At 38.2% G+C, this 144179-nt stretch overlaps 2 protein-coding genes across 5 annotated transcripts; one reads left to right on the forward strand and one right to left on the reverse strand.

The window, feature by feature from the left end:
* Positions 1–28976: 28976 nt before the first annotated feature.
* Positions 28977–112443, forward strand: CEP120 (centrosomal protein 120). Of its 4 annotated transcripts, none has more exons than XM_070793250.1 (21): positions 28977–29092; positions 29337–29415; positions 36647–36803; positions 38354–38468; positions 43349–43490; positions 64361–64509; positions 70718–70915; positions 72695–72922; positions 73906–74122; positions 75548–75725; positions 79019–79168; positions 79914–80096; positions 81799–81895; positions 82000–82152; positions 82912–83001; positions 87122–87214; positions 88322–88498; positions 92057–92179; positions 98601–98699; positions 107681–107826; positions 110688–112443. In XM_070793250.1, exons 2-21 carry the CDS (start codon positions 29367–29369, stop codon positions 110920–110922), a joined length of 2979 nt encoding a protein of 992 aa, XP_070649351.1. In that variant the 5' UTR covers positions 28977–29092; positions 29337–29366; the 3' UTR covers positions 110923–112443. The 4 variants fall into 4 exon arrangements, with proteins under 4 accessions (XP_070649351.1, XP_070649352.1, XP_070649353.1 ...); XM_070793251.1 differs by having other exon boundaries at positions 29028–29092; positions 29334–29415; XM_070793252.1 differs by lacking the exon at positions 28977–29092 and having other exon boundaries at positions 29156–29415; positions 88337–88498.
* Positions 95444–96112, reverse strand: LOC109561854 (ER membrane protein complex subunit 5). The gene has a single exon (XM_070793254.1). The coding sequence runs from the start codon at positions 96062–96064 to the stop codon at positions 95669–95671; it is 396 nt and encodes a 131-aa protein (XP_070649355.1). The 5' UTR covers positions 96065–96112; the 3' UTR covers positions 95444–95668.
* Positions 112444–144179: the final 31736 nt, after the last annotated feature.

Consider the following 144179-nt stretch of genomic DNA (forward strand, 5'->3'; position numbering starts at 1 on the left):
TTTCCAGTAGTCACGTATGGATGTGAGAGTTGGACTATAAAGAAAGCGCCAAAGAATTGATGCTTTTGAATTATGGTGTTGGAGAAGACTCTTGAGAGTTCCTTGGACTGCAAGGAGATCCAACCAGTCCATCCTAAAGGAAATCAGTCCTGAATATTCATTGGAAGGACTGATGCTGAAGCTGAAACTCCAATACTTTGGCCACCTGATGCAAAGAACTGACTCATTTGAAAAGACCCTGATGCTGGGAAAGAATGAAAGTGGGAGGAGAAGGAGAAGACAGAGGATGAGATGGTTGGACGGCATCACCAACTCAATGGACATGAGTTTGGGTAAACTCCAGGAGTTGGTGATGGACAGGGAGACCTGGTGTGCTGCAGTCCGTGGGGTCACAAAGAGTCGGACATGACTGAGTGACTGAACTGAACTGAATTGAGAGTTGATACAGCTCAGATGAGCCTGAGACATTGTCCATAATGGTGATTTATTCATTTTTATTTTAAAAAACCATTTGTAAGAATATCAGAAGTTTGCCAGGAAAAAAAAAAGGCAAATACATCTCTCTTTCATATAAAGTCAGCTGTAATAATCTAAGAGATGATTTTGTGTTCTCAGTCTGATTTGTGCATGGCTACTCTAGGTTGTTGAATATTCATATCAATTAGTCACATTTCTCTCTTCTGGATAATGCGAATTTTTTTTCTCTATCTTGAAGGATTTCTTTTTCCAGAATCTATACAAACCACTCCTTCTCTGTGAATAACTTTTTTCTTTCAACAGATTACAGTTCAGCCGATTGGGTTTCACCTCTGTGTCACAATAGCTTTGTAGTAATTTAATCTCATTGAAGATATGACTTTGCGCCTTGGCCAGACTTTATTGTTTCCACATCTTCTCTGTCACACATTTACAGATAATAAGAGGAGTAGTTTGTGAGTTGTATTTACATGGAAAAGATAAGATATTCTAGTGGCACTTACATGAGGAAACAGTGATGCTTACTAAGCAGCCTGGGTTATATCAAAACCTCTCTCTCTTGTTCTTCATACTAGTGGGGAGAGAGAGAGAGAAATGCATGAGTTCCAAAGGTACAGTATCTACTTGGGAACTATACGACCAACCATAATCAATGAAATTGGTATTCTTCAAAATTGAGAATTATACAGGATATGTGATTATCTTAATGAAAAGAGTTTTGTGGCTGTACTGTGTGGTCAGTCACTCAGTGGTGTCCAACTCTTTACGACCCTATGGGCTGCAGCCTGCCAGGCTCCTCTGTCCATGAGATTTCCCAGGCAAGAATACTGGAGTGGGTTGTCATTTCTACCTCCAGGGGACCTTCCTGATCAGGGATCAAGCCCACATCTCCTGCCTTGGCAGGAGGATTCTTTGCCACTGAACCACCAGGGAAGCCCCCATTTTGTGGCTGTGCTATGCTGTGCTTAGTCGCTCTGTTGTGTTCAGCTCTTTGTGACCCCATGGACTGTAGCCCACCAGGGTCCTCTGTCCATGGGGATTCTCCAGGCAATTTGAGTAGGTTTCCATGCCCTCCTCCAGGGGATCTTCCCAAACCAGGGATTGAATCCAGATCTCCTTTGTTGCAGGCAGATTCTTTACTGTCTGAGCCACCAGGGAAGCCCATAAATACTGGAGTGGGTAGCTTATCCCTTTTCCAGGGGATCTTCCCAATCCAGGAATCAAACCAGGATCTCCTGCATTGCAGGCAAATTCTTTACCAGCTGAGCTACCAGGGAAGCCCCTCAGTTCAGTTCAGTTCAGTTCAGTTGCTCAGTCGTGTCCGACTCTTTGCGACCCCATGAATCGCAGCACGCCAGGCCTCCCTGTCCATCACAAACTCCCGGAGTTCACTCAGACTCACATCCATCGAGTCAGTGATGCCATCCAGCCATCTCATTCTCTGTCATCCCCTTCTCCTTCTGTCCCCAATCCCTCCCAGCATCAGAGTCTTTTCCAATGAGTCAACTCTTCACATGAGGTGGCCAAAGTACTGGAGTTTCAGCTTTAGCATCATTCCTTCCAAAGAAATCCCAGGGCTGATTTCCTTCAGAATGGACTGGTTGGATCTCCTTGCAGTCCAAGGGACTCTCAAGAGTCTTCTCCAACACCACAGTTCAAAAGCATCAATTCTTTGGCGCTCAGCCTTCTTTACAGTCCAACTCTCACATCCATATATGACCACAGGAAAAACCATAGCCTTGACTAGACAGACCTTTGTTGACAAAGTAATGTCTCTGCTTTTGAATATGCTATGTAGGTTGGACATAACTTTCCTTCCAAGGAGTAAGCGTCTTTTAATTTCATGGCTGCAGTCACTATCTGCAGTGATTTTGGAGCCCAGAAAAATAAAGTATGACACTGTTTCCACTGTTTCCCCATCTATTTCCCATGAAGTGATGGGACTGGATGCCATGATCTTCGTTTTCTGAATGTTGAGCTTGAAGCCAACTTTTTCACTCTCCTCTTTCACGTTCATCAAGAGGGTCTTTAGTTCCTCTTCACTTTCTGCCATAAGGATGGTGTCATCTGCATATCTGAGGAAAGTTTAAATCAGAAAATTAGATGTGTGAGCTTTATAGAGTTTCATTGACATGATTATATTTCTAAGGATAAAAATGACCATGTGTTAGGGACTGGTCTTTGTATTAGTTCAGGTCTTCTCTGAAGCAGATGCCAAGGTAGGATCAGACAAGCAAGAAATTTACAGGGGAGATGCTTGTGAGGGATAAAGGGGTGGACGTAGGAGTTTCAGGGAGAGCCATCAGACCACAGTGTAGGTCTGACACCTGTGAAAGGTGAGGGGAAGGTGAAGAGGTTTGGAAAGAAGTCTCAGACTGTAGGGACCTAAGCAAGTTTTGCATTCCCAGGGTGAGTCCTTGGAGATGAGTCCACCTTCTGGCAGAGTAGGATTGCACTAGCAAGTTCTCTGCACTCTGTGCTTAGCCACTGGGGACACTGAGGTGAATTCAGATGGCTGTCCATCAACAATGCCCCCTGTAGCAGGAGACCTGGGTGGTGCATTTTTGTGACTGCTGGGGTTTTCATCCAAGCAATTTCAAAACCACAAAAGTAATAATGAAAATACTATATGCTCTATCTGTTCAAGGACTTTCCAGATGGCTCAGTGGTAAAGAATTCACCTGCCAATGCAGGAGTTGCAGGAGATGCGGGTTCGATCCCAGGTTCCCCCCTGGAGGAGGAAATGGCAACCCACTCCAGAATTCTTGTCTGGGAAATCCCATGGACAGAGGAGCCTGGCCAGCTACAGTCCATGGGGTTGCAAAGAGTCAGACATCACTGAGCACGCGTGCACACACGCCTGCCTGTTCTAACTGCATAGTTGTCAAGACAGAGTGGTGTCATGCTTCACATCTTGCAAATCACGTTTCTCATACTTGAAAATCTCTGACATGAATACGACAAATGGCCACTAAGATATTTTGAAAGGAATTTAGTGTCAAAAATTTTTAAATGTGGCTTCAAACTATTCATAGAACATTCTAATGTATCATGTGATAAAAATTAATACAGCAGCTTGTATGTATGCATTCCGTGTAATTCTTTAATGTCTCTACCATTCATGTGGTGTACTGCACACTGCAGGACACAAAGCTGCAGTCCAGGTCTGGCAGCGCCTGCAAAAGCAAAGCCACTGATAACTTTCAGAACTCTGTGATGGATCCAAGTGTTCTCATAGCAGTCATTAATGACCCGTTTGTTTTGAATTAATAGATTTTATGTTTTACAGCAGTTTAGCTTTGCAGAAAAATTCAATGGAAAGTACAAAGAATTCACAAATACTCTTCCCCCTGTACATACCCCCCATAATTTCCCTTAGTGTTAATATCTGAATTTAGTATAGTGTATTTGTTGTTGTTGTTCAGTCGCTAAGTCACGTCTGACTTTTTGTTGATTCCAGGAACTGCCACACACCAGGATCCCCTGTCCTTCACTTTCTCCTGGAGTTTGCTCAAATTCAATCTGTTGTGCATTTAATGAATCGATATTGATATATTATTAAATGTCCATAGTTTACATTGGAGAAGGCAATGGCACCCCACTCCAGTACTCTTGCCTGGAAAATCCCATAGACGGAGGAGCCTGGTAGACTGCAGTCCTTGGGGTCGCTAGGAGTCAGACACGACTGAGCGACTTCACTTTCACTTTTCCCTTTCATGCATTGGAGAAGGAACTGGCAACCCACTCCAGTGTTCTTGCCTGAAGAATCCCAGGGACAGTGGAGCCCGGTGGGCTGCCATCTCTGGGGTCGCACAGAGTCGGACACGACTGAAGCAACTTAGCAGCAGCAGCAGCATAGTTTACATTTGGGTGTACCTCCTTGTCTTGCTCATTCTGTGAGCCTTGTATAATGAGACATATCTATAATACCATTATTGTATCAGACAGAATAGTTTCACTGTCATAAAATACCCTGTGCTCTGCCTATTCATCTCTGGCTCCCTTCCTCCCCAGCAAACCCCTGGCAACCACTGAACTTTTTATTGTCTCCATAGTTTTGCTTTTTTCCAAAATGTCACATAGTTGAAATCATACACTAGGTAGCTTTTTCAGATTGGCTTCTTTCACTAAGCAAAAAGTGTTCAAGGTCCCTTCATATCTTTTCAGTTATGCATTTAATGTGTCTGGTTCTCCGTATCTTAAGATTCATGTCTTTTCATCACTGCATGGATGTACCACAGTTAGTTTATAAATTCATCTACTGGAGAACATCTGGTTGCTTCCAAGTTTGGGTGGTTCTGAAAAAAGCTACTATAAACATTCATATTGCAGTTTTTAACTCATTTGGGAAAAATACCATTCAGTTTAAGTTTTTAACTTATTGGATAAGTACCAAGGACTGTGGCTGCCGGGCCACACAGTAAGAGTATGTTTGTATGGAAATACCAAACTGTCTTCCAAAGTGACTGTACCACATTAATGGGTTTTTAAATAGGGAGTCTAGTGTGGCCTCTTTAAACAACAGAAATAATACCTTTGTGAAATCTTATCAGCTTCTCTCTTAGGGACACAAATGTGATTCTGTCTTCAGGTAGCAGAAGGAAATAATAAAGCAGGAAAGAAAGGTAGGAATGTTCTCTGCTTGAGAGACCCCAAAGCCTTTGTTGGACAACACAGAGCTTTAATCATAGTTGGGAATTTCTGAAAAGAACTTAGTGTTATGGTTGTTTTCATCTTCATCTCAGCTATTAATTAACATCCTTTTGGCAAGTAAACTTTGAGATTCTAGCCTTAAAGCTTGTATTTCCAAAACCTCGTGAACAGTATTGCTGGTAGTTTTTAAATATACATTCACTGAAAATAACAGAAGGTAATGCTGCATTGTAGGAAAGGTATTAATTTTCTTCTCCTAGGATTGCAGTCAGTGAGGATGGATTTTAAATCCTTTTCCATCCTCTTAAAAAAAAAAATCTCTGTAAAGAGAAACAGATGGTCTGCCCTGCCTAGCACACCTGTTTTACTGGTTACTCTTAGTCAGCCAAAGCTTCAAACACAGAAGACTCACACCGATTTACTAGAAATACTGCATAATTATAATATGCATGTTCCTCGACAGAGTATAAAGAAACTGAGGTGTTTTCTAGTTTTATTTTAAAGTATCATTGTCATCAATGAAAGGACATTTTACCTTAAAACTGAGGAAATATCAATTGGTTTTGCTTCAAACTATAAAAGTACAGTGTGTTCGGTATAATAATTTTAACAATGTGGAAAAATAATAAGAATGTGATAAAAACCACTGCAGATTTCAATACCTGGAAATAATCACTATTAATATTTTGGGTAACATACTTTCAGGTATCTTTCAACATATAGGCTTATAAAGTAAGGATATATGGCAAAACCAATACAATATTGTAAAGTTAAAAAATAAAATAAAATTTTAAAAAATAAAGTAAGGATAACATTATATATTATGCTTAATAATCTATTTTTTAAAATCTGTATTATGTACTATACTTCTTTCCAGGTAGATACAAATATAATTAATCATTGTTGTTTTTGAGGGCTGCTTAGTATTCCATTACATGGTTATATTGTTTATTTTATAGCTCTCTTATTGACTAACAATTAGCTTATTCTAATCTCTTGTTTTTATGTGCAAATATTATATACCTATAAAATATTTTTGAGGATTTATTATCTTCTTCCAATAAATTATTAGTACTGAAATTATCAGGTTAAACTTGTTTGTATGTTTTTTAATTAAGAAATTAATTTTGGCTGTGCTAGGTGTTCATTCCTGAGCACAGACCTTCTCTAGTTGCAGTGAGCAGAGGCTGCTGTCTAGCTTGTGCCGGCTGCTCATTGTGATGGTTCTCTTGTTGAGGAGCACAGACTCGGGGCATGGGTTTCAGTACCGCTTGTGTCTGGGCTTACTTGCTCCACAGCACATGCAGTCTTCCTGGACCAGGTATTGAATGCATGTCCTCTGCACTGGCTGGTGGATTCTTAACCACAGAACCACCAGGGAAATCCTCTAAACTTGTATAGTACTTTGAAGTTACTACATTTTGCCAAACTTCCCTCCAAAAGATTTGTACCCACCTAACTCTTACCCTACTCCAGTACTTTTGCCTGGAGAATCCCATGGATGGAAGAGCCTGGTGGGCTGCAGTCCATGGGGTCACTAGAATCAGACACGACTGAGCGACTTCACTTTAACTTTTCACTTTCATGCATTGGAGAAGGAAATGGCAACCCACTCCAGTGTTCTTGCCTGGAGAATCCCAGGGACGGGGGAGCCTGGTGGGCTGCCGTCTCTGGGGTCGCACAGAGTCGGACACGACTAAAGTGACGCAGCAGCAGCAGCAGCAACTCTTACCAACATGAAAGAGTTGGCATTTTCTCACCAACCTAACAACCATGGGTATTTGATAAGTTAAAAAAGTACTTATAGGTAAAAAATTATATTTCAATGATATGCCTACTTATATTTGAAGCTGAACATATTTTCATTTGCCTGTTGATTATTTGTTTTAATTTTGTCCTTTGCCCATATTTCTTCTATTAGATAATATTTTTCTGGTTGGCTGAAGATCTCAGCCTATATTAAACTAAGCAAAATGAGTTTACTGAATTTTTAGAGGAGCTGCTTTTCTTACGTTTTGGATTGGAAGCCTTAAATTTTAGATTTTACCCGTAATTGTACAGGGAAATTACTTAAATTCTTCAAAGAAAAAAAATGCATATTGCTAGGATAAAATGATTTAAATGACTTTCATTTCTACTGCCTAAAGAGAGTCCAAATGACAGTTGTAAAAATATAATTTCTAATAGTCACTTTCTGATGGTTGTTCACTAGCAATAAAAATCAAGGCAAACCAAAGAACACAGAACTAATCTGTGTATGCGTGTGCACCACTTGTAGTGGATGGCCCTGTGAATTCTTTTTTGCCCTCTGAAATGATAGTATGTAAGGTCTACTCATTGTATCGCTTGCAGAAAAAAACCTGAACTCAGAAAGTAAATTAGCATAAAAGCATGCCCCCATTGTGAAAATCACAGAACCACGTGTATCCCCGATTGTTTTTAATTAGGCACTCCGTGTCACCCCAGAGAGCAAGCTAACCTAAGTTAATGTTTCTACACTGTTTCCTGAGGAACATGGTAAATTCAGACATTTACTCAACTAAGTCTCCAGGTTCTGCCTTATTCCAGGGTCCCTTAAGAATGGGATTTACTGGCAGATAAAAGCTTTTCTTTTTATCTCTGAGCCTGGAAAATAAATGGGTGTCTTCCTCTGAGGTCTCTAGAGAAGGGTCAGAAACAGACAGCAGAAGTATAACATGTGGGTTTGTTTTTTTGGGGGAGTTAGTTTTTCACCTCATCAAGGATATACTAAAATATATGTGGGTTTCCTGTGTAGAAATGTTGAGTAGAGACTTAGGCTTATAATCTAGGTCATCAAGAAACAGATCTACAACAAAATTTCTTAGTCTTTCTTAATTGTAAAAGAACACTTCTCAAAGAGACAGCATCATATTTAATCGAGTTCTCTCTTTCATCCCTTTCTGTGGAAAGCATGAGCTCTTTACTCTGTGTGCAAGTCTATGACACAATATTCTGCTCTTGAAAAGCATAGGATGATTCATCTTGTTCAAGCCATAAGTAATACGAGATGAGAAAGAAAAGTGTGAGTTTCTTCTTCCTCTAGTTGTCTTTTAGAGAAAAGATATGTGGGAGAAGTGTCCAGTGTTTGTATAAAATCAGAAAAAGTGATTTTTGTGTTCATGTAAAAGCCTGTCTTATTCATATGTTCTCTATTGGTTTTATGAGAATATCTTAGTTCCTAATTAGATTGAAGACTAGTAATTTTCTTGTGTTCTCTCACAGTGTATGCAGTGAGTATTTACTTATATAATAGATTGCTTTGCATGACTTTGGGAAAATGAGCTAAACATATCTACAATTATGTGACACAATTTATTTATAATAAAATAGTGCCTTGAAAATGATATGAATAACTCAAAGAATTCTGCAAAACAGGGTGTATCTCAAAATAATTTAAGAAGACATATTTAGTAGTTTTCATGGACTATAGTGAATCTCTTCTGAAAACAGGCCATTACTATATACTCTTTGTGTATGTGTGTGTGTGTGTGTTTGTCTGCAAGCATTCTCTACCATGGTGTAAAGTCAATTTTAATCCAAGATATGATAAATAATTTAGGATAGAAGCACACAGCATTTTATAAGTTTGATTCCTAGGTAAAAAAAATACATTATTAAAAGCTGTTATTTTATGCAAAAATAGCAATCAAATAGAAAACTGACCACTGGCTATTTGTTCTTGCATAAAAGACTGTCTAAAGCTAAACTGGACATATTTCTAAAGCTAAACTGAAACTTCAGTTTTCATTAGCCTCTCTCTTTAACTACACCATCTATATTCAGAGGAGCAAAGAGCATTTATGTTCCTAAAATACACACCCACACTTGCTTCTAGATAACAGGTGATTAGATGATGTCTTACTACATGCATTTTTTAAAATAGAAGAGTTTCATTTAGATGCTTCTATAAATCAGTCAAAGGAAAGCAGAGACATTACTTAGCCAACAAAGGTCTGTCTAGTCAAAGCTATGGTTTTTCCAGTTGTCATGTATGGATGTGAGAGTTGGACTATAAAAAAGCTGAGCACCAAAGAATTGATGCTTTTGAACTGTGATGTTGGAAAAGACTCTTGAGAGTCCCTTGGACTGCAAGGAGATCCAACCAGTCCATCCTAAAGGAAATTAGTCCTGAATATTCATTGGAAGGACTGATGCTGAAGTTGAAACTCCAATACTTTGGCCACCAGATGCAAAGAACTGACTTATTGGAAAAGACCCTGATGCTGGGAAAGAATGAAGGCGGGAGGAGAAGGGGAAGACAGAGGATGAGATGGTTGGACGGCATCACCAACTCAATGGACATGGGCTTGAATATACTCTGGGAGTTGGTGATGGACAGGGAAGCCTGACATGCTGCAGTCCACGGGGGCTCAAAGAGTTGGACATGACTGAGCAACTGAACTGAAATGATAAGTCAGTCATAATCTGGAGCTTTCATAATGATTTGCATTAATGTCAGTATCCTATATAGACAATTAATAATGGACAAAGATGTGGAATGCTCTGTTAAAAACATAATTTAAAAATATTTTAATACATTTTATGGTATAATCGACTATTTTTAGTAAATGTCTTCATTACCCTACATAATAAATTAATAGTTAATTTTGCATAAAATAGGTTAAGTAGATTTGAACACCAACATTCTAGAATAAAAATAATAGACTCTAACTCTTATAACTACTACAGTATAGTATCATGAGTGTTTCCAAAGATATGTTTTGGTAGTTAGGGTTTTTTAAATTGAAGTTTACAAGGCACACAGGAAAAAAATGTAGCAATGAGATCAATGATTTCCATGATCTACTTTTGCCGAAACAACCCATTCTTTGTCAATTACACAGATTCCATTTTTCTGTTATAATAATTATAATGATATTAATATTTACTTGGCACTTATGTGCCAGGTACTATGCTAGCTCTGCGTAAGCTTAGTTGCTTAGTCACGTCCAACTCTTTGTGATCCTATGAATTATAGCCTTCCTCCTCTGTCCATGGGATTTTCCAGGCAAGAATACTGGAGTGGGTTGCCATTTCTCCTCCAGGGGATCTTCCTGACCCAGGGATCAAACCTGAATCTCCCGCATCTCCTGCAATGGCAGGCAGATTCTTTACCACTGAGCAACCTTGGAAGCCCTTATGCTAGCTCACTGAATACTTAACACTATGAAGTAGGTATTACTATAACCACAGGTGAAGAAATTAAGGCTTAGGAAAGTTAAATAACTTTCCCAAGGTCACAAGGGGACACCTAAGTATGAAGCCTATGCCCTTAGCTCTCATTTATTACTTCAAAAAATGCTTCTTGGGCATATACTATATGTCAGGCACCCTACTGTATAATGAGGATAAGGTAATCAACCAGGAAATTCCTGATCTCAATGAAGCTAAGCAGGAGAGACAAAGAAAAAAATCTAAAAGACAAATGACTAAAATAACTACAGTTGTGAGAAGCAGTATAGCACAAACATATATCTCCTGGGAACGGGGCATTGCTGAGTTAGGCCGTTCTCCCTGGCGGAACTGGGTCATCTGGTTCATGCAGTAACATCTGTTCGATATTCTGTGGTCCTGCACTGTTTTCATTCTCAAGGAAGCTGAAATAGAAAACAGAAAAGTCTTAGATGTGTGTTACAGACAAATCTGGGCTTCTCTGGTGGCTCAGTGGTAAATAATCTGCCTGCCAATGCAGGTGATGCAGGAGATGTGGGTTTGATCCCTGGGTCAGGAAGATTCTCCGGAGGAGGGCATGGCAACCCACTCCAGTATTCTTGCCTGGAAAATCCCAAGGACAGAGGAGCCTGGCGCACTACAGTTCAGGAGGTCGTAGAGAGTTGAACATGACTGAACTGACTTAGAACACACGCACGCAGGCACAGTGAAAAATCTATCAGTGGGACTATTCCTCTAACCATAAAGGAAACTAGAGAGCTATATGCCTGGATGGATGATCCCATTCCATATCAGAAGCTTGCTGCCAGAGTCTATAGAGTCATGACACTCCTCAAAGTGGCCAGACTGGGTCTCAGATCTACCTGGTGGACAGAGTCAGACTTTTAAAATGTGTATACCAGAACAGATGGCTACTACCCAATGGAAACAACCCAATTACCATCCCATTTATGGCTTATTTTATGATTTTATGGGCTTCCCACATGGCACTAGTGGTAAAGCCAATGCAGGAGACATAAGAGATGCAGGTTGGGAAGATCACTTGGAGTAAGGAAATGGCAACACACTCCAAGACTCTTGTCTAGAAAATCCCATTGACAGAGAGGCTCGGCAGGCTACAGTCCATGGGGTCACAGAGAGTCGGACACGACCGTGTGCACACACATGATTTTATGGAGCCTTATATTTCAATAAATTCCAGTTGCATCTTGAGGCAAGGGTTGCACCTCAAAAAATACTGTCAATCAGACTCATGGCTCCATTTTTACCTAAGACTGTTTCGTCATTTGAGGTACACATCTGATGACCTAACAGTATACAGGCTTGCTTTTAATCTCGTGACTTGAACAGGTCCCTTATATATATTAGTGGAAGTCTCCTTATACTTACATTTCATCAATAACCTTAAAAATACCCATTACCACCCAAGGAAGCAAATCCAAACAGCTTCCACGGGAGGTCTGGACCTTACTACCTTTCTGATAGTCCAGGAAACAGGTCAAAGCAGTTGTACACCTGCTTGTGAATTTTGTACTGCTAGGAGAAGGCAATGGCACCCCACTCCAGTACTTTTGCCTGGAAAATCCCATGGATGGAGGAGCCTGGTAGGCTGCAGTCCACGGGGTCGCTAAGAGTCAGGCACGACTGAGCGACTTCGCTTTCACTTTTCAGTTTCATGCATTGGAGAAGGAAATGGCAACCCACTCCAGTGTTCTTGCCTGGAGAATCCCAGGGACGGGGGAGCCTGGCGGCTGCCGTCTATGGGGTCACACAGAGTCGGACACGACTGAAGTGACTTAGCATAGCATAGGAAGGTGTATTAATTTTCTAGGGCTGCCATAGCAAAGTACCATAGACCGGGTATGACGGAAATTTGTTTCCTCATAGTTCTGAGGCTAGAAATCTGAGATGAAGGAGTCGGCACAGTCGGTTCCTTCTGAGGCCTGTTTCCTGCTTTGTTGCTGGCTGTAATGCTTCCATGTCTTCCCATGGTTTTCCATGTATGCATGTATGGGTGTGTGTGTTGTTCAGTCACTGTCTTGTCTGCCTCTTTGAGACCCCACGGACTGCAGCACACCAGGCTCCTCTGTCCACTCTATCCCAGAGTTTGCTCAAACTCATGTCCGTTGAGTCAGCGATGTTATGTTTGTGTGTGTCCTAATCTCCTCTTCTTATAAAAACACCAGTTATACTGGATTAGGGGCCACCCTAATGACCTCATGGTAATTTAACTGCCTCTTTAAAGGCCCTGTTTCCAAATATAGGCACATTCTGAGGTACTGGGAGTTAGGATTTCAACATGTGAACTTGAGGGTGGAGAGGTGCACAATAGAGCTTGTAACAGGAGAGTTTATAAGAAATGAGAGGTACCCAGCCAAGGCTTTTCTTCACTTGCAGAATATAGGGGTTTATGGTAACTCCTCAATTCCTGATAGCTCCTAAATATGGCCTAAGGGTGACACGGGGGTCTCCCCCCAACCCCTTTACAGACGGCGGCTTCCCCTGGCACAGTGCTTGCTACAGAGGTGTGTGCACCACTGGGCAGGAAGCTGGTGTGTATAGTGTTAGTTGTTCAGTCATGTCTGACTCTTTGCTACCCCATGAACTGTAGCCCTCGGGGCTCCTCCGTCCATGGATTCTCTAGGCAGGAATACTGGAGTGGGTTGCCACGCTCTCCTCCAGGTGATCTTCTCAACCCAGGGACTGAACCCAGGTCTCCCACATTGCAGGCAGATTCTTTACCGTCTGAGCCACCAGGAGGCTGAATCATTTCATGAAAGTGATGCCATTCCCTTGCAGTTCTTCTGAAGAAATCCACGGGCTGTCTGGGTATGCTGGCCATTTTTTTTTTTTTTTTGAATACTTGTTAATTCCTCCATACCCACTCCCTACCTTTTTTCCCCTAAACAAACAGAAATCAGGGCTTAGGCTCAAGAGCCTTTGTCAAGCACCAGCATCCAGCCCTAGGCATCTTGCCTATTTGTTTTCCTTGAATTCATGAGGTCACCCACATTTGCATTGGTGGCAAATGATTCTGTTTTCCATTTCAAATTGTTGACATGTGTTTTATTTAACATGAAGTATTTAAGTTAAAAAAGTGGATCAATTCAAAGAAAAATATTCATGATGGCACAGGTAGGAGGCAGATGTGAAAACATCGGGAAGGTGATCTGCAAGAGATCTGAAGTCTTAGAAATGCAGCTCTAACATGTAAATTGGACCATAAAGTTGAATCATAAAGAAGGCTAAGCACCAAAATATTGATGCTTTGGAATTGTGGTGCTGGAGAAGACTCTTGAGAGTCCCTTGGATAGCAAGGAGATCAAACCAGTCAATCCTAAAGGAAGTCAACCCTGAATATTCATTGGAAGGACTGATGCTGAAGCTCTAATACTTTGACCACCTGATGCGAAGAGCTGAATCATTGGAAAAGACTCTGATGCTGGGAAAGATTGAGGGCAGGAGGAGAAGGGGGTGACAGAGGATGAGATGGTTGGACAGCATCACTGACTCAATGGACGTGAGTTTGAGCAAACTCTGGGAGATAGTGAAAGACAGGGAAGTCTGGCAGCTACAGTCCATGGGGTCACAAAGAGACAGAACTTAGTAACTGAACAACAACAAGTAAGATAAGCAGAGACACTGGTCTTACTGACCCTTAAGTTGTTCACTAAGGGACACTCCTTAGAAAAATGGCACTTCTGTTTCCACCCTGAGCCTCCACTGCCAGAATTGTCATCAACCTTGGGGCCAAGGGCCTGGTTCACTTCCCAGAGTGATGTCTCTTCTCCACCAGCACCCAAGAGGAGATAGAGCGGGGCAGAGATGCCAGTCCCTTTTTTTTTTTTTTTTTTCTGTTGACAACTGCCGTATCTAGTATCTAAACAGTCTCTATACCCAGGACAGAGGTTTACTCTCTAGATCCTCCCTCTTTTACTTTAGCTCCAACCTTGACATTTGTAAGGCCCTCATCTCAGTTAAGGAGCAGCTACTAAGAGAAGTTTAGTGCAGACACACGTAGACCAAGTATTTTTGACTTGAATCTGAGAACTTCCAGGAAATTCCAGTATGAATCTGATTCATAATTCTTTCCTATGCTTGTTTCCTCTGTCACGCTTTTGTTTTACAATTTGGAGTTTCATTCCTAGCTTCCGTTCTCAATTTCTGGTTTAATACTAACTTTGAGAGTCAGGTAGTTCAAATAGGAGGCCAGGCTTATGTTTGTGTTGGACATTTGAGCTTTGTAAACACTTGTAAAATGTTTTATTTGCAAGAATAAGCTATCTGCTCACTAGAGATTGGCTTAATAAGGGTTTCAAAAGAGTTATTAATACATGGAGGAAGTGCTTATGGTATAATAAAGAAAACAGATTACAAAACAGCATTTCTGGTAAAGCACTACTTTGAAAAGCATTACACACACACATGCACACACACACACATTACAGTTTATTCATATGTAATTGAAAGACTGCTGTAATGTTATCAAGGGTTCTTTAACTAGAGGGATTATGAGGATTTTAAATTTATTCTTTTTACTTTTCCATATGTTCTTGTTTTTTGTTTTTGTTTTTTTTTTTGGACTATATCTTTTATTTGCAGTTTTAAAAATTGAGGAAGAGTTGATAGAATTATGCAAGTTTTAGGTGTGTAACAGTGATCCACAGTTTTTAAAGGTTATACTCCATTTACAGTTTTAATAAAATACCAGCTGTGCTCCCCATGTTATACAAGCTATCCTTGTAGCTTATTTATTTTGCACATAGTAGTTTGAACTCTTAATCCCCTACCCTATCTTGCCCATCCCTTCTGCCCTCTCCCTACTGGTAACCACTGGTTTGTTCTCTGAATCTATGAGTCTGATTCTTTTTTGTTATAATCACTGTTTTTATTTTTTGGATTCCACATGTAAGTGATCCTATACAGGATTTGTCTTTCTCTGTCTGACTTATTTCACTTAACTTAATACACTCCAAGTTCATCCTTGTAGCAAATAGTAAAATTTTATTCTTTTTTATGACTGAGTAGTAATCCATTTTGTGTGTGTGTATATCAGTATGTATTGATGGACACTTGGCAATTGTAAATAATGCTGCTATAAACATTGGGATACCTGTATCTTTTCAAATTAGTGTTTTCGTTTTTTTTCAGATATATACCCAGAGTAGGATTGTTGGATTATATGATGGTTCTGTTTTTAGTTTTTTGAGAAACCTCCATAATGTTTTACACAGTCGCTATACCAATTTCCATTCCCACAAGTGTATGAAGGTATCTTAATTTTCTGCACTGAATTTTTATTTTGTTTAAAATTTGAAGAAGAAACCATTAAATTAGCTTATGTAAAAAAAATTCTTTTATTCAATTGTTTCAAAGGTGAGTCTATACCGTGTAAAAATGTGACTACTGCTGGCCAGGATTTTTTAAGAAATCATGTCTGCATTTTTTTTTTTTTTTTGAGAAAATGATAAAAGGATGGCAATGCTTAGTTTTGAACCTCTACCAAAGAGACATAGTCTTAGATGAGATACAGGGTCAATGAAACAATACAAGTTAGGCTGCTTTCCTTATAATCACTGCTGCTGCTGCTAAGTCACTTCAGTCGTGTCCAACTCTGTGCAACCCCATAGACGGCAGCCCACCAGGCTCCTGCGTCCCTGGGATTCTCCAGGCAAGAACACTAGAGTGGGTTGCCATTTCCTTCTCCAATGCATGAAAGTGAAAAGTGAAAGTTAAGTCTCTCAGTTGTGTCCGACTTATAGCGACCCCATGCACTGCAGCCTACCAGGCTCCTCTGCCCATGGGATTTTCCAGGCAAGAGTATTGGAGTGGGTTGCCATTGCCTTCTCCATATTATCACTTGGCTAGGTGAAATCTGTTTTTTTTTTTTTTTTAAAACAAAAACAAAAACAGTCTTTATCACAGGACTTGTGGACTTGTGAAACCAAAACAGCAAGTGAAAAGAGGCTGACATCAGGATGAAATATGAATAACCAACTACATTATTTTATTCCTTTTCAAACATTTATTTTTGGCCCCTCACATTAAAAAGCTTTTTCTACAGCCATGTTTCTCAGTAATTTTGATGTGTTCATCCTTCAGATCCAACAAGGCTCCCAACAGTAACTAATTTTCAGTGTGACAAGTAAAAGCGCCTCATACAGGTACAGATCAGAATAGGGAGGGGAATGTAACTTTGATAAAATATTTTTAGATGCTTCTGATATCCCCTACTTGGGTAATGACTGCTTTATGTTATTTTGTTATCTTTTATTGAATATTTAGTTCAACATCACAGGCAACTACCTGTTAAAAAAAAAAAAAAGCTTTATTCTGCTAAACATTGTTGGTTTTATTGTTGTTTAGTTACTAAGTCATGTTCAATTCTTTTACGACCCCATGGACTGTAGCCCGCCAGGCTCCTCTGCCCATGGGATTTCCCAGGCAAGAATACTGGAATGGGCTGCCATTTCCTTCTCCAGGAGATCTTCCCTACTGAAGGATTGAACCATTTCTGCTGCATTGGCAGGCAGATTCTTTACCACAAAGCTACCAGGGAAGTCCACGAACTTTGTTAATGCTAGTCTGTTCTCCCTTCTCCTTTCCTAACTGTATCCTATCTTGCTGTCCTTTCTCCACAGTTCGTGTGCTTCAGGGAAATGTGACTTCATCTCCAGCCTCAGGGTTAAGCCTGGCTGGTGTAAAGTGAATCTGAAACTCTTGCAACAGTGTCTAGTTTAGGCAAGTCAGCTGTGACATTCCCCTGGCCATAAGATTGTTCAGAAATGAGCCTGAGGGACAGTGTGAGACAATGGGACTCCAGCTGCTTAAAAAGGAATGTCCTCAGTGTTAGGAGAAAGCCCCTCTGATAGGTGCTGTTTCTCTGGAAATCATTCTGGGTTATTACAGTCTCTTCCCACTGAGTGATGCTGATTGAGGATGAAATAACTCAAAACAGAGGGCGCAAATGGCAGACCAGAAGGGACTGCATGAACCCTGAAGCTCTCCCTGCTTCCAAAGTACCAGGTACAAACATTATCTTATGCTATAAGCCAGTTGGGGTCAAGTTTTCCACCTCTTGAAGCTGAAAGCATACTGATACAATATATGTAATATAGAAGAATTCCTCAAAATATACTTTTATAATTTTAGTGTGAAGTGAGTTTCACTTCCCAGGCTGGAATAATAGGGAAAGAGAAGCTGCTTGACTCTCTGTAATTATTAATTTAAGTTAATCACTTTAAACAGCATCTTAAATATTCATTCTAAAAGTTTCCATTAAATACAGCATAAAATATGGTTGATTATAAGAGGTTTTTAGCAATCACAAAATGCCAAAGATCTTAAAGCAAATCTCAATAATAGGATTTGTGCTTAAACTATGTTTTACCTGTAACGTCCTTGAGATCTAATCTTAAAATATGAGTGCTGATAAGTGATGAAGATAAATTTTTTCTGAATAATTTATGTATCCCGTCATCAAGTTGAAGAATTACACTGAAGAGCATTCAATAACTATTTATAAAAATAATCCTTACATTTTTTTAGTGGTCCTTTTTCAAATAATTCATTCCTTTAAATTTATTGAAATGTTTAAAAATAACTAAGAACAAAAAAATAGAGGCAGGTAATTTTTTAAAAAATGAACTCAACTTTTTCTTTCCTTGGTGAAATTTCATATTTTGTTCCATAGCTTGTATGTCTAAGAAATCAGTACCTTTTAGGGGCATGAGAAGAGGAGGAGGTGATAAAAAACAAACTCAAGGTGACTCAGATGATTGTTTTCTAGCAGAAAGGTAACTGCACTAAAAGCATATGTTTTGAAAATTACTTAGATGCCAAAATAATTGTGGAAAACTTGTGTTATATTTTGATAGAAAATCTTCTGTCCTTCAAAGATGCTTATTTTGGGCATTTCCATTTTCCATTAAACTCAGCAGTAATTATTCTGCAGACTACAGATCCATAAGTACTTTGGCATCCATCCTGCATTATTACTTGCATTTAATCTGCTAGATTCATAATTCCTACATATTATAAAAGCATGTAGCCACAGAAGAAATAAAGTATACAAGCTGGCTGAATATTGATCATCTAGATTTAAACTGACTTCTCTTTTGCTGACATAAGAAAGTAGGAAAAAGAGCTTCACTGAAAGAGAAAGTTCTTTAATTCAGGGAAATGTATTAAATTAACTCTATTTTTTTGTGTTTTTGATTCACATATGAGATTTTTACAGAGAAAACTGTAGCTGATAAAGTCCAAATAACTAATATAAGCTGATTTATACGTTCTGTTTCCAAAATTTTAATCCAATGAAACTTTGTTTTAGGGGGAAGATTTATAAACAAAATACTCCAATGAGTGAAGTTTTGACTAACATAAATAATGTATCTGGATATGTTACTATCTTTTAATATAACCATGGTTGATTTAGGGAGAAGGAGAGAGAAAAAAAAATGCACGGAATAGTTGCCTCATTATTGGATACCAGATTAAATTGTTTGATTTAAATGGATGTAAAGTTAATGAATACAGGGAACTGCTATGAGGTTCCACCTTTTCTTATCAAAATGATAACAGTAGGCACCCATACTCATGAGAACCAGGCTAGGTGGGGAAAAAGTTAATTGATCTAGGCAGAAACCCTTCAGGGGAAAGGACAAGAAGAAAAGAAACCTGGCCCCGTGTGTAAAATGAGCGCTCCCTCAGCTCTAGTCTGAGAAGTGGTAAATTAACCATTTGGATGGACTGATAGTTGGGTTCCATTGCAATGCATTCGTTATACCATTTAATACTTTTTAAATGGAAACCAATTCAAGCTCTGGAATGTCTGCTCAGTTTTCCTAAAACTTAGAAGCTTACATTAATTAAAAAAATAACAAAAAACAGTTAACTTGATGGAACAGAGATATATGATAAATTTATATAATTGCCCTGATTAATTTCAGAGGTAAATTTTCCAGGATAGATAGCAGTGTGAAGTTGGGTATTTGAAATCTGAAGAAACTCTTGGGAATCTTATGGTTCTAATTTGGTCCACTTAAGAAATAAGAGAAAGTCCTTGAAAACTTAATTTCTACATTAAAAAAAAAAATGAAGTGTAAAAGTTTGACAAAAGTAAGCTGCTAGCCAAATATAACAAAATAGTATTATAGCATTTTATTTTGAAGAAGTAAATATTCCAAGAAAATGTTTAATATTTTGATGAATTTACTTTATAATGGAGGATATTAGTCAAATGTGTCATATCATGTTAGGTTTAGAGTCCATCTGCTGGCTAAAATCCATTCTAGTTTTGTCAGTTCATTCAACAGATATTTATTAAATGCCTATTATGTGCCAAACACTATTCTAGACCCTGGAGATAGAAAGTAAAACAAATAAGATCCTGTCCCATGGAACTTAATTTATAGATTGTCTTTTATTGGCACTTGTTCAGCTAATATAATGACTTGTTAACTTGAAGATTTGGAATGAACTGTACCAAAGCTGTTACCATTTCCAATAAGAAAACAGTAACAAGTTATAAAATGTCCTTTTAACTTCACTCTGCTGATGTCTATTACATCATTTTGGTGTGTTCATATTGGTTAATAGACTTGATGGAAACCAGTTTGTTAATAAATACTGCTGGATGGTGGACAAAACTATAAAGAAGAAATATGCAGAAGTCTATTAAAATATTTCTTTTTCCTTATTTTAACTGTCCTTCTAACTCCCTGATGGAGTATTCCTTTTTCCTTCTCAGACCTCTTATGGCACTGTCAGTGAGGACACTAATGAAACACATTAGTTTAATATCTCCTTTTCCTTTTCTTCAATTTTTCTTTTTTTCTCTTTCTAACACATGTAGAATAATTATCCTTTTCAAGGGTAATTCACTCACTCTCATCTCTGACATCCTCGCAAAATCATTTCGTTATTGTCATCTTAACCATTGAGACTTTCCCAAAGTACTACAGTAAATGCTTCCCAGGTGGCCCTGTGGTAAAGGATTCGCCCACCAATGCAGGGGACAGAAGACATGTGGTTTCGATCCTTGGGTTGGGAAGATCCCCTGGAAGGAGGAAATGGCAACCCACTCCAGTGTTCTTGCCTGGAGAATCCCCACGGACAGAGGAGCCTGGTGGGCTATAGTCCATGGGGTTGAAGAGTCTGATATGACTGAGTGGGCGTGTGTGCACGCATGTGCTTGTGCACACACACACACACACACAGTTCAGTTCAATAAATTATTTCTTTTCATATTGTTAAAAGTTCCTGAGACCAAGTGGATTACAAAGTGTTTTTAATGTATTGGAGAATGGCTGTTGCAATCTGATCAGGAAAATTTCAAGACTACATTTCTTGAGCTGTACCAAATTATGTATTCACTTTAGTGCTCTACACTTGGATGAAGTACATCTCCATTACTCTCTATCACTGGTGTAGATATAATTCTATGATTGCTGTAAATTTGGCTTTATTTATTTAACAAGAATCTATTGAGCCTCTATTACAAATTGACTTGACACTCTTCCAAGCACTAGCAATAGGATAATGAACAAAATAGACATGCTTTCTAACCTACTGGGATTTACATTCACTGATATTTGGAAGATTATATATTTCTGGTTAATGTTAGGATAAGTCAATCAATGTTGACATTGCAGGTTTTAGCCACAAACTAAAAAAAAAAAAAAAAAAAAACCCACTGATTTTTACCTTGTATTCAACTTTTATCTGGAACATTAGTCATTTGTACGATAAAAAACCAATTCACAATTATAAAAATTTGCAATGTACACTAACATTCTGTTATTACATTCAACAGTCCTAAGAGTACCTCTCAGCTAAATGTCCAACCATTTAAATCTAGCATGACTAGAATATCAAAGTCAACCATCCTCAGAACTTATTTACTACATTGAAATAATAATGATTTCAATATATAATTAGTCTTTAATCTTCTCTAACTTCCACTGGAGAAGGGATAGGCTATCCACTCCAGTATTCTTTCCTGGAGAATTCCATGGACAGAGGAGCTGGGTGGGTTATAGTCCATGGGCTCACAAAGAGTTGGACACGACTGAGTGACTATCACTTTCACTTTTCAGGGCATTTGAATATCACTGGCTTAACAGAAGCACTAAGACACCCTGACATCTGATTGTTATCAAATTGTTCAAGTAATCCAACCTCAGATTTTCTCAGCTGTTCAAAAGTAGTAAAAACCCCTGGTTTACTCTCCAACCCCTGCTTTACTCTGTTGCTGGAAAGATCAGAAGAGTCAGTAGAATATTATTATTATTAAATAACTGATTTCTTCAACAATCAGTGCTTAGGTCAGTGTAGAAATATGAAATGGTTCCATTTTTCTCCAATTATTGCTTTGAACTATGCAACATTGAGTTTCCTTCTCCCATCCCTTCAAGACAGCTTAGTCAGACCCCACAGCTTTCTGATCATTCAGCTATTAAAATATCAGTTTAGTTCAACTTATTCCAGTTTAAAATTTCACCTTACACATATGTTTGAAATCTCATTGGCTTCCAACCTCCCCATTCCAGTGAAGCTTGCATTTAAGTAATTTAGACTGGGAAAGGAATGGGATCAGCTGTCTTACACCCTCACCTCTCTTTCTTTTGGGACCCCTTCTCCTCCAAAGAATTGGGATCAAAGATGGAGAAAGACTGCAAGTGTCAGATGTCAGTTTTCCCTTGCCTGTCGTTCTTTTTCAGTTCAAGATTCATCTATCTCTGAGGCCTTCTGAGCAGCTCCCAGCTAAATGCTGAGTCTCTCCTGGGATATGTATGTGAGTTTTCCAGGGGCGATGTTGGTGGGAGTGATGTGGGGGGCTTTCCAGTGCACTATATTCTCTTCTGGGAGATCAGCCTGACTTGGTCACTTTTGACTCCTGCTCAAACGCTTCTGAGATTCTAGACCCCACAGCCTCTGGCGGTTGCAGTCTCTTCACCTTATGGCCTCTCTTCGTGGACCCCAGATAGCCCCATCAAAGTGACCTACCACCACATTCAACTCAACCATGGGAATCTCCCTCTACATTGTTGCCGCAACAAAATCTGAATCTGTCTTCCCTTTTTCTCTCTCTCTCTCTCATAAACACACACAGTCTCTCTTTCTCCTTCCAACTCAAGTATCCACAATGAGCTTTGACCAGCAAGTCTGTCCAGGTCTCTGAGAAGTTCCTGTGGATTCACCACCTTTTACTTGTCTTGGGATGAGGCGGGCAGGGCTGTGTGTGTGTGGGTATTTCCACTCTCTACAATGGGAAGGATGTCAGGCTTATCACTCATTCCTCCTCAGCCCACCATCTTGAATATAGTGTCAGCTGGGAGCTGGACTGATGGTAGTGGGTAGCAAAGCTATTGTAGTCTCTTACAAAACCTGGGAGAGGGGTGTGGACCTGAGTTGTCCAAGGTGCTCTTCAGAAAGACGGACACATGACACCTCTTTGCCATCCTTTGGTTCATGGGTGTCAACTCCATGGCAACAAGTGAAATCCCCACGCGACATCCTGTTACCTTGTTATGCTCATTACTGCTTGAGAAAAATACTCATTTATGCACATACAAAGTATTACATCGGCAGCAGGAACACACACAAAAATTCAGGAGGGACAGTACTGTGATTTATGCGGAATCACATGGGATAACAGTCTTGTTGTACCATTTGTGGTATGACAAAGTTTGCTAGGTGCTGGCTGGGGAAGCTGCTTGTGTTATGGGTTAGGGATGCATGTGAGAAGGAGGCTTCTGTTTTCTCTGAATCCAGGCCATGTGTTTAGAAACTTTCTCTTAATTCAAGGATGGGGGGCTGTAATTGGTATGTAATTTGTTGTTGGCTCACTATAACACAGTGAGGTCGAGAACAGTTTTATCCCCTTTAGGTATACTTGTAATAGCACCAAAAAATAGAACTCTTGTGCTGGGAATTTCTTGTAGCACAGAAGACTCTGTGTTACTATTTAGTGGAGTCAGACTTCTATGGGCCAATCACCCAGAAGCCTGGGGAATTTTGCCACCAGACAGCTGAGTAGGCTGGCACAAGCTCCTCCTCCAGTATTGGCTTCAGCGTTTCAAAAGGGAGCTTTTTAGAAGGAAAAAAATATCAGCACACATCAGACATTACATAATAGGTGAAGCAAAGTCCCAAAATGTCACGTACTGTTTCTCGATGTCACAGTGTTCCCGTGGCAGGTCTTTCTTCCCAGTGTCTACCATCTGTTCTGTGCTCCAGTGTTACAGGGACCCCTTAAAGTCAGCTGCCCCTAGTACGTGGGCACTCTACAGATAGCGTAGTCTTTCCCAAGCAAGACAGCAGCATTTTTGTTGGCCTGCAGCCCTTCCCCAGAGTTCCAGAAGTGTCTCCAACTCTTCTGGTCTCTCTGGAGTAGGGGGGAGGTTCCCACCCTTTACACTTTGCTCCACAGAGAGCCGCTGTGACAACATCCCATGACTCAGTGGCTCAAAGCTCATCCCAGCCTAAAGTAACCCCATGAAACTTACTCCACATAGGAGGGAGTTTCAGAAATATTCCCAGCTGGGGCTAGTGGTTAAGAACCCATCTGCCAATGCAGGAGATGCTAGAGATGAGGGTTCCACCCTGGGGTCGGAAAGATCCCCTGGAGGAGGGCATGGTAACCCACTCTAGTATTCTTGCCTGGAGAATCCCCTGGACAAAGGAACCTGGCGGGCTATGGTCCATGGGGTCATAGAATTGGACGTGACTGGGGCAACTTAGCAAGCACGTACACACGCCAGAAATATTGCTTTTCTTTAGACTTAACTTCAGTTCAAAGTTCCTTCCAACAGGCAGAAATTCAGTCTCAGTTATCATTGTAGCTCCCCTCACAGAGTGTTGTGCAGAGGTTCTAGGGTGCTAACACTGAGCAAAGACTGGCCTTGGAAGTTTTTGCCTTTGCTGGTCTCTTTTCAGCTGTCTATCAGCCCAGCCTCCATGGTTCCTTGAATTCTAGTGAGTTTGCTGATTCTGTGTCAAATTAGGGGCATGAGAACCAGTGGCAAGTGCGATAAATTGGGGACTAAGTTCTCAGTCCCCTCCTGAAGGTTCTGTCATGAAATGGAATTTGGGTTCCTACCACACTCCCCTTCATCTTCTCCTTCCCAGTTGAAGGCAATCTCTTCTCCTTCCCTTACTACCTTCTTTCCTCTGCCCTTCAGGGGCAGCTATGATAACCACTTTAATGAATTTAGAACAGGGGGAGGGAGTAAGTGTGGGAGTGGGAGGGTAGGTGTTGTGTGTGCTCAGTCGCCCAACTCTTTTAAGACTCCATGAACTGTATCCCACCCCAGGCTCTTCTGTCCATGGAATTTCCCAGGCAAGAATACTGGAGTAGGTTGCCATTTCCTCCTCCAGTGAATCTTCCCAACCCAGGGATCGAACTTACATCTCTTGCATTGGCAGGCAGATTCTTTACCATTGTGCCTAGCATTTAAAAATGGAATGAGTTCACATAAATGTTAGCTGCTTATGGAAATTTGGAAACTCTGGCTTTTATTGCATGAAATAACCAGCAGGGGAAGAGAAGGGTTCTCCTTTCTTCTGCTCAGGCCAAGCCCAGCCCATTGCACTAGTTACCAGCACCTGCCGGACCTGAGGACTATCTGACTGTGGAAGCTTCTGCTGTGGTCTTTCACAAAAGCCAAGCAGAAGGGCTAGAACATAAATATAGGCATAAGTGAGGGGGTATAGAAGATCTGGTTATCTTTAAAAACACCAGAAGAGGAACAAACTACAAAATAATAGCAGAATAAATTATCCCTCCACATTCATAATAAAAATGGCAATCATATTCAGAGATTGCATTACATCCTAGGCCCTTAAAAGAGGCAATACCATTTAATCCTCACAAAACTCATGTGAGCTGAGGACTACTTAACCTGGGTTTACTGGTGGGAAAACCGAGTTTCAGGGCAAAGTGATTTGGCTAAGCCACAAAGCTGCTAGGTTGAGAAACTTGGAATGAAGCCACGTGTGTCTCTTTACTGTGGGGCTATATTGTCTCCCGTCCTATAGACATTAGTGGTCCTTCTTTAAGGGATTAAAGGCACGGACATGAGTTGCAAAGTTTAATGAGGTCAGACCCTAGATTGGAAGTCATCTTGACACTGAGTACTAGTTACTAAGTCTACTCCCGTTTCCTCTTCTAGAAGGAGGCTATTTCTAAGCACCACTTGAAGATCAGAGTGCCACCAGGCTCTTACTAATAGCAGTTACCAATAGATATGTTAATTTTATTAGTCCTTGACGCTTGCTTTAAATTTTACTAAGTGGGCATGTGTATGTGGGGAGGGGATCAGAAGTGGTAAGGGGCTGATGAAGGGGAACACAATTTATGATGCCTCCTGTGGTGGCCACAAAAGTGTTGAAAAGATAAAAAAAAAATATATAGAGATATACTACCAGGAAAGTGGTTTGCCAAAATGTTAAGTAGCTACAGAAATTGAAAGGCTTGAAATGAGTCAAAATGCGTTGTTTCTGGGAAATCCCTAGAAATAGAAAGCTGCCTAACATAAACTTTTAGATTGACAAACATGATTTTAGAATCAAGCATTTAATCACACTGGTTAGTTTGAATTTGCATGTTTAGAGTGTAATGAATCTCACAGTATGTAATGGACACAAATTTTACATTTTATTAGCATTTACTGATGTATTTTGAAACAGTAATTGATACTTTATAAACTTATAACAAGTTTTTTTCTCATGAATTTAAGTTGAAATATGATTTATGCAAGAACTGAAGTTGTTACTGATAAATATCATATATGAGAGGAAATTAGATTGTAGAATAACAGATAAGGAGGAGGCTCTAGATGCTGATAGAATCATAATTCCACTTCTAGGTGGGATAAATGGGAAATTTTATGTCATTAGTTTTGTAGTTATAAAAAACAAACAAACAAAAACCAAATCATGCCAACTAAGTTGATGACTTTTCAGTAGCTATGATGAGGTGATTTTAGAAGTAATAGTGTCATTTGGGGTAAAAATTTAGAGAAAAAAAAATTTTTTTTTCACAAAAAACTTTGTGAAAATTTTACTTTGTGAAAAAGTTTCTTAGTTAATTTCAATGATTTGTCAGATTTTTTTTCTGACCTGAGATTATTCTTTGGCATTCAGTGATGGTTTACAGTCCAGGTTTTCGGCCCCGGTAGATATACTCAAGCAAAACAATGAGGTATATTGATGGCAGTTCCTGGTTCTTTTGCAGCTCTTAGGTAAGGTCTGAGATCGTTCATATAAAAAGGTAATACCTGAATGGCATTTACTACGTTTAAGTTTGAACTAAGGAACCATTTGTGCTATCCTTGTACAGCGGAAACAGAGGCTAAAAGAAGTAAAATGACTTGTTTAAGGTCACCGGCATGCAAATGGCAGAGGCAGGTACCCAAACTCTTATCTCCTGGGTATTCTTTCCATTGGAGACCCTTAGTTTCAGTGCTTTGACTTCCCTTTTCCTAGAGTTTAATGCTAAGTAGTATTTTACACTCTGATCACCTTGTATTTTGCTTGTTGTTGTTGATCTGTTTTGCTAATATTCTTTGAGTACTGTCAGTATGGACATATTTGTTAGACTGCTCAACAGAGGATATGTTAAATAACAACAGTGGCATCATATCAAAAAATTTAGATTGTGGTAAAATCTGTAAAATTATGTGACCAGTTTCTTCAACAAAGAGTTTCAAGGGAAAAAAAAAAAAATAAGTGGACATGAGTACCTATAGATTAAAAAAGGCAAGAGACAGATGAACCAAATACATTGTGTTTTGGGTCCTAATTTGAACAGACCAGCTGAAAAAAGTTATTAGACAACCAGGGAATTTGAACAGTGTATATTTAATTGTATTAGTGAATTATTGTTAAATTTAAGGTGTAACAGTACAATTGTGGTTAAGTATCTAATCTTTTGTTGTTGTTGAGTTGCTCAGTCGTGTCTGACTCTTTGCGACCCATGGACTGCAATATACCAGGTTTCTCTGTCTTTCACCATCTCCCAGAGCTTGCTCAAACTCATGTCCATTGAGTCATTGATAGCATCCAACCATCTTGTCATCTTTAGTCCCCTTCTCCTCCTGCTCTCAATCTTTCCCATCATCAGGGTCTTTTCCAATGAGTTTTCTCTTCGCATCAGGTGGCCAAAGTATTGGAGCTTCAGCATCAGTCCTTCGAATGAAATCTAATATTTAAGATATTTAAAAAACTTTATCTTTTAGAGGTACTTAGTGAAAGAGAGGAATGATATGACATTAGGAAAGTGAAGTGAAAGTCAAACTCCCCTCTGACTCTGTGCGACCCGGTGGACTATACAGTCCATGGAATTCTCCAGGCCAGAATACTGGAGTGGGTAGCCTTTCTCTTCTCCAGGGCATCTTCCCAACCCAGAGATCCAACCCCAGTCTCTCACATTGCAGGTAGATTCTTTACCAGCTGAGCCACAGGGTAAGCCCAAGAACACTAAAGTGGGTAGCCTATTCCTTCTCCAGGGGATCTTCCCGACCCAGGAATTGAACTGGAGTCTTCCTGCATTACAGGTGGATTCTTTACCAACTGAGTTATCAGGCATTTCCTTCAAATACCTGTTCCTCTGCAACGGATGAGGATGACTGGTCTTCAGTTATCAGTCAGATATTATCAGTCAGATAATTTCCCAAGCTGCGTTCTGGGTACCTGGGGGTTCTTATATGATTCGATCCACTTTTGAGTCTGACATTTTCTGCAGAAGAATGTATTGAACCCAAAGTAGATCATTACTTTGGTTTTATTTTGCATAATGCTTTATTTCAGGGAGGCCTCTAAAGGGGCCTGAAAATGTTTTAGAAGTAGTCTAGTCCGGTCTCCACATCCTCCTTTTCTTTGGGGCACAAAGCGGAGATGGGGTGGTGGGGCGGAGTGAAGGAGTAGAAATTGTTCTCTCTTCCTCCTCCTCCCACCGATCCCGCCCAAGAACTAGGTGCTTTCCAAAAGACTTCTAATCTTTCCTAAAATAAAGCCTGAAGTGTGTGGGGGAGAAGGCATGGAAAGGGGGAAATGTCATCTAAAATGAAGCTTTTAGATGCTTTTTAATTTCTGGTTTTGATTTCGCTGGGTAGAAGAACCTATACCTTTAATTTTCCTGCCCACGTGACAATGTTTTTGTTTTAGGGTAGTTTTTACTGTACAGGAAATTCTCAGCGAGCTTACGTCACTGCCAGCAGTTACAGCAGTTACCGTAATGACGCTACTTTAGTTTACAAAGCGTGAAACCTGAGCTGCCGCCAGGTCAATTTTAGTTGATTTTAGAGTTCAGACTTAAATCATTATTTTTCCAGGATTTAACTTTTAAGCAGTATTGACACTGGTGGCCTGAACAGAGCTAGGTTTTTTGGTTTTCTAAATCTATATTGATGTATTTCCCAGGTTTTGTCTAGGACGAAAAGCAGAGAATACAATACATTCGCATTCCATACTGGGGAAGTTCGGGAAGGGGTTACTGCAGTAGTGCGCCTGCGCAGTTGGTCTCCACCAAGTCGCCCGCTTTCTCCGGTCCGGCTAGCAGGGGGCGCTGTGAGGTAACGGCTAGTCTTTTCTTCAGGGCTCTGGAACGTAGCGTAAAAGGGTAGGAGGTGAGGCGGGCTGAGGGGCGTTCTATCCTCGACAGCCCTGATCTCTATCACCCTTTGTCCTCCAGCCTTCCCGGGGCTCTAGGCCTGCGGGCCTGGTTGCTAGGCGGAAGCGGGGAACTGCGGCGGCAGCAGTCCGGGTGTGTGAAAGGTTTTACCCAGGCGGCAAAAGGTCCTCTGGCGGCGGGCTCCTGTCTGCCTGCAGACAGGCCGGGCCGGGTGGACTGGCGGCCCCGGGCCGGGGAGCCTGGCGCGCTGCAGGCCGACCGCTGAGCGGGATCCTGGTGTCCGGGGCTGTGGGAGGGCGGCGGGAGCTTCGCCGGGAGTTCGGGCAGGGGTCGCCGGCTGCCCACCACTCACCCAGGCCCCTCTTCCTCCCAGCAGACCCCCGCCTACCGGCCGCCGACCGCGACCATGGTGTCCAAGTCCGACCAACTGCTCATCGTCGTGTCCATCCTAGAAGGTGAGCTACCGGGGACTTGGCGTTTGCAGCTGCTGCTGCTTAAATGTTAACGGAGTTGTGTGGGACCGAGGCTTTGTTAACCTGAAGAACCCTGTCATCGTCGCTGGTGCGGTCCCCAGAGACTTGTTTGAAGTTGTATGCCGTAAGGTCTGTTGGGCAGGTGATTTAAAAGTCCCCCGAGGGAGTGGGAGTATGAGAGCTATTAAAGTGAAAGTGAAGTCGCTCAGTCGTGTCCGACTCATAGCGACCCCATGGACTACAGCCCACCAGACCCTCCGTCCATGGAATTTTCCAGGCAAGAGTACTGGAGTGGGTGCCATTGCTATTAAGGGAGGTGATATTTATCGTGATTAGCCGTAGACCCAGTGAATGTTGGAGAAAGTTTCCATCAGAAGCAGCATATCGATGCTGCTTATAATAGGAGCTGAAAAGCACCTGGAAAGCACGTTCTGTTCAGCGACCTCCTGGTATCAGTGTTGAGAACTTTGCTTTGACTCAAATACATATTTCTTGCATTTTTCAGAAGTGTTTATGTGTTCTTGCGTTTTCAGATGTCTTTGTGGGGGGCCCTTCCATATATAGCACTCTACTGGGTGCTTAGAGGACTGCAGTTGTCAAGAGGGTCTGTTGCACATGCCCGGAAGTTGGGTTTGTTTGGAGACTCGCTGAGTGTCAGGCACTGTGCTGGGAATAAAAACACAACAGACCTGGTTCCAAAAGCTACTGGTGTAGCCTGAACAATAAATACTTATCAAGGTGTGGAAGAAGGAATGACCACCTCTGTCTGGGAAGCTGGGAACGTTTTTCCCAAAGGAGATGACTTTTTTTTTTTTTTGGTCATAAAGAATGATTAAAAATTTGTCAGGGGGAGAAAAAAGAAAGGAAGGGCATTCCAGGCAAAGGGAAGAGCCAGTGGTGTTTAAGGGATAGTAAAGCTAGACATGTTCTTTGATTGCTTGGATTCAGTGTGGTTGGAGAACAGGAAAGTGGAGGATATAGAAGTTGATGGCTAAATTGAGGTTAGGTTTTGAATAATATGACAAAAAGGAGTCATCTTGAATGGTGAGAGGAATGGCTGGGGACCCCTGCCCTTCAGGGGAGATACTTCACGGAGGCCTGGCACTCTTTGGGAGGTGAGAGGAAAGAAAACATTTGAAGGAGAAGATGGGCCGGAATCCATAGTGTTGGGGAAGATTTAACTGTTAGGTTACTGACTGTTTAAAGACATAGGACTAAAATCCCCTTGTAATTTGGTGAACAAAAAGCTTTTGGACTGTGGCCCATGCTATGAGGTAATAGAAATGTAAGGCACTCTCTTTCCCTTCAAGGTTGTAGGTTCTGTCTCCTTAGGGAGGTCAAATTAATGTGCAGGACATAATATGTTGGGATGTAATGTAAATAAATTAAAAATAAATGATACAGTCTGTAAACACAGGTTTGGGAGGTGGATTAGGTTGATGGCCGAAGTGCCTTGGTTGGTAGGTAATCAAGGATAGAAGAGTCCTAGGCGATTAGACAATTCAGACCACTGTGGGATTGAGTGTGGTGGTTTCCAGAGAGCCTGGAATTGGGAAGGTCAGTTAGGTGTTGCTATAAACATATGCAGACCTCCAAGCTGTTCCTCCTTTTGTGTTTGTATTTCTATTCATTGTAACCACACTGTTGCTTCAAGCCAAGACGCTGGGAGTCAACGTCTTCCTGGGTTCCCTCTCCATCCCCAACATCGAGATGGTCACCAAGTGTTGGATTTTATTTTAAAAATAATAGTAGGTACTTTATATAACTTTTTAAAAGATGTAAACTTTTAAATGAACGAGTTTCCATTGTGGGTGCCTTGCTGTGGGGCTGTCATTATCCCCCTAATCTACTGTAGTAATCTCAGTGGTCTGTTTCATAAATGTTTTCAGAAAACACTGTCCGCCTTACTGTCAGGGGTAACTTCTGAAATGCCAATCTAATTTTCTTAAAGTCCTTTGATGTGCTGAGGGATAAGGTCCTGCTTAGAGTGGCATACATGGCCTTTAGGGTAGACTGGTGACCTCCCTTTTCAGCCTTCTCTCTCCTGCTGTGTGTATTCATATGTTCCCGGTCCTTCAACTATTTGAACTGCTTGCAATTTCTTGGCTATGCTTCTAGAAGTGCTCTTTATTCAAAAGAACATCACTGGGCCTCTACCATGAGCAGACTTTGGGCTAAGTACTAGATTCCACGGATGAGAATGATAAGGGTTTCTGTTTTCAAGATCGTCTTTGTCTTTGTGACGAGGCAGGCACCTGTTGGTCCCATACTTATCCTCTGTTTTCAAGCTAATTGGAAGTTGTAGTTAGGATAGTCTGAAAATATAGGGGTGTTTTTGGACACATATGAAATTCATTTGTGAAGCTTAGTGATCGATTAGAGCAGCCAACAATGATGTCCTGTGAGAGGCCCCTGAGTTCTAATTGGGAGAGCCATGCCCAGTGTGGCAAGACTCTTCATAGGGAGTTTCAGATGAGAACTTTTGGTTGACACTACAGGTTTGCAATCAAGGTCTTTATGACCAGCCTAATTCCTTTTAAGCAGCTTGAACCAGGGTAAGTGGCAGGAGGGATGTACTCATTTAACTGTGGTTAAACGCCCCTCACGGAAACCCCCTCACCAGACCTGCAGACATGCTGGCTGTAAGATGCTTAGTGCTTATTTCTTTTTTAGTGTTGTTTTTTTTTTTTTTTTGCACTGTGTTAAGTCTGTTTCCACTAGACCCTCAACTCTTCAAGAACACATACTCTGTTTTCTTCCTTTTGCATCCCATTTTCTGGCATAAACCTAACCCTGAATATGTCTTCAGCAAACTGAAGGAATGAAGTCAGGCAGTACAGATGAACAGTAATGCATATATTTTAATATTTCCTGATAGTGTATAGCATTGCCATTGAAAATAACATGAATGAATGAATGTGTTTATTTTCCTTTGGCTAATTTGTAAAGTATCCTTTACTCTGTTAGTTCAGTTCAGTCGCTCAGTTGTGTCCAACTCTTTGCGACCCTATGGACTGCAGCATGCCAGCCCTCCCTGTCCATTGCCAACTCCCAGAGTTGACTCAAACTCATGTCCATTGAGTCATGGACGGATGCCATCCAACCATCTCGTCCTCTCTTGTCCCCTTCTCCTTCCGCCTTCAATCTTTCCTAGCATCAGGGTCTTTCAAATGAGTCAGTTCTTCGTATCACATGGCCCAAGTACTGGAGTTTCAGCTTCAGCATCAGTCCTTCCAATGAACATTCAGGACTGATCTCCTTTGGGATGGACTGATGGGTCTCCTTGCAGTCTAACACCTTGTGGCTCTCCAGCACCACGGCTCAAAAGCATCAGTTCTTCGGCGCTCAGCTTTCCGTGTAGTCCCACTCTCACATCCATACATGACCACTGGAAGAACCACAGCCTTGACTAGACGGACCTTTGTTGGCAAAGTAAGGTCTCTGCTTTTGAATATGCTGTCTAGGTTGGTCATAACTTTTCTTCCAAGGAGTAAGCATCTTTTAATTTCATGGCTGCAGTCAGTCACCATCTGCAGTGATTTTGGAGCCCCCCAAAATAAAGTCTGACACTGTTTCCACTGTTTCCCCATCTATTTCCCATGAAGTGATGGGACCAGATGCCATGATCTTAGTTTTCTGAATGTTGAATTTTAAGCCAACTTTTTCACTTTCCTTTCACTTTCATCAAGAGGCTCTTTAGTTCTTCTTCGCTTTCTGCCATAAGGGTGGTGTCATCTGCATATCTGAGATAATTAATATTTCTCCCAGCAATCTTGATTCCAGCTTGTGCTTCTTCCAGCCCAGTGTTTCTCATGATGTACTGTGCATAAAAGTTAAATAAGCAGGGTGACAATATGCAGCCTTGACGTACTCCTTTTCCTATTTGGAACCAGTCTGTTGTTCCATGTCCAGTTCTAACTGTTGCTTCTTGACCTGCATACAAATTTCTCAGGAGGCAGGTCAGGTGGTCTAGTATTCCCATCTCTTTGAGAATTTTCTATTTTTTTTGTGATCCACACGGTCAAAGGCTTCGGCATAGTCAATAAAGCTGAAGTAGATGTTTTTCTGGAACACTCTTGCTTTTCTGATGATCCAGTGGATGTTGGCAATTTGATCTATGGTTCTTCTGCCTTTTCTAAATCCAGCTTGAACATCTGGAAGTTCATGGCTCACGTACTGTTGAAGCCTGGCTTGGAGAATTTTGAGCATTACTTTACTAGTGTGTGAGTCGAGTGTAATTGTGCTGTAGTTTGAGCATTCATTGGCATTGCCTTTCTTTGGGATTGGAATGAAAGGTGACCTTTTCCAGTCCTGTAGCCACTGCTGAGTTTTTCAAATTTGCTGGCATATTGAGTGCAGTACTTTCCCAAATTCATCTTTTAGAATTTGAGATAGCTCAACTGGAATTCCATCATCTCCACTAGCTTTGTTCATAGTGATGCTTCCTAAGGCCCACTTGACTTCACGTTCCAGGATGTCTGGCTCTAGGTGAGTGATCACACCATCGTGATTATCTGGGTCGTGAAGATCTTTTTTGTATAGTTCTGTGTATTCTTGCCACTTCTTCTTAATATCTTCTGCTTCTGTTAGGTCCTACCATCTCCAGTTTTCTTGAAGAGATCTCTAGACTTTCCCATTCTATTGTTTTCCTCTCTTTCTTTGCACTGATAGCTGAGGAAGGCTTTCTTATCTGTTCTTGCTATTCTTTGGAACTCTGCATTCATATGGGCATATCTTTCCTTTTCTCCTTTGCCTTTCGCTTCTCTTCTATTCACAGCTATTTGTTAGGCCTCCTCAGACAACCATTTTGCCTTTTTGCATTTCTTTTCCTTGGGGATGGTCTTGATCCCTGCCTTCTGTATAATGTCATGAACCTCCATCCATAGTTCTTCAGGCACTCTATCAGATCTAAAACCTTGAATCTATTTGTCACTTCCACTGTATAATTGTAAGGGATTTGGTCATAATTAGGTCATACCTGAATGGTCTAGTGGTTTTCCCTACTTTCTTCAATTTAAGTCTGAATTTGGCAATAAGGAGTTCATGGTCTGTGCCACAATCTTGTTTTTGCTGACTGTATGGAACTTCTCCATCTTTGGCTGCAGAGAATATAATCAATCTGATTTTGGTATTGACCATCTGGTAATGTCCACGTGTAGAGCCTTCCCTTGTGTTGTTGGAAGAGGGTGTTTGCTATGACCAGTGTGTTCTCTTGGCAAAACTCTGTTAGTCTTTGCCCTGCTTCATTCTGTACTCCAAGGCCAAATTTGCCTGTTACTCCAGATATTTCTTGACTTCCTACTTTTGCATTCCAGTCCCCTATAATGAAAAAGACATCTTTTTTGGGTGTTAGTTGTAGAAGGTCTTGTAGGTCTTCATAGAACTGTTCAGCTTCTTTAGCATTACTGGTCAGGGCATAGACTTGGATTACTGTGATATTGAATGGTTTGCTTTGGAAATGAACAGAGATCATTCTGTCATTTTTGAGATTGTATCCAAGTACTGCATTTCGGACTCTTTTTGACAATGATGGTTACTCCATTTCTTCTAAGGGATTCTTGCCCACAGTAATAGATGTAATTGTCTTCTGAGTTAAATTGTCGTCTGAGTTAAATTCACCCATTCCAGTCCATTTTAATTCTCTTGATTCCTAAAATGTGGATGTTCACTCTTGCCATCTCCTGTTTGACCACCTCCAGTTTGCCTTGATTCATGGACCTAACATTCCAGGTTCCTATGCATTATTGCTCTTTACAGCATCGGACTTTACTTCCATCACCAATCACATCCACAACTGGGTGTTGTTTGTGCTTTGGCTCTGTCTCTTCATTCTTTCTGGAGTTATTTCTCCACTGATCTCCAGTAGCATATTGGGCACCTACTGACCTGGGTGGTTCATCTTTCGGCGTCCTATCTTTTTGCCTTTTCATACTCTTCATGGGGTTCTCAAGGCAAGAATACTGAAGTGGTTTACCATTCCCTTCTCCAGTGGACCATGCTTTGTCAGAACTCTCCACCGTGACCTGTTTGTCTTGGGTGGCCCTACACAGCATGGCGCTCATGGTTTCACTGAGTTAGACAAGGCTGTGGTCCATGTGGTCACATTGATCCTGTTACTGTGTTAACAGGAAAATTAAGATTCAGGTAAATTTGTTTTTGCTAATTTGATTATTTCTTAACTCTCCAGATAACCTGTTCTATATTAAATACTGGTATTAGTTGTTGTTCAGTTGCTCTGTCCTGTCTGACTCTTTGCGACCCCATGGAGTCAGCATGACAAGCTTCCGTGTCCTTCACTATCTCTCAGAATTTGCTCAAACTCATTACCATTGAGTCAGTGATGCCATCCAACCATCTTGTCCTCTGTTGCCCCCTATGCCTCCTGTCCTCAATCTTTGCCAGCATCAGGGAGTCACCTCTTCGTTTCAGGTGGCAAAGGTATTGGAGCTTCAGCTTCAGCATCAATCCTTCTAATGAATATTTAGGGTTGATTTCCTCTAGGATTGACTGCTTTGATCTCATTGCTATCCAAGGGACTCTCAAGAGTCTTCTCCAGCACCACAGTTTGAAAGCATCAGTTCTTCAGTGCTCAGACTTCTTTATGGTCCAGCTCTCACATCCATACTTGACTACTGGAAAAACCATAGCTTTGACTAGATGGACCTTTGTTGGCAAAGTGATGTTTCTGCTTTTTAATATGCTGTCTAGGTTGGTCATCGGTTTTCTTCCAAGGAATAAGCATCTTTTAATTTTGTGGCTGCAGTCACTGTCTGCAGTGATTTTAGTAATATCTAAAATTGGTATAATCACATTTTTAACACTTTAATTCTGAATGTTATTGAGATCATTGCTGCTCAAAGTGTGAACCAAGAACAACACCGTTGACATCTCCTGGGATCTTGTTAGAAATGCAGAATCCTGGGCCCATCCCAGACCAGTTGAACCAGAATCTACATTTTACAGGACCTTGGCTGATTCATTGCACATTAGTGTTAGAGAAGCACTAATTTATTAATTACAGCTTCCAATTTGACTAATGTTTTTATGAATCATGAATTTGAGTATATATGTGAGTATGTGCTAGTGAGTTAGTTTATGGAATACATGATAAGTTAACCACTGTTAACATGTCAGTTTTTAAAACTTACATGCCAAGGGACCGTATTTGATTTTTGTACACTTCCAGTTAACCTGTACAGTCTTTTTTTTCTAGGTCGCCATTTCCCCAAACGTCCAAAACATATGCTTATAGTAGAAGCAAAGTTTGATGGAGAGCAGTTGGCTACTGATCCTGTGGACCATACAGACCAGCCGGAATTTGCTACTGAGTTAGCCTGGGAAATTGACAGGAAAGCACTTCATCAGCACAGGTGACTGTTATTTTCAATCTGTTCAGCTGTTGTTTCAATTTGTGATGTGTGTGTGTGCACGCACATGTGTGCATGCTTGAAGGTACTGTGCTGTGCTTAGTTGCTCAGTCATGTCCAACTCTTTGTGGTCTATGGACCACCAGGCTCCTCTGCCATGGGGATTCTCCAGGCAAGAATACTGGAGTGGGTTGCCATGCCCTCTAGGGGATCTTCCCAACCCAGGGATTGAACTGGGGTTTCCTGCATTGCAGGTGGATTCTTTACCATCTGAGCCACCAGGGAAGCCCAAGAATACTGGAGTGGGTAGCCTATCCCTTCTCCAAGGGAACTTCCTGACCCAGGAATGGAACTGGGGTCTCGTGCATTGCAGGTGGGTTCTTTACCAGCGGAGCTACTGTATATGTGTGTGTGTGTGTGTGTATATATATCTAGGTAGGCTTCCCTGGTAGCTCAGGTGGTAAAGAATCCGCCTGCAGTGCAGGAAACCTGGGTTTGATTGGGAAGATCCCCTGGATTAGTCCATGAGTTTCTTTGAAATGGTATTAAATTCCTAGAGGAGACTAAAATTTTGCAGTTAATCTTAGTGACTTCTGGAATATCTGCTCAGACAATGTCTTCATATTGAGATACTAGTGCCTGCATTGGTGTTTGTGTATATGATTGTGTTGTTATAAAGTGGCACCACTCTGTATTTAGTAGACTGAGAAAATAACACAGATAAATACATAAATGATGACTTTTGTGCCCAGTCATTCCATTAGATAATGGCAGTGATGGCAAAATCCAGTCAGCTTACTATGTATGTAGGGGTTCCAGACTCAAAAGAAGCCATGTTGCATAAGTCAAGCTCATGCTTACATGACCTTATCATGTATTACACTGAATTGTTTTTAACTTAATTTTAATGATCTACAATGTTATGACATTTAATTCTTAAGTTTCTTTCATTTTTTTTTTTTTAGCAACAAAGAGAGTTATAAGCATATAAATAGGGACTTCCCTTCCAGTGCAGGGGTGCAGGTTCCATCCCTAGTCTGGGAGCTAAGATCCATGCCTCAGGGCCATAAAACTAAAACGTTAAACAGAAGCAATATTGTAACAGATTCAATAAAGATTTCTTTCATCTACATAAAAAAAACCTAAATAAAAGGCATATATATGTGTTTTTGAAGCTTTATGTGTGTAAGTCTAAGAAAAACAATTTAAAATCAGTCTTGAGGATTAATGGTAATTTTTGACTTTGAAAACATTCTGTGTGTCACAGAAGCTTGAGAAACATTGACCTAGATGTTAGCTTCTTGGATGAGAGAGACTTAAATGTTTTTTTTTTTTTCACATGTTTTGTGTATAGTTGGTATATAGATAAGTAGACATAATTAATAGTTCATGGAAGTTGAAGAGTTTTTTAGAAAGCACAGAACAGGTATAGGTTATCCAACAAAATAATAGTTGTCTTGAATAGTAGTAGTAAGTAGGTTTTTCAAAGCAAATAGAAAGTTCAGTATTAAGCAAAAGTGATTTTATTTATCACATGAATTGTTATGTTACAGGCTACAGCGTACTCCTATCAAACTGCAGTGTTTTGCCTTGGATCCTTCAACTTCAGCCAGAGAAACTATTGGTTACGTTGTTCTAGACTTAAGAACTGCTCAAGAAACAAAGCAGGTACTGAGCTTTTGATGTTTTGTTATGGACTCTGCCAAACAGTTGGTTATTTTCAGTAGATAAGAGATTGATGGAAAGGACATGGACTGTTAGACCTAATAGATCATGGGCTCGTACCATGGTATATGGTATGGTAGTTCTTAGTTCTTAAGGTGAATTGGGTTTAGAAAATCCTGACCTTTTGATCCTTCCTTTGACCTAGACGTATCTCTCAAAGAAACTTCTGAGTTCACATCTGTGTTCAAGTTGCTATTACCTTTACGTTTAACGTGTTCAGCTCCTGCACTTCACCTTCAAAGTGCTCCTCTTAGAGTTCCTTGCTTCAATGATGGTCACTGCTCTCCTTCTAGACGTCTTCCTTGACGCTTCCCTTTCCTGGCCTCCAGAGCCAACCCTTTCCAGTTGGTTTTCCCTCCTGATCCATCTAATATCCTGCATTTCATGCTGCCATCTCAAACTTAAGGCACTTACCGAGGCTGTCATGTTGTTCAGTCACTAAGTCATGTCCAACTCTTTGTGACCCCCATGGACTGCATCACATCAGGCTTCCCTGTCCTTCATTATCTCCCAAAGTTTGCTCAGATTCATGTCCATTGAGTCGGTGATGCTATCTAACCATTTCATCCTCTGCTGTGCTCTTCTCTTTTTGCCTTCAATTGTTGCCAGCATCAGGGTCTTTTCCAGTGAGTCATGTCTTCACATCACATGGCCACAGTATTGGAGCTTCAGTTTCAGCACAGTCCTTCTAGTGAATATTCAGGGTTGATTTCCTTTAGGATTGACTGGTTTGATCTCCTTGCAGTCCAACAACGGAATCTCAAGAGTCTTCTCCAGCACCATAATTCAAAGGCATCAATTTTTTGGCACTCAGCCTTCTTTATGGTCCAACTCCCTCTTCCATACATGACAACTGGAAAAATCATCGCTTTGGCTATATGGACCTTTATTGTCAAAGTGATGTCTCTGCTTTTTAATACACTGTCAAGGTTTGTCATTCCTTTCCTTCCAAGGAGCAAGCATCTTTTAATTTCATGGCTGAAGTCCCCTTCTTCAGTGATTTTGTAGCCCAAGAAAATAAAGTCTGTCACTGCTTCCATTTTTTCCCCCTTCTATTTGCCATGAAGTGGTGGGACCAGATACTATGATTTTTGCTTTTTGAATGTTGAGAGTTAAGCCAGCTTTTTCACTCTTCCCTTTCACCCTCATCAAGAGGCTCTTTAGTTCTTCTCTTTCTGCCATTAGAGTGGTATCGTCTGCATGTCTGAGGTTGTTTATTTCTCATGGCAGTCTTGATTCCAGCTTGTGATCCATCCAGCCTGGCATTTCACATAATGTACTCTGCATATAAGTTAAATAAACAGGGTGACAATTTACAGCCTTATTGTACTCCTTTCCCAGTTTTGAATCAGTCAATTGTTCCCTGTAAGATTCTGACTGTTGCGTCCGAACCCGCATACAGGTTTCTCAGGAGACGGGTAAGGTGGTCTGGTATTTCCATCTCTTTAAGAATTTTCCACAGTTTGTTATGATCCATGCAGTCAAAGACTTTAGCCTGGTTAATGAAGCAGCGGTAGATTTTTTCTTGAATTCCCTTGCTTTGTCTACGTTCCAACAAATGTTGGCAATTTAATCTCTGGTTCCTTTGCCTTTTCTAAACCCAGCTTGTATGTCTGGAAATTCTTGGTTCACATACTGCAGAAGCCTTGCTTGAAGGATTTTGAGCATAACCTTACTAGCATGCTAAATAAATGCAATTATACCCTAATTTGTACGTTCTTTGGCACTGCCTTTCTTTGGGATTGTAATGAAAGCTGACCTTTCCCAGTCCTGTGGCCATTGCTGAGTTTTCCAAATTTGCTGACATATTGAGTGCAGCAGTGAGACATATTTAACAACATCATCTTTTAGGATTTGAAATAGCTCAGTTGGAATTCCATCACCTCCACTAGCCTTGTTTGTAGTGTTTCTTCCTAAGGCCCACTTAACTTCAGACTCCAGCATGTCAGGTTCTAGGTGAGTGACCACACCATTGTGGTTATCTGGGTCATTAAGATTTTTTTCTATTGTTCTTCTGTGTATTCTTGTCACTTCTTTTAAATCTCTTCTGCCTCTGTTAGGCCCTTACTGTTTTGTCTTTTATTGTGCCCATCCTTGCATGAAATATTCCCTTGGTATCTCTGATTTTCTTGAAGAGATCCCTAGTCTTGCCCATTCTGTTGTTTTCCTCTACTTCTTTGCATGGTTCATTTAAGCCCTTATTATCTCTCCTTGCTATTCTCTGGGAACTCTGCATTCAGTTGGGTGTACCTTTCCCATTCTTGCTTTTTGCTTCTCTCCTTTCCTCAGCTATGTGTAAAGCCTCCTTAGACAACCACTTTGCCTTCTTGCATTTCTTTTTCTTTGAGATAATTTTGGTCACTAACTCCTGTACAATGTTACGAACCTCTGTCCATAGTTCTTCAGGCAGTCTGTCAGATCTAATCCCTTGAGTCTCTTCATCGCCTCCACTGAATAATCATAAGGGATTTGAATTAGGTCATACCTGAATGGCCTAGTGGTTTTCCCTACTTCTTTCTGTTTAAACCTGAATTTTGCCGGCTTTCCTAGCATCCATCTAATTGGCGTTCCGGCTTCCTGCTGCTTGCATGCCTTTTGTATTAAGAGTAAGGGAACTTCGTGAAACACATTTGTTATGTAAATAGTATTCCCTTGGCAAGATGGTAAAACGACTCAGGGTCTTGATTATGCTTTTGTTATTGAAAGTCTTTTAAAGTATCTTTCAACTTTTTTTGTATGTTATTGACTTTAGAAGTTCTTAGTTTCAGTTTTTCTTAATGACATTTTTTGGTCCTACTTTCTCCAGAAAATAAAGTAAAAAAATATTCTCTCTTATTTTAAAGTCCTTGATGGATTTGGATCTTAAATGAGAATTCTGTGAAGAAAAATTTATCTGTTACTGACATTTCTGCTCCTGGTAGAAAAATAAAGGCATACTTCATTTTTATTGCACTTCAGTTTATTGTGCTTCACAGATATGCTTTTTTTTTTTAAACCAATTGTGACAACTGGTTGTCAAGGAGATCTGTTGGAGCCGTTTTCCAGCAGCATTTGCTCACATTTTGGTAACTGGAATATTTCAAACATTTTCATCATTAAAATGATCTGTGATCAGTGATCTCTGATGTTACTATTGTAAGAAGATTATGACTCACTGAAGGCTTAGCTGATAGTTAGCATTTTTTAGCAATAAAGTATTTTTTAAATAAAGTATGTACATTTTTTTTAGGCATAATGCTGCTGCACACTTAAACTACACTATAGTGTAAACAGAACTTCTGTATGCACTGGGAGACCCCAAAACTTCTACGACTCCCTTTATTACAATAGTCAGTTTATTGTGGTCATCTGGGACCCACCTTGCAGTATCTCCAAAAGTATGTGTGTAATTGCAAATAAGGCCGTCAGTCTGGCCCAAATTTGGAACTATTCAAAAGAAACTGAAATGCTTTATAAAAAGGACTTGTTTCTCCTCCATCCTTGGGTCACCTCTCTTCCCACCAAGTCCTGAGAACGGTTTTCCTTCTAGGCTTAGACCCAGAATACCTGTGTAGTTTCTTTGGTTAAAGAGAAGGTAACTCCTCTGAGGAGAAGGATGTCCGAGCCAAACTCTTGCCTCTAAATGCTCTTGGCGTGGCTTTTACCTGGTTAGTCCTTTAGGGCAGTTAGTCTTCATATTGGTGAACAGAGTTAAAAAGGAATGTTTCAAAGTTAGTTTTGGGAAAACTAAATATTGTCTTGCTTAATGTTTTTTGTTTGCCAGCAGAAATATTTGAAGTTGGATAGTAGAATATTTTAATTGCGAGGTAAATTGATTCTCTGTAAATAAACACAAACAGAAGAAACCAGATTTGTTTTCCTGAGTTAATACTAGAAAAATGAAATATATCATAAATTCTGCGAGCAAATAAAAGTCTTTTTTTTTAGGCTAATGCTTAAAGTTAGAAAATATCTGTTACAAATACAACAACAAACTATGAGTTTTTGCCTTAAAAAAAACTTGGTTATGGATTAAAAAAAATACGTATGGTTTATTTCATCCTATTTTACCTATAAACATAGTTTGAATATGAAGCTGCGGTTTTTGGTTTTGATCCCCAGTTCCTTTGCCTTTCTATTACAGTGTTCAGAGTAAGAATGCTGTTTATAGGCACTGGAATGGTGCCCCTGCGCTACTGGTACATGTGAGCATGGGCCATGAGATTTTGCAGGCTGATTGGGGTGTTAGGATTCTTGAGGTTTGAGGGGACGGGGTGGCTATTCAGGTATTTTAGGATTCCTCATTCTGTGAGAAAGCTTTTATATTTTGATATCAGTCAAATACATGGCTCATAACCCAGAGCTCTACCACTGGACCTTACTTTAGTATTTTGTTTGTGCTTTTATTAACACTAAGCTTTTCTTTTCCTGATTTGATATAAACAGAACAAAGCAGAAATGTGGCAGGCAGAAAAGGTATAACAGAAGAAGTGAAAAATGAGCGGTTAGAAACTGGAAAACTGATAGTCTTTGTTGTTGTTATAAGGGATGAAGTAAGACCGATGATATGAGTGAGGATAGAAATACACATACCTGTTGAAGCATAGGAATAAAAACAAGCAAGGCAATCTAAACTTTAGCTTGTTTTTTTTTTCCAACAGGAAACTCAGTTTCCTAAGCAAGATTCATTTCTTTTGAGGAAAATGTGGGGGAAAAATACTTTAAAAGAGGAGGAAGTTCTGAGAAGCTACAGGAAATATATTTACAACCTTATAGAACATTTCCCACTACTGTTTATTTCCTATTAACTATTAAGGAGTTTTGCTTTCTTTGTTACTCTCTAGGCACCAAAATGGTACCAGTTGCTGAGTAATAAATACACCAAGTTCAAGTCTGAGATACAGATAAGCATTGCTTTGGAAACAGACACGAAGGCACCAGTGGACAGTTTTAAAGCAAAGGGAGCCCCTCCTCGTGATGGAAAAGGTTTGTGCATCATCTCTAAGGTTATTCTCTGAGATGTACACCTGTGGACTAGAATTTCAGGAAGGGAGGGGTGGCGGTATTATAGGGAGACAAATGCGAGGGTGTGAACTGATTTTACTCCAGAGCACCAGACAAATGCTGTGACATTGTTACACATGAACACTTGTTTCTCTTTGCTGTTGTCTTCACAAATTAGCAATAAGGAAAGATTGTGTTTTCAGTGTTTGATATACAGCAGAATAAAGCAGAATTTTGTATTGTTTATAAAAATTGCTTCTTAGGAAAATTTTCTTCCTTGGATGAGTGCAGGGAAACCAAAAATGTCTTTATTGGTCTCTATTAACTCAGCTGTAGTTGAAGAAAACCTTCATTTTTTTTCTTTATTTTGTATTTAATAAACTTTTGTTGTTTTAGAGCTTTTTTAGGTTCACAGCAAAATCAAGTGGGAAGTACTGAGTGTTCCCAAATACCTCCCCCCTCCCCCCAGCCCTCCTCACCACTATCAGCATCTCCCACCAGAGTGGTACATTTATACAGTTGATGACCCACACTGACACATCATCACTCAGTGTCCATAATTTATATTAGGGTCTTGGTATTGGACATCCTATAGGTTTTGACAAGTGTGTAATGACACATATCGATGGTTGGAGGATCCTACAGAACCATTTCACCGCCCTGAAGATCTGTTTTCTGTTTGTTCTTCTCTCCTTCCCCTCTCACCCTTGGCCACTACTGATCTTTTTACTGTCTCCATAGTTTTGCTTTTTCTCGAATGTTGTATTGTTGGGATCGTGTAGCATGTGGCTTTTTCAAATTGGCTTCTTTCACTCGGTAGTATGCATTTAGGCTTCTTCCGTGTCATTTTGTGGCTTGATAGGTCATTTCTTTTTAGAGCTGAATAATATGCAATTGTTTGGATGTACCAGTATTTATTTATCCACTCAAGCTATTGAAGAATATCTTAGTTGCTTCCAAGTTGGGGCTCTTAGATATAGAACTATTACAGACATTCTTGTGCAGGCTTTTGAGTGGGCCTGAGTTTTGAGTTCATTTGGGCAAATACCAGACAGCATGATTATTGGATTGTATGGTAACGGCATGCCAAGGTTTATTAACATAAGAAACTGCCATGTAAGAGTGTATGGTAAGAATGTTTAATTTTGTAAGAAACCAACAAACTTTCCTTCTAAAGTGGGTGTACATTTTCCGTTTCCACCAGTAGTGAGTGAGAGTTTCTGTTGCTTCACGTCCCTGACAGCATTTAGTGTTGTCTGTGTTTTGGATTTTGTTCATTTTAGTAGGTACGTAGTGGTGTCTCACTGTTTTATTTGCACTTCTCTAGTGATAAATGATGTTAACATCTTTTCATGTGCTTATTTGCCATCTGTATATCTTCTTAAGTGAGGTGGCTGTTTAGGTTGTTTGCCCATTTTTAAATTTTTTTTTTTTTTTTTTGCATTTTAAGTGTTCTTTGTATATTTTGGATAATAGGCCTTTATCAAATGTCTTTTGCAAATATTTTTTCCATTCTGTGGCTTCTTATTTGTTTGACATTGTCTTTAGCAGAGCAGAAGTTTTAAAATTTTAATGAAATCCTGCTCATCAATTCTTTCACAGATTGTACCTACAGTGTTGTATCTAAAAAATCATTCCATAACTATGGGCATCCAGGTTTTTCCTAGGATGTAATAGGGTTTGGTCTTTTAGGATTTAATAAAGGTTTGTATTTTACACTTAGATCTATGAACCATTTTGAGTTAACTTTTGTGAAGGTTTTGAGGTCATACAGACCTTAAAATAAGTTTGTGTTCATTTTTTTACACGTGGCTGTCCCGTTGTTCTAGGCACCACTTGTTGAAAGACTGTCTGCTCCATTGTGTTGTCTTTGCTACTTTGTCAAACACCTGTTGACAGTGTTTATGTCAGTCTATTTCTGGGCTCTCTGCTTCACTGATCTTTGTGTGTTTCACTAGTACCACACTGTCTTAATTACTGTAGCTTTGTAGTAAGTGTGTAGGTTGAGTGGTATCAGTCGAGTGACTTTGTTCTTCAATATTGAGGTGCCTATTCTGGGTCCTTTGCTTCTCTGTTGAAACTTTAGAATCATTTTGTCCTTATGTCCACAAAATAACTCGTTGGAATTTTGATTGGGATTGTACTGATTGTGTAGATCAAGCTGGAAGGACTGACCTCTTGACAGTATTGAATTGTTCTACTCATAAGCATAGAATTTAGCTTAATTTATTTAGTTCTTTGTTGTTATTTATCACAGCTTTATAGTTTATCTTGTATAGATCTTCTGCATGTTTTGTTAGACTTATTTCTAAGTATATAATTGTTTTGGGTGCTGATGTAAATGATATCTTATTTTGATGGTACATTGAAAAATTTTATTTGATGTTGGAGTATATAGTTGATTTAAAGTTTTGTGTAACTTTCAGGTGTTAGAGCAAAGTGGTTCAGTTATATGTATGCATATATCTGTTTTGCAAATTATTTTCCCATTTAGGTTATTACAGAATATTGAGTAGAGTTCCCTGTGCTATACAGTAGTTCCTTGTTGATCATCTGTTTTAATTATAGTGTGTTTATTTAAAATTTGGGATTTTAAATAAATCCACCTTATCCCCAATTCCCAGTTTCTCTCCCTCCCACCTTTCCCCTGGTAAGCATGAGTCAATTTTTCTATGTTTGTGAGTGTTAAGTTCAATTGTATAATTTTTTTCAGTTTCTGCAATAAGGGGAATTGTATAATATTAGTCTTTGTCTGACTTCACTTAGGATGGTAATCTCTATAAATAGCATTATTTCATTCTTCTTAATGGCTGATCTACTGCATGTACATACTCTATCTGTCTTTATCCATTCCTCTGTCAGTGGACCTTGGGTTGCTTCCATGTCTTGGCTCTTGTAAATAGTGCTGCAGTGAACATGGGGTGCATGTATCTTCTCAAATTATGGTTTTCTCTGAATATATATATGCCCAGGAGTGGCTTCCCCTGTGGTGCTAGTGGTAAAGAACCCGCCCGCCTGTTTAAGAGACGTAGAGACAGGGGTTTGATCTCTGGGTTGGAAAGGTTCCCTGGAGGAGGGCATGGCAACCCACTTCAGTATTCTTGCCTGGAGGATCTCATGGACAGCGGAGGCTGGCAGGCTGCCGTCCATGGGGTTGCAAAGAGATGGACACGACTGAGCGGCTTCACATGCACATAGGCACACACGTGCCCAGGAGTGGGACTGCTGGGTCATGTGGTAGCTCTATCTTAGTTTTTTAAGGGATCTCCATACTGTTCTCCATAGTGGCTGTATTACTTAATATTCCTAGGAAAACACTGTAGAAGGGTTCCCTTTTCTCTAAACCCTCTCCAGCATTTATTGTTTATAGACTTTTTTTAATTAATTTTTTTATTGAAGGATAATTTCTTTACAGAATTTTGTTGTTTTCTGTCAAACCTCAACATGAATCAGCAATAGGTATACATATATCGCCTCCCTTTTGAACCTCTCTCCCATCTCCCTCCCTATCCCAGCCCTCTAAGTTGATGCAGAGCCCCTGTTTGAGTTTCCTGAGCCATACAGCAAATTCCCATTGGCTGTCTATTTTATGTATGGTAATGTAAGTTTCCCTGTTACTCTTTCCATACATCTCACCCTCTCCTTCCCTCTCCCCATGTCCATAAATCTATTCTCTATGTCTGCTTCTCCATTGCTGCCCTGAAAATAAGTCCTTCAGTATCATTCTTCTAGATTCTGTATATGTGTTCAGTTCACTTCACTCACTCAGTCGTTTCTGACTCTTTGTGACCCCGTGGACTGCAGCACGCCAGGCTTCCCTGTCTATCACCAATTCCCAGAGCTTACTCAAACTCATGTCAGTCGAGTTGGTGATGCCATCCAACCATCTCATCCTTTGTCATCCCCTTCTCCTCCTGCCTTCAGTCTTTCCCAGCATCAAGGCCTTTTCAAATGAGTCAATTCTTCGCATCAGGTGGCAAAAATATTGGAGTTTCAGCTTCAGCGTCAGTCCTTCCAATGAATATTCAGGGCTGATTTCCTTTAGGATTGACTGGTTGGATCTCCTTGCAGTCCAAGGGACTCTCAAGAGTCTTCTGCAGCACTACAGTTTAAAAGCTTCAGTTCTTCAGCACACAGCTTTGTTTATAGTCCAACTCTCACATCCATACATGACTATTGGAAAAACCATAGCTGTGACTAGATGGACCTTTGTGGCAAAGTAATGTCTCTGCTTTTTAATATGCCGTCTAGGTTGGTTATAACTTTCCTTCCAAGGAGTGTCTTTTAATTTCATGGCTGCAGTCACCATATGTGGTCATTTTAGCTCCCAAAAATAAAGTCTCTCACTGTTTCCACTGTTTCCCCATCTATTTGCCATGAAGTGATGGGATCAGATGCTGTGATCTTAGTTTTCTGAATGTTGAGTTTTAAGCCAACTTTTTAAAAGAGGCTCTTTAGTTCTTCATTTTCTGCCTTAAGGGTGGTGTCATCTGCACATCTGAGGTTATTGATATTTCTCCTGGCAATCTTGAGTCCAGCTTGTGCTTCATCCAGCCCAGCGTTTCTCTTGATGTACTCTGCATAGAAGTTAAATAAGCAGGGTGACAATATACAGCCTTGCTGCTAAGTCACTTCAGTCGTGTCCGACTCCGTGTGACCCCATAGACGGCAGCCCACTAGGCTCCCCCATTCCTGGGATTCTCCAGGCAAGAACACTGGAGTGGGTTGCCATTTCCTTCTCCAATGCATGAAAGTGAAAAGTGAAAGTGAAGTCACTCAGTCGTGTCTGACTTATAGCGACCCCATGGACTACAGCCTACCAGGCTCCTCCATCCATGGGATTTTCCAGGCAAGAGTACTGGAGTGGGGTGCCATTGCCTTCTCTGTATACAGCCTTGAGGTACTCCTTTTCCTATTTGGAACTAGTCTGTTGTTCCATGTCCAGTTCTAACTGTTATATATGCACTAGAATATGATATTTATCTTTCTGTTTTTGACTCATTTCACTCTGTATAATAGATTCTAGGATCATCCATCTCATCAGAACTGACTCAAATGCATTCCTTTTTATGGCTGCATAATATTCCATTGTGTATATGTACCACAACTTCTTTATCCATCCATCTGTTGATGGACATCTACATTGCTTCAGTGTTCTAGCTATTGTAAATAGTGCTGCAATGGAACAATGGGATACATGTGTTTTTTCAGTTTTGGTCTCCTCAGGGTATATGCCTAGGAGTGGAATTGGTAGGTCATATGGTGGTTTTATTCCTAGTGTTTTAAGGAATTGCCATACCGTCTTCCATAGTGGCTGTATCAATTTACGTACCCACCAACAGTGCAAGAGTGTTCCCTTTTCTCCACACCCTCTCCAGCATTTATTGTTTGTAGACTTGTTGATGATGGCCATTCTGACCAGTGTGAGGTGATATCTCATTGTGGTTTTGATTTGCTTTTCTCTAATAATGAGCGATGTTGAGCATCTTTTCATGTGTTTTTTAGCCATCTGTATGTCTTCTTTGGAGAAATGTCTGTTTAGGTCTTTTCCCCACTTTTTGATTGGGTGGGTTGTTTTCCTGGCTTTGAGTTGTGTGAGCTGCTTGTATATTTTGGAAATTAATTTTTTCAGTTGTTTCATTTGCTATTTTTATCTCCCATTCTGAGGGTTGTCTTTTCGTCTTGCTTATAGTTTCCTTTGCTGTGCAAAAGCTTTTAAGTTTAATCAGGTCCCACTTGTTTACTTTTGTTTTTATTTCTGTTACTCTAGGAGGTGGATCACAGAGGATCTTGCTTTATATGTCCTCGAGTGATCTGCCTATGTTTTCCTCTAAGAGTTTTATAGTTTCTGGTCTTATATTTAGGTCTTTAATACATTTTGAGTTTATCTTTGTGTGGTGTTAGGAAGTGTTCTAATTTCATTCTTTTACATGTAGCTATCCAGTTTTCCCAGCACCATTTATTGAAGAGGCTATCTTTGCCCCATTGTATATCTTGTTTGTCAAAAATAAGGTCCCCATAGGTGCATGGGTTTATTTCTTGGCTTTCTATCTTGTTTCATTGGCCTATATTTCTGTTTTTGTGCCAGTACCATACAGTCTTGATGACTGTAGCTTTGAAGTGTAATACTGTAGCTTTGAAGTCAGGAAGGTTGATTCCTTCAGCTCCATTCTTCCTTCTCAAGACTGCTTTGGCCATTTGGAGTCTTTGTGTTTCCATATGAATTGTGAAATTTTTTGTTCTACTTCTGTGAAAAATGCCATTGGTAATTTGTTGGGAACGCATTGAATCTGTAGATTGCATTTGGTAGTATAGTCATTTCCACAATATTGATTCTTCCTACCCAGGAATATGGAATTTGTTTATGTTGTCTTTGATTTCTTTTATTAATGTCTTATAATTTTCTGTGTACAGTTTTTTTGTCTCCCTAGGTAAGTTTATTCCTAGATATTTAACTCTTTTTGTTGCAGTGGTGAATAGGATTGATTCCTTAATTCCTTTCTGATTTTTTATTGTTAGTATATAGAAATGCTAGTGAATTCTGTGTATTGATTTTGTATCCTGCAGCTTTGGTAAATTCACTGATTAGCTCTAGTAATTTTCTGTTACTATCTTTAGGGTTTTCTATGTATAATATCATGTCATGTGCAAACAGTGAGAGCTTTACTTCTTTTCTGATCTGGATTCCTTTTATTTCTTTTTCTTCTCTGATTGCTGTAGCTAGGACATCCAGAACCATGTTGAATAATAGTGGTGAAAGTGGACACTCTTGTCTTGTTCCTGATGTTAGGGGGAATGCTTTCAGTTTTTCACCATTGAGAATAATGTTTGCTGTAGGCTTATCATATATTTTCCCTTTACTATGTTGAGGTAGGTTCCTTCTGTGCCCATTTTTTGAAAAGTTTTCATCATAAATGGGTGCTGAATTTTGTCAAAGGCTTTTTCTGCATCTATTGAGATGATCATATGGTTTTTATCTTTCAATTTGTTAATATGGTGTATCGCATGGATTGATTTGTGTATATTGAAGAATCCTTGCATGCCTGGAATAAACCCAGCTTGATCATGGTGTATGAGCATTTTGATGTGTTGCTGAATTCTGTTTGCTAAAATTTTCCTGAGGATTTTTACATCTATGTTCATCAGTGATACTGGCCTGCAGTTTTCTTTTGTTGTGTTGTCTTTGCCTGGTTTTGGTATCAGGGTGATGGTGGCCTCGTAGAATGAGTGTGGAGGTGTTCCTTCCTCTGCAATGTTTTGAAAGAGTTTTAGAAGGATAGGCATTAGCTCTTCTCTAAATGATAGAATTCTCTTGTGAAAATATCTGGTCCTGGGCTTTTGTTTTGGGGGAGTTTTTGATCACAGCTTCAGTTTCAGTGCTTGTAATTGAGCTGCTCATAATTTCTATTTCTTGTTTGTTCAGTGTTGGAAGATTGATCTTTTCTAAGAATCTGTCCATTTCTTCCAGGTTATCCATTTTATTGTCATATAGTTGTTCATAATACTCTCTTAAAGTCCTTTGTATTTCTTCATTGTCTGTTGTAACCTGTCCTTTTTCATTTCTAATTGTGTTGATTTGATTCTTCTCTCTTGCTCTTGATGAGTCTGGTTAAAGATGTCTCAATTTTGTTTATCTTCTCAAACAACCAGCTTTTAGTTTTATTAATCTTTACTATTGTTTCTTTTATTTCTTTTTCATTTATTTCTGCTCAGATCTTTATGATTTCTTTCCTTCTACTAATTTGGGGTTTTTTTGTTCTTCTTTTTCCAGTTGTTTTAGGTGTAAAGTTAGGTTGTCTATTTGATGTTATTCTTGTTTCTTGAGGTAGGATTGTATTGCTATAAACTTCCCTCTTAGAACTGCTTTTGCTGCATCCCATAGGTTTTGAGTTGTCATGTTTTCATTGTCATTTGTTTCTAGAAATTATTTTATTTCCTTTTTGATTTCTTCAGTAACCTGTGGCTTATTTAGAAACGTGTTGTTTAATCCCCATGTGTTTGCGTTTCTTACAGTTTTTTTCCTGTAATTGATATCCAGTCTCATAGCATCGTGGTTGGAAGATGCTTGATACGATTTGAGTTTTCTTAAATTTACTGAGGTTTGATTTGTGACCCAAGATATGGTCTTTCCCGGAGAATGTTCCATGTGCACTTGAGAAGAAGGTGTATTCTTCTGCATTTTGTTGCAATGTCCTGAAGATACAATCAATGAGATCCATTTCATCTAATGTATCATTTAAGACTTGTGCTTCCTTATTAATTTTCTGTTTTGATGATGTGTCCATTGGTGTGAGTGGGGTGTTAAAGTCTCCTAGTATTATGGTGTTACTGTCAGTTTCTCCTTTTATGTCTGTTAGTGTTTGTCTTATGTATTGAGGTGCTCCTGTGCTGGGTGCATATGTATTTATGGTTGTTAAGTCTTATTGGATTGATCCCTCGATTATTATGTAGTGTCCTTCCTTATCTCTTGTAATATTCTTTAAGATCTATTTTGTCTGATATGAGGATTGCTACACCAGCTTTCTTTTGCTTCCCATTTGCGTGGAATATATTTTTCCATCCTCTCACTTTCAGTCTATACGTGTCTTTATGTCTGAAGTGGGTTTCTGGTAGACAGCATATATATGTATCTTGTTTTTGTATCTATTCAGCCAGTCTGTGTCTTTTGGTTGGATCATTTAATCCGTTTACATTTAAAGTAATTATTGATACATGTGTTCCTATTGGCATTTTCATAATGATTTGGGGTTGACTTTGTAGATCTTTTTTCTTTTCTTGTATTTCTTGACTGTATAAGTCCCTTTAACATTTGTGGTACAGCTGATTTGGTGGTACTGAATTGTCTTTAACTTTTGCTTATCTGAAAAGCTTTTTATTTTTCCATCAATTTTGAATGAGATTCTTGATGGGTACAGTAATCTTGGTTGTGGATTTTTCCCTTTCAGTACTTTAAATATATCCTACCATTCCCTTCTGGCCTGCAGAGTTTCTGTTGAAAGATCAGCTGTTAAACGTAAGGGGTTTCCCTTGTATGTTACTTGTTGCTTCTCCCTTGCTGCTTTTAATATTCTTTCTTTGTGTTTAGTCTTTGTTAGTTTGATTAATATGTGTCTTGATGTGTTTCTCCTTGGGTTTATCCTTTATAGGAGTCTTTGTGCCTCTTGGACTTGATTGACTATTTCTTTTTCCATGTTTGGGAAATTTTCAACTAAAATGTCTTCAAAAATTTTCTCATACCCTTTCTTTTGCTCTTCTTCTTCTGGCACCCCTATAATTCGAATATTGGTGCATTTGATATTGTCCCAGAGGTCTCTGAGACTGTCCTCAGCTCTTTTCATTCTTTTTACTTTATTCTGCTCTTCAGAAGTTATTTCCACCATTTTTCTTCCAGCTCACTGATTCATTCTTCTGCTTCAGATATTCTGCTATTGATTCCTTCTAGAGTATTTTTAATTTCAGTAATTGTGTTGTCTCTGTATGTTTATTCTTTAATTCTTCTAGGTCTTGGTTAATTCATTCTTACATTTTCTCCATATTGTTTTCAAGATTTTTGATCATACTTATATCATTATTCTGAGTTCTTTTTCAGGTAGTTTGCCTGTTTCCTCTTCATTTATTTGGACTTCTGTGTTTCTAGTGTGTTCCTTTATTTGTGTAGTATTTCTCTGCCTTTTCTTTTTTTTTTAACTTATAGTGTTTGAGGTCTCCTTTTCCCAGGCTTCAAGGTTGAATTCTTTCCTCCTTTTGGTTTCTACCCTCTTTAGGTTGGTCCAGTGGTTTTTGTAAGCTTTGGGTAGGGTATGATTTTTGTTTGTTTTTCCTCTGCTGGGGAAGGCTGAGTGAGGTGGTAATCCTGTCTGCTGATGATTGGGTTTATTTTTTTGTTTGTTGTTTAGATGAGGCGTCCTGCACAGGATGCTACTGGGAGTTGGGTGATGCTGGGTTGGGTCTTGTATTCTAGTGATTTCCTTTGTGTTTGTTCTCACTGTTTGGTCCTCTCTAAGGTTAGTTATCTGGTAGTCTAGGATCTTGGAGTCAGTGCTCCCACTTCAAAGGCTCAGGGCTTGATCTCTGGTCAGGAATGAAGATTCCACAAGTTTTTTGTTATGGCATTAAGTGAGATTAAAACACATATCCAAAAATGAGAAACCAAAGATAAACCCCAGACAAATGACAGTGACAAAATCAGGCAAATAATAATTAAAATATTTGAATATACACATATACATATACACCCATGAGAAAAGTCAAAACAGTCCAACAAAAATAAAGTATAGTAGATTGACCAGATGAACAAAGGAAATCAGAAACTATATTTACCAGTTAAGAACAAAACTAACTAAAGCACAAACTGGAAAACAAAACTAAAGCTAGGTGCCAAGTGGGTAATAAAGCAATAAAATAAAACTAACAAATATGTTGAGAGGAAGGGAAAGAAAGAAAAGAAAGAAAGAATAGATATGCAAAGTTAAATAGAGGTAGATGAAGAAGATTTATATACATTAAAGTTTAACTGCAAGGGGAAAAGAGCAGTAGGGAAGGCAAACAAAGGAATAAATATAGAAAAAAATATAGGTTTAAAAAAATTAAAAACTAAAATTATAAAAAAGAATAGAAGGAGAAAAAGAAACGGAAGCAGAAAGAAAAAAGGAAAAAAAAAAAAGGAAAACTCCATAGAACTGCAAAAGCCCAATGTAGAGGCAGAGGTTTATATCAGCAATAAAAAGTGTGACTGAATATACACATATACATATTCACTCAATAGCAAAATCAAAACAGTCCAACAAAAATAAAGTACAATAGATTGACCCAGCAAACAAAGGAAACCAAAAATTGTATCTACCAGGGCAAAACTAACTAAAGCACAAACTGGAAATCAAAACTAAAGCAAGGTGCCAATTGGGGAATAAAGCAATGAAAATAAAACTAACCAATATTTTAAGATGAAAGAAAAGAAAAAAATAGATACACAAAGTTAAATAGAGATAGATAAGATTTATATACATTAAAGATTAACTACAAGGGGAAAAGAACAGTAGGAAAAGCAAACAAAGGAATAAATGTAGAAAAAATAATAGGTTTAAAAAATTAGAAATTAAAATTAAAAAAGAAAAATAAAAGGAAAACTCCACAGAATTGCACAAGCCCAGTGTACAGGCAGAGGTTATAACAACCATAAAAAATGTGACTGAGAGGGAAAAAACAAAAAGCTCAAAAGCTTAATTAGATTTCATAGTGTCAATAAAATTGACAACTACAACAGAAGAGGGGAAAAAAAAATCCAAAAGTATCTACAGAACAAGTCAAAACATAAGAATAATTAATGTTTTTCTTAAGTCACTGCTGTCGGAGTCTTTTTTCTTGCTGGGAGTCACAGTCTACCTCACCTCCCTAGGATGCCCTCCAACACTGCTGACTGATCTCTGAACCTGCTGTGGGGACAACTCAGATTGTAATCTGGTCCTACTCCTGTGTGTTCTTGCCTCCAATGTCCCCAGCTATCAGAACTAGTGTGTTTCTTTTGTGGGAGCTCTCAATGACCTTTTATATATTCCATAGACACAGAGTCTTCCTAGTTGATCACGTGGATTTAATTTGCAGCTTGTATAGCTGGTGGGAAGGTTTTGGGTCTTCTTCTTTAGCCTCACTGCCCCTGGGTTTCAATTGTGATTTTATTTCCAGCTCTGCATGTGGGTTGTCCACTGGGGCTGTTGTCCGCTGTTGCTCCTGAGGCTGCCCTGGAGGACTTGGGTTTGCCCCTGTGAGGGCCAGGTGTAGAGGTGGTGCAGCTGCTTGGGTCGCAGGGGTTCTGGCAGCACCAGGTACTCAGGGGAGTTGGCGGCTAGGGCAGCAGGAAATATAGTGCTCTAGAAGGGTATGGCAACCAGTATTGGCCCACATGCTCTAGTATTCTTGCCTGGAGAACCCGCCTCCCTGACAGAGAAACCTGGCAGGCCACGGTCTACAAGGTCTCAAAGAGTCAGACACTACCAAAGTGACCCTGCGCACATAGATGCAAGACATTTTTTTGCCTGTGGCAGCTCTGCCCCAGTTAGAGTTGAGTGTGAAGGTGGTGCAGCTGCTTGGCTTATGGGGATCCTGGCAGCACCAAGTGTGCAGGGACAGGGACTGCCTCTGCCTTAGGAGTTATGGCCCTACCAGAGTCTTTTATTCCAGCCTCTTGTAGCTGGCGATCAGAAGGCCTCTTTGACCTGTTTTTCTCCGTAGCTCTGCCCATTCAGGCAGTTAGAGGGCTCCCTTGCCTGGGATCCTTCTCTGTTGTTCAGCACCACAGGCACTTAGAAGGGGCCCCCCTGGCTGGGGTCATACTCGGTAGATTGGCGCATCAGGCACTTAAAGGGGCACCCTGGGTGGGGTCCTACTCTGTAGTTCAGTGCATCAGGCATTTGATGGGCCAGCCTTTCTCTTGTTCAGCTGCCAATGCTGGTGTGTGGGGAAAGAGAGGCTATGGTGATGGTCCACCCCTTACTCGACTCAGCAGTATCACCTTGCTTCTGTGGCTTTTATGCTTTTATGGCAGCTTTCCTCTACAGGCATTTCCCACCACAGTCTCCTCCCTCATATCCCCTTGATCTGTCTCTCCACAGTCAACAGCAATCCTCGCCCTGGGATTGCTCCACAATCCCTAAACTCCACCTCCCAGCTGCTGCACTTTCCAGGGGACTTGTGTCCCTGTCCAGGGTATGTATTGCTGCAGCGAGGACTGTCTGATTCTCATTCCATTTAGCCTGCCACAATCAGCTGTTTCAGTCAGCCTTAAATGTTCCTCCTCTGACTCAGACAGTTGCCCCAGTGTGGGGATTGGACTCCTGCTTCAGTTCCCCCACCTGCTGATGCCAGGTCCAGTCCTACTGATACTCCTGTTTTCCCCCTAGTTCCTTCCTCCTCCTGAGTTTTGCATGGTTCTGTATATTCTTTTCCACGGGTCAGGTACTCCTGTCCACTCTCAGCTGGTGTTCTGCGTGCACGTCTGTGTCTGAAGGTGTATTCCTGATGTATCTGTGGAGAGAGATGGATTCCATGTCCACCTACTCCTTCACCATCTTGTTCTTTCCTTTATAGAGTTTTTGATGATGGCCATTCTGACTGCTGTGAGGTGATGCTGCATTGTAGTTTTGATTTGAATTTCTTTAACAATTCACGATGCTGAGCATCTTTTCATGTGCCTCTTGGCCATCTGTATGTCTTCTTTGGAGAAATGTCTATATAGGTCCTCTATATAATGCCTATGTAGGTCCATTTTTAAAAAAAGATTCATTTATTCATTTAGTTTTGGCTACACTGGTCTTCTTTGCTGTGTGTGTGCTTTCTCTAGTTGTGGCAAGCAGGGAGTACTCTTCGTTGCAGTGCATGAGCTTCTCATTGCAATTGCTTCTCTTGTTAGGAGCACAGGCTCTAGACTTGTGGACTTCAGTATTTGTGGTGTGTGGACTCAGAAGTTGTGTTACATGAGCTTATTTGTTCCATGGCATGTGGGATCTTCCTAGACGAGGGATCGAACCTGTGTCCCCTGTGTCAGCAGGTGGATTCTTAACCACTAGACCACCAGGAAAGCCCCTGCTGACCATTTTTTTATGGGGTTGTTCATTTTCTTGATATTGAGCTGCATAAGCTGTTTGTAAATTTTGGAGACTAATCCCTTTTTGATCACATCATTTGCAAATATTTTCTGTCATTTTGTGGGTTGTCTTTATGTTTTGTTCATGGTTTCTTCTGCTGTGTAAAAGCTTCTGTGTTGAATTAGGTCCCTTTTTTATTTTTTTAAGTTACTTTTTATTGGAGTACGGTAGATATAATGTGTTAATTTCTGCTGTATGGCAAAATGAATCAGTTATAGACATATGTAGATCCTCTTTTTTTAAGGTGCTGTTCCCATATAGGTCATTACACAATATTGAGTAGAGTGCTCAGTGCTATGTAGTAGGACCTTATTAGTTATCTATGTTATATATAGTAGTGTGTATATATCAATCACAATCTCCTAATTTATCCTTCCCCGCTTCCCCCTCGGTAACTATAAATTTGTTTTCTACATCTGTGACACCATTTTTGTTCTGTGAATGGATGCGATTGTACCTTGTTTTAAAATTCCACATATAAGCAATACCATATTTGTCTTTCTCTGACTTACTTCACTTAGTGTTACAATCTTTGGGTCCATCCGTGTTGTCATAAATGGCATTATTTTGATCTTTTTATGACTGAGCAATATTCCATTGAATATATGCACCACATTTTTTTTAAAACCATTCCTCTGTCAATGGACATTTAGGTTGCTTCCATGTGCTGGCTATTGTAAATAGTGCTGCAGTGAACATTGGGATGCATGTGTCTTTTCAAATTATGGTTTTCTCTGGACATTTGGCCAGGAATAGGATAGCCGGATCATATGGTAGCTCTTTTTAGTCCATTGGTTTATTTGTGTTTTTATTTCCGTTACTCTAAGAGACAGATTGAAAAAGATATTTCTGAAATTTCTGTTAAAGAGTGTTTTTCCTATGATTTCCTCTGAACGGTTTTATACTATCTGGTCTTATATTTAGGTCCTTAACCCATTTTGAGTTTATTTTTGTGTCAATGTTAGAGAATGTTCTCATTTCATTCTCTTACAGGTAGCTGTCCAGTTTTCCCAACACCACTTACTGAAGAGACTTCTCTCCATTGTATATTCTTGTCTCTTTTGTTATAGATTAATTGACTTTAGGTGTGTGGGTTTATTTCTGGGTGTTCTCTCCTGTTCCATTGATCAGTATTTCTGTTTCTGTGCCAGTGCCATACTGTTTTGATTGCTATAGCTTTGTAGTATGGTCTGAAGTTGGAGCGCTTGATTCCTACAGCTCCGTTTTTATTTCTCACAATTGTTTTGGCTCTTTGGGGTCTTTTGTGTCTCCATACAAATTAAAAAAATTTTTGTTCTACATCTGCAATAAATGCCTTTGGTAATTTGATGGGGATTGCATTGAATCTGTAGATTGCCTTGAGTGGTATAGTCATTTTGAGAATATTGATTCTTCCAGTCCAAGAATCTGATATCTGTTTCATGTTATCCTTAATTTCTTTCATAAGTATTTTATGCTTTTCTGAGTACAAGTCTTCTGCCTCCTTAGGTGGATTTATTCTAGGTATTTTATTACTTTTGATGTCATGATAAGTGGAGTTATTTCATTAATTTCTCTCTGATCTTTCATTGTTAATATATTGAAATGCAGGAGGTTCCTGTGCATTAATTTTGTATCTTGCAACTTTACTGAATCCATTGTCGTAGTTTTCTGGTTGCATCTTTAGGATTTTCTATATATAGTGTCATGTCGTCTTCTAACAGTGATAGTTTTACTTCTTTTCCTATCTGGATTCCTTTTGTTCCTTTATCTTCTCTGACTGCCATGGCTAGGACTTCTAAAACTATGTTGAATAAAAGTGGTGATAGTGGATGTTCTTATCTTGTTCCTGATCTTAGAGGGAATGCTTTCAGCTTTTCACTTTTATGAATGATGTTAGCTGTGGGTTTGTCATATATAGCCTTTATTATGTTGAGGTAAGTTCCCTCTTTGCCCACTTTCCAGAGAGTTTTCAATCATTAATGGGTATGAAATTTTGTGAAAAGGGTTTTTTGTATCCCCTAATAGAATATGATTTTATAATAGTTATTTATTCTTATTTTGGGCTGTGCGGTGTCTTCATTGCTTCATGAGCTTTCTCTAGTTGTGGTGAGCAGTACTGAAGAATCCTTGCATCTCTGCAATAAACTCCACTTGATCAAGCTGTGTGATCCTTTTAATATATTGTTGGATTCAGTTCGCTAGTATTTTGTTATTTGTATCTGTGTTCATCAGTGATATTTGCCTGTATTTCTCCTTGGGTTTATCCTGCCTGGGACTCTCTGAGCTTCCTGGTCTTGAGTGAGTGTTTTCTTTCTCATGTTAGGGAAGTTTTCAGGTATAATCTCTTCAGATATTTTCTTGGGCCCTTTCTCTCTCTTCTCCTCTGAGACCCTATAATGTGAATGAAAGTTGCTCAGTCATGTCCATCTCTTTGTGACCCCATGGACTCTACAGTCTATGGGATTCTCCAGGCCAGAATACTGCTGTGGGTAGCCTTTCCGTTCTCCAGGGGATCTTCCCAATCCAGGAATTGAACTGGAGTCTCCTTCATTGCAGGCAGATTCTTTACCAACTGAGCTACCAGGGAAAAAAAATGTGAACATTGCTTTTAATGTACCATGAGTCTCTTTGACTGTCCTTGTTCGTTTTCCTTTTTTTCCCTTTATTCTGCTCTGCAGCAGTATATCCACCAGATGTCTTCCAGCTCAGTTATCTGTTCTGCCTCATTTAACTTGCCGTTGATTCCTGTAGTATATTTTTCTTTTCAGTTCTTGTAATGTTGATCTCTGTTTGTTCTTTAGGTCTTCTAGCTCTTTATTAAACATTTCTTGTATCTTCTCATTCTCTGTCTTCATTCTGTTTTTGAGGTCTTGGATCATCTTTACTGTCATTACTCTAAATTCTTTTTTGTGTAGATTGTGTATCTCCACTTTGTTGTTCTTCTTCTGGGGTTTTATATTTTTACTTGATCTGGGAGTTACTCCTCTGATGTCTCATTTTGTCTTTCTGTGATTGTGGTTTTTGTTCCACAGACTTCAGGGTTGTGAAAGTGAATTAGTCATCATCGAATAGTCTTCTTGCTTCTGCTTTCTGACCCCTGGTGGATGAGGCCTAAGAGGCTTGTACAGGCTTCCTTGTGAGAGAGACTGGTTCCTGCTCACTTATGGGTGGGTTCCTGCTCACTTATGGGTGGACCTGGTTCTTGACCATCTGGTGGGCAGAGCCGTGTCAAGGGGTGTGTTTAGTGGGCAGCTGTGAGCTCAGAAAGACTTTAGGCAGCCTATTTGCTGATTGGTGGGGCTGTGTTCCTGCTATTGGTTTGACTTCAGGTATCCCAGCACTGGAGTCTACAGGCTATTGGTTGGGACCAGATCTTGGGGAGAAAATAGCACCCTCCAAAAGAGCTCACACCAATGAGTATTCCCCAGAATTACTGCCACCAGTGTTTTTGTCCCTGCAGTGAGCCATACCCAAGCCCTGCTTCTGCCAGAGACACTCTGATTCCAGCAGGTAGGTCTGGCCCAGGCTTTTATGAGATCACTGTTTTACCCTGGTTGTGATGTACAGGAGACTTTGTGTGCATTCTCCGAGAGTGGAGTTTTGTTCCCTTCAGTACTGTGAATTTCCTGTAATCAAACCCTGCTTGCTGAGTTCAAAGTCAGTTTGCTCTGAGGGCTCTTCCTGATACTGGACCTTCAGGCTGGGGAGCCTGACGTGGGGCTCAGAACTACCTCAGCAATATAATTATTTTCCAGTTTGTGAGTTGCCCATCTAGTGGGACTGGCATTTTGATTTTATTGCATTTGTGCCTCTCCTACCCTCTTGTGGCTTCTTTGTCTTTGGATGTAGGATATCTTTTTTGGTAGGTTCCAGTGTTGTTGTTTTTTGTTTGTTTGTTTTGCTTGTTTTTTGGTTAATGATTGTTCATCATTTAGTTGCAATTTTGATTTTTTTTGAGAAGTGAGCTTATGTACAATATTACTGTACCATCTTGTCTCCATGATGGTTAATTCTCTGTAAATGGTGTTTTAAATTTAAAATTCGACTTGTTTATTCTTGATCTGTAGGAAAGCAATTGGCTTTTGCATGTTTACCTTGTCTCCTGCACTATAGTTATTTATTATTAGTTCCAAGATTAGGGTTTTTTGGTTCAGGTTTTGGTTTTCCATAGATGGACATTCTACACTTACCTGCAAACAAAGGCAGTTTAGTGTCTTTCTTCCCAACCTGCATGACTTTGTTTCCTTTTCTTGTTTTACAGCAACAGCTAGGATTTCCAGAGTACTATTGAAAAGCAGAGTGAAAGGGGACATCCTTGCCTTCCTCTTGATTTTAGTGGGAAAGCCTCTCACCAATAAGTATGATGTTAGCTGTAGATTTTTATAGATGCTCTTTATCAAGGTAAGGAGGTTACTCCCTATTTCTAGCTTACAGATAGTGTTTTATCATGAGTAAGTGTTGGATTTTGTCAGATGGTTTTTTTGCATGTATTGATAAGATCACATGAGTTTTCATCTTTAGTCTGTTGACATAGTGGGTTATATTCATGGCTTTTTGAATGTTGAACCAGCTTTGTTTACCTTGAATAAATCTCATTTCATTGTGGTATGTAGTTCTTTTTATGTGTTCAGTTTGATTGTCTAATACTTGGTTGATAATTTTTACATCTTTGATCATGAAAGATGTAGGTCTGTTGTTTTCTTGTAATGTCTTTGCCTAGATTTCATATTAGGACAATGCTAGCCCCATATAACGAGTTAGAAAGTATTCTCTCTGCTTCTGACTTGTGAAAAAAAATTGTAGAGGATTGGTATAATTTCTTCCAGAAATTATGGTGAATGTTAGGTAGAATTCACTAGTGAACCCATCTGGATCTAGTACTTTCTGTTTTCTGAAGTTATTGATTCAGTTTCATTATATAGGCCTATTCAGGTTGTTTCTTCCTATGTGTGTTTTGGCAGATTGTTTTTAAAAAGAATTTTCTGTTTCATCTAGGTTATCAAATTTGTGGACATAGAGTTGTTTATAGTATTCTTTCATTAAACTGCTAATGTACATGAAATCTATAGTGATATCCCCTCTTTCATTTTTGATGATATTAAATTGTGTCCCCCACCCCCACCCCCCCACCCCCAGGCTGGCTACATTCTTACTGATCTTTTTCAAAGAGCCAGCTTGCTTTTGATTTTGTTAATTTTTTCCCCATTGATTCCTTGGTTTCAATTTCATTGATTTTGGTTCTAGTTTTTATTTCTCTTCTGCTCACTTTTAATTTTATTTGCTCCTATTTTCTTAAGATGAAAGCTTAGGTTATGGATTTTTTTTTTTTTTTTGGTCTTTTAGTATGCCTTATAATTTTTTATTGAAAGATGGACCTGATATACTTCTAATGCAGTGAGTGGTAAGGGGGAGGAGAGCATTCTATTCAGAAGATCAGTTTCAGTCTTTTGGTGAAGATGTGTCCCCTGTACATTTTGGGCTTGTCTGACACTGGATTTTGGTTAGGCATCTTTGGCAGGAGTATCAAGATGCTCTCTTCTCATTGCATCTTATTGGTTGGTACACTATTTGATTTAGTCTCATTACTGATGATGTTCACTTGATTATTTGATTAAGGTGGTGTGTGTCTGTGTTTTCCTTTGTAATTAATAAACATTTTGTGCGGAAGAGTTAGAAATTTAGAAAAATATTTATTCTTCCTGATACCTTCAATTTATTCACTTATTTATATTATCTAAATATGGACTTATAGTTTTCTCTTAGTTTAGTGGGTTATAATCTTTAACCATCATTATTTGTCAGAGATTTGAGCATTAAGAACTCTTTTCATCATCTGTTTTTTAGTACATCAGTAATTCTTTGAGCTTTTTTTTTTTTTTTTTTTTTTTGCTGTAAGAAGATAGTCTAAGTTCATCCTATACTTTCCCTATCTCAGTCCTGGATTCAGCTATTTCTATAAGGAGCTCTGCTTTTTTTTTAGAAAAGAATGATGTTTAGAAGTCTGGATTTGGCTGCTAGGTATGCTAGTTGCTGTTGGGCTGTTGCCGTTCCCATGTATGTATACGCGTGGATATATGTACTCAAACACATGTACATATACATATATACTTCTGTATATTTATTTGTCCATATATATATCTAACAACATATACTCACATTGACGTGTTCAGTCTTTTTACTCCTTCACAAGATTTATCCTAGTGTTTTCCATTTCTGATAATGAGACCCATCATAGTTAGTATTTTGACTTTAAGTACTTTATTAAAGTACTTGTCAGGTACTATGCTAAGTGCTGTATTTTATCTAATGTGATCTTCTCAACAGCAGTGTAAAAGATTTTCAGAAGAAAAGCTGGAGACTAAAGGACTGGTATAATTTCCCCATACAACCCACTGAATAGCAGAACTTGGGTTGGAACTTTGGTTTGTGTGACTGTGGTGGTTGTGCTCTTAACCATTCAGCTACTTTTAGCCAGTGCTGTCATAAGCATATTTCTTCAGGGTTTGCTGGTAAATAGGGTATGCATGTATAAAGTTTTGGTAAGCTCTGACTTGTTACCCTTTAAAAGGTTGAACTGGTCTGTGCCTACCAACATGGAGAGTGCTGACTTGCTGGCAGTCTCCCTAACACTGAATATTGTCTGTTACTTTAGTTTTATGTAGTTTCATTTTTCAACTTAATCAGTTGCAAAAACCCCTATCCCTCTGCCATCTCTTCATAGCGAAGCCTGTTTGCTTATATCTGTTCTTCTCAAAATTGTTTACTGTTTTCTGTTATTCTTAGAACACTGTCCAAATGTTTCAGCATGGTCTTCAAGAAGACTCTTTATGATGTGGCCTCTCTCCTCTTTCTGTACCTAAGTCCTTGTATTATGGTCCAGCATGCCACACCTGTTTCAGTTCTCTAACCACATCCTTTCTCTTGCCTCTTGAGTTTTTGTATATATTGTTCCTTCTCCCTAGAATACCTTTTCCTCTATGTAGTCACTTTGCTCTTTTCAGCCAGGTTTTGCTTATTTTTCAGTTCACAGTTTAGATTCATTTCCTTCAGGCAACCTGTGATGCCTTTCTTATGAGGTTTATTAAACTGAAGTCAAAGGAAACCTTACTGAGATATTAACTGTGTCTGTGAAAATGGCCAAGTAAATGAAAAAGTATAACTAGCTTACAAAATCTTATACTAGTTTATGGCAAACTACAATGTAGTTAATTGTGTTTTTTTTCCATAAAGTACCTGCCAGCCTGTCTGGACTTGACCCAAAGGACATCGTGGCAGTGCTGAATGAGGAGGGAGGCTACCATCAGATCGGACCAGCAGGGTACTGTACTGACTTCTTCATCATGTCAGTGACCATAGCATTCGCCACCCAGTTGGAGCAGGTGAGATTAGTGATTCACGAAGAATCTGAAAACATTTTATTTTTAAAATCTGTTTTTTAGGTATTGAAAAGACTTGTAAGTAGACTTAAAAAATAATTTAGAATAATGTTTTCTTTCACGTCAGAAAACATTTTTGTTTCAGGAAAAGAATGATGATCTTGGGATTATCAAGGGATGATCTTGGTAGTAAGAGAATAAAGTAAATCTCTTAGAATTTAGAAGAAAGACCATGAGTAAACATTGTTTTACATTGTATTGTGTGACTGGTATGAAATGATTCCCCTCCCTCACCCCCACCCTCCCTCACCACCAAAAATTAAATTATTTACTTTTTGGAGAAATGTATAATGTTGGGAATATTGTCTCAATCATACCTTAATAGCTATCAGGTCTGGGATTAGATTTTACCCAATTTACAGACTAAGAAATTATTCCAAATGCTGCCAGAAGATAGTAGATTCTTAGATCAGAGATAAAGGAGTGTATTACTCTCAGCCCAGCAAATATGACTATCAGTGTATTTCTTTACAGTTTCTTCTACCCCAAGTGGTGGTTTCTTCACACTCATTGGGTATGTCACAGTTTAGGAACAGAGTTTAGGGAATGTACCACTTTTAGCATAAGCAGTCCTGGTCTTTGTCTGGGAAGATATGTTACAAGATTATGAGTTGCACAGTAGTCAGGGCCTCAGAGTCTTGGTACACAGTAAGAATGTACCAACCAGGATGAATTCTGGCAGCGTTCAGGCTAATTTGTTAGTTTGTAAACAAAGTAATATCTAATCCCAGATATGTGGGGATGCTTAAGGCCCATGGCTGATTATCTCTTCCCATCAATGGCTCAGCCCAACAGTAGCTGTTATTTCCTGCCCTTTTCAGGATCAAGTGCAGTTTTTTTGACATTATGTTGATCTATAGTGTGTGAAATAAATTAATATTTAAAAAAAATAGAGACTATAACTTATGACTTTACATTTTTATCATACTATTCATTTTCTTAGAGGTATACATTTTCCAGATAATCCACATTCATAAGTGAAATATGAGTTAGTGACCACACTAAATCTTTGTAAGGTTTATCAGGTAAAGATTTTTCTTAGGAAATAATATTTAGCTTTGTCACACTGAATGCATGCCCACTGCACAAAGTACTTTTATATATGCATATTCTTTGAGCATTACTCTTTCTCTCCCAATTTGGTCCTGTCATTTTCTCATTAATACTTTGTATGTGCTTTTGTCTTTCTCCATCAATTTCCTTATTTTTTTTCTTCTCTTCATAAAACTCTGCTTGTTGATTGCCCTGTTTAATATACCTCACTGGTTGAGGAGAAAGCTAGCTACCTATTGTCTGTTCTTTAATCACATCAGAACACACATTAGATAATGAGCCTACTGTATTTTTATTATGTTATTAAACACTTGCCAAGTATTTAAAATTGCTACTTTGTTTTTAAAAATATTTTTTCAACTTCCCTGGGAAGGCATAATTGTTAATATTTATCATTCACTTACTTTTGTTATGTTTTGTGAAATACTTTGCTAATGTTGGGTTTAATCATACCACAACTTTAGGAGGTTATTAGTTTTACTTTTGAGATAAGGAAACTAACTCTTGAGAAAGTTCTGTAACTAGTAAATATACTTAGGAATTTCCAGCCATAGGGTCACTTTTCCACATTCTATTGTTGCCATATTTTCTCCCTCTGAAGGAGTTTTGGAGTAAGATCAATTTGAGCTGGAGTCTCATTTTCATACTTAGTAGCTTCTTTAATTTAGGGAACTTACTTAACCTTTCTCAGGCTTGAATTTTCTTGGTTGTATGGTATTGATACTACCAGCTTTGTGGGTGTATGTGAGGAGTGAAATAAAACTCATATGCTTAATATGTAGTTTGTATGTGTGAAGCTATACATACATACATGTGCCATATGGTGAGAGCTAATCGACCTATTTGAATCTACCACTAAAACGAATTCAGTTCTTGGTAATACAAAGGAACTGATTAGGACAAATCACTCAGCTTAGTTAAAAATATAAAACAACCTTGTCTGGCAAGCTATTTGATATCTCTGATAAAAATTAAGCCAAATATGTACCTCCAAAGATTAAACAGAAAATTACCATAGAACTCTACAATTGCACTACTGGGTATATACCAAAAGAATTGAAAACAAGGTATTCAAATAAAAAATATTTGAATATTCATAGCAGCATTATTCACAATCCCAGAATATCACAGAAATAACACAGTGTCCATCATGGATGAATGGATTAATTATACGCACACATACACAATGGAATATTAATGGAATATTATTTAACTGTAAAGCAAATGAGGTACTGATACATGCTAAAACAAGGGTGAATGTTGGAGGCATGCTGAGCAACATAAGCCACATATAAAAGGCCACATACTGTATGATTCCATTTATAAAAAAGTGTCCAGAATAGGCAAACTCATGGAGACAAAAAGCAGATTTGTGATTTCCAGGGCGTGGAATGGGAGTGGCTGCTTAATGGTTCTGGTGTTTCTGTTTGGGGTGATGGAAAAGTTCTGGAACAAGGTAGTGGTGGTGGTTGCACAATATTGTGAATGTACCTAATGTTACTGAAAGGCACAGTATTTAATGGTTAAAATGTTAAATTTTCTGTTACATGTATTTTACAATAATTTTTTAAAACACACAAAAAATTAAGTACAGTAATTTATTCATACCCTGATATTGCTTAGTATTACTTGTTTGCTTTTTTTTTTTTTTTTTTGGACTAGCCCAAGGATTTTTAAAAATAGCATTTTAGCTTTTTTCTTCTCAAGCTAGTCAAAGGCCATGTGATAAAACATCTAGCAATAAAGAAAGAAACATTTTTCAGATGCAGATAAGGGACTTAGAATACTGATACTGTAAAGTAGTAGAATGGAGGAATGAGATTAGAGTAAGAATACTGGATGATAATAATCTTACCTCCTTTTTAAATAGTAAAATTAAGGGTGAAAAAAACAAAACAAAACTGTTTGTAAATCCAAGGGTGATAAAGGATTTTTAAAAGCATCTCTTCCCTTAATGGGAATTACTTAGAAGTAAGTGTACTATGAAATATAAAGGGGCTCTCTTTATTTCTTAAAAATTTTTGTTGCTTCCTGATTACAGAAGAAAGTAAAAGAAAATGAAAGTTTCTTTTAAGTAAACTCAGAAATAATCACCCATAAGGGCAGAATATTTTTTCCTCAGATATTTTCCCATTCATGTAACAGTTGACTGTGTGCTAGGTAGAATTGTAGAAATGAACATGTATTATTTCTTTTAATCCTTCAAATAACCATAAGAGAAGTGGAGCTGCAGAGTGATTAAGTACTTGTCTAGTCTCAAGGCAAGCCATTGGTGGAACCAAGGTTTAGGAGAGAACTCCAGAATTTGTTCTTTATAACTACAATATTAGTAGTTTTTGATTATGATTTTAGATTTGATTAATGATTAAAATCTAATCAATTAAACAAATACATTTAAAAGTAAGGGATTAAAGTAATAACATATATAATAATACAAAGGTTCGTGACATTGTACAAGAGGCAGTGATCAAAACCATCCCCAAGAAAAAGAAATGGAAAAAGGCAAAATGGTTGTCTGAGGAGGACTTACAAATAGCTATGAAAAGAAGAGAAGCGAAAGGCAAAGAAGAAAAGGAAAGATACCCCCATTTAAATGCAGAGTTCCAAAGAATTGCAAGGAGAGCTAAGAAAGCCTTCCTCAGTGATTGCAGTGCAAAGAAATACAGGAAAACAGTAGAATGGGAAAGGTTAGAGATCTCGTCAAGAAAATTAGAGATACCAAGGGAACTTTTTGTGCAAAGATGGGCACAAAAAAGGACAGAAATGGTATGGGCCTAACAGAAGCAGAAGATATTAAGAGGTGGCAAGAATACACAGAACTATACAAAAAAGATCTTCACGACCCAGAAGTAGCGGAAGTAGATGTTCTTCTGGAATTCCCTTGCTTTCTCTATGATCCAACAGATACTGGGCAATTTGATCTCTGGTTCCTTTACCTTTTCTAAGTCCAGCTTGTACATCTGGTAGTTCTTGGGTCATGTACTGTTGAAGCCTAGCTTGAAGAATTTTGAGTACTACCTTGCTTCATGTGAAATGAATGCAGTTGTACGGTAGTTTGAACATTCCTTGGCATTGCTCTTCTTTGGGATTGGAATGAAAACTGACCTTTTCCAGTCCTGTGGCCACTGCTGAGTTTTCCAAATTGGTTGGCATGTAGAGTGCAGTACTTTCACAGTATTATCTTTTAGGATTTGAAATAGCTCAACTGGATTTCAATCACCTCCACTTGCTTGGTTTGTAGTAATGCTTCCTAAGGTCTACTTGACTTCACACCCCAGGATGTCTGGCTCTAGGTGAGTGAGCACGCCATCATGGTTATATGGGCCATTAGGACCATTTTTATCTTCTGTTAATTCTTGCCACCTCTTCTTAATCTCTTTTACTTCTGTTAGGTCCTTGCTGTTTCTGTCCTTTATTGTGCCCATCTTTGAATGAAATGTCCCCTTAGTTATCTTCCAGATTTTCAATCTATACCTCCATTCTTTTCCCAAGATCTTGGATCATCTTTAGTATCATTACTCTAAATTCTTTTTCACATAGATTGGCCATCTTCACTTCACTTAGTTACTGTTGTGGGGTCTTCTCTTGTTCCTTTGTCTGGGACAAGTTCTTCTGGTATATCATTTTTTCTTTCTGTGATTTCAGTTTCTCTTCCACAGGCTGTAGGATTGTAGTTCTTTTTTGCTTCTGCTTTCTGCCTGTGGTGGATGAAGCCAGCCCAAGGGGCTTGTGCAGGCCTCCTGGTAGGAAGGACTGGTCCCTGCCTATTGGCTGGTGGACCTGGGAGTCATCCTTTGGTGGGCAGGGCCATATTAAAGGCTGTGTTTAGTGGGCAGCTGTGGGCTCAGAAAGCCTTTATGCAGCCTATCTGCTAATTGGTGGGGCTGTGTCTTGCCCTGTTCATTGCTTGACTTGTTGCGTCCCAGCACTAGAGCCTACAGGCTGTTGGGTGGGGCCAGGTCTTGGTTAAAAAATGTGGCCACCAGGAGGGCTCACGCCAGTGGGTACTCCCCAGAAACACCACCACGAGTGTCTGTCCCTGCAGTGAGCCACGTCCTCCCCACCTGTCACACCTTCACAGGGCACTGCAACATCAGCAGCTAGGTCTGGCCCCGGATCTTGTGAGGTCCCTGCTTTTTCCTGTGTTCCTGGTGTGCATCCTCCAAGAGGGGAGTTCCTGTTTTCCCTCGTCTGTGGATTTCCTGTGAGCAGACTTTGCTGGCCTTCAAAGCCAGATGCTCTGGGGGCTTCTCGCAAGACCAGCCCTCCACACTGTGGAGCCTGATGTGGGGCTCAGAACTTTCACTCCTGTGGGAGAACTTTTGTGATATAATTGTTTTGTGGTTTGTGGGTTGCCCACCCAGGGGTATGGACTTTGATTTTATCGTGATTGTCCCTGTCCTACCCCCGTCTCGTGGCTTCTTTGTCTTTGGATGTAGGATATCTTTTTTTGGTATGTTCCAGTGGTTTTTCTTCCTTTCTTTCCCCCCAGTGGTTGTTTAGCAGTTGTGATTTTGGTGGTTATTTTTTGAGAAGCGGTGAGCTCACATCCTTCTACTCCACCATCTCGTTCCACCCTCAGTAAACATTTCATTGGTGAAGGGCTCCATTTTCCCCCTGCAGTAGCTCTTTATAATGGGTGGAAGATAGCCTTTTGTAGCTATTAATTTATTATAAGTTTCCAAGTTTTGTAGGAATAACTAAAAAACCATTTTTTTTTCTTTCATCAAAAGCCCTGGACTGAGAATTCATAAGGAAAAGTTCAGTGTCAAATATTTTACTACTTCTTCTAAAATAATATTTATGGACTTTTCATGGACTAATTAAATGTGAACTCTAAAACAACATAAGTGTTATGTTATACAATATAAATGTATAAAAATATTTTAGTTTCATTTTGCTTGTCTAAGTAAACCTTTAAAAATTAAAACTAGTAACTTAGTAGCAGTTTGGCAGAGATTTAGAAATTTTGAGTTACTAATTTAAGGCCTGAAATAAAAATCATTTTAGCAAATGTTTTTGGAGTTTATCAGACATTTATAAGCATGGTTAGTGGTTTATAAAGTAATAATCCTTTTTTTCCCCCTTAAATGTTTAGTTAATTCCATGTACCATGAAACTTCCAGAAAGACAGCCTGAGTTTTTCTTTTATTATTCTTTACTGGGAAATGATGTTACAAATGAACCCTTCAGTGATTTGATCAACCCAAACTTTGAGCCAGAGAGAGCATCTGTTCGTATACGGAGCAGTATAGAAATTCTTCGTGTTTACCTGACTCTTCATTCTAAACTACAGGTAAGTATAGCAGAAAATTGTTTCCAATTAAAGTCTTTTTTTTTAAGCATTAAAGAGGTGCCTAAACTCTCTTGTTGCTGAAGTACATGCCATCTTTCTACCATATCTCTTATTTTTTTAGGAATTATCCTGACTTGTAAGTCATAAGATGACAGTTATTTCAGAATGTTAGGAGATGTAACACTTTAGTTATTTTGAAAAGAGGTAGGTCAGTTATCAATCATTTATCATATTCAATAACAAACTGTACCTGGAACTCAGACCTGTGAACATCAGACACGTTTCATTATTGTTACTGGAGATTAGCTGTTACCATACAGATCACACTCTAGAGTTCAGAATTTATAAACCTTTTTGCTATTAAAGCAGAGAGATAATAAAACAACTTTTTAAACCTGCCCTTGAATTAAGTAATTTTGTAAACCAATTTTAAATAGGACTTTATTTCTTAGAAAAGTTTGTCTAATCTGAAATTACTTCTCTGTTCATTATGATTAACTTTAATTAGACTGAAATGGGTGGTGAAGTAGGGTGGAGTAGTCCTTTTTATATGCTAAAGTGTTTCAGTAGACTTTGCTTGTACTTTGGTTGGATAGTACAAAAAGCATAAAGAAATTTTAGTGGAACTAAATTTTAGAGGTGGTTGCTAAATCCAAGGTATTTAGAATGTTGAAGATTATATAAAATGATGAAATGAAGGACAAAAGTAGTTTGATCTTATATCTAACATATTATTTATTCCTCACCAAACTATTGACTTACATATCAGTTTGATTCTTATGGACTTCTAAGTCATAGAAATCCTTTCTTTCCAGCCCATTAAAAATATCACACTAAATAACATTAAGAATGTTATTGGTCATTATTGACACGAGAATTAAAAATATTTTTATGTAATGATTGCATATTGTTCATGTGAATAGTAGGTTTGCTGAGGCTTCAATGTCATAAGGGAAAAAAATAGTTATGTAACACATACCTGGATCAGCTGGTTTTTTTTTTTTTTTTGTTTTTTTTGGTAGTTTCCAAAGGTGGTAATGTCCAAGTTTTTTTTATTAGCTAGCAGTGATTCACAGTACATTCCATCTCAGTGGTATTCTCTTTTATCTTTTACTGTTAAGCACTGTTTTATATATAGAGTTTGAAAAGCAAGAAAAAAGAAAGATTCATAGTGTTTTATGATATTGTTTTCAAATAAAACAATTATTTGAAGTTCTTTAGTTCAAACAGGGCTGGATCCACTCACTTATTTTTTAAGAACTGTGCTTAAATTAATGTTATAATGAAAAGAGAAAAGAATAGTGGATGTATTTTTCTGTTTAAATTCATGTACTCATTATACAATTTGCATAGTACAATAAGATAGTATAGTAAAATATTGAAGTAACCATAGCTCACCAAAGAGACAGAAAAGAGAACAAGAAGTAACACATAATGCCTATGGATGATTCGTGTTGAAGTTTGACTGAAAACAACAAAATTCTGTAAAGCAATTATCCTTCAATTAAAAAATAAATTTTTAAAAAAGTAACACATAGAGTGTACAATACTGAAAGGAAAAGTGAAAAGAATTAATAACTATTATTGAGTTCTGGGTAACTGTGCTTTATCAACAGTTTTAGCAATCAGGTGTGAGAATCTTAGTCACTGGCAGTCAGTAAGATAACCTGCATTCTATTTTCCTTCTCTGGATCATTTTATAACTTTGTTGTTAAGTTTGTGTGTTTAGGATAAAGGAGAAAGTGTAAATCCTGGTTTTGACTTTCCCTTTCATATTAGATCCATCTCTGCTGTGGAGATCAGTCACTTGGAAGTACAGAAATACCCTTAACAGGACTACTGAAAAAGGGTAGTACAGAAATCAACCATCGCCCAGTCACAGTTGAGGGTGCTTTTACCCTTGACCCTCCAAACCGAGCCAAACAAAAGCTTGCACCTATTCCTGCGGAGCTGGCCCCCACTGTGGGAGTGTCTGTGGCTCTGCAGAGAGAAGGCATGGATGCCCAGGCAAGTAGCAACGCGCCTTCCCCTCCTCCAGCTTCTCTGATATGTCAGTCATGATTAGTTACAAAAGTCTAATTTCAGGTGCATTATCTCACATAAGAGAGTATTTATCGCTCTTAATTAGTGGTCTTCATTATATGATAACCCCTTCTTTAAAAAGACCCTTCTGAAAAGTGCTGTGGCTTCTGCCATGGTTCATAAGTGACTCCGCCCAGAGTCTTTCAGTCCAGTTTTCTCACGTAGTGGAAACCATTTCCCACACCCCAACTCACAGTCAGTGACTATGGGACTCTGGTACAAGAGACTGTTTGTAGACCTGGTTTTTGGGGATCTGCATTAATAAATCTTTTTTAGTTGACTCAACCTTAGCTAAGGTTCTCGGTTCATTAGTGCTTCACAGTCCTCATGCTGTTTCCAGGTAATAGAAACATTTATTTGAATGTAGATGTTTTTTGATTACATATAGCCCTCGGGTCAACTTTAGTGTCCTGTTCTTTTAAAGAACTGATTTTTATGCAGACTGTGAACTAAAGTAAGAGTTTAAAAAGACACATATGGAAAAAAAAAAAAAAGGACACATATGCATGTATTTTTGGAGGATAGTGGAGCAAAGGAAGAAAATCATACTAGACTTCTGGGTTTTGGTTTTTGTTTTCTAGTAATGTGGCCCTCCTTTGCATTGCTTTGGTAGGAATAACCATTCTCAGGGACACCTATGCCTGACTTATTTTATTGAATATCCCTTCTTAGGCATTAGGATGCATTTTGATACTGAGCTCTGGATATCATATTTCCTTCCTGTTCATCTCCCTTTTTCTGGTCCTAGATGCTATAAGAAAATATGCAAATTATGAAGAAAAATAGACTAGGAATATCCAAACTGGGAAAGGAAGCTAATTTTTTTTAAAAAAACAACATCACATTTTTTGCTTAATTATGAAGGAAAGTTCTTTGCAAATTATACTTTATTTAAAAATTGTTTTTAGTCTTTAATTGAATTAAAGACCCAGAATGAACATGAGCCACACCATTCAAAGAAGAGAGTTTTAACCCCCATAAAGGAGAACACACATACTGGGCCACAGTCACCAAGCGAGTCCCCTGTTCCACCCCACAACCAGTCACCTCCAACAAAAGATGATGCCACAGAAAGTGAAGTGGAAAGCTTACTGTATGATAAGGACACAAAACTCAATCCAAAGGGTAAGATGTTCTTTTCATAGATCTTTTAGGTATAGATTTTCTGGTCTGATACATGACTGTGAGAGTTTTCATGGGTGCTAAAAACTGTAAGTTTTTTTAAAGAGCCGGTAATGTGTGGTGATGTTTAAATAAAAAATCAGTTTGAAGTAATTGCAACTTACTTAACTTCATAATAGAATTTGTTAACAGAGAATTTTTCATTGACTTTCATACTAGAAATAGTATCTTATTCAAAGGAAATTAAAGAATATAGTTCTTTGAAGTAGATTTTTAGCAATCTCAAATTCATTGTCTCAAATTCATTAGAATTTTAGAGAAAAGAGATACTAACTGCCTCTTACAGTAAACTTAAAGTAATCATTTTTGATCCTAAAGTTGAGACAGTTTGAGAATACATATTTATCTGTCTTACACAATTTTTTTATCTGTTACATAAGAATCTGTAGTTAAATTTAGTAGTATAAATTGTAAGAGCAGTGGTGAATTAGGAATTAGAAGTTTGGGTGCAAGTTATAGGTGTTTCCGTAAGTAGCTATAGGACTTGAGCCATTCACTAAACACCTGTGATATATAATAGGATTGGAATAGATAGCTCTGTCTTTTCAATTAAAAATATTTTTGTTGGAGTATAGTTGATTTACAATGTTGTTTTAGTGTCAGGTGTACAGCACAGTGAATCAACTATACATATATCTGCTCTTTCTGAGATTCTTTTCCCAAGGCCATTACAGAGTATTGAGTTCCCTGTGCTATACAGTAGGTCCTTATTAGTCACCTGTTTTGTGTAGAGTAGTGTGTGTATGTCAGCCCATATCCCAATTTATCCCTCCCCCTGCTTTAACCCCTGGTGACCGTAAGTTTGTTTTTTACGTCCGTGACTGTATTTTCTGTTAGATAAGACCATTTGTACCACTCTCTGTGGATTCCACATACAAGTGTTATCATTGATACTTGTCTTTGTCAAGTTTTATTTTGTTAGACTATGTCATATGTGTCTAAGATAACCAAGCTACTTTTTAAAAAAACCAGATGTAATTATTTACATAATTACTGTAAAATACTGATGTATATGTGCAGTAAGTCTCAAATACAATCTTTGCAATACTAAGTTATATGCATCTGCTTCTTAAAAATAAGTTAGCACCAGGCTACTGTCAGACACTGCTGCATCAGTACTATATGCTTTTTAAGTTTTGTACTACATCTTGAGAATGAGAGTAAGGTTCCCCCCCCCGCTACAGTTCTATGATGGGAATTAAAGCCTACATAATTTTGGACAAATCACTTGGAAGTTTATGCTTCAGTTCATATGTTTATTTAATCAAATAGTTGAGTCTTTGAGATTATATCTTTAAGTTATCTGAGTAACTTAAGAGAAATTGTTTACAAATGGATTTTTTTTTTTAATTTTTACGTTCACCTTAGCTATCAGTTCTTCTGTACCTGCATTACTGGCCAAGCCAGTGACAACATCTATTGCTTCAGAAACAGCCTCAGGACAGAAGATTGCTGTTCCTGCAACATCACATCATTTTTGCTTTTCAATAGACTTGAGGAGTATCCATGATTTGGAGGTTGGCTTTCCAATCAACTGTATACTAAGGTATGATTTGGTTTCAGAGTGTTGTTTTCTGAGAAGAAATGCCTTTTCTGTATTTGGGGTGTTGCAGACAATGTCACCAAAGAAATTATAACATTTGTTAAATCAGTGGACTAGAAGGATTAAAGCTGTTGTATCCTAATGACTTTGAAGATAATGGAGGGTGGCATTGATGGTATGAAGGGTAGTAATCTTGCCTATTCTGATATAGTAATTATAGGCATTTTACAATATTTGTTAATGCTCTGTTTCAGAATATATTGACTCTTGAACTTAAAATGTCTTATTTCTGGAAAAGTTGCCACAGTTCAAAATACTTGGATGTATAGTATCTGATTTTTCTATAAAATTGCATTATAATGGAAGGTTATATTACTGATATCTACCTTTTATGCGTATGAATCTAAAAACCATATCTAATGAACTGGAAGTGGAATGTGTCCACACTGTTTAGAGAATTGAAATTCAGTCTGTTAAATGGCTTTATGCAGTGGCTTATTTTTAATATTACATTTTCATAGACTTTTCAGCTGATAAATATATTAAATGTAATATTGTGTGTTTTAGTTTGGAGTCTTTAGGTTCTTATAAATAACTTTGGAGCAAGCATTAGGATTTATAATAAAATTTTTGGTCTTTATGTGACTAACATGCAAAAAATTAGAAAATTTTTCTGTTGTCTTGGATTACCATTCCCAAGAACTTCATCAGCTTTTTGTTGCTTCCTGCTGTTGTTTGAGGCACATCTGCCTTTCAGATGCCTAAGTCAACTCCGTGTGTGTGTGTATGCTCAGTTGTGTCCAACTCTTTGTGATCCTGTGGACTGTAGCCCTCCAGGCTACTCTGTCCATGGACTTCTCCAGGCAAGAATACTCGAGTGGGTTGCCATTTCCTTCTTCAGGAGATCTTTCCTATCCAGGGATCAAACCCAGGTCTCCATCATTGGCAGGTGGATTCTTTACCACTGAGTCACCCAGGAAGCCTTAAGTCCACTCCTATTGTATCTAATTTTACAGGTTTTTTGATTGTTTATCAAATTGTTTCCAAAGTCCTCTGAGCTTTGGTGTGAATAAAGGACAGAATCAAAGGGACCCAGCACTGAATGTGACAGTGAAGTCGTAGAATGGAAGTCTAGACTCACAGCTTAAGCTCTGCCTTTTACTTCATGTTAAAGTCTGAGAATCATGGCTGAAAGACTGTTTTTATTTAAAAATTGAAAGCCCAGAAAGGGTTTTCTCTTATAGACATAGCTTTTCTAACAGGGTTTATATAATATAAAACTGTTCCTTTTTCTCTTTTGCTGCTACTGGAGAAACTGGTCTTAGAGCTGATGTTGGCCAGAAGTACAGGGATGATCTAAAATTGGATGAAGGATTTCCCTGGTGATGCAGTGGTTAAGACTGTGCACTTCCACTGCAGGGGCATGGGTTCAGTCCCTGGTCAGGGTGCTAAGATCCCACATGCTTATGGTACAGCCAGAAAATAAAATGAACAGATGTTTTGAGGGAAAGTCTTGAACAAGCTCACTTAGAAAGCACATATTAGTTTTTGTGTTTCCTGATTGCCACAGGGCCATTTGTTTAATCATCAAGTGACTACAGTAAGCCAGCAGTTTGCCCAGTATTAGGGCAGGGGGCATACAGACAAAGAGCTCAGCCTAGTGAAGAAGACAGATTCAGAGATATGTTAATATATGAGGGAGGCCAGACACTTGACAAAGAAAAGTAGAAAGAGTATTCTGCCCCAAGGACATAGTTAGAATCCACTTAATACTCTGTAGAAAGTACTTGATCATAAGGACTACTACTTCTCTTTGATTCATTTTAAGGCTTTAAAAAAAAATGTTGGGCATTTTACATTTGACAGATTTTATGTTATCATGCTCTGCATTGATATGAAATTGTTGTGTCCAATTACCTAATGGAATTTGTGAGATAACACTTATATTAGAAAAAAGTTTAATGTGTTTCCCTTTTTTTTTTTAATCACTACGTCTGTAGTAGGGGGTTAAATTTCTAGAGGATGAACTCTGAGAGATGACCGAAATTCAGTTTATGTAATTGTTTAGGAGTTGAATGTATGCACAGGATTCTTCTTGTATTAATAGAAAAAGTAGTTTTCACTAGTAGAGTTTAAATCCTAGTTTTGTCAATAAACAACAAATTATAAGGTGAAATTTAAGTGAGCATTACAAAATCTTTATATTTGACTTTAAATACAAAATAAGTTGTATAGGCCAGGCATTCTTCTGTTTAATCTGGTGTGACTTATGTTGAAAGAAATAATGTTATGTCACTCTTTGATTCTTTTGTAGTATATTCTCAGTTCAGAGACAAAATACTATGAATGCATCCTTTAGGAGTTGACTAAGGGTTTTTTTTGGGGGAGCCTGGTGGGCTGCCATCCATGGGGTCGCACAGAGTCAGACACGACTGAAATGACTTAGCATAGCATAGCAAGGGTTTTTTTAGCTCATAAAAAAATCAGGACATTATTATATAAAGGAAAATAAGTTTAGAAATTAAACTTAGCAAGTGTTTCTTGATAGTATACTATGTCATAAAAGCTGTTCCTTGGAGTGCAAAGATGAAAATGATAAAAACAGTGCGGAATTTTTTTCCCCACATTTTAGTTTTATTATTTCTTCATAAGAATATTTTTGACATACAACATTGTGTGAATTTAATGTGGTCAGTTCAGTTCAGTTCAGTCGTGTCCGACTCTTTGCGACCCATGAATCACAGCATGCCAGGCCTCCCTGTCCATCACCAACTCCCGCAGTTCACTCAGACTCACGTCCATCGAGTCAGTGATGCCATCCAGCCATCTCATCCTCTGTCTGTAATGTGTACAGCAGGCTAATTTGCTACATTTATACACCTCAAAGGTACTAGCACTGTCTTTGTTTAAGGGAGTCATTTTCACTTCTAAATCTTTGTCTTATTGGGAATTTATCAAAGTGACTCTTTCTTCCTTACTCAGTATATTGCCTTCAAATTACAGTATTCTTCTTCTTCCCCAGAGCATCATTTGAAGATGACTTGTAAAGCACCTTTGGAAGCCAGTGCTGGACAAATAATGTATTTTTTCCCTGTAATTTCTGTGATTTTTTTTTATGTTAATACTGAAAATATTTATATAATTTTAAAGTTGGTGATAGTAAAACCATAATGTATTTGTATCATTTATCTATTAAAATTTATATGCTCATAATATTCATATTATACTCTCTTTTTCATAGGTTATAAGTCTCATCTGTACACTGCTTTAGGATTTTTGTTTTTCTTAAATTCTAGGTACTCATATCCTTTCTTTGGAAGTGCAGCTCCTATTATGACTAATCCTCCTGTAGAAGTTCGGAAAAACATGGAGGTTTTTCTTCCCCAGTCTTACTGTGCATTCGATTTTGCAACTTTGCCTCATCAGCTCCAGGATACCTTCCTAAGGTAATGTATACGTGGTATGTATGATAGTATTTTTTCAAATCAGCTCTCGAAAATTTGTATCTTATTGACAAGAGGAATTCCTTTACATAGCTAAATCCACAGCAGCTTATGCATTTGAGAATCTAGGAGCAAACTTAACAGCTGTGACACTTGTGCTTCCACTGTAAGGTTTTATCAGTATGTATTTATGAAGGCTCTTTTCAGATTTTCATATCTTGTTTGCCTGAGTTGGGATATTAGAACTTTATTAAAACAATAATGAAGGCTCTTTGAAAAGTAATCTTGCTTTTTCCTAATACAATGTGAAGATAAATACAGACTGTTTAATTCTTATTGATTCATTTAATGACTGTAATGCATTATTTTTCTGTTTTTTTTTTCATCTGTATAAAATAGAGATGTTGATCCAGCTATCTGAAATGGATTTGTGAAGAAAAATGAAATCTTTGAAATATCTTTTTACTTTCTCAGAGTATCACAATTCAAAAAGAATTTTAAAAGAGAAAAAATAAACATTATGTGACCATTTGCGGGAATAGTGTTTGAAGGGTTTTCTTTATTGCATAGCAAGAGGTGTAAAAAAACAAAAATGTAATAATATTTTCTATTTATTTGTGGAATCGAGCCTTTACATTCCAGGTAACAAAAACATGCTTGACTACATTAAAGGACTTCAAAAGTTTTAGTCCAGAAAAGCCTTAGTTCACAGTTGATAAGTATGAACACATGTTTCTCTTTTCCTTAGGATTCCATTGCTGGTTGAATTATGGCACAAGGATAAAATGAGTAAAGATTTACTTCTGGGAATCGCCAGAATCCAACTTTCTAACATCTTGTCTTCAGAAAAAACTCGCTTTTTAGGTTCTAATGGTGAACAGTGTTGGCGACAAACTTTCAGTGAAAGCGTGCCTATTGTTGCAACACAAGGGTAATGCACTTCCTGTATTTAGTCTTTGCTTTTTATTCTCTTTAGCTAGTTATAATCTTATTCTTTAATGTCATTTTTTCATATCTTTTTTCTTTGACCCATGGGGGCTATATCCTAGTTTGCTCGTTAGCTTTCTGATACCTAGTATACCCTCACAGAGTGAATCTGGTACCATAATACCTAAGAGTGTTGAGTGTGTATTTCTCTCCCCTCTCTGTAGACTCATAATTTTAAGTTCAGGATCAGGCTTTTTTTTAAATTTAGTAATTCAAGTCAAATTTATAATGTATTTTTACATTATTTTGAATTTTTCTACTTGAAAAATATGTAAACTTTTGCGTTAAATATAGTTGGCGAATTTTACAGATGTTTGACTTAAAAAACTGATTTTTGTTTTTTTGCTCTGAAATTCACTACCACAGTGAAAAACTGGAGTTCGTATATTTTAAATGAAATCATTCAACAGTTATCTCTTTATACATCACCTGCCTTTATTTTTAAAGTGCAGTAAGAATGTGGAAGAAAAGCAGGCCCAGTGAAAAGCTGAGATGTCTTAAGTATTATTGGAATTTCTTCCCTCACTCTTCCTTCTCCATGCCACTTCCAGAGACTGAAGGGTTTAGTAAAGTTTCTTATTTACTTGGAGATCTGGAACAATTTTTTTTTAGAAAATCAGTTGTTCTGGTTAATTGAAAATTCTTTTAAAACTTAGCATTCTTTTCTGTTAGGTCAAGTAGAATATTTAATGATGATTGCTTTGAATATTTATTGACCTGCTGTGTAGACAAGTTTCAGGAGGTTTACTTAAGTGAAAACTTCAGAGATGATACTGCTTCATTTTACTTTACTCATTTCTTCTAAAATCTGAGATGAGAAGAAAGAAATGTAAAAGTTGATTAATTAAGAGTTCTAATTGTGTGAATCTAATCCTTAAAGTTTTGATTTAAACAAAGCCACATATTTTTGTTGCCAAAATTTTATTTTCCTTTAACATTTTGTCTTTTATTTAATGCCCCATGCAGTTCTGTGATACAGAGAGGTATTCATTATGATAAACATATTATTATCCTACTTCCAGGATTTAATCCTGAAGCAGTGCTCATATCCAGCAAAAGATTTATGAACGAGTATGTACAGTCTAAGAAAAGCAGAAAAAAGAGTTCAGAATAATCTGTATATAACTGAGGAGGGGAATTGTTATGTGTTTAAAATTTTACTACATAAATTCATTAGTATGTTTTACAGGCTTTAAAAGTTACATTTTTGAATTAGTGTTTGTCATTACACTGGAGAAAATATTCCTGTATAAATGGAAAAATGGACAAAACTGTATGAATTTTAATATGCATGAGTACTTGCATATCTACATAATCTAAAAAAGAGACAAGAAAATGAAATTTTAGCACTGTTTGTGGGGAGTGAGATTTTAAATTTCTCTTTTATACTTTTGAAGTTTTTCAAATAACCTATTACTGTTATAGGTAATTTTGTAGTGAACATAGGTATGTGCTTAATACTGTGTTTGTGACCAAATAAAATGACATATATAGAAGGTCTTGAAGTCTATAGAAGCTGCTGCACTTTGAGCAACAAGTGTCAGGAGCAAGGCATGTTGCCCACTCAGTGCTCTAGTGTTGGGGAAGTAAAAGGAAACATAAAAGTGTTTCCATGAGGTTTTAAATATTTCTGATTTCATTTGTAGGTCAAATAACAGGATAGTAGATCTTTCTTACACAGTGACTTTAGAGGATTACGGACTAGTGAAAATGCGTGAGATTTTTGTCTCTGATTCATCTCAGGTATGTGTCATTGAATGTTATGAAATTATTCTTTAAAATGGACCTAATGTGTGTATGTATGTGTGTTTGTTTCAATATGCTGTTTTTTAAAATTCATATCGTAGGGTTTATCTGCTGTACAACAAAAGCCATCTTCTGTTCCTCCAGCACCCTGTCCTTCAGAAATCCAGACAGAGCCTCGTGAAACCTTAGAATACAAAGCAGCTCTTGAGCTAGAAATGTGGAAAGAGATGCAAGAAGACATTTTTGAAAATCAGGTTACCTTTTAAATGTTATTTTAAGAGTATTTTTGTCCAGTTTAGTGTATCTTTCCTTCTGCAAGGTAGGCTTTTCTCTCTTCTCCATGGGTACCTTATTTAGTCCCTTTGAATTCAAGAATTGCCTTACTCTTTAAAAAAAAAAAAAACCTAACAATTAAAAAATATTCAAGGGACTTCCTTGTTGGTCAGGTGGCTAAGACTTCCCGCTCCCAATGCAGAGGGCCCAGGTTCAATCCCTGGTCAGGGAGCTAGATTACCACATTCACATTTTAAGAGTTCACATGCCTCAACTAAAAAGATCCCACGTGCTGCAACTAGGACCTGGCAGAGCCAAATAAGTAAGTATAAATATTTTAAAAGATGAACTATCAAAAAATACTCAAAATGTGACCACTTTGCAAAAGCCATTCAGAAGGAGTCTTCTAAACTTTCTCCAAGTCAGAATTTAAGGACTTGAAGGTTTCCTGTAATTGCAGGATCTGATTTAGCATACCCTCCTGGAAGCTGGACTCATCTGTTGTTAAATAAGAGAGGTACAAAACAACTTCCTGTTAGCTTGATACTGTCCTGAATTACCCTCACATGTGTATAACTCACATCAGGCATCCTCTGTTGTGTTTTAAATAGAACAGAATGTCTGAAAGAAATATCAGTGGTCAGTATTATTTAACTGAGAACAACTGTTATTTGAAATATTTATTTATTTGAAATGTTTTTCTTAACTTTCTTTTTCTTTCTTTTTTCTTCCTTTGGCAGCTAAAGCAGAAAGAACTGGCTCATATGCAAGCTCTTGCTGAGGAATGGAAGAAAAGGGACCGAGAGAGAGAGTCACTAGTAAAGAAAAAGGTAATGACTGTATAAAAACTGGAAGAGGAAAGAAAGAGTATTAATGATAGTATGTTTTATAGACATACAAATCTCTGGAATGAATAACGAAGTATAGTGGTTATATATTGGCCTGGATAAAGTGAATGAATGGGTCAGGGGTAGAAAGAAGAGTTTTCACTATAAAGTGTTTTGTACTTCTTAGATTTTGAACCCTGTAAATATGTTGCCTGTTCAAAAAGTGAATAAATATAAAAAACCTACTGTACAGAGAACTCTATACAGTGCTCTGTGGTGACCTAAATGGGAAGGAAATCCAAAGAAGAGGGTATATATGTATACGTATAGCTGATTCACTTTGCTCTACAGCACAGAAATTGTGAAGCAACTATATATCAATAAAAATTAATAAAATAAAGCTAATATATTCAAAACCAAAAAAAGTGAACACTCTAGAGAAAGAGCCTATCTCTGTGTTTAAAAAGAAAATGAAACGTTTAAGTGTATATAAATATTACATTATAATCTATTAGTTAATGAAAAGTATGCCAAACTTTTAAGCTGTTTTAAAAGACTGAATCATGAAATAAATCACACCTTTAAAAATGATAACATAAGACCATCTGATCTTATTCCAGAAAGCCAAAATTTAATATTTATCTATTCATACTCAAGTTACTGAGTAAAACAACCTTGAAAATTAGGCCTGTCTCAGATATTCCAAATTTAAGTCTCTAAAAATACTCTTATATTAGTGGTTTGTGAATGTCTATAAACGGGAGAAGACAAACTGTGGCAGGGGAGTTTGCTACACTAGGACCAAGACACTGCCCAGTATGTGGATTAGAAAATTCTTTAAAGTTGTTTCAGGTCTCTTCTCTGACTTTCAGCCATTTACATTTAATTTAGTTATTGATATGCTTGGGTTTAATTCTACTATCTTGCTCTCAGTTTTCAATTTGTTGCACACATTTCTTGTTCCTTTTTTGCTCTTCTCCTGTTTTCTTTTGCAATTCGTTGGATTTTTTTTTTAATGATTCCATTTTTACAGTTGCTTTATTAGTAACATCTCTTTTGTTGTATTTTTTTAGTGATTGTTCTAGAGCTTATAGTACGTATCCTTGTTGTTTAGTTGCTCCGTCATGTCCGATGCTTTTGCGACCCCGTGGGCTGTAGCCTGCCAGGCTCCTCTGTCCATGGGATTACCCAGGCAAGGATGCTGGAGGGGGTTGCCATTTCCTTCTCCAGGAGATGTTCCCAGCCCAGGGATCGAACCCATGTGTCCTGTCTTGGCAGGTGTATTCTTTGAGCCACCAGGAAAGCCAATACATTTTTATTTATCACAGTTTATCTTCAGATGATATAGCACATTTAGTTTTAAACACAATTTAATCTTTGAGCCATTTTTCTAATGTGATTGATGAGTTTTTCATTGTTGATCTTTGTAACGTATGTAGAAGCAAAATAGTTGATGCTAACACAAAGTGTGGAAGTGCGGATATGGACATACACTGTTGTAAAGTTCTCATTCTACTTTGCGAGTTTAAGCAACCATCATCTCTTTTCCAGATTACTGCGTTTACTTCTTAACTTGGTACCTTGTCCTCTTTTCCTGGCCCCTGTAGTTTTTTAATACTCATATCAGCCAAGAGTAGAGGAAGTCAGATTATGTACTCCTCTGCTTAAAATCCATCCAATTCATCACATTTAGAATAAAACTCAGGAGTTCTTACCAGACCTACAAGGCCTTATGTGACCCATCCCCTCGCTTCCTCTGTGACCTCATCTTCTGCCAGCCTTCAGTTCACAGAGTCTGTTCTAACCATGTTGACCTCTTTGTAGTTCGTCAGACATGCTGAGCCACCTCTCGCCTCAGGATCTACAGGCTGCTTTTCTTTAGAGATACTTTCTGGTTTCTGCTCAGAGTAATCTGATCACTATATCCAAAATAGTGTCCTGTTCACCTGCCACCAGGCACTAGCCATCCCCTCATTCTGGTTTGTTTCCTTCATAGCATTTCCCTACTATTACATTAAAGATTTCACTTCTTTGATTATAGTTTGTTTTCCCTCATAGTATAGGTTCCACATGACTTTGTTTTGCCTGTTGTCTGTGAGGTGTACAATGAACGTTTGTTTAAATTAAAAGGATAATGATTTCGGGTTTTGCATAGTTTTGCGTTTGAGATTTATGGGGAATGTTGGCACGTTCAGCAGGTATTTGGATTTACAGGTCTATATCTGTGGAGCGAGGTTTGACTTTGCGATACAAACTTAGGATTTGTTTGTATATGTGATGGTATGTAGATAAGGTCACCCCAGGAAGTCACATAGTTTGAGAGGAGAAGACATCCTGAGGCAGAATTCTGGGAACACAGATATTTGGGTTGTCAGAGGAAATACACGTGGTTTGAACACTCTTACCTGTCTTCCTATAAGGCATTTTTACATGTGGCACTCAGAATTTTTTTATATAGTTTTAAATTAGTTTTTATTGGAGTACCGTTGCTTTACAATATTGTTAGTTTCTACTATACAGCACAATGAATCAGCCATACTTTACATATATTGCCTCCCTTTTGGACTTCTTTCCCATTCCGATCACCACAGTGCATTATCGAGTTCTCTGTGCTCTACAGTATGTTCTCATTAGTTATCTGTTTTATATATACTATCAATAGTATATATGTGTCAATCCCAATCTCCCACCTCCTCCTAACCCCCTTCCCCCTTGGTATCCATATATTTGTTCTCTAGGTCTGTGTCTCTCTTTTTGCTTTTGCAAAGTGGCACACAGAATTTGACACATTTATGTTAGTGATTTGCCTAAGATTTAAAGCTAAACCAAAAGTCCGTGGTAGAGTTAACAGAATTAATAAATAAATGATCTTGGTTGATTAGTATGTTGGGCTAAATAAAATACAGTTTAACAAGGACAGATGTCAAATTCTGTCATCAGAGTAAAACATTAACTTGGACAGTGGATATAGTTATTCCAGGTTTATAAATAAAAACCCTGGGGATTTTCTTTGACATAACAAATGGTGTGATTAGGATCCTCAGATAGCAAGTGCAGTTTTAGATGAAATTCATAGACATGTGTTGACCTGGTCTCTGAGTGCACATTCTTTAGTTTCTGAAAGAGTGAGATCACATGTGGGTGCCATATTTGTGAAAGGACTTAGTTTAGAATATAGACTCCAGATTAAGTCCAACATACTAGAGGATGTGGAAATAATAATATGTGGATAATAGTTGAAACTTGTGTTTATCTTGGAGAAGAAAAAAAGACTAGGAGGATATATGATGGCTATCGCTAGAGTCAAATATGTGAAGGTACTTTTTTTCTTCTTCCCAAGGGAGAGAAACATGATTAAAGGGTGGGCTTCTAAGGAGCATCAGACCAGAGCTTTATTGGCAGTAGTAAAGAGAAAACCAGGTTGGAGCCTGGGACCTGGTAAGGAGGACAGAAAATTTAGTTCAAAAAGTCCTAGTAAACATGATCAGTCTGAACTGAACCATGAGAGAGGATCCTGTGGAGACCAAGCACCCATCATGGACTCACATCTTTAAAGACAGAGCGGAGCAGGACTTTAGGCATTGGGGTAGAATTTGGCATACTAAGTACGGGCCCATGCAGCAACTCTAACTTTAGAAACAACTAAGAACTCAGTTATTTGAACTGTAATAAAAGACCAGGTCTGAACAATAGGAGGACTGACTTGAAACTGATTAGTTGGTCTATCAACAATATTAGTTCCAGGGAGAGAGCTATATAAATAAATGAATAAGAAGGCTTCAAAAGAAAATTGGACTGTTGAACAATGTAGATTTTTAAGGGGCTAGTTTTTTTTTTTTTTTTTAACTAAACACAAGATTTTACTGGCAGTCTACCTTAGCACCCCATGGGCGAAGGGCTTCCTCCGGAGACTGAAAATTACTGCAGATACCCAAGCAGAAGCTAGGTCAGCTTCTTTCCTTAAAGCATAGTAGAATGAATTTCTGCTTTGAATTGGTGCATATAATTCATGATTTTCCTATTCTCAGATCCTTTGTGTTCAGTACACACAAAAGTGTGTACACTTTTGAATTTGTGTTTTGAATTTGGGGAAAAGATAAAAGTAATTTTTATTATATTTTAGGTGGCTGAATATAATATTCTTGAAGGAAAACTTCAAAAAACCCTTATTGACTTGGAGAAGCGAGAGCAGCAGCTTGCCATTGCAGAATCGGAGGTACTGTATTCATCTATCATGAGTCTTTATTTCACAGAATCCATTTATTAAATAGATATTCATGAATTCATACTATTCGTTTGTTTTTCCTTTGTATAAAATATATTTCATGGACATTGTCTTTTAGGCATTATGGGGGAAACTGCTATTCAACTGGGTAAAGCATATTTTTATATATTAGAAGGTGAGGAATAGGTAGAAAACTGTTGTTTAAAATGGTTAATTATTATTCAGTCAGCTTTGGCTGACTTCTGCAATAGTAGAGACTTTTGGTTATCTTTGCAATGATGTGGCAGGAATGGATAGTTGCACTACCTACAGAAAAGCATCAGGGGCCTAGAATTATACTTTTGATTTCAGTAAGAAGGGAATATCCCTTTTTCTTGCCCATTAAAGATTATATCCCAAGAAAGGATAAACATGTTAGTATTGATTGGCCAAAAAGCTTGTTTGGGTTTTCCTGTAATGTCTTGTAAAGAATTTGAATGAACTTTTTAACCAACCCAATACTGTGCCGTTAGTATTTTTGTTAGGTTTTATTGAATTTTACCTGATATACTTTTTTGCATTACTATAAAGGTCACTTCAAATTATTAGAATTTCTTCCACATAAAATTTATGTGCCCATTCCTTACCCAAATATTTCTTAACATTTTCTCAGTAATTAACTCTAACCTTATCTTTACACATTTTCTGGGATTTCTAAATTGATTTACATAGTTAAACCTAAATATAATATAATATGTATTTGTTTCTAATACTAAGGCTCTGTTATCTTCTATATGATTAGGTAAAAAAATAAGTTTCTAAAGAAGAAAAGAAACTTGGGCATATTTGCTTGTATAATAAAATAGGTTATTTAGATCAGGATCTTAAACAGTTAAGCCCTTTTCAGTTGAATTTATGCATCATATATGGATTTGGGGATATACCTTGTATTTTAGTAGTAAATGATTGAAAATTTTAATTTTAATATACCTAAACATCAACTCTCTAATACCTGAAAATATGAAAATCAGTTTGTAAAGTATTCTGAACACTTGACCGTATATATAAGGATAATATTGAGCAATATAATGCAACTAGTAGTGAATCACTCTCTAAAAGATGTACCTTTTTAAGCTTCAACGAGAAAGAAGAGAACTGAAATCAGAGCGTGAACGGAACCTGCAAGAACTCCAGGATTCTATCCGGAGGGCCAAGGAAGATTGTGTGCACCAAGTAGAACTGGAAAGGTTGAAGATGAAGCAACTAGAAGAGGATAAACACCGACTTCAGCAGCAAGTAGGGTTAAAATATGTGTTACCTCTTTAAACTGAGAATTTATTTGCATTCTAGAAATAATAGAAATGGTTCACTAAAGAGTTATAAAAACTCTCAGTAATTTGGACTATTAATCATATTTATTGCACTGAGATTCAAATGTAAATTGAATCTTCTTTTCCTGAGTCAAAGCTAAGGACTATATTGGAATAATTTCTTATAATTATTTGCATGAGTCTGTGTTATATTTATGTTAAATCTCAAATTAGAATTTTTTTCAGATAAATCTCTTAGCAAACATCCTCTTCGTATATGACTGAACCAAATTTCATGAGAGAATTGTCTGTGCTCCTTCCCATTTTTCACCTCTCACCACTTCTCAGCTTTCCATCCCCATTGCCCCAGGCAGTTGTCAGAAACCACCAGTGGCTCAGCAGTTAAGTTCCCTGGGCGTTTTTCATTTCTCATCTAAATCACACTTATCACCAGCATCAACACTGTTGTCCTTGTTTTTGTATATTCTCTTCTCTGAGCGCCACTCTCCTTGTTTTTCTCTACTTTCTGGCCATGCCTCAGGCTCTCTGCAGGCTTATTTTCCTTCATCTAGCCATTAAATGTTGGACTACCTCCCAGCTCTAGACTTATATGGTGCTAAGCAACCTTATTCATGCCTGTAGTTTGAGACAGTCTATATCTCTGGGACTTGCACATTTGTATCCCAGACCTTTCCTTTGCACCCTGGACCCACTTATCTCATCGCCTTTTAGACAGCTCTACTTGGGTGTTTTAGGCACTTAAAACTCAACACGGGCCTCCTATCCATACTTGACCTTGCTGTAAGTGTTCTTTACTTCAGTGAGCGACCTCTGTAACCTGTTCTTCTGTTGCAGCCTAAGTGATATTTTTGAAGTTTGGGAATCATGACACTCTCTTCTAAAACCATTTGAGGTTGTCTTAATGCTCATAGAATAAAGATCAGAATTACTACCTTGCCCTACCAACCTTTGCATAGTTTGCACCCAGCCTCCCTGTCTCACCTCGTCTCTTGCTTTTGCTGTAGGGTCCTCTTCAGGTCCTCAGGCACACCACGCATGCTTCACCCTTTAGAATCTTGTGTATGCTGCCTTTTCTTGGCCCAGTGAACTATACTAATCTCTGTTTCCAGCTGAGGCATCACTTTCCCAGAGAAATCTTCCCTGACCCCTGCTGTCCAAGTCTAGGTCAAGTTTTTGTTATATGTTTTCCTGGTGTATTCTTCTCTTACTCAGTTTCTTTATGATATGTTATAACAGTTTGTTTTTATTTTCATTAGCATGATAATTTGATCAGTGTCAGATTGTTAGTTCAATAAAACTATTTTGGTTTCTATCCGTATGCCTGGAGCGCGGCCAGTCTTCAGCACATAATATGGGCTTAAAAAATATTTGCTGGGGGAAAAAAAAAAAGGCTCAAGCTGTTAAAAATGAAGCTTATCTATCTTGAAAAATTTCAGTGTAGATTAGATATGTATGATGAATGCCTCTGAAGTCTTTAGTAAATTCTGGCATGAAGAATAGTTTCCATAGCAGTTCAGGGTCAAGTAAGACCATATTATTTAGGTGGTTATAAAGATAAATTCGATTGTTATTATGGCAGTCTCATGTAGATTTATGAAAGATAAAGTTGTAAAAGTGGGCAATTGTGATGGGATTCTCCAGGATTGCTTACAATTTATCAGGAAGATTGAGCCATCTAGAAAAAAAAAATGCTTCTAAGATGTGTTAGAATCCCTAGGGGAGCTCTTGAAAAAAACCAAAACAAAACATGGGCATTGCTACCCTGTCCCTACCCTACCTGAGGTATAATTAGCTTACATCTTTGTGGGAAGAATTAGTATTTTGGAAAAATTCTCCAGAGCACTCCTAAAATATAAGCTAAAACCTGCGGGAAGAACTGTGGTAGAAAGCAGAAGTTTTGGGGATGCCCAAATACTAAGTCCACGACTGTAAACATTTCCCCTCTTATATATTAGAAAACTTGTAGGCTCTTACTCTGAACCAGGTTACATGTGCTGTACACACAGTTCTAACAAGACAGGTAGAAGGGACAGATACACTATCAGTGCACAGTGATGAAGTATATACATTCAAATATGTAAAAGCATTTATTAGAACTGAAAAAAGCCAATGTAAATTATGATCCACTTAGCAAAGGAAAAAGACCCCTGTATGCCTCATAGTAGATTGATAATGTGCCTGTCAAAAAATGCCAAACACTAAGTTTATTAGCTTTTGTTTTAAACAAAAATGTGACAGATTCTTTAGAGAAGTTTCTGTTCAAATTTAAAAGTTTGCATGTTCAAAGAGGTAACTTCAGTTATATGGAAAACTTTCACGTATGGAATACTTATTACCTTAAGATGCTAGATAAATCCTGATTAGAATTATTGATAATTACTTGCATAAAATAAGAATTTATTATTGGTAATTTAAGTCCCATTTTTGCTACCAATTTTCTCAGTATTTCACATTTAGTTAAGTCTTAGTTTTAGAGAAATAAATAATTGGTTTATCCAATGATGACTAGTCATATTGGTATGTTTTTGGAAAGCTTCTTTATAGTACTTGAAAGTGAAGGGAAAGTGTTTAGTCACTCAGTCGTGTCCGACTCTCTGTGACCCCAGCGACTGTAGCCCGCCAGGTTCCTCTGTCCGTCGGATTTCCCAGACAAGAGTATTGGAGTGGGTTGCCATTTCCTTCTCCAGGGGATCTTCCTGACCCAGAGATCAAACTCGGGTCTCCTGCATTGCAGATGGATTCTGTACCATCTGAGCCACCAGGGAATCCCTGTGCTTGCTTCCATTTGATTTAAAAAAAAAAAAAAAATCCCAGATTTTGAAAGAACACTTTTATCTTTTTTTCTTGATAGTTTTGAAACTGTTTTAAGGGAAATTACAGTATTTAGTCAAGACAGTCTTTTTTTTTTTTTTTTTTTAAGGAATTATTGCCTGCTTTCATTAGAGGATCATTCTAGGAGATGAAAATATCTGAGTTCTGTTTGTATGTCTGCCACTTACTAGATCTATGGCACTGCCTCAGTAATCCAGTTCTCTGACCCTCAGTTTTGTTACCTATAAATATGAAGGGACTGAGCCAAGTCTTTAAGTTGTAATCATATTGGAATTATGAAATTCATAGATATCAAATTATAAGAACAATAAACACTGCATTAAAATTAAACTTAGTTTCATCAATAATCAGGTATACCTATAATGTTCAATCATTCATGACACATTTTAAAAAATTATTTCTAGTATTTTTATAATATTACTTTTCTATTTGTCACCTAAAATTTAACAACAATGTTCTCAAGATACTGGTTTTATAAGAAATTTCATACTCCTAAAAAGTTTTTGTATATTGTTAATCAGTTGACTTACTGAATTAAGATTACTAGAGCAATTAATTTTCCTCTTTATGTATTTTCTAAATTTTCTAAATATGAACATGCCTTAAAGAAAAAATGACACTGTCGAATTCTGTAATACTATACTTTGCATACCTCTGTTTTAAAACAGCTATAATCTTTTTTTAAATACAGCTCAATGATGCTGAAAATAAGTATAAGACTTTAGAAAAAGAGTTCCATCAGTTCAAAGATCAGCAAAGCAGCAAACCAGAAATTCGACTACAGTCTGAAATAAATCTTCTCACTTTGGAAAAGGTACCTGTGTTAGTTTATGGAATCTTAACTAACCCTAATGATCATTATAAATAATTATAAGATCAGTAAATGATATTTGCATATTCAGTATAATAACATTTAACTGTAGTATTCTGATATCAAATAATATATCACATCAAAGAATTTGATGCACATGACACTGTCACTTGAATTTCATCGCTTTTTTTTCAGTTATAGCCTATACTGGAGTCATTGGTTGAAAACAGCAGAACTGAGTAACTCTTGGACTAAAAGAATTCACAAACCTGTCAGGAAAGCTATAACAGCAAGGAGAAACTGAAGCTTTAAAAAAGGAGAGGATGGTTGGACCATAGAAATAAAATTTAGTCCTTGATAGAACTATTCAAGAGGCAAAAAGGGTGTATATAGAAAATTTGAAGAGAAGAATAAGAATGTGGTTTAAAAAACTGAGTTGAAAAAGGGTCTTAACTGATTTCTTCTAGCATTTCTGAATTCACTAAATGTTTCTGGAGCTTGTCAAATGCCATGCTATTTTTGGTTCCTCTTCTTACCTCATATGTATTTAATTGCAAAGTTCTGCTTCTTACATATCTAGATAATCTCCTCACTCTCAGCCTTCTCCTCATTTCTTTACCAGTGACCTTGAATTTGAATCAAGCTGGACATTTCCCACCCTTTTTGATTAATCCAAGTATTTAAAGTACTTCTGTTTTTGTATTATGAATTCTGTGGCCTAACAGAGTTCTTTGAAGCATTCAGACAATATCTCATAAATTCTCCCAAGCTCTATTAAGTAGGTGTCAAAAGTATTTCCATTTTTACCTTGGGGAAATTCAGGACCAAATATCTCAAAATTGGAACAGAAATATTATCTTACTCATCTTTTCTGAATATAAATTAGATAATATCCACCACAGAAATAAATGGTAAAAAGTGATTTTTAAAATTCCTTCTTCCAACTGCATTTCTACCAATAGAATAAAAATCACCAAACATATTACAAGTATAAATAGTACCATGAACTTGTTGAGGGAAAAAAAAAGTGTAATTGAAGTGCCTTTATATCAGACCTAATGAGTTCATCCACTGTTTTTAAATACCTAGTAAATAAGACTTCTCAGCTCTTTTGAAAATTCTTTGTAAGTGTTTTTGGAGCCAGAAGAGGGCAGAATCTTATTTCTTAAGTAGTAAAGACATAAAAGCACAAAAAAGGAAGACTTAAGTGAAGAAGTCCCTGATTTAGTCTACAACTTCTAGTTATGTCTGATTGAGAGCTTTTTCTTTTCTGTTTACTCATCTCTTCAGTGTAACACAAATATTCCCATTTTTCACTGAAATGGTCTACAACTAAGTTAACATTAAGATTTTAAGTTAACATTAACAGTTTTACTAAATTCACTTCTTGATTCCCTTTATAAGAGGTCACAAATAGTTTGATTTGCTTTAAGCTAGGAAATGATTTTATATGGCTTAAAAATTGGACTTTTAAAAAATATGATAGGGAAAGCATTATAATTTAGTAGGGCACAAAGAAGACAGAAGTTCTACAGAAACTAAAATTGGTGTATTTAAGAACATTTGGTGAGTTCTTATTGTGTGCCCACCCCTGACTTAAGACAGAGGGAAAAATGAGAGAAAAGAAAAGAGGAAAAGTATGTTATCCTTTTGAAAGGGACCTCACTTTTAAAGAGTTTGTAACCTAATTGGGGAGATAACCCAGAGAGGCTTAAATGATTGTATATAATTAAATACCAGGGACTGTGATAGAAACTCTTTGCAACTCAGAAAAAAGAAATCATTTGATGTTCAGAATATAGTAGTTTTAAGGCATCTCCATGTAGAGGTAGAATTTGAGCTGGACCTTAAGTTTTAAGTAAGCAATGAAGCAAAAAAAAATGATAGGTTCAGGAAGTAACTTGGACTAGGAGATGGAGGGGGACAAAACTGGTGGTTGGTATTTCATTTTGAACACCAAGAATGTTGAACAAGTAGGATGGAAATTGTGTTTTGGTGTTTAACACCTAGGCAGAGGAGTTTAGGTTCAATACTTGCCAGTAGACAAGTATTTAGTAGTTATTGTAGATTCTTTAGTAGAGAGTAAATTGATGTAATAGTGGCTTGCAGGATTTGTAGATAGAATACATTAAAGGCTGAGGAGACAAGAGAAGATGAGATGAGCCTGAACTTAGGAAATGGTAGTAAGAATACAAAAGAATAAAACTGGAAAATATTTCAAGGGAGAAATCTGTAGTTTCTTATGACAGATGGGAACTGGAGAATAGAAGATTAGAACCAAAGACAATGCCATGCCAACAATAGAGAATTAGGAGTTGGGGATATATCAAGGATAGAAATAGGGACATTAAAATCAGTGAAAGTCTGCTTGGTCTTCACTAGGCCCTGAATTGATGCTAGGTTCCGAGCCGAATTTTATTTTCAGTCTGTAACTTGGCTTATAATTTAAGTGCAAAAAAAGGTTTCCTCAAGTCTCATAGTGAAAAGTGAGTGAAGTCGCTCCGTCATGTCTGACTCTTAGCGACCCCATGGACTACAGCCTACTAGGCTCCTCCGTCCATGGGATTTTCCAGGCAAGAGTACTGGAATGGGGTGCTATTGCCTTCTCCAACTAATTCACTAGTTTAGTATGCAATAAAATAACAGAGGCTTTGAATAAGTTAAACTGGCTAGTAACAACTAATCAGTTTTCTTCAGTGATTGCTGTTCTTCTACATAGGCAGGATAATTAACTCACAGATGGTCTTTCTGGTCTATCTTCAACTATTCTTACACTACATAATCAATCAGGGACATCTTTTTACAGAGAAGAGAACACAGGTAGCTTTATATAAGTTTTGAGTTTGTTAAATCTATTTGTTATGACAAGGGATTTCTGACACAAAAATTGCTCACTGCACACTGAACCCCATAGAAGTGATGAAATAAGACAGCTGATGTTAGGAGGTATATGGGAGTGGGGTAGGGTGAGAAGTCATGGATAAATTAAAAACTGGCAAGTATCTGCTGAAGCAGAGCCACTTTTTAGGGGGCATAAGACAAACTGATAAGTCACCATTCTGGTCTCTCTAGAGAAATCCATTTGTTGTTATAGAACTTAAGACCATTTGGTACCATTCATGCTGCAAAATGCATTAGTCACACTATTTCCAAAAGGATCCTAAAAACTGTAGTGCAAAAGAAATCTAAGAAAATAAATAATTACAAAACCATCAACATTTTTCAAAGAAGTGTGCTCAAAACAGTGACTTTTACAAAATTGTGAATTTGTTTTAAATGAAAAAAGAATTCTATGAAAGATCAAAGACTCATTTCACAGATAACTTATATTGCATTAATGACTTGATTAACAGTGTACAAATAAGGGTCATAGACCCCTTTTTATTTAGGTCTGAGCGATCAATATAAATACTGATGGGGGAGTGTTTTGTATCCCAGACTCCCAATATTCCAGCTTTGTGTCCTGTCCTGTTATTATAATTTGTAAAAATCTTAACGATGCAGTGATTCAAGTTTTCGTAACTTCAGTGATGTGTTAGAGGACAATACATCTTGGTTTGAAGAATTTGTTGTATCCGAAGGCCGGAACAGTACTCGACCACGATGATTAAATACATAAAATGATGGGTGATTCCTTAGTGTGTCAAATGTCTTATTTTTTAGTTCTGAAGTGGCATCCATGTCTTTAAACTCCCCTGCAATATGAACTATACCATAACAGGTAACTGCAAAGGCCAGAAGTGTCTGAAGAACTGTATCTATTGGCAGTGATTCATCTTCCTTTTCTGTTAATCGCATATAAGAACGATGCTGCGCAGCGGAAAAGGCTGCGTGGGTTAGGGCAAAGAGGCCGATGCCCACCAACCCCTTCCATAGCGACGGCGCCATTACTCCGAAAGAGCAGCCCAACAAAAGAAGCGAAGGGCGGCAGAGCCGTTCCTTCCTCCACCGGCAGGTGTCCACGCAGCGCAGGAAGATGACGTCAGGTCTCTTCAGATCAGATCAGTCGCTCAGTCGTGTCCGACTCTTTGCGACCTCATGAATCACAGCACACCAGGCCTCCCTGTCCATCACCAACTCCCGGAATTCACTGAGACTCACGTCCATCAAGTCAGTGATGCCATCCAGCCATCTCATCCTCTATCGTCCCCTTCTCCTCCTGCCCCCAATCCCTCCCAGCATCAGAGTCTTTTCCAATGAGTCAACTCTTCGCATGAGGTGGCCAAACTACTGGAGTTTCAGCTTTAGCATCATTCCTTCCAAAGAAATCCCAGGGCTGATCTCCTTCAGAATGGACTGGTTGGATCTCCTTGCAGTCCAAGGGACTCTCAAGAGTTTTCTCCAACACCACGGTTCAAAAGCATCAATTCTTCGGTGTTCAGCTTTCCTCACAGTCCAGCTCTCACATCCATACATGACCACAGGAAAAACCATAGCCTTGACTAGACGAACCTTTGTTGGCAAAGTAATGTCTCTGCTTTTGAATATGCTATCTAGGTTGGTCATAACTTTCCTTCCAAGGAGTAAGCGTCTTTTAATTTCATGGCTGCAGTCACCATCTGCAGTGATTTTGGAGCCCAGAAAAATAAAGTCTGACACTGTTTCCACTGTTTCCCCATCTATTTCCCATGAAGTGGTGGGACCGGATGCCATGATCTTCGTTTACCCACAAAAAGGGCTCAAGGTCTTTGAATGTCCTGAAATTGTGTCAAAACTTTGGTTGTGTACATTTTTCTGGGAATTGGGTGTGTGTATTACATTAGAATCACAGAGGCATTTGTATCATTAAAAAAAGCTAGAAATCACTGATTAGATAGTTTGGGATGAATTAGGAAAATGATGTTTACGTCTAAGTGTTAGCTATATGTTTTGATTATGTGTTTTAAGTTAGTGTGAATAACAATGCAAATGTGAATTATTTTGATAATCATGGCAAAACGGATGTAACCTACCCAGCTTTTTCTGATAGAGTCAGTTTAGTGGGTTCAAACGATCTTTGTAGTTGTCCTAACCCTCATCCTGGGGCTTGTCCAGGACACTATACCTTCTCCAAGACCTAGGGACATGATCACTTTTATAATTGAATACTATTCTTGTATCTCACAGTTATAAACAGATTTTTGCTTTTCCTCTGACATATGTCCAGTTGTTAAGTTACCAATTGTTACATAATTATACTGGACAGTTGTTTTATGTCCAGTTAAGTAATAGGAATAAATCTTTGGGGCATAAGTGGAAGAGATCATATTTGATAATCTCAGAATATTATTCAGCTTAAGACATATGAGTCTAGTTGTGAAATGTCAACACATTTAAATCCAAGCTCTAGGGATTTGTAAAGCAGCAAAAACCTTGACTCCGTGTAGTTATATATTACTGCAGAGAACGTTCTGGTCTTTTGTGAAGGGGTTTTGGCAATCTACTTTTCCTTTCATTTTATTTCCCCCTGAGTTTTCTGAAGTTTGAATATTTGGATAGTGTCTTCGATTTTATTTTTCTGCAAAATATTAGGAGTTGTGTGTATGGGAAACACTAGAATTGATATTCAAAAACTGCACCAGTTTAGATGAACAGTATGTTACTGTAATTCAGCCATATTATCACCTTATCACTTCAACAGTAAAACTGTCTGTTGGCTGCATGAATTTGTTTGGTACTTGGTTTGAAACTTTGAGAGAGTACATTCCAAGACCTAGCCAAGTTGGCTTCAGTTCATGCACAACAGATTGCCTGCTGCAAGTATAAATAACTGTATTTTAAAAATTGAATCTCTTTCGTGTTTCTCTTCATGTGTTTGAGGAAAAATAGAAAATAAAAGTTAGATGAGTGTTTTTAGGAGCATTGTTTTTCTTACTTGGGTTTAACATTCTTAAAATATTTTTGACTTTGTACTCTTACTAAACTGCTTTCTGATAAAACAGTTCACTGTTCTCAGAATTCTGTGATTTTTGCCAAAATGAGTTATAAAAGTATCTCTACAAGCTCTCTTCACTGTAAGACAAAATTCCACATAATGATAGGTCTCCAAAAGGAGTAATCTGGTTTCAAGGTCGAGAGTGTCAGCTAAATTGGAATGCTAACAACTGCTTTTTGTAAAAAACAACCAAAAAAAAAAAATGTGTTTTTTTACTCTATGATCTTTGTTATATGTTTTAAATACATTTATAGTAACTGTCTGGAGGTTAAGACTGATTCGGTTCCTTTTAGTATAGGCTGTTAGGCAGTAAAAATACGACTATATTTTAAACAAGAAAATGTTCACGTGCCATAATATTTATAGTAAATTATATAACAGTTTTAGATGATGTCGTATGTTACGCTATATAAACTCTTTTCTTAGGCCAGACTTCTTGTATATATTATCTTTCAGTGATTGTACACAGTGGTATAGTGTTTCACTTGATATGATTTTAATCACTGTTAGGTTGAACTTGAAAGAAAGTTGGAATCTGCAACCAAGTCTAAACTGCATTACAAGCAGCAGTGGGGACGAGCTTTGAAAGAACTTGCCAGACTTAAACAGGTATGTAGTTTATAGCTGATGATGAATTATTCTTTTTATGTCACTTTCCCTTGATTCTTTACAAGTTTGCATATGTGGCAATATCTGTTAGGTTCATATTTGAGTCTCCAGTTCTATATTTGAGATTAGGGCCTTTTTTTTTTTTTTTAATGTATTATATATAAGATCTTCCTTTCCTTAATTAAAAACTGAAACTTCTAGGTTTTTTTTTTTTTTCTCCTTAATTGCCACTATCCTCTAGCCCACAGAAAACTGGGAATAATTTCTTCTACTTATGGAACTACCATCCTTTTTTCCCTAGTATTAATTTCTTTCTATTGGGAGTGCCTTTTGGAGGGAGAACTTTAAGAACATATTTTTAAATGTTACCTCCTAGGAAGACATAGTAATTTCTTCATCAAGAAAAGGAATCACAGGGTAGTTCTGCCTAATTTTGTAAGAATTTAAAAGTGATAGTACTTTCCTGAATTCTTTGTTACTTTTTTTCCCCTTCCTGGTACTGGGTGACAAATGCTGTTAGTTTTATGAAAAATTAATTTTAACTTTGGGTTTAATTTCTTCAAATTATTGAGATCAAATAAAATATGAACAAGATTTTCATTTTTATATTAGTAGTTAGTTTATTCTAAGCTTTGCTTCTGTTAAATGTGTCCATTTAAATTCTGAATGAAATTTGGTACATAGGGTCTCTTAGATTTGTTTTTTTGTTTTCTTTAACGTGTCTCTCAAACCATCAAATGTTATTAAAGATCTTTATGGTATTGTTCTAAATGCATACCAGTGTCATAGAAGAGTATTTACTAGACTGCCTGAGAACAGCACAGTTTGCCTTAACATAGCTTGTAGATGAATTGAGATTGTAAGCATAAAATAATATTACACACAGTGAATATGTTTTATAAATGCTCACAGGACTAAGGATAATCATATATAGTATCAGGGCCTCCTGTGTTCAAGGCACTGCCCTAGATTTATAGATACAAGTTAAACATAGGTCTTTGTCTCTCAGGGAGCTTGCCATTTAGTAATAGGGAAGAAAACCATGACATTTACTGCCTAATAGTAAGAGCTCTGGAAAGAACCGCACAGAGTGCTCAAGAGGGGAAGTGCGTTTATTTAATAGAACTTAGAAAAGGCGTCATAGAAGATAAGGTATTTGAGATAGACCTCTGGAGAATTGCTTGTGGTTTAGAGAAGTTGTTGGGCGGGGGGAGAAGTGTTGTAAATACAATGAATAGAATGATTATAGTAAAGAGGCAAAAAGTCAGAAAGCATAGACTTCATGGAGAACAGAGGAGGTCCCATTTTAAAGGTCATTTCAGGAAATAAGGACTAGAACTTAAGTGGTAGCAGTGAGAACGTGACAAAGAGGTTATTTTAAAAGATGTGATTTTGGTAGATTCTGTACAGGACACTATACCTAATCGGATGCAGAGTGGAAAGTCAAAGATGATGTCAGGTGTTCAAGCCTTAGTGTCCAGAAAGTTTTTCAATAGTGGAATTATGGTTATTAAGACAAGAAGCTGATTGAGGCATGGGAAGAAGATAGGACATGCAAATTTGAACATTTTAATTTTTACGGAAAGAAATTCAGTAATCAGAAATATGGACTGATACCTGGAGGATGTTTGAGATTAAGGACAGATGAAGGAATCCTTTGCCGAGATGATAACTGAAGATGTGGTAGATAGAACTGAGAATGCTTATGTTTAAGGAGGAGGAAGGAAAGCTGGTAAGTCTCAGGTACTGTGCTAAGCCCTTCATATCTTTTCATTTCATCCGAAACAAGATCCTATATGGCCTTCCTTAGTGGCTCAGTGGTAAAGAATCCTGCCTGCCAATGCAGGAGATGTGGGTTCAGTCCCTGGGTCAGGAAGATCACCGGGAGAAGGAAATGGCAACCCACTCCAGTGGGAAATCCCTCGAGTAAGAGGAGCCTGGCAGTCTGCAGTCCATTGGGGCACAAGAGTCCGACACTACTTAGTGACTAAACAAGAAGACCTCCCCTGTATAGCAGGTACTATTTCCATTTTATAGATGAAAGAAAGAGAAGGTAAGTTGCATCTGAGAAGTTAAGTGATCACACAGATACTAAGTGGTAAGAGTGAGGGTAGAATCATATAACTGAGCATACACTCACGCTCTTTCCCCTTTCCAGTGAGTGTTATGGCTTAATTCCATAGAATCCACATAATGAAAGTATTTCAGAGTGAGCTGTGGAAGACATTAGGGATCTCTGCCTGAGTACTGAAGCAGAAGAAGTAATGATTTGGCCTATGATAAGCAAGGAAAATGCCATCGTTGACTGTTAGATAGACCAGCTCTGGAAATAAGAAATTAAAGTGACTTTGAAAGAGAAGAAGCTAATATAAAGGCATGGTGCCAAGACATTGAAGTTCCCTTTAGTTCCACAGGGAAGAATCCCCATGGAACTGGGAGTAAGGAAATAATGTGATGAGAGAGGCTATTAAAAACAACAGAACACAACTTCTATCAGAGGCAGCGTACATAGTAGTTTAGAACATGGCCTTGGTGTCAAGAGAGCCAAATTGAATCTTGGCTGTTAATAACTCTGCAAATTGGGGAATTTGATTTCTCTGATTAGTCTCCTCATTTGTACACCGAAAAATCTTTCCTCAGGGTTGTCTGAGAATTACTGAGTGGTCTGTAAAGCATTATTAGCGTTTGATACTTTGTATATGCTCAATAAATTGTAACTTGTTAAAAGAACATGAGCCATAATGCTGCTGTGTCACTACACAGTAATGTAGTGTTCTTGGTTTCAGTGGGTGGGGACCTAGTGAGATGGTAGCTTCGTATATTGATGAACAGAACAAATATTCAAAGATTAGAAAGATTTGTGACTGACTAGCTGAAAGATAATGGCAGCAACAAAAATTTGAAAATTTTTAAGTCTAGAAAATAAGATGTTGCTATATATAATAGCTGTAGGGAAGTGGGGTTCAATATAGTTTGAGTAAGAATAGTACTTTGGATGGTAGTTGTAAGGTAGATATTCTGTAGAAACTGACAGAAGGGAGAAAAACCTACATAAGGGCTAATTGTGCAGATATGCAGTAGTGTCAGGCAGCAGGTGCAAAGAGGTGAGAGTGCGTGAAGTCTGGAGAAACATCTAGAGTTGCTTTATGTGTTCATTCTTTCATGAGCACGTACTTATCAGGAGCCTACTGTGTGCCTTGAACAGTGGAGGATGCTCAGTTCTGGAAGGGATAGCAGTTCTCTTCCACAGGAAAGTTCAGCTGGGAGGGCTGGTACTTAACAAGAATATGGCAGGGTTGTAAGAAATGCAAATGAAGTTAGCGAAACTAACAGAAAATAAGTATTAGACAAGAGGACCGTGGGGTTCTCATTTTGTCATTCAAAGCTAAAGGAGAAATGGTTCAATACCAATGTTTCTAATATCAGTATTAGAAAAAGAAATCCAAATTGGAAAAGAAGTGAGACTGTCACTGTGCAGTTGACATGATATGACACACAGAAAATCCTAAGGGTGCTACCAGAAAACTACTAGAGCTCATCATTTTAAAAATAGTTAGAAATTGGTAAGAATAAAAAATAGCAGATAAAGAGCAGGTAGGAAAGAAGTGGAAGACAATGCCTACCCCTGAAGTTTATGCAACTATGAAGGATAAGAGACTAATGCAGTGGTAAATACTTACAAGGCATTACCAAAATCAGTAATGAAGAGACGGAAACCTGTTAGCTGTTGATTAGGCTGTTTCTTCTGGAGAAATTAGGAATTAATTATCAGAGCATAATTATAATTGTCACGTTTCTTACTAAGAAATACCCGTGCAAGAACAGTAAGTAAATTGATTTTTAAGTTATATTCATATGTGTATATTGATGGATGATATTGTTTTCACATTGTTTGAGGTAGTTTTTTAAATGTAAAAAATAATGTTTTGAATATAAACATGAACTGAAACTGACTCTTAAAAAAAGGTTCAATTAAGAATGCTCCCACCCAAGCACCCCCTTCTTCTAACATATACATTCTCATATACTTTTGCTATCTTCTGGGTTTGTCCTTTAATTTCTTGTTTTCTGTTTACCCTTTTTTCCTATGCTTTTTCTACCCTCTTGCTTAAAAACCCTTAGCATCGTAGTTTTAGCTATTTGTACCTCATAACAGAAGACATCACAAAAGTTCAGATGCGTTTTTTAAGTTTCTATAAGTGAATTAAGGAGAAAACTGTGTTAAATTACTGATTCAACTCCAGACGTCTGCTTCATGAAGCTTCATTGCAGACCACTTCTATTCCTTATCCCACAGACTTTGTGCTTTAGAAACAACACTGTAAACTAATTTCAGGGTCACTGGGAACTGCTGATGTTCTACAGGCCACATTGTAGAGATGCAGCACTTTACAAATGTAATAGACCTCGGGATTGCCATAGTGAATTGTGCTCTGCCACTAACCATTTTTGGAAGATTAAAATTGATTACTTCATCAAATAGGCACAATTTATATGTGTGAAAATTACTTTAGTTTTTTTCCTAAAACTTTTTATTAAAAACACATTGTGTTTGAATATAAAATTGGAATCCTCTATCTGCTTTTGTTCAGAGGATTGTTTGTGCAACTTCTTGTTTAAATTGGATTAGTACCATGTTAATTTTACATTGCCTCTGGTGAATAGCCACGGGGCTATAATCTCTGCCAGTAATTTGTCACAGCAAAATCCTCTGGAGGGCAGTACAAAACATTTGTGTAGTGCGGATTAGACGGCGAAAGCTGTATCTTAGATTGTTAATAAATGTTAATGACAAAACCCAGCTGGTAAAGCTTGGAAATAAGACCTAATGCTCAGTGCCTATTGCCAAAAGAATGTTTAAACAGAGATTTCCATTACTCAAAGGTGACCTCGTATAGTCAATTGGTGAATTTAAAAAATCATAATCTTCCAGTTATTTAGGAAAAAAATCTTTTCTTCTGATTCATAAGTATAAAAGCCTGTGTTTTTTCATGTTGTAAACTTTTTTGTTCTTGGGTAACTGGGTAGGCAACAGCTGTAAAATATAAATAAGTGTAACATGAAATGGGTCCTAACTTAGAAGACAAGGAAATGATACCCGCACATTCTGGATTTGCTATCTGTGGTATGATGTATAACACTGATTTTGAAGAGTTCTAGTTGTCAGACACTTAAGGGGTAATTTAGGTTTTTTTTTTTCCCCCAATTCTAAGTTAAGATTATTACTTTACTGTGTCCTAAGTACCATATTTACTTAAAAACATTTCTTGACACATTAGAATATAGTTATGGAGGAAGAATAATAGCCACTACTTTTTAAAAAGAAATGAATCATCGTTAAGAGATATGAATTTGTTGTTCTGGGCAATTTAACATTTTCATCATGTCTGATACATTTAAACTAGGTATGTTTGTTCGCAGGACAGGAAACAGAACTAAGATTTGGGTAGGACGTGGGCCCCTTACCATATTTGTGCACAGTAGATCTGTTTAAAACTGAGCTGATATATTTAGTTAAAACAACACAGACTTCATTGGCTGACATCAGCACTATCTTGTCCAGCCTCCTGCTTATCCACTCAGAGTAATTAATTTGATTAATTTATAAGTAATTTAGCCAAGGATGGGATGTAAATCTTTGTTTAAGAAAACAGTTGGAGGTCCAAGTCTTGGTTAAAAACTGTGTCTTGAAACCATCCAGGCCCTCCTACTGACTTGTCAGCTCTGGGTTATTTTCAGAAAACTTGACTTGAGTTCCTTAGTTTAGTTGTAAGTTTTTTCCCACAGACTTACATGGTATGTGTGAGTGGGAGAGTAAGTAGTGGCCGCGTTTTAGCCGCTGTTTAGTCTAGTGTATGTGTGTTTACATCTCCTCTCTGGATTTATAGGCAGCCAAGGCAAAATAAAGCTTATACTCACTTGATTGAGGAGCCTTTAACCCAGAGCACCTGGCGGCAGAGGAGCTGTCCTCGGACCCCTAGCTTTTGTGCATGTGGGGTTATTGCTGATGCTGCACACTGGATTAAAAATTCAGGGCCTGTAAAGGCTTTCCTTATGGTTTAGAATTAAAGTGTGTCAAGCTTCATAATGTTACAGTTTTACAAAGTAACCTAAAATTAAATCATTGACCTTTCCCCCACTCTTTGCAATTATATCTGCTCACTGTAAAAGAAAAAAAGTCCAAATTTTTTGCAGCATAACATACAAGATGAAAGTCACTAGTAACCTTATCACTTCTTCAGCCAGATACAACAATCCAGTGTGTTTTTTGTCTGGATTTCTTTTCCTTTATTTTCTTAATAATTACTTTTGAAATGAAACATGTTATATGTTCCACAAAGGGAATCAAAGAAGATTCTTACGCTCCTCAACCCCCACCTTCTAGTTTAAGAAGCAGCATTATCAGTGCTGTGTGCCTTTTCTCACCTGCATCCCCTTCACAGGTAACTGCTTTGCTGACTTTGGTATTTATTATTCCTTTGCTATTTTTTTTTAATAAGATTATAAAGACACTAAAATATTGGTAAATAATACTCTTTACTTTTGCATGTCTTTAAACTTTATATACATGGAAATACTCTGAATCATTCTGTGACTGCCTAGCGTGATTCAAAATCGTTTTTGCGATTTAACTCTTTTGATGTGGTAGCCTAATTTTATTTTTATGGTTCACACAACTTAAACATATAGTAAGACAACACTGAAAAATTTTTTACATGTGAGCATTTGTTTCTGTCTAAAAGTAGAACTTCTGGGTAGTAGAGTTTGCTCATTTCTGCTTCACTAAATGTTGCCAAATTACTTTCTGAAGAGGTTGTGCAAACCTGCAGTTCCCAAGAGGGGTGTGTAATTGTTATTCTTCACACCATGTCGAACACTTGGCTGTTATCAGATGTATACATTTTTTCCAGTTTGGTGGGCATGAAGTGGTCTCACTCTGTGGTTTACTTATTTATTTCCCTGATTATTGACTTTGAGCATCTTTTGTTTACTCCACTTGCATGTAGAATGTCTTTTGTTTTTTGCTCAGTAGAAATCTACAGATTTTGGAATCACCAGACAGAAAGTTAGAAATAACTACTAGAAAATAAGCGATATGATAGAGAAATGTATTAGAGAAGTGGAACCTTTTCAATCATGTAGACATCCTGGAACTGAAAAGTTTTACAACGGAATTGTAAGTTCAGTAGATGAATTAATAGCAGAACCAAGGATATGTGAGCTGAAGATAAACCAATAAAAATATCCAAACTGGAAGAGAAAAAAGGATAGAAAATGCAGCATAGAACATGTGACACACAGGATCAGTATATGGAACTGGTTACCTTTTGTGTAACCGCTAGTCTGTGTGGGCTGCTGTAACAAAACAGCACAGACTGGATGGCTTATAAACGACAGAAGTTTGTTTCTCACATTTCTGGAGGCTGAAGTCTGAGATCAAAGTGTACACACAGTCGGTTTCTCTGTCTGGAAAGGATCCACTTCCTCGTTTATAAATAGCCATCTTTCCACTGAGGTTCTTTTTTAAATTAAAATAGTCAAAGTCAAACAACTAGAACTCATCAGTGAATTTGGTAAAGTTGCAGGCTACAAAATTAATACACATAAATCTGTTGCATTCCTATACACTAACAATGAAAGATAAGAAAAAGAAATCAAGGAAACAGTCCCGTGTAGCACTGCATTAGAAAGAATAAAATGCCTAGAAATAACCCTACTTCTGAGTGACTTCACTTTCACGCATTGGAGAAGGAAATGGCAACCCACTCCAGTGTTCTTGCCTGGAGAATCCCAGGGACGGGGGGAGCCTGGTGGGCTGTCGTCTCTGGGGTCGCACAGAGTCGGACACGACTGAAGTGACTTAGCAGCAGCAGCAGCAAGGAGGCAAAAGACCTATACTCTGAAAATTATGAGTACTTTTCATCAGTGTAAAAGAATGAAAGAAATCAAAGATGACACAAACAGATGGAAAGAAGTACCATGTTCTTGGATTGGAAGAAACATACTGTGAAAATGACTATACTACCCAAAGCAAGCTACAGATTCAGTGCTGTTCCTATTACATTGCACAAACTGTTTCAGAAACTAGGAAGAGAGAATAATTCTCACTTAAAAACAATGAGACCACCATTATCTTCATTCTAAAATCTGACAAGGATGTTATAATAATATTAATTGGTCAGTCAATCTCGTGAACATACACGTAAAGCTTGTAAGTAGCACAACTAAATTTATTAAACAAAGGGGACGTTGACTGTCACCTTAAAAAATGAAGAAATCAAATGTTCTTTTCAAAAATGCAGAAAGGCAGTACCCGTTCATAGTAACAGTCTAGAAAGGTTCATGAGATCACTGTGTTAGACGGCAGGATGTCTTACTGTAGCATTCCAAAATGTCTGTTACTAAATCATGGAATATCCATTCTGTGGAATGTTACACATTTATATAAAAGAAATTTTATGTGCATAGATTTTTTGTGAGTCTGAAGAGTGGAAAGGCATATTATTTCTTGAGATAGAAGTGGAATTAATTACTAGTTCAGGGGCAGTTATTGAATTTTTCTTGGTAACTCTGTATAATTTGTATTTTATATAATTTGTATACTTTATCATTCCTTTATAATTGTAATTTCTTGTATAATTTTGATAATTAACCATTTCTTAGATGCTACTCTTACCATTGCTCTTGTGTCAACTTACTGTATTGATAGCAGACTCTCTCTTGCCCTTAACTTCTGTTATCTTATATTTAGCTAACCTCAATCACTGATTGGAACATGAGTGGTTATGGCTTATAACAGGAAGGGTTTGTCATGGAAAAGTTTGTAAAGAGAACATGGACATTTCTAGATAATATGTGTCTGCAGAATCTGCAGTGTATGGCTATATCATGAGTACAGTCAAGGAGGGTTATAATCACAAATCAAAGTCATAAAAGTATATGTATTCCTAACATGAGAGATCTGGCTTGTTTCTTTCAAGCGAGAGCAAGAAAGTCAAATGGCTCGTCTTAAAAAACAGCAGGAAGAATTGGAACAGATGAGACTACGTTACCTGGCCGCTGAGGAAAAAGATACAGTAAAAACCGAGAGACAAGAATTGTTGGATATAAGAAATGAACTGAACAGGTATAATGACTAAAAAATTACTTTCTTTTCCATACAAAAACTCAAGTTCAAATAGTACAACTTTTTATTTATTCATTGGTCCAGGGAGAGTACAACATCACGTCTAATAAGGGACATCATTTCTAAAATGTAGCTAAGTTATATAATAGAAAATCTTTGCCAAAGACCATTACTCGCACATTTTTTTTGGCCACGAATGTAGCTCTGTTTAGCTTTTTTGTTTCCATAGCATTAGTACTTTAAATTTTATTCCTGTGTGACTATTTCAGATTTATTGCAACTATTTCAAGATAATTAATGATGATGAATTTAATTATATAAAGTATAACAAATTTCAAACATTGTTATATTATTTATATAAATAATAGATTAGCTCTTAATTATTGCCCTTACTGTGTATCAGCAGCTATTTTAAATATCTCATATGCCTATCTCCACTGTTTGTTTGTTTTTTTTTTAACTCTGCAAAGCAACTTTTTGAGGAAAATAATTAATCCCATTTGGAGATGAGGAAACTGAGTTTTAAAGAGGTGTAAGAACCCCTTCCAAGGTCACACAGCTAGTAGGTCAGGGGGCTGGAGTTTAGATCTGATGCCGCAGGCTGTGTTTGTAACTGCTCTGCAACACTGGGCTTCTCTGTAGTGTCATGGTGCTCTTAGTTACTATTTTAAGCATTTCGTGTTAGAGAAGTAATCGTTAGGAAGCAATATTAAAACAAACTAGTGTCTTTTTGGAGGAGAATGTAGGGGAAGACTTTTAATGTTTATCAGGAGACTGGTATTTTGTTGCAGCGAAGCATACTGTCTTAGCTTGGCTGGCATAACAAAATTTCATAGGTTGGCTTAAACAACAGAAATTTAGGAGGCTAAAAATTCCAGATTAAAGCACCAACACAGTTTCTGGTGAGGACTCTCTTCCTGGCTTTTAGACAGCTGCCTGACCACTTGTCCTCACAAGCTCTCCCATGTCTCCTGTAGGAAGTGCACAAATTGCATCATGACAGCCCCTGGCTCACGCGCTCATCTAAGCCTAATTCTCTTTCAAAGGCTCCATCACCAGACACCATCGCACTGGGGGTTGCATCATATTCATTCAACATGTGAATGTGGGGAAGACACAGTTCAGGATATAGGACATGCATTTGACAGACTACCCCGTGATATATCCCTACACAAACTGGGGAAACTCAGTCACTGTATCCGGTGGATTTGGAGCTGAATTACACAAATGCATTTAGAATATTAATGTATAAATATCAGTCAGAAAAAGGTCAAGGTCTTTAGTACATGCTACAGGGCTCAGTTCACTCTGTTAGTCTCTTAATTCAGCAAATACTTACTTGGTGTCAACTGTGTCACAGATCTGGAAGATGTTACGAATTAATTTTAAAATGCCGCTTGCTTCCAAAGTTTTGCTATTGTATATAGTAGTTTAGCAAATGCATATTAAGCCGCTACTCTTTGCCCAGCACTGTTTTGGTGGTTCAGATGAAGATAGCCATGTGCCTGTCATATGTGTAGGTCATACGAAATTAAGTCTTATTATTAATCATCCCCATGTATTGCTCCATTTTACCAGTGTCCCATTAATCACTTGATTTCCTCCTGAGTCCCAAAGCACAGGGCCCTATTTTTTATTTTCTTTCTTAGAACAGATGGAGGTATGTGGTGTCCTGTTTGGACTGTACACCTCAGTTTCTCATTCTTTTGTGAGGGATCTTAGGAGTCAGTTCAGGTTTCAGAGTCATATGAACAAACAAAACTGCGCTGCCCCTGACCCTGCACCCTTTCTGGGGTCCGGCAGCACTCTCCCTGGCTCTTCCTCTCCCCCACACCATCGTAATTTCAGAGCTGGTTCTCACTGGCTTGCTTACTGTGAAGGCTATCTAGAAGCAGGGACTTAGATCCAACTGTTTTTTATCTTTTTTATAAAGACAAAAGTCAGGAGTAGTTGCAAATTAAAAATATCTTTGTAGCTAGTTACTTAGAGAAGTATAAAGTTGTATCTTAGTTGTAGATTCCAAATCAAATTAAAACCTACTCCATGTCCAAACTAACTTAGCATACTAAGTAATGCCAGGTATACTCCCCATTTTCAAGGTAATGTGATTGATAATATTCCATTGGAAATACCCAGATCCCAGGCTGGCACCTGCTCCCCTTTCTTCATCTTTTAGATAAGATCATCATAAACATAACTTGAAGCTATCCATACAAACTCTTAAAAGGTGCACACCCTAGATTCAAGCATTCACATCTATAGAATATCACTTTCTACAAATAATATTCATATAAGCTCCATAATAACAGAAACTTTTCTTCTTGATTTGACACAGTATCCCCCAAACCTAGCACCTTTTGGTATGAGTAAATGCTTGTGGGATAAAGTTAGAAGAAAATTATGTTCAAGAAACAATAACAAGGGCTTAATAACAACCTAAATATCAATAATACAGGAAAATATTCTTTGTATTAATAATAGTGAAAATATATTGATAATTGTACAGAATTACATATATTCAATTGCTTTTTAGAAAACTGTTTAAAATGCATGCATTTTTTAATTGAGAAGAGATATAGAAAATTACTTAGATTGCTTATCTCTGATTAAGATGATTTTTTTCCTGCATATTCCCAAAATTTCTACAATTTTCATGTCTTTTATGCAAGTATTGGTTTTTTAAACTGTCTTTTATAAGTGTGCTAACTCTGGCTAGCCAAGTAGGTTTTTGTTTGCTTCCTGAAAATATTACTGAAAATGTATTTACCATTGAGTCACGCTGTTGTTAAGTGGCGGTATTAACTGAAAACCAGAACGGCGTGTGTTGCCTGCTCGAGTGGCCTGTGTTCTTGACTTCTCAGGTTAAGGCAGCAAGAACAAAAACAGTACCCAGATTCCAGAGAGATTGCGAGTGGAAAAATGGATGGGCCCCATGGCAGTGCATTGGAAGAAGGTTTGGATGATTATTTGACTCGCCTAATAGAAGAAAGGGATACTTTGATGAGGACGGGTGTGTATAATCACGAGGACCGAATAATAAGTGAACTCGACCGACAGATCAGAGAGGTTTTGGCAAAAAACAATGCCAGTAACTAGTAACAGTTTGAAAAACTTTGCCTGAGACGCCGGGTCTAAATTTTAATTGTAAAGCCTTCAAAAGAAGGGAAATGGCTGTTTTAAAATGCAATTTTCAATTTTTTATAAGCAGAATTTTGTACGTTATTGTATAGTATTTATTTGGTTTTATTTGCTGTGTGCTACCTCTCCCACCCTGGTTTATGTGTAATTGTATTTTATATACTCATTTTTTTAAAGACGTCAGTGTTTATCATTTCATGGCTAACTTTCAAAACAGCTTTTCTCTAAATTTGTTCTCAGAGAAATGACTATACTAATTTCCAGTTACATAATTTTTTATGTTGAGCCAAAAGAGTGTATGTTGCACTTTAAAAATGCTGTTCATTTGAAGAGATATCTTAAAAGTTGATACCGCTTAAAATCCAACTAGTTTTATTTAATTCATTTTAGATTACCTTTTTTTTTAACTTGAAACATTTGCAGAGAAGTCATATGTCATCTCTTGAGTGACAGATTAGTCATTTATTTAAAATAAAGTTAGTACAGATTAAACTTGTTTCAACAGCTATTAAAGTTTCAAACTTTTAAGAATATGAAGTAATAGCTTAATAAGTCTGCTCTGTCAGTCTCCTGCTCAAGATTGCATTGTTTTCTTTTGTTGAAAAGAGATTTCATTGTCCAGTAATAGTAATACTAGTTGTTAACATAAACCCTCTGTAATAAAACAAGAAAGCAGACACACAAACGCTTCAGCTAAGAAAGTAGAGTGGAAACCTATTTTTGATTTTCCCTAGTTTTAATCAATCTTTTACAAAAGTACATGAGACTAAGTCATTGTATCGATGTAGTGCCATGTCAATATAAATTTTTAAGGACTCCTTTATGTAAAATTGTTCAGAGCAAACATTTGCCCTCAGAGCAACACTTTCCACTTCCTTTTACCAGGTACTGAAAAGGTTTAATTAGCAAATTCACAGATTAGGTCAGCTTTACAATAGATGTAGTTTAAAATTTCTTATTCCCAAATATAATAAATTTAAGTATATACTTTAGGAAGTATATACTATTTACTGATAACGTCCACAAAAGCAGAATAGGCTATTTTCTGTTGTTTTCAAGGAGGTGTATTTCTTGTTTGGGAAATTAAAGTCCCTCCATGCTTTATATTTTCTTTTTTTCCCTTATTACCAAGTGTTAATCCAGAAACAACCCAGCAGTAAATACAGAAATTACTGAATGAGAGAATAATGAATATGAGAATTATAGAAAGAATGTGAAATATTAATTATGGCTAAACATTTTCTCTCATTGATTTTTGTGCCACATGAAAAGAAGTATTCTTTTTGTTTGGGAAGGTCTCGGGTAAAACATTGCGACTGTGCCTTCAGCTGCCTGTGTGCTTGCATGTGATGTTTTCAAACACTAGAGGGGGCCTTAGATTTAAAGAAACAAAAGGGACAGTTCTAAATGGGTGTGTGGTTTGCCTTCTGTAATCTTTTGGCTATGTATTTTATCAAATAAAAATCATAATTGTATACATCTTTGAGTTTCCGAGCAGTCTTTTTTGTTAAATACATTGGGCTAGTGCTTGTCTACTTCCTGTGTCAAGTAACTAACTTTGTACTTTTGGTTTTTAAATGTTTACATTGCAGATACCTTTATATGTTCTAAAATTGATTGGGAGAGTGAAATTTTAACACCTTTTTGTGGTCCTTCAGCAACAGACATTTCATTTGTCCGTGACATTTAATGTGTTTATACTGATTGCTCTGCTAGATTGTCATCAGTGCCTGGGATTTGAGTATGACCACAGTAGACAGATAAATGAATGGGAAAAGGAGTAGGTGAGTGAATAAGAAGTTTCCTCAGTACTATATGTAATAGCAGACCTTTCATCAGATACTTTCATATGAAACAAAATTTACCTTTAAAATGTTTGTGATTCCTTTTCATGAAGAAAGCCTAGTTTCCGTGCCTAAGGCCAGCACATACTGCAGGGGAGGTGAATCGCATCTTCCGGGTACGTGTGGTGGTGCCATGTCTGTGTAAGTTGGAAGAGTTCCTTTACAGGTATAACCAACCCAGTGATTTCTAGATAGACCTGGGATCCTGTTGCTTTCAGCAGTGGTGGGAGTTTGGGCGGGATTTAAGGATGTATAAAGGCACTGCATGAACAGCTTAAGAGTACAGCAAGTGAGTCTGACCAGATGACTTCCTCATCCACATACCTGTCCAGTTACTTCCCAGCCTAAATCCTCAGATCACCTCAGTACATACTGCTTGTCCTCAGCCACCTCAGAATGGACCTCCTGACCTGGTTCTTACAGCCTATAAAAGAGAGTACTCTCCTCTGGTATCTATGTATAGACTTTTAAAATTTGGCCTCTCACTACCCTTGTGTCTGGCTTGACTGAACAGCTAACCTGACGTTTTTATTGATAGAATTCACATACCATAGGATTCACAATTTTGATGCACGTCAGTGGTTTTTAGTACATTCACCTGGTCACACAGTCATCACTACTAGCTAACATCTTCCCCCAAAGCAGCAGCATACGCATTAGTAATCATCACCCCTTTATATCTCCCCCCAGCGCTTGGCAGCCACCAATCTACTTCTGTCTCTCCGGATTTGCCTATTCTGGCTATTTCATTTAAATGAAATTCTAAATTTGATACTAAAATTGGAAGCCTGAAATATTTTTCGTGTGCCCAGTTTCTATGGTAGATCATTTTTGTTGTTGTTCAGTTACTAAGGCATGTCCAACTCTTTGCGACCCCATGAATTACAGCATGCCAGGCTTCCCTGTCCTTTACTATCTCCCAGAGTTTGCTCAAACTCATGTCCATTGAGTCAGTGATGTTATATATACATACATACATATATATATAATAACGTTATTTGGGCCTTCTGCATCTCCTTATCATTTAAGATCTGATAAAATGCTATATATATATATATATATATATAGCAGCGAAGGGACTCTGTGTATATATAGAGTTGCTCTGCTCAATGTATTTTATATATATATATATATGTGTGTGTGTGTGTGTGTATATATGTTTAATAGAGATGCAGAAGGCCCAAATAAGGGTATAACATTTATCAATCAGTTAATATAGCTGAGCTGTGCTGTTATCCATTCCTTAGTAAAGCAGTCACCAGAAATAGTGAAAGGGAGATAATGTTCTGCTGTGACACCTCTGAGCAGTTCCGTGGTGCTGGAAATGCATTATGATACAAGGCATGTGAGATGCCACTGATATCCTATCCAAATTGCACACTTTCCAAATTAGCACAGTCACTATGGAGAGCAGCATGGAGGTTCCTTAAAAACTGAAGGTAGAGCTACCATATGACCCTTCAATCCCACTCCTGGGCATATATCCAGAAAAAAACATGATCCAAAAGGATACATGCACCCATATGTTCATTGCAGCACTGTTTACAATAGCCAAGACATGGAAGCAATGTTAGGGCCATCGACAGTGGAATGGATGAAGAAGATGTAGTACACGGGTATACATATATAATAGAGTATTTCTCCGCCATTAAAAAGAATGAAATGCCATTTGGAGAAACATGGATGGACCTAGAAAGTATCTATTGAGTGAAGTCAGTCAGACAGAGAAGGAGAAATACCATATGACACCCCACATACATGGAATCTAAAAAGAAATGACACAAATGAAGACAAAACAGAAACTCAGAAAGTGAACTTACGGTTGCTGGGGGAAAGGGGCAGTTAGGGAGTTTGGGATGGTCATGTGTACACTGCTGTATTTAAAATGGACCTCCTGTATAGTACATGGACTCTGCTCGGTGTTACATGTCAGCCTGGATGGGAGGGGTGTTTGGGGGAGAATGGATACATGAGTATGTATGGCTGAGTCCCTTTGCTGTTCATCTGAAACTATCACAATATTGTTAATTGGGTATATCCCAATAAAAAATAAAAAAAATTCAAAAGAAAAATTGCACACTTTCCTACGTGATTTCTAGAGTGTGAATAAGGAGAAGTATGCATAACTAGAATACAGGGTCCATGAAGACAGAGGTTAGGTCTGTCTGCCATTTGCCTGCCCCATGCAGGCACTCAGGAGTTGCTGCATTCATGAATAAATACATGAAGAAACAAATTGTTTATGGTCTGCCAGTCAAAATAGACATAAAAATGAACGATGACTGAGGCACACGGAGAATAGGCTTTCCTGGCCTCATTGCCCAGCCCCTGCTGAAACTGAGGGGTTTGTTTGTTGGATTGTTGGGCTTTTGAAAAGGATGCTTCAACCACACAGACAAAATGTAGAACAGAGGTTACCTGAGGGCTGGGGTGCAGGGATGGGGGAGCTACATGTTGAGTAGGTACAGAGTTTCTGCTTAGGATAATGACTGTAGAAATCACTGCATGGCATTGTAAACATATTGCTATGTAATACCAGTGAATTCCACACTTAAAACTGTTAAATTTTTGTTTCATGTATTAATATATTTACAATTGAAAAATGTTTGCTTCCAAATCTGCCTGCTGCTGCTGCTGCTAAGTTGCTTCAGTCGTGTCCAACTCTGTGCGACCCCATAGACAGCAGCCCACCAGGCCCCACCATCCCTGGGATTCTCTAGGCAAGAACACTGGAGTGGGTTGCCATTTCCTCCTCCAATGCATGAAAGTGAAAAGTGAAAGTGAAGTCGCTCAGTTGTGTCCAACTCTTAGCGACCCCATGGACTGCAGCCTACCAGGCTCCTCCATCCGTGGGATTTTCCAGGCAAGAGTACTGGAGTGGAGTGCCATTGCCTTCTCCCCCAAATCTGCCTACCCAGTGTTTAAATGCTAAAAGGTTTTTGCACAAGAGTCTCCCACAAGCCATTGTTAAAGACACTTATCTTCTCATTCCTAGGAATGCATCAGATACTTCATTATATATTTATAGTACCTCTCTTAGCAAAATCTGAAATTTGTGAAAATTAATGGCTGCTTTTTCATCCCAACTTCTAAAAGTAAAATTGGAGCATCCTTGAAACTTGGAATTATAATGCCTTCACGTATTATAAAATTAAAGTTTTATCCTTTTAAGAAAGAAAAATGACAAAATCAAAACAATACTGGTTATGTAATTTAGCAGATAGTCCAGACCATGGACATAAATTTGAGTGGTAGTTTTTCACAATGAATTACTAGTTTCTTAAATTGGGCTTAATATCTTTTTGTTTGAGGTAGTCTGATTGTTGGTTGGTTGTCTTATTAACTGACAAAATGGTTTGCATGGGAGTAAGTGCCGAATAAAGTCTGGGTGGGTAATTTTTAACATAAATTGAAATGTTAATTCAATTTGAAATGGAAACTTGAAAATCCATCTTTGATATTTGGGTTTTGGCAACTGGGACAGAGGCCTGGGGACCCAGGCTTTTCAGCCTGCAGTGCTTTTGCCCCCTGCCCTAGAGCATCGTCATTCTGCTGCTTCCTATCCACTGGGCTCTCTGCTTCTGGGACTTGGCAGACAAGGATGCAACTCCTCCATTCTGGTGTAAATGTGGAAATACCGACAGAATTGTTTAAGCACCTGCATTTTTCACTGAAACCAAAAGAATTAGAGTGGTCACTGATTTTGTTATATAACCTCTATTTGGCATCAAATTAGAATCCACTATTGTTAGGAATGTAACTGTAGAAAGGCTGCTATATACTTAAATCTCATTTTATTTGCTTCTCTGGGGGTTGTCTTCATGTTTTCATTAGGAATGTTTTTACAGATGTAGGCTCTTCAGATATAAAGTTGCTGAAATAGAGACTCAGAAGTTTAGCTTTCAAATTGAAGGGGGGTGGAAATCTGTTTAGAAAGATTAATTTATAGATAAATAATTTACTGACTCTGATACGTTAATGTACAATAATCCCGAGAGGCTTTTAAAGATGTAGTCATTATATTCTTAGGGTTTCTAGGAATGTTAAACCTGTCATTCATAATAGGAGAGAACTAAAATAGGGCCCATTTATAATTTCTTCTTGGAAACATTTCATCCACAAATTCATAGACAAATATTTTTTCTTTTCCAAATAGCTTATCTAATACTTGGACAGCATAACCCTTTTCTCGATTAACATGTTAACTAGTCAAAAGCCTGCAGACACATTGGATGAGTGCTGAATTTTCCTCAATATTGCAGATTAAAACTTGGCCAGAACAAATAAAATATTACCACAAGAATCCTACTTTGACATTATTGTAAATTTTTGTGAATGCCAGCCCGATAGTGAGAGGGTCTGTGCCTAGTAGGTTTGCCCAGTTTTTTAGCAGATTCTCATATTAATGAATAGATGGAGCAAGACTAAAAGCCTTAAAGAACTGGCTTCATGTCTATGACTTCTTTCTGTAGTCTGAAAAACTGAGAAAGATTTGGTCACTAAAATTTCCATCTGTATTCTGGAGAGAAATACTGAATTTCAAGCAAGGCTATTATTGAGTTACTTGAGTTCAGTTCAGATTGTGTGCAAAGATGCCCTGAAGATGGGATGTCAGATCAGGAACTCGAGGCATTAATATTCAGCATGTATCTTGAGTCATTCTATTTAGATTGGATGAGATAGGAAAAAAGAAAAAGATAGCGCTAAGTCGTGTCCAACTCTTGTGATCCCATGAACTGTAGCCTGCCAGGCTCCTCTGTCCATGGGATTCTCCAGGCAAGAATACTGGAGTGGGTTGCCATTTCCTTCTCCAGGGGAACTTCCTGACCCAGGAATTAAACCCAGGTCTCCCGCATTGCAAGCAGATGCTTTACCAACTGAACTACGCAGGAAAGCAGACTGATTTAGTGGCCTGGTTGTTGCCTCAAGGAAAGAACTTTGAATTTCTGACTTAGCTTCATTGTTGGCAGATGAGAGTAATGGTCTTCTCTTGGTTTCTGGCAGAAGTTTATTTAGGTAACCAACCAAAATTTATAAAATTTGCACAAAGAAACAAAGGTACCAAATAGGGAAGTTTTATAGTCTTCAGAAGTGATTTAGGCCAACAGATTTTTTTCACCAATAAAAGGTGAAATAGCCAGCCCATATTTGATCACTTCTTTCCCTGTTATCAGTCCACACTTATTTCTTATCTCCCTATAAATGTGTGTTTATCAGGAGCAAATGACACCCAAAATTTGCCTCTAAAATATTCCTTATAAACTCCTCAGAAAAGAAAAGGAAGAAAGGAAAAAAGGAAAGAGTGAATAGAAGAGCTCACACCTCAATTTTCCTTTGGTCTACCTTTTCTTTTTCTAGCCAAGGTCTATAATATAGGTGGTTTCAGGGGTTCGATTATTCTTTACTCCTTTTCACTTGAACCTCAGTGTTACTTCCAGATCTGAATCCAGCAGTAAACATATGTTTGAGAAACAACTGTCAACCTAGTATATTCCGGCATGAATCCAAACTTAAAATTTGGAACATATATGAGATAGTCTTTAATGCTCCCTTCCACGTGTGTACTTATTTGGCAATTGCCAGTGGCATGCCAGTCTACCAAAGGAGAGAATAATCTGCCTGTCCCACTGGAAAAAAAAAATTACACAATTTAATATATACTTATATATAAGATTATATATATAATTTTATATAAAATTTGATATGATTATATATATAATTTAATATATACAAGTGCTTTATGTAGTATACAATTCTACAGATGACCCTTGAACAATGCATGTGTTAAGAGTGCCAACACTGGCAGTGAAAATTCCACCTGTAACTTTACAGTTGTCTCTCCTATCTGTGGTTCTACATGTGCAGATTTAACCACAGATCACATAGCTCTACAGTACATATTTATATACGTAGACCCATATAGTTCCCACTCCAGTACTCTTGCCTGGAAAATCCCATGGATGGAGGAGCCTGGTAGGCTGCAGTCCATGGGGTCGCTAAGAGTCAGACACGACTGAGCGACTTTACTTTGACTTTTCACTTTCACGCATTGGAGAAGGATATGGCAACCCACTCCAGTGTTCTTGCCTGGAGAATCCCAGGAATGGGGGAGCCTGGTGGGCTGCCATCTATGGGGTCACACAGAGTTGGACACAACTGAAGTGACTTAGCAGCAGCAGCAGTAGCAGCATATAGTTCAAGTCCGTGTTGTTCAATGGTCAACCTATGGTTATATATGAAGTATACCTATTCATATGAAGTAAACCTATTCATAGCTCAATGAAGCTATGAGCCATGCCATGCAGGCCACCCAAGATGAATGGGTCATAGTGAAGAGGTCTGACAAAACATGGTCCACTGGGGACAGAAATGGCAACCCACTCCAGTATTCTTGCCTAAAGAACCCCATGGACAGTAATGAAAATGCAAAAAGATGTGACATGACACCAGAAGATAAGTGTCCCCAGATCAGAAAGTGTGCAAGATGCTACTGGGGAAGAACGGAGGGCAATTATTAACATCTCCAGTAAGAATGAAGTGGCTGGGCCAAAGCAGGGACAACACTTAGCTGTGAATCTGTCTGGTGCTGAAAGTAAAAGTCTGATGCAATAAAGAACAATATTGCATAGGAATCTGGAATGTCAGGTCCATGAATCAAGGTAAATTAGACATGATCAAGCAGGAGATGGCAAGAGTGAACCGACATTTTAGGAATCAGTGAACTAAAATGGATGGAAATTGGTGAGTTTAACTCAGATGACCATTATATCTACTACTATGGGCAAGAATCCCTTAGAAGAAATGGAGTAGCCATCATAGTCAACAGAGTCTGAAGTGCAGAACCCGGGCACAATCTGAAACATGAGCCATTCAGCATCACAGCAATCCAAGTGTATGCCAACCACTGACGCCAAAGAAGCTGGAGTTGACCAGTTCTGTGAAGAACTACAAGGCTTCCTAGAACTAACAACAATGAAATGTCCTTTTTATCACAGGAGACTAGAATGCAAAAGTAGGAAGTCAAGAGATACTTGGAGTAATAGGCAAGTTTGGCCTTGGAGTACAAAATGAAGCAGGGTGAAGGCTAACAGAGCTTTATCAAGAGAACACACTGGTCATAGCAAATGCCATATCCAATGCAAGAGATGTTGGATGGACATCACCACGTGGTCAATACCAAAATCAGATTATGTTCTTTGTAGTCAAAGATGGAGAAGCTCTATACAGTCAGTGAAAACAATACCTGGAACTGACTGTGGCTCAGATTCTGAGCTCCTTATTGCAAAATTTAGGCTTAAATAAAGTAGGGAAAACCACTAGGCCATTCAGGTATGACCTAAATCAAATCCCTTACAATTATTTAGTGGAAGTGACAAATTAATTCAAGAGATTAAATCTGGTAGACAGAGTACCCGAAGAACTATGGACAGTGATTCATAACATTGTACAGGAAATAGTGACCAAAACCATCTCCAAGAGAAAGAAATGCAAGAAGGCAAATTGGTTGTCTGAGGAGGCCTTACAAATAGCTGAGGAAAGAAGCAAAAGGCAACAGAGAAAGCGAAAGTGAATGCAGAGTTCCAGAGAACAGTAAGGCGTGATAAGAAGGCCTTCTTAAATGAGCAGTGCTAAGAAACAGGACAATAGAATGAGTAAGACTAGAGATCTCTTTAAGAAAATTGGGGGAAAGGGAACATTTCCTGCAAGGATAGGCAAGACATCCTGGAGTGTGAGGTCAAGTGGGCCTTAGAAAGCATTTCTGTAAATAAACCTAGTGGAGGTGATTGAATTCCAGCTGAGCTATTTAAAATCCTAAAAGATGATGCTGTTAAAATGCTGCATTCAATGCTCACACAACTCAATACCAGAAAAACAACCCAGTCAAAAAGTGGGCAAAAACCTAAACAGACATCTCTCCAAAGACAACATGTAGATGGCTAACAAACACATGAAGAGATACTCAACATCATTGATCATTAGAGAACTGCAAATCAAAACTACAGTGAGATATCACCTCACACCAGACAGAATGGTCATAATCAAAATATCCACAAACAACAAATGCTGGAGAGGGTGTGCAGAAAGGGGAACCCTCCTACACTGCTGGTGGGAATGTAAATTGATGCAGCCACTATGGAAGACAGTATGGAGATACTTTAAAAAACTACGAATAAAACCACCATCAGTTCTGTTCAGTTCAGTTGCTCAGTCATGTCCAACTCTTTGCGACCCCATGAACTGTAGCACACCAGGCTTCCCGGTCCATCACCTACTCCTGGAGTTTACTCAAACTCATGTCCATTGAGTCAGTGATGCCATTCAACCATCTCATCCTCTGTCTTCCCCTTCTCCTCTCACCTTCAATCTTTCCCAGCATCAGGGTATTTTCAAATGAGTCAGTTGTTCACATCAGGTGGCCAAAGTATTGGAGTTTCAGCTTCAGCATCAGTCCTTCCAATGAAGATTCAGGACTGATCTCCTTTAGGATGGACTGGTTGGATCTCCTTGCAGTCCAAGGGACTCTCAAGAGTCTTCTCCAGCACCACAGTTCAAAAGCATCAATTCTTCAGCGCTCAGCTTTCTTTATAGTCCAACTCTCACATCCATACATGACTACTGGAAAAACCATAGCCTTGACTAGACAGACCTTTGTTGGCAAAGTAATGTCTCTGTTTTTTAATATGCTGTCTAGGTTGATGACCCAGCAATACCACTTCTAGGTGTATACCCTGAGGAAACCAAAATTAAAAAAGACACATGTACCCCAATGTTCAGTGCAGCACTATTTACAACAGCTAGGACATGGAAGGAACCTAGAGGTCCAACAACAGATGAATGGATAAAGAAGCTGTGGTATATATACAGTGGAAACTACTCAGCCATAAAAAGGAACACTGAGTCCGTTTTAATGAGGTGGATAAACCTAGAGCCTATTATACAGAGTGAAGTAAGTCAGAAAGAGAAAAACAAATATCGTATATTAACACATATATATGGAATCTAGAAGGATGGTACCGATGAACCTGTTTGCAGAGCAGCAGTAGAGATGCAGACATAGAGAACAGACCTATGGACAAGGGTCGGGGAGAAGAGGGAGAGGGTGAGATGAATGGAGAGAGTAGCATGGATGCATATACACCAACATATGTAAATAGATAGCCTATGGGAATTTGCTGTATGACTCAGGGAACTCAAACTGGGGCTCTGTAATAACGGAGGATTGGGAATGGGCAGGTGCTGGGAGGGAGTTTCAAGAGGGAAGGTGCACATGTATACCCACGGTTATTTCAATTGATGTATGACAGAAATCAAACCAATATTGTAAATCAATCAATTAAAAATAAGTATTAAAAATTTTTTTGTAAAGTACTGCACTCAAAATGTCAGCAAATTTGGAAAACTCAGCAGTGGCCTTGGGACTTTAGAAAAGATCAGTTTTCATTCCAATTCCAAAGAAAGGCAATGCCAAAGAATGTGAAAACTACCATACAATTATGTTCATTTTACATGTAGTAAGGTTATGCTCAAAATCCTTCAAGCTAGGCTCCAGCAGTATGCGAACCAAGAACTTCAAGATGTACATGCTGGGTTTAGAAAAGTCAGAGGAACCCAAGATCAAATTGCCAACATTCTTTCGATCATGGAAGAAGCAAGGGAGTTCCAGACAAACATCTACTTCTGCTTCATTGACTATGATAAAGCCTTTGTGTGGAGCACAACAAACTGTGGAAAACTCTTAAAGAGATGGGAGTACCAGTCCACATTACCTGTCTCCTGAGAAACCTGTATGCAGGTCAAGAAGCAATAGTTTAACCTTACATGGAACAACTGACTGGCTTAAAATTGGGAAAGGAGTATGAGAAGGCTGTATATTACCCTCTGCTTATTTAACTTGTATGCAGAGTACATCATGTGAAATGCCAGGCTGGATGAATCACAAGCTGGAATCAAGATTGCCAGAAGAAATATCAACATCCTCAGATATGCAGACGATACCATTCTAATGGCAGAAAGTGAAGAGGAACTAGAGAGCCTCTTGAGGAGGGTGAAAGAGGGGAGTGAAAAAACTGGCTTAAAACTCAACATTTAAAAAACAAAGACCATGGCATCTGGTCCCATCACCTCATAGCAAATAGATGGGGAAAAAGTGGAAGCAGTGACACATTTTCTTGGGCTCCAAAATCACTGCAGATGGTGACTGCAGCCCTGAAATTAAAAGACACCTGCTCCTTGGAAGGAAAGCTATGACGAAACTAGACAGCGTGTTAAAAAGCAGAGACATTACTTTGCCGACAAAGGTCTGCATAGTCAAAGCTGGTTTTTCCAATAGTCGTGTACAGATGAGAGAAAGTGAAAGTGAAGTAGCTCAGTCGTGTCCGACTCTTTGCGACCCCTGTAGACTGTAGCCTACCAGGTTCCTCCGTCCATGGGATTCTCCAGGCAAGGATACTGGAGTGGGTTGCCATTTCCTTCTCCAGCGATCTTCCCAACCCAGGGATCGAACCCGGGTCTCCTGCATCTCGGGCAGACTCTTTACCGTCTGAGCCACCAGGGAAGTTAGATGACAGAGTTGGACCATAAAAACGACTGTGCCCTGAAGAACTGATGCTTTTGAATTGTGGTGCTAGAGAAGACTCCTGAGAGTCTCTTGGACAGCAAGGAGATCAACCCTGAATATTCATTGGAAAGACCGATGCTGAAGCTCCAATACTTTGGCCACCTAATGTGAAGAGCCAACTCATTGGAAAAAATCCTGATGCTGGGAAAGATTGAAGGCAAAGGAGAAGGGGGTGGCAAAAGATGAGATGGCTAGATAGCATCACTGATTCAATGGACATGACTTAACAACAACACTGTTCTTCCTATTGTGTTATAATACATATACTATACTGTTCATGGTGATCAGTAGAAACTATCGGTGACAGTGGACCTCTAATCCCCTGATGGAATCACCAGCAAAGAATGACCAAAATAGCATTTCTGCATTTTCCTTCTCCTCATCATTTATCTGCACTTCTCTGGTGGCTCAGCAGTAAAGAATCTGCCTGCTAATGCAGAAGACGCAAGTCAATCCCTGGGTTGGGAAGATCTCTGGTGAAGGAAATAGCAACCCACTCCAGTATTCTTCCCTGGGAAATCCCAGGGACAAAGGAGCCTGGTGGGCTATAGTCCATGTGGTCCCAAGGAGCAGACACAACTTAGCTACTAAACAACAACATCCTTTATCCATACTCATTGTTCTATAATTTCTATGACAGAATCTGTTACTATAAAGTAGAGTGAACAAAAGTTTCCAAGCGCAGCTTTATTTAAAAAAAGCTCTCCGCAAGCATGTTAATTATTTTATCTCACAAGACTTTTCCTCAAAGTTCACATGAGTATTTGGATATTAAATTTGATATTAAAGGAGCATCAAATTTGTTTGAACCAGAGGAACAATTTACATCAAAGTAGCTACTAGTCACACTAAAATTTCAGAGGTAGGTATAGGGGGAGAATGAAAAAATTAAAACAATATGTTTATAAGCCTGTGCTCCCAAAAATTAGCTTGCAAAGGGGGTGAATATGTAGGCAACCACAGCTGGAATCTAAGGTGGCCTTAAAATCCTTCAGTTCAGTCGCTCAGTCGTGTCTGACTCTTTGCGACCCCATGAATCGCAGTACACCAGGCCTCCCTGTCCATCACCAATTTCCGGAGTTTACTCAAACTCATGTCCATAGAGTTGGTGATGCCATCCAGCCATCTCATCCTCTGTCGTCCCCTTCTCCTCCTGCCTCCAATCCCTCCCAGCATCAGAGTCTTTTCCAATGAGTCAACTCTTCGCATGAGGTGGCCAAAGTACTGGAGTTTCAGCTTTAGCATTATTACTTCCAAAGAACAAGTCCTTAGGGTTCAAAGTATTTCCATAAAATGTGGCAACAGACATTTTGGGGTACAGGTGATAGTAGTGGTCAAGTGAGAAAAAGCATTTGTCAAAATCCAGCATCCATTCCTAATAAACACTACTAGAAAACCAAGAATATAAGGGAACTTCTTCAACCTGATAAAGGGCATCTACAAAGCCTTAGAGCTAACATGCATGCATGCATGCTAAGTTGCTTCAGTCATGTCCAACTCTTTGGATCCTATGGACTGTAGCCTGCCAAGGTCCTCTGTCCATAGGATTCTCAAGGCAAGAATACTGGAGTGGGTTACCGCGCCCTCCTCCAGGGGATCTTCCTGACCCAGGGGTTGAACCTGCGTCTACTGTGGCTCCTGCATTGCAGGTGGATTCTTTACTGCTAAGCCACCTGGGAAGCCCAGGGCTAACATACTTAAATGATAAAAGAGTGAGTACTTTCCAAAAAGATCAAGAACTAAAAAAGCATCTCCTCTCACTATCTCTGTTCAATACTGTATGGTAGGTTCAAATACCCCTGTATGGTATACCCAGTGAAGTAAGGCAGAAAAGAATAAGATAATAGAGTTACAGATAAACAGCCTCAAGAACATATAACAAATATACAGCTATTCTTGAACGAGAACAGCCCTGTAGGATTCAAGAGTCCAATAAAAGCCTATAGCAAGACAGTGCAACCAAACTGGAGAATAAGAACAAAATGCCTCCTTGTGAGATTAGCATAGTTCCTGTCTCAACAGATGCACCTACTTTCCAGATCCCAGCTACCATGGCTGCTGGATTTGTATGCACATCTCAGACAGCAGAGCAACCACCACTGTGGAAGCCAGTGCCCCAAATCCTGGAGCCACTGTTGCTCTGTGATCATTCACACTCCAGAGCCCAATTTCACTGCTGTTCCATGGTACCTATATATGAGACACCACTGTCAACTTAAACACGAGGGCACTCATGAACTGGACATGGATCCATAAGGATCCATATTTCCCATGATATACCCAGAGCAGAAGAGAAAAGATCAGAGTTCCCCAGATGCCTTTACCACCAAAGACCCCATCAGACCCCACCACTGCTTCAGATAGCCACAATCCTGGGCCAATGAAGATGGCCCAGCAATCTTTGGGAACAGTGACCTCAGCTGGTGGACCTCCATGGAGCAGCACTATGAGGACCTAACTGGAGCCAAGGACTACCACATCCCACTCAGCCACTGCCCTTAGACCACCTGCTGATAATCTTCTCCCACTAAAATCTGTCCATAAAGTCTGAAAGAGGTGACTGATCCATCAAATGCAGAGACATCAACAAAACACTACAAGAAAAGGTGAAAAATCAAGGTAAAATGACATGGCCAAAGAAACAATAATTTTCCAGTAATCAACTCCAAAGAAATAAAAACTATGAGTTGACGGAAAATTCAAAATATTTGGCTTAAGCAAGACCAATGAGCTATAAGAGACTACATATAGACAATAAAACTATGAAAATACATAAGCTAAGCAAGAAGATCAACAGAGAGAGAAATCGTAAAATAGAACCAAACATTCTGGAGCTAAAGATTATAATAAATGGAATTTAAAACATGCAAGTACATCTACAGACTTAGTCATGCAGAAGAAAGAATTTGTGAACTTGAGAACAGGTCATTTGATATTATCCAGTCAGAGGAGAAGAAAGAATGAAAAGCAAAGAAAGCCCACGTGAATTATGGGATCGCATTATGCAAAATAATATTTGTACTATGAGAGGACCAAAAGCAAAGAGAGAAAGGGGCAGAAAGCTTAAAGAAGTAATGACTGGAGAGAGAGAGATGATGGAGTAGGAGGATGCTAAGCTTGTCTCCCTCAGTGAACACATCAAAAATACATCTACATGTGGAGCAATTCTCACCAAAACCAAACTGGAGACTGGCAGAAAAATTATAAAGGCTATAAATAAAGATCCACAAAGAGTGTCAGGTAGGAATAAAAGAGAAGTGATCATGTCAGGACCTGCACCCCTGGGAGGGGACACAGAAGGGGGATATTACACCTGGAGGTATTTCCTAGGGAGCAAGTGGTTCAAAGCACATATTGGATATGCCAGACTTTGCATCCCATACCAGGAGGATGAGTCCTGTTGTAGGCTTGAAGTCCTGTTATTGGCTTGAAGACCAATAGGACTGGGTGGGGCTGGGGGGCACTATGAGAAACTTGAACTCCACTTGTGAAGTTCATATACATGTTCCCTTGTTCCCCAATCAAGGCTGAGTAAGCAGATTGAGACTTCCCAGGACTCTGGCCAGTTTTCCATGACCACCCAACCATGTACCTTGGCCCATAATGAGGGCCCACTTTGGCCCCTCTTGCTCTGTAGGGGAGCACCCCTCTAGGATGAAGGCTGCTGCTGCCAGCGGGAATGTGCTGTTATGGGGGATAGAGCTGGCTTATACTTGGTACTACATCTGAATGGGGCAAGGGCAGCCCTTGCTGGCACTCTTAGAGGCAGCAGATCAGAGTGGTCCAAAACTCTGACTGGGTATATGGGACCACCACAGTACATGTCCTGGCCTGCGCTCGGTGCCTGATCTGGCCTCTCCTGCTCCAACTCTGCTTCCATCTAGAGTGAAGCTTTCAATGCTGGGGACAATACAGAGCACACACTTAGAACAGAACCAGCTTGGATCTGAGCCTCAAGCCATCTCCTCTAGCACCTTGGGAACTGAACCCACCCCCAATGGGGTGGTGTCAAGCACTGAACATATGGCTGAACATGTGAACATAAGCTCACATGTGGCTCTGGCTCCAGCTCTGCCATCCCTGCTCCCCACTTCAGTGACAGCTGCCAGCATACCCTGGGAGGAGACATGACTCATGTTCTCCACCAAAAGCCACTAGATACACACAGAGACTGTGGGTGGACACAGCCACACAAAGACACCCTTCAAGACCAGGATGGGTAACTGCTTTACCCAACTTCAGGGAGACAGAGAAACTTATGGAAAATGAGAAGACAAAGGAGTTTGTTTCGAATGCAAGAACAAGGGGAAAGCCTCTGCATACATCACGAGGTGACACATCTGTTTCTCACCAGGAATTGTGCTTGAATCAGCAGGTAAGAGGCCTCTCAACTCTGTCCAAGAACCCTGGGAACAAGTAAAACTAGACAGAGCAAAGAAAAACAAGAGCTTTATAAGGTCCGAGGACAATAAGGCAGAGTAGAAGGACCTGAGTTTACCTCCTCTCAAGGAAACATCAAAATCACAACTAATTGCTTCACAACCATCAAAAAAAAAAAAGACTGGAACCTACAAAAAGAGATATTCTACTTCCAAAGACAAAGAAGAAGCCACAACAAGCTGGGGGCAGACACCCAAAACAGGAGGAACTAAAATCCTGCAGCCTGTGGGACCACAAACACAGCATTTTACACAAAATGAGACAGCAGAGGAAGATGTTCCAGATGAAGGAATGAGATAAAACATCAGAATAACAAGTGAAATGGAGACAGGCAATCTAAAAAGGAATTCAGAGACCTTTTTAGGTATTCATAAAATGATAGTGAAGATGATCCAAGATCTCAGAAAAAGAATGGAGGCACAGACTGAGAAGATACAAGAAATTCTTAACAAAGAGCTAGATGATATAAAAAACAATCAGTTGAACAATGGAATAATGAAAATGAAAAATGCACCCGAAGGAATAGGAGAATAAATGAAGCAGTAGAATAGATGAGTGGGAAAAAAGAATGGTGGAAATCACTGCCACAGAACAAAGAAAAAAGAATGAAAAGAAATGAGGAGTCTCAGAGACCTCTGGGACAATACAAACACATCAACATTTGTATTATAGGGTTCCCAGAGGAGCAGAGAGACAGAGAAAGGACATGAGAAAATATTTGAAGAGATAATAGCTGAAAACTTCCCTAATATGGGAAAGGAAATAGTCACCCAAGTCCAGGAAATGCAGTGAATCCCAGGCAGGATAAATCCAGGGAGAAATGCACCAAGACACACAGTAATTAAAGTGACAAAAATTAAAGACAAAGAGAAAATATTATAAGCAACAAGATTAAAGCAACAAACAGTATACAAAGGAATTCCCATAAGGTTATCAGCAGATTTTTCATCAGAAACCCTTCAGGCCAAAAGTGGCATGATATATTTAAAGTGATGAAAGGGAAAAACCTACAAACAAGAATTTTCTAGTCAGCAAGGCTCTCATACCGATTTGACAGAGAAATCAAAGGCTTTACAGACAAGAAAAAGCTAAGAGAATTCAGCACTACCAAACCAGTTTTGTAAGAAATCCTAAAGGAACTTCTCTAGACAGAAAAGAAAAGGCCACAACTAGAAACAAGAAAATTCTGAATGGGAAAGCTCACTGGTAACAGCAAACATAAATATAATATCAAAACAAGCAAGAATACATATGCAAGATATTGGAAATGAAGACCAGCAACTTAAGACGATCTTGTACATATACAGACTACTATATCAAAATTTACCTCATGATAACCACAAACCAATAGATATAAATCCACAAATCCATAAGAGATATACACACAAAAAAGAAAAAGCAACCCAACACAACACTAAAAATAGTCATCAAAAATATTAGAGCACAAGAGAAAAAGAAGAAAAAATCTACAAAACAAATCCAAAACAATTAATAAAATGGCGGTAAGAGAAATTTCCTTAAACATAAACAGATTAAATGCTCCAACCAAAAACACAACTGACTTAATGGATACAAAAACAGTATCCATGTATATGCTGTCAAAAAGAGACCCATTAAGAGCTAGGGACATACAGTCTGAAAGTGAGGGGATGGAAAAAGTATTCCACGCAAATGGAAATTAAAAGACAACTGGAGTAGCAATACTCATATTAGACAAAACAGACTTGAACATAGACTGCTGCAAAAGACAAAGAAGGACAATTATAAATATATACGCACCCAGCACAGAAGTACCTCAACATGCAAGGCAAATGTTATTAGTCATAAAAGGGGAAACTGATAGTAACACAATGAAACTGGGGGATTTTAATACCCCGTTTATGCCAACAAGATTATCCAGGCAGAAAATCAATAAGGAAACACAAGCCTTAAATGACACATTGGACAAGACAAGCTTAATTGGTCTTTATAGAGCATTATATTCAAAAGCAGCAGAATACACATTATTAAGTTCTCCAGGGCAGAACACATGCTGTGCCATAAGGCAAATCTCAGTACATTGAAAAAACTGAAATCATATCAAACATCTTTTCTGACCACAATGCTATGAGATTAGAAATCAGCTATAACTAAAAGATTAACTACAAGGGAAAAAAACAACAACAACAACTATAAAAACCACAAACACTGGAGGCTAAACAATATGTTACTAAACAACCAAAGACTCACAGAATAAATCAAACAGGAGATAAAAAAAAATACTTAGAGAAAAATGAAAACACAATGATCCAAAAACTATGAGATGCATCAAAAGCAGTTCTAAGAGGGAAGTTTATGGCAATACAATCTTACCTCAAGAAACAAGAAAAATACCAAATAAACAACCTAACCTTATACCTAAAGCAACTAGAGAAAGAAAGCAAACAAAACCCAAAATTAGTAGAAGAAAAGAAATCATAAGATTCAGAGCAGCAATAAATGAAATAGAAATTAAGAAAACAATAGAAAAGATCAATGAAACTAAAGGCTGGTTGTTTGAAAAAAACAAAATTGTTAGACTTTTAGATAAACTCATCAATAAAAAACAAAGGGAGAGGGTTCAAATCAACACAATTAGAAATGAAAAGGGAGAAGTTATAATAGACACCACAGAAACACAGAGAATCATAAGAGACTACTACAAGCAACTATATGCCAATAAAAAACCCAGAAGAAACAAATTCTTTGAAAAGTACAATCTCCCAAATCTGAATCAGGACAAAGTAGAAAGTATGAATAGACCAATCACAAGCTCTGATATTAAACCTGATTAAAACACTCCTTGCAGACAAGAATCCAGGACCAGAAGGCTTCAAGGTGAATTCTATGAAATATTTAGTGAGGCGTTAAAACATCCTTCTGAAATTATTTTTAAAAATTGCTGAAGAAGGAACACTCTTTAACTCATTCTTCATGGCCACTATAACCCTGATACCAAAAACGAGACAAAAATACCAAAAAAAAAAAAAAAAAAGAAAAGACTTACAGTCCAACATCACTGATAAACATAGAGGCAAAAATCCTCAACAAAGTACTAGCAAATCGGGACTTCCCTGGTCATCAGTAATTAAGAATCCTCCTTGCTATGCAGGGGACATAGGTTCAATCCCTGATCAGAAAACTGGGATCTCACATGTTGTGGGGCAACTAAGCCCATGTGCCACAATGAAGACCCAACACAGTCAAATAAATAAATATTAAAAAAAAAAAAAGACTAACAAATTGAACAAATTGAGTAAAAACCATATGATCACTTTGGTAGCACAAGGATGACATGCAAATTCATCAGGTGTTTCACATTTTTTTAAAACAGATATATAGGGGGAAATTGATAGCAATACAGTAATAGAAGACTTTAACATCCCGTTCACATCAATGGACAGATCTTCCAGACAGAGAAATCAATAAGCCAACAGAGACACTGAATGATACAATAGAACAGTTAGATTTAATTGAGATTTTCAAGATATTATATCAAAAAAAAAAAAACCCCAAAACAACCCAGAATACATATTCACCTTGGTCTCTAGGCTCCCAACAACATAAGAGGGCACAATACAATGTAAACAAATTTAAAACATAGAAATCACCTCAAGCATTTTTTCTGACCACAGTGACATGAAACTAGAAATTAACCACAGAAAAAGAAATGAGGAAAAATAATTACATGGAGACTAAAAAACATGCTACAAAGAAATCAATGGGTCTATGATAAAATCAAACAGGAAAGCAAAATATAGATGACAATGAAAATATACCTGTACAAAATCTATGGGATACAGCAAAAGCAATTCTTAGAGAAAATTCATAGCAATTCAGGTATTCCTCAAAAAACAAGAAAAATCTCAAAGAAGTCAGAAGGAAAAAGGAAATAATAAAGATCAGACAGGAAATAGAGATTTAAAAAATAGAAAAAAATCAATAAAACCAAGAGCTGGCTCTTTCAAAGTATAAGCAAGATTGACAAGCCTCTGGCCAAGCTCCCAGAGAAGAAAAGAGAGAGAATCCTAATAAACAAAAATAAGAAATGAAAAAGGAAACATAACAATTGGTACTGCAGAAAAACAAAAAAACCATAAGGGAATACTATAAGCAATTTTATACCCCCAAATTTGACTACTGAGAAGAAATGGACAATATTCTAGAAAGAGACAGCCCACCAAAACTGAATCAAGAAGAAATTAGATAATTTGAAATGACTAATCACTAGAAGTGATATAGAATCTGTAATTTAAGAACTCCCTACATACAAAAGTACAGGATCAGATGGCTTCATAGGTGAATTCTACCAAACTTGCAAAGAATTTATACTAACTCTTCTCATACTCGTTCAAAAAACTGAAGAGGAGGGAGCACTCCCAAAGACATTCTATGAAGCCACCCTCACTCTGATACGAAAACCAGACAAAGACACCACCAAAAATAGAAAATTACAGGTCAATATATTTGAATATAGGTGCAAAAATTCTCAACAAAATATCACCAAACCAATCCAACAACACAAAAAGATCATATACCACAACCAAGTGAGATTCATCCTAGTTCAAAAGGATGGTTCAACATATGTAAACCAATGTGGATCACCACATCTAAAAAAGAAAAGACAAAAAACACATAATCATCTCAATAGATACACAAAAGCATTTGACAAAATTCAAAATCCATTTATGATAAAAACTCTTACCAAAGTGGGTACTGAAGGAACATATCACAAAATAGTAAAAGCTATTTACGACAAATACACAGTCAATATAATACTCAATGGTTAAAACTGAAAGCTTTCCCAAGAAATTCAGAACAGGACAAGAATGCCCACTCTTACCACTTCTATTCAACATAGTATTGGAAGTCCTAGCCACAGCAATCACATGAGAAAAGGAAATAAAATGTATCCAAATTGGAAGGAAAGAGGTAAAATTGTCATAAGCAGATGAGATGATACTGTATATAGGAAACTCTAAATATTCCACACAAAAACTACTATAACTGATAAACTCAGCAAGGTAGCAGGATACAAGATTAACATACAGAAATCAGTTACATTTCTTTACATCAACAAAGAAATATCAGAAATGGAATGTGAAAATATCACTTTTAAAATCACAGCCCCCAAAATAAAATAGTTAGGAATGAACCTCACCAAGGAGGTGAAAGACTTATCCACTGAGAACTATAAAACATTAATAAAGGAAAATGAAGACAATTCAAAAAAAAGGAAAGATACCCCTTGCTTTTGGATTGGAAGAATTAATACTATTAAAATGACCATGTCACCCAAAGCAATTTACAGATTTAACATGATCCCTATCAAATTACCCATGATATTTTTCATGGAACTAAAACAAACTATCCTAAAATTCATATAGAACCATAAAAGACCCAGAATTGCCAAAGAAATCCTGAAGAAAAAGAACAAAGCTGGAGGTAAAACCCTTCTAGACTTCAGACAATACTAAAAATCTGTAAATACAAAACAGCAAGATATTGGTACACAGATATGTGGATCAAGGGAACAGAATAGAGAGCTCAGAAATAAACACATCTATGATCGATTAATCTTTGACAAAGAAGGCAAGAATATACAAGGGAAAAAAGACAGTCCCTTCAGCAAGTAGTGTTGGGAAAGTTGAAAAGCCACACGTAAATCGATGAAGTTAAATCCTCTCACCATACACAGAAATAAACTCAAAATGCTTGAAGATTTAAATGCAAGAGATGAGACCATATAATTCCTAGAAAAGAACACAGGCAAACATTCTCTGATATAAATTGTGCCAATTTATGCCAATTTATTTCTTAGGTCAGTCTCACAAGGCAATAGAAATTTTAAAAAAAGGGGGTGGGGGAGCTAATCAAACTTAAAGGCTTTTGCATAGCAAAGGAAACAATAAACAAAAAGAAAAGACAGCCTATAAAATGGGAGAAAGTATTTGCAGAAGATGTGACAAACAAGTGCTTAATTTCCAAAATTTACAAACAGCTCATATAACTCAAAAACCAAGAAGCAAACAACCAAATCGAAAAATGGATAGAAGACCAAATAGACATTTCTCCAAAGAAGACATGCAGATGGCCAACAGGCACATGAAAAGATGCTCAACATCACTCATTATTAGAGAAATGCAAACCAAAACTACAATGAGTTACCATCTCACAACAGTCAGAATGGCCATCGTTACAAACAACAAATGCTGGAGAGGGTATGAAAAAAAAGAGAACTCTTCTACACTGTTGTTACAATAAATTGGTACAGCCACCATACAAAAGAGTATAGATGTTCTTCAGAAAAGTAAAAAGAGAGCTACCAAATGATCCAGTAATCCCACTCCTGGGCATATATCTGAAGAAACCCACACTTTGAAAATATGTGCATATCAACATTCATAGAAGCACTGTTTACGGTAGTCAAGACATGGATGCAATCTAAATGTTCATGAACAGCTGAATGGATAAAGTAGATGTGGTACATATATACAATGGAATACTACTTTGCCATAAATAAGAATGAAATAATGCCATTTGCAGCAACATGGATGCAACTAGAGATTATCATACTAACTGAAGTAAGTCAGAAAGGAAAGGCAAACACTATGAGATATCACTTATATGTGGAGTCTAAAATATGACAATGAACCTATCAAACAGAAACAGGATATAGAGAATAGACTGGATGCACCGGGACTTTGGGATTACAAGGTTCTCCTGTCTAGCATAATGATATTAATCCCCTGTGATAAACCATAATGGAAAAGAATATGAAAAAGAATGTGCTTATTTGTATAACTGAGTCACTTTGCTGTAGAGCAGAAACTAATGCACCAATGTAAATCAACTACACTTTAATTTTTTTTAAATAAAATACCTATATGATCATGTCAATAGATGCAGAAAAAGGAAATTTAACACTTGTTTATGATAAAAGCTCTCCAGAAAGTGGGCATAGAAGGAACATGTCTCAGTACAATAAAGGCCATATATGGTATAAAGGCCATATACCCACTGCTAACATCACACTCAATGTGAAAAGCTGAAAGTATTTCCTCTAAGATCTGGAACAAGACAGGTATGTCCATTCTTACTCCTTTTATTCAACATAGTTCTGGAAGTCCTAGCCATGGCAATCGGAGAAGAAAAGGAAATAAAAGGAATCCAAATTCAAAAGGAAGAAGTAAAACTGTCACCGTTTGCAGATGAAATGATCCTATACATAGAAAATCTTAAAGATTCTACCAGAAAACTATTAGAGCTCATTAATGAGTTTGGTAAAGTTGCAGGACACAAAATTAATACAGAAATCTGTTTCATTTCTATACATTAATAACAAAAAATCAGAAGGAGAAATTAAAGACACAATCTCATTTAGAATCACATCAAAAAGAATAAAACACCTAGAAATAAACCTACCTAGGAAGGCAAAAAACTTGAATTTCAAAAACTGTAAGATGCTGATGAAAGAAACTGGAGATTACACAGATGGAAAGATGTAAAATGTTCTTGGAACGGAAAAACCAATATTGTCAAAATGACCATATTACCCAAGGCAATCTATAGATTCAGTTCAATCCCTATCAAATTACCAATGCCTTTTTAATTTTTTTGCAGATCTAGAATTAAAAAACTTAAAATTTGTATGGAAACACAAAAGACCTGAATAGTCAAAGTACTCTTTTGTAAGAAAAATGGAACTGAAGGAATCAGACTCCCTGATCTCAGACTATATTAAAAAGCTTCAGTAATCAAAACAGTATGATATTGGCACAATGACAGACTTACAGACCAATGAAACAGGACAGAAAGTCCAGAAATAAAGCTATGCACCTAAGGTCAACTAATCTATGACAAAAGAAGCAAGAATATACAATGGAGAAGAGATAGTCTCTTCAATAAGTGGTGCTGGGCAAACTGGAGAACTACATGTAAAAAAAAGAAATTAGAACAGTCTCTAATATGATACACAAAAATAAACTCAAAATGTATTAAAGACATAAATATAAGGCCAGATACTATAAAACTGTCAGAGGAAATCACAGGAAAAACACTTATTTTTAAAAAAGGGGCGGGGGGGCGGGCAGTCCTAAGATGGCAGAGGAATAGGACGGGGAAACCACTTTCTCCCCCACAAATTCATCAAAAGAACATTTAAACACTGAGTAAATTCTACAAAACAACTTCTGAATGCTGGCAGAGGACATCAGGCGCCCAGAAAAGCAGCCCATTGTCTTCGAAAGGAGGTAGGAAAAAATATAAAAGACAAAAAAAGAGACAAAAGAGGTAGGGACAGAGCTCCGTCCCAGGAAGGGAGTCTTAAAAAGAGAGGTTTCCAAACACTAGGAAACACTCTCACTGCCGAGTCTGTGGCAAGCCTTGCAAGCACAGAGGGCAACATAACAGGGAGGAAAAATAAATAAATAATCAAAACCCACAGATTAGGAGCCCAATGGTAACTCCCCCAGTGGAGAAGCAGCACAGACGCCTGCCACCCGCCACTAGCAAGCGGGGGCTGGGCAGGAAGGCCCAGGCTGCATTGCTTAGAGTAAGGATTGGGCCTGAATGCCCCGAGGGCAATCTGAGGGAACTAACTTGGGCTAGCAAACCAGACTGCAGGATAGCTTCCATGTGCAAAGCCAGCCCTAACCTAAGACACTGCCAGGCCTGCGCACAGAACAAAGGACTGAACAGAACTAGACGGATGCAGACCATCCCCCTCCTGTGACACGCAGCCAGAGCTGGAAGGGGGCAATCACAGCCCCAGAGAGACATTATCTACCAAACTGCAAGCAGCCTTCTTTGCTAACTAAGACTTCTTGGGGTTCTGGACAGTCAACATCTGTCTGAGAAGGTGTGCCGGTTGTACACCCAGAAAACTGAGCGGCAGGGACAGGGGAGACGATAAGTCGCAGCGACTGCACTCGCCAAACACCTCATCACCTGAGCTGCTCAGACCTGGGAAGGGCACAAAATGCAGGCCCAACCGAGTCTGTGCCTCTGAGGACTACCCGAGTGCCTGAACCTGAGCGGCTTAGACCTGGGAGGTGCATGCAGCTCAGGGCAGGCCTCTGACGGTTCCTGGCGGAGCAACCTAGAGCCTGAGCAGTGTGGGCAGGGAGCGCACAAGCTCAGTGAGTGCGGGCAGGCCCAGTGTGGCTGAGACACTGCGAGCACACGCCAGTGCTATTTGTTTGCAGAGTCCCTCCCTCCCCACGGTGCGACTGAACAAGTGAACCTAAAAAAAGTGTTCACCACTGCCCCCTTGTGTCAGGGCGGAAATCAAACTGAAGAGACCAGCAAACAGAAGAAGCTAAAACAGAGGGAACCGCCTTGGAAGTGACAGATGCAATAGGTTAAAACCCTGTAGTTAGTACCGACTACATAGGAAGGGCCTATAGATCTTGAGAAATATAAATCGGAACAAGGAACTATCCGAACATGAACTGACCCCACACTGCCCACAATAACACCAGAGAAAGACCTAGATATAGTCTTAATATTTTTACAATCATTCTTTTTTTTTTTTTAATTTTAAGTCCTCTATTACTCCTTTTTCATTTTTATAAACTACTATTACTTTGCAAAAAAAAAAAGATCCTATTTTTTAAAGCAAATTTCATATACATATTTTTAAAATAATTTTTGTGACTTTTTTTCTTCTTCTTCTTCTTTAATATTGTATTTTGAAAATCCAACCTCTACTCTAGATTTTTTATCTTTGCTTTCTGGTATTTGTTATCAATTTTGTACCTTTAAGAACCCAATCTTCAGTACCCATTTGTACTTGGAAGTGAGATTACTGGCTTGACTGCTATTTCCCCCTTTGGGCTCTCTTTTTTCTACACCAGGTCACCTCTGTCTCCTCCCTCCCCCTTCTCTTCTCTACCCAACTCTGTGAATCTCTGTGTGTTCCAGACGGTGGAGAACACTTAGGGAACTGATTACTGGCTGGATCTGTCTCTCTTCTTTTGATTCCCCCCTTTTATCCTCCTGGCCACCTCTGTCTCCTTCCTCCCTCTTCTCTTCTCTGTATAACTCCTTGAACATCTCTGAGTGGTCCAGACTGTGGAGCGCACATAACGAAGTGATAACTGGCTAGCTTGCTCTCTCCTCTTTTGATTCCACCTCATCTCCTTTGGGTCACCTCTAACTCCCTCCTCCCTCTTCTCTTCTCCACGTAACTCTGTGAACCTCTCTGGGTGTCCCTCACTGTGGAGAAACTTTTCATCTTTAACCTAGATGTTTTATCAATGGTGCTGTATAGAACGAGTAGTCTTGAGACTACTGTAAAAATAAGACTGAAAACCAAAAGCAGGAGGCTTAAATCCAAATCCTGAGAACACCAGAGAACTCCTGACTCCAGGGAATATTAATCGACAGGAGCTCATCAAACGCCTCTATACCTACACTGAAACCAAGCACCAACCAAGGACCAACAAGTTCCAGAGCAAGACATACTACGCAAAGTCTCCAGCAACACAGGAACACAGCCCTGAGCTTCAATATACAGGCTACCCAAAGTTACTCCAAACCCACTGACATCTCATAATTCATTACTGGACACTTCATTGCATTCCAGAGAGAAGAAATCCAGTTCCACCCACCAGAACACAGACACAAGCTACCCTAACCAAGAAACCTTGACAAGCCTCCCATACAACCTCACCCACAGTAAGGAAACTCCACAATAAAGAAAACTCCACAAACTGCCAGAATACAGAAAGGCCACCCCAAACTCAGCAATATAAACAAGATGAAGAGACAGAGGAATGCCCATCAGGTAAAGGAACAGGATAAATGTCCACCAAACCAAACAAAAGAGGGAGAGATAGGGAATCTACCTGATAAAGAATTCCGAATAATGATAGTGAAAATGATCCAAAACCTTGAAATCAAAATGGAATCACAGATAAATGGCCCAGAGACAAGGATTGACAAGATGCAAGAAAGGTTTAACAAGGACCTAGAAGAAATAGAAAAGAGTCAATATATAATGAATAATGCAATAAATGAGATAAAAAACACTCTGGAGGCAACAAATAGTAGAATAATGGAGGCAGAAGATAGGATTAGTGAAGTAGAAGATAGAATGGTAGAAATGAATGAATCAGAGAGGAAAAAAGAAAAACGAATTAGGAGAAATGCGGATAATCTCAGAGACCTCCAGGACAATATTAAATGCCATAACATCCGAATCATAGGAGTCCCAGAAAAAGAAGACAAAAAGAAAGACCATGAGAAAATACTTGAGGAGGTAATAGTTGAAAACTTCCCTAAAATGGGGAAGGAAATAATCACCCAAGTCCAAGAAACCCAGAGAGTCCCAAACAGGATAAACCCAAGGCAAAACACCCCAAGACACATACTAATCAAATTAACAAAGATCAAACACAAAGAACAAATATTAAAAGCAGCAAGGGAAAAACAACAAATAACACACAAAGGTATTCCCATAAGGATAACAGCTGATCTTTCAATAGAAACTCTTCAGGCCAGGAGGGAATGGCAAGACATACTTAAAGTGATGAAAGAAAATAACCTACAGCCCAGATTACTGTACCCAGCAAAGATCTCATTCAAATGTGAAGGAGAAATCAAAAGCTTTACAGACAAGCAAAAGCTCAGAGAATTCAGTGCCACCAAACCAGCTCTCCAACAAATGCTAAATGATCTTCTCTAGACAGGAAACACAAAAAATGTGTATAAACTCAAACCCAAAACAATAAAGTAAATGGCAATGGGATCATACTTATCAATAATTACCTTAAATGTAAATGGGTTGAATGCCCCAACTAAAAGACAAAGATTGGCTGAATGGATACAAAAACAAGACCCCTATATATGTTGTCTACAAGAGCCCCACCTCAAAACAGGGGACACATACAGACTGAAAGTGAAGGGCTGGAAAAAGATATTCTACGCAAATAGAGACCAAAAGAAAGCAGGAGTAGCAATACTCACATCAGATAAAATAGACCTTAAAACAAAGGCTGTGAAAAGAGACAAAGAAGGACACTACATAATGATCAAAGGATCAATCCAAGAAGAAGAGATAACAATTATAAATATATATGCACCTAACATAGGAGCACCACAATATGTAAGACAAATGCTAACAAGTATGAAAGGGGAAATTAACAATAACACAATAATAGTGGGAGACTTTAATACCCCACTCACACCTATGGATAGATCAACTAAACAGAAAATTAACAAGGAAACACAAACTTTAAATGATACAATAAACCAGTTAGACCTAAATGATATCTATAGGACATCTCACCCTAAAACAATGAATTTCACCTTTTTTCTCAAGTGCACATGGAATCTTCTCCAGGATAGATCACATCCTGGGCCATAAATCTAGCCTTGGTAAATTCAAAAAATTGAAATCATTCCAAGCATCTTTTCTGACCACAATGCAGTAAGATTAGATCTCAATTACAGGATAAAAACTATTAAAAATTCCAACATATGGAGGCTGAACAACATGCAGCTGAATAACCAAGAAATCAAAAGAGAAATCAAAATATGCATAGAAATGAATGAAAATGAAAACACAACAACCCCAAACCTGTGGAATACTGTAAAAGCAGTGCTAGGGGAAAGTTCATAGCAATACAGGCATACCTCAAGAAACAAGAAAAAAGTCAAATAAATAACCTAACTCTACACCTAAAGCAACTAGAAAAGGAAGAAATGAAGAACCCCAGTGTTAGCAGAAGGAAAGAAATCTTAAAAATTAGGGCAGAAATAAATGCAAAAGAAACAAAAGAGACCATAGCAAAAATCAACAAAGCCAAAAGCTGGTTCTTTGAAAGAATAAATAAAATTGACAAACCATTAGCCAGACTCATCAAGAAACAAAGGGAGAAAAATCAAATCAATAAAATTAGAAATGAAAATGGAGAGATCACAACAGACAACACAGAAATACAAAGGATCATAAGAGACTACTATCAGCAATTATATGCCAATAAAATGGACAAGGTGGAAGAAATGGACAAATTCTTAGAAAAGTACAACTTTCCAAAACTGGACCAGGAAGAAATAGAAAATCTTAACAGACCCATCACAAGCACGGAAATTGAAACTGTAATCAGAAATCTTCCAGCAAACAAAAGCCCAGGTCCAGACGGCTTCACAGCTGAATTCTACCAAAAATTTAGAGAAGCGCTAACACCTATCCTACTCAAACTCTTCCAGAAAATTGCAGAGGAGGGTAAACTTCCAAACTCATTCTATGAGGCCACCATCACCCTAATACCAAAACCTGACAAAGATGCCACAAAAAACAGAAAACTACAGGCCAATATCACTGATGAACATAGATGCAAAAATCCTTAGCAAAATTCTAGCAAACAGAATCCAACAACACATTAAAAAGATCATACACCATGACCAAGTGGGCTTTATCCCAGGGATACAAGGATTCTTCAATATCCTCAAATCAATCAATGTAATACACCACATTAATAAATTGAAAAATAAAAGCCATATGATTGTCTCAATAGATGCAGAGAAAGCCTTTGACAACATTCAACACCCATTTATGATAAAAACTCTCCAGAAAGCAGGAATAGAAGGAACATACCTCAACATAATAAAAACTATATATGACAAACCCACAGCAAACATTATCTTCAATGGTGAAAAATTGAAAGCGTTTCCCCTAAAGTCAGGAACAAGACAAGGGTGCCCACTTTCACCACTACTATTCAACATAGTTTTGGAAGTTTTGGCCACAGCAATCAGAGCAGAAAAAGAAATAAAAGGAATCCAAATTGGAAAAGAAGAAGTAAAACTCTCACTGTTTGCAGATGACATGATCCTCTACATTGAAAACCCTAAAGACTCCACCAGAAAAGTACTAGAGCCAACAAATGAATATAGTAAAGTTGCAGGATATAAAATCAACACACAGAAGTCCCTTGCATTCCTATACACTAGTAATGAGAAAATAGAAAGAGAAATTAATTCCTTTGTTTCCTTTAGAAAGGAAACAATTCCATTCACCATTGCAATGAAAAGAATAAAATACTTAGGAATATGTCTACCTAAAGAAACTAAAGACCTATATATAGAAAACTATAAAGCACTGGTGAAAGAAATCAAAGAGGACACTAATAGATGGAGAAATATACCATGTTCATGGATTGGAAGAATCAATATAGTGAAAATGAGTATACTACACAAAGCAATCTAGATTCAATGCAATCCCTATCAAGCTACCAATGGTATTTTTCACAGAGCTAGAACAAATAATTTCACAATTTGTATGGAAATACAAAAACCCTCAAATAGCCAAAGCAACCTTGAGAAAAAAGAATGGAACTGGAAGAATCAACCTGCCTGACTTCAAGCTCTACTACAAAGCCACAGTCATCAAGACAGTATGGTACTGGCACAAAGACAGAAATATAGATCAGTGGAACAAAATAGAAAGCCCAGAGATAAATCTACACACCTATGGACACCTTATCTTTGACAAAGGAGGCAAGAATATACTATGGATTAAAGACAATCTCTTTAACAAGTGGTGCTGGGAAAACTGGTCAACCACTTGCAAAAGAATGAAACTAGAACACTTTCTAACACCATACACAAAAATAAACTCAAAATGGATTAAAGATCTAAACGTAAGACCAGAAACTATAAAACTGCTAGAGGAGAACATAGGCAAAACACTCTCTGACATACATCACAGCAGGATCCTCTATGACCCACCTCCCAGAATATTGGAAATAAAAGCAAAAATTAACAAATGGGACCTAACTAAACTTAAAAGCTTCTGCACAACAAAGGAAACTATAAGCAAGGTGAAAAGACAGCCTTCAGAATGGGAGAAAATAATAGAAAATGAAGCAACTGACAAACAACTAATCTCAAAAACATACAAGCAACTCCTGCAGCTGAATTACAGAAAAATAAACGACCCAATCAAAAAATGGGCCAAAGAACTAAATAGATATTTCTCCAGAGAAGACATACAGATGGCTAACAAACACATGAAAAGATGCTCAACATCACTCATTATCAGAGAAACGCAAATCAAAACCACAATAAGGTACCATTTCACACCAGTCAGAATGGCTGTGATCCAAATGTCTACAAGCAATAAATGCTGGAGAGGGTGTGGAGAAAAGGGAACCCTCTTTCACTGTTGGTGGGAATGCAAACCAGTACAGCCATTATGGAGAACAGTGCAGAGATTCCTTAAAAAACTGGAAATAGAACTGCCTTATGACCCAGCAATCCCACTGCTGGGCATACACACTGAGGAAACCAGAACTGAAAGAGATACATGTACCCCAATGTTCATCACAGCACTGTTTATAATAGCCAGGACATGGAAGCAACCTAGATGTCCATCAGCAGATGGATGGATAAGAAAGCTGTGGTACATATACACAATGGAGTATTACTCAGCCATTAAAAAGAATACATTTGAATCAGTTCTAATGAGGTGGATGAAACTGGAGCCTATTATACAAAGTGAAGTAAGCCAGAAAGAAAAACACCAATACAGTATCAGTTCAGATGCTCAGTCGTGTCCAACTCTTTGCGACCCCATGAATCGCAGCACGCCAGGCCTCCCTGTCCATCACCAACTCCCGGAGTTCACTCAGACTCACGTCCATCGAGTCGGTGATGCCATACAGCCATCTCATCCTCTGTCGTCCCCTTCTCCTCCTGCCCCCAATCCCTCCCAGCATCAGAGTCTTTGCCAAAGAGTCAACTCTTCGTGTGAGGTGGCCAAAGTACTGGAGTTTCAGCTTTAGCATCATTCCTTCCAAAGAAATCCCAGGGCTGATCTCCTTCAGAATGGACTGGTTGGATTTCCTTGCAGTCCAAGGGACTCTCAAGAGTCTTCTCCAACACCACAGTTCAAAAGCATCAATTCTTTGGTGCTCACCTTTCTTCACAGTCCAACTCTCACATCCATATATGACCACAGGAAAAACCATAGCCTTGACTAGACAGACCTTTGTTGGCAAAGTAATGTCTCTGCTTTTGAGTATGCTATCTAGGTTGGTCATAACTTTTCTTCCAAGGAGTAAGCGTCTTTTAATTTCATGGCTGCAGTCACCATCTGCAGTGATTTTGGAGCCCCCAAAAATAAAGTGTGACACTGTTTCCACTGTTTCCCCATCCATTTCCCATGAAGTGATGGGACCAGGTGCCACGATCTTCATTTTCTGAATTTTGAGCTTTAAGCCAACTTTTTCACTCTCCACTTTCACTTTCATCAAGAGGCTTTTTAGTTCCTCTTCACTTTCTGCCAT

The sequence above is a fragment of the Bos indicus genome, chromosome 7 (genome assembly GCF_029378745.1).
Source record: "Bos indicus isolate NIAB-ARS_2022 breed Sahiwal x Tharparkar chromosome 7, NIAB-ARS_B.indTharparkar_mat_pri_1.0, whole genome shotgun sequence".
Taxonomy (NCBI): Eukaryota; Metazoa; Chordata; class Mammalia; order Artiodactyla; family Bovidae; genus Bos; species Bos indicus.

What these genes read in the sequence shown, in the direction of transcription:
- CEP120 (XM_070793250.1), top strand. Translation starts at nt 29,367, where the DNA reads ATGGTGTCCAAGTCCGACCAACTGCTCATCGTCGTGTCCATCCTAGAA. An exon ending in AAAGCACTTCATCAGCACAG is followed by an intron (nt 36,804 to 38,353) that starts GTGACTGTTATT and finishes GTTATGTTACAG; the next exon opens with GCTACAGCGTACTCCTATCA. An exon ending in AACTTGCCAGACTTAAACAG is followed by an intron (nt 98,700 to 107,680) that starts GTATGTAGTTTA and finishes GTTTCTTTCAAG; the next exon opens with CGAGAGCAAGAAAGTCAAAT.
- LOC109561854 (XM_070793254.1), bottom strand. Translation starts at nt 96,064, where the DNA reads ATGGCGCCGTCGCTATGGAAGGGGTTGGTGGGCATCGGCCTCTTTGCC.